The sequence below is a fragment of the Heteronotia binoei genome, chromosome 5 (assembly GCF_032191835.1).
Source record: "Heteronotia binoei isolate CCM8104 ecotype False Entrance Well chromosome 5, APGP_CSIRO_Hbin_v1, whole genome shotgun sequence".
Lineage (NCBI taxonomy): Eukaryota > Metazoa > Chordata > Lepidosauria > Squamata > Gekkonidae > Heteronotia > Heteronotia binoei.
Window position 1 is genome coordinate 37,203,933 of NC_083227.1, and position 140,766 is coordinate 37,344,698.

The following is a 140,766-nucleotide window of genomic DNA, read 5'->3' on the forward strand; positions in this document are numbered from 1 at the left end:
CCATATTTTTATCTAAACCCTTCTTGAAGGTGGCTATACTTGTGGCCGCCACCACCTCCTGTGGCAGTGAATTCCACATGTTAATCACCCTTTGGGTGAAGAAGTACTTCCTTTTATCCGTTTTAACCTGTCTGCTCAGCAATTTCATCGAATGCCCACGAGTTCTTGTATTGTGAGAAAGGGAGAAAAGTACGTACTTTTTTCTCTACTTTCTCCATCCCATGCATTATCTTGTAAACCTCTATCATGTCACCCCGCAGTCGACGTTTCTCCAAGCTAAAGAGTCCCAAGCGTTTCAACCTTTCTTCATAGGGAAAGTGCTCCAGCCCTTTAATCATTCTAGTTGCCCTTCTCTGGACTTTCTCCAATGCTATAATATCCTTTTTGAGGTGTGGCGACCAGAACTGCACACAGTACTCCAAATGAGACCGCACCATCGATTTATACAGGGGCATTATGATACTGGCTGATTTGTTTTCAATTCCCTTCCTAATAATTCCCAGCATGGCGTTGGCCTTTTTTATTGCAAACGCACACTGTCTTGACATTTTCAGTGAGTTATCTACCATGACCCCAAGATCTCTCTCTTGGTCAGTCTCTGCCAGTTCACACCCCATCAACTTGTATTTGTAGCTGGGATTCTTGGCCCCAATGTGCATTACTTTGCACTTGGCCACATTGAACCACATCTGCCACGTTGACGCCCACTCACCCAGCCTCAACAGATCCCTTTGGAGTTCCTCACAATCCTCTCTGGTTCTCACCACCCTGAACAATTTAGTGTCATCCGCAAACTTGGCCACTTCACTGCTCACTCCCAACTCTAAATCATTTATGAACAAGTTAAAGAGCATGGGACCCAGTACCAAGCCCTGCGGCACCCCACTGCTTACCGTCCTCCATTGCGAAGACTGCCCATTTATACTCACTCTCTGCTTCCTATTACTCAGCCAGTTTTTGATCCACAAGAGGACCTGTCCTTTTACTCCATGACTCTCAAGCTTTCTAAGGAGCCTTTGATGAGGAACTTTATCAAAAGCTTTCTGGAAGTCAAGGTAAACAACATCTATCGGGTCTCCTTTGTCCACATGTTTGTTCACCCCCTCAAAGAAATGTAACAGGTTAGTGAGGCAAGATCTTCCCTTGCAGAACCCATGCTGAGTCTTCCTCCATAACCTGTGTTCATCAATGTGCCTACTCATTCTGTCCTTGATAATGGTTTCTACCAACTTTCCCAGTATTGAAGTCAGACTGACTGGCCTGTAATTTCCCGGGTCTCCTCTGGAACCTTTTTTAAAGATTGGGATGACATTTGCTACCTTCCAGTCCTCAGGAACGGAGGCAGATTTCAATGAAAGATTACAGATTTTTGTTAGAAGATCCACAAGTTCAACTTTGAGTTCTTTCAGAACTCTCGGATGTATGCCATCCGGACCCGGTGACTTATTAGTTTTTAATTTGTCTATCAGTTGTAGGACCTCCTCTTTTGTCACCTCAATCTGACTCAGGTCTTTCAATACCCCTTCCAAAATTAGTGGTTCTGGGGCGGGCAAAAAGTTCTCATCTTCCACAGTGAAGACGGAGGCAAAAAATTCATTTAGCTTCTCAGCCATTTCCCTATCCTCCTTCAGTAATCCTTTTACCCCATGGTCATCCAAGGGCCCCACTGCCTCCCTGGCTGGTTTCCTACTTCTAATATATTTGAAGAAAGTTTTATTGTTTTATTGTTCGTCTTTATGTTTTTTGCAATATGCTCCTCATAGTCCCTTTTTGCCTGCCTGATCACAGTCTTGCATTTGATTTGCCACAGCCTGTGTTCCCTTTTACTAATCTCACTTGGACTGGTTTTCCACCGCTTAAAGGAATCCTTCTTACCTTTTACAGCTTCCATTACTTTGTTTGTTAACCACGCAGGCCTTTTCTTATGCCTTTTCTTATGCCTGTTTGTGCCTTTTCTAACTTGTGGTATGTATTTTATCTGAGCTTCTAGGATTATGGTTTTAAATAGCATCCAAACTTCCCCAAGCGTTTTGACCGTATGTACCTTTCCTTTCAGTTTCCTCCTCACATGCCTCCTCATCTCAGTGTAAATGGGTTAAGTATATGTAATGAGATAAACAGCCAATATCCCTATTTTGAGTATGTCAATTCCAAAAATTATTCTGATACACTATTCTAAAAGACGTATAACTTCATTGTTAAATGCTGATGATACTGTCATCCCGTACTAGAACTGGCCTTCAAAAATACCTGGAAGCCTTCTATCAATATTGTAAACTGAACTGTCTAATAATTAATTATGAAAAATCCAAAATTTTGATTTTTTCCCCCCAAAGAGCTGGTGCCTATTCAAGTGGAGCATTGGTACTGTGGAAATGAAACAAGTGAAAGTTTTCAGGTACCTTGGAATTAAATTTAATTACAACCTTAAATAGCCAAAGCACCACAATAGAACTACCATGAATTCCAAAAAGCGTTCGTTTTGCACCCACCTGTCCTGCAGCCCATTTAGGTATATATCAAAGGCATGGAATGATACCCCATTACTTTTCTGCTTTAGATTCCCCATTCCAGTGCCAAGCCTTTACTCTGCATTGCCTAAATGCCTTTCCATCAAGTCCTTCTTGGCAGATTTAGGCAAATACCTTCTCAAAGTAGGCCATGGCCATGTGAATTAGGAGCTCTTGATTCATTATCCCATTGCATACCAGATTCGTTTCAAGGTGCTGGTTCTTACCTTCAAAGCCCTATATGGCCAGGGACATGCATACCTTAGGGACTGCCTTTCCCCACGTGTTCCCTGGAGAGCACTTCGGTCTGGGTCAAAAAACCTACTATCTGGGTTGCATTATTGTGGGAAACCAATAAAACAGTAATATGTCAGAATGTGGGAATGTCTGTTAATTATTCTCTTGCTAATAAGCTTGGGTCAAAATGAGGGCATTTCTTTTCTATACTGGCAGACTAGAATGATATATATATTTATGTTACATGTAAAAAGGTAAATTATGTAGATATCCTGACTAGCTTTCTATTCTATATCTTGTTAGTGTGATAACTAAACTTCTTGTGTGGATGAGAACAAAGGAATTAGAAAAGTTCCCCAAAGCCCCACCTTTTCCTGTCTACGTGATGAAGTGCAAGTAACACCCCAATAACATTGATCATCCAATAGCTGGCCCCAATCCCAGTTTATTAGGAATATCACCTCCCTTTCTCTGGCAGGAATTGATGCTAAATTAACTAAGATTAGCATGCAGAAACAAACGGTTTAACACTTTCATGACTGAAGTGATTGGACTTGCAAACCCCAACAAAAAATAAATATTGTCAGTCTTTAAGGTGCTGCTGGACTTTTGTTTTATGCTACAACAGACTAACACAGTACCCCTTTTCAACTAAGTAGTCCAACACAGCAGCCAGCTCTGGGACCTCTAAATTTTATAGTGCTGTTTCTTTCTTAACCCCACCCCCAAATGTTTGCTTCTGGGTTCTATTGTTCAAACCCCCTGTAATAAAATAAATAGGAGAACAGCCTTTCCCAGAGGTGTTTTGATCCACCCAATATGCTTTTAGCATATGCTAAACCCCTTTTCCACTGTATTCTAATGTATTCTTTTTTGCATTGGTAAGCTGGAATGATGTTTAACACTATGCTACATGTTAAAAAGCGTATTCAGTGGACAGGAACCTTGCACACCTAAGTTGGTCATAAAGATACCACTTGACTCCTATTTTGTTCTACTACTTCAGACCAACACAGCTGCCCGCTTGGATCTATCATTCATGTGTCTGCAGCAATTAATGGGTTAAAACTTACCAGCTGTTTGCTCCAGAGGCCAAGGGGAGGGGGGAGGCTTTGCTTCTGAAATTCAGAATCTGAATGGGGAAAGAGACCGGGGAAGGGATGCAATAGCAGAGAGAAGCCTCGCAGCCAGGTCCTTGGAAGGTTTACTCTCAAGTAAGTCATTTCAACTTTGGAAGACAGAAATTCTGCAATTGTGTGGCTTGGGGCGAGGTTAAACAGTTTTAAGAAGTAATTTTCTGATGTATGTTTTCATTTGCTAGCCCTCGTGGTACCCCTGGCTGGTGCTGAATGGCAGGATCTGGATTTTGTAAATTGAAATAACTTCTCAGCCAGGGAGATCAGAGGTAAGAAGTGCTGGATAGCAGTATTCCCTCTAAGCTGAGTTAGCGTGAGCTAGCTCACAGATTTTTAGCCTCCAGCTCACACATTTTTGTCTTAGCTCAGGAAAAATGGCCCCGGAGCAAACTAATTTATGAAGTAGCTCACAACTTTAATGCCAGTAGCTCACAAAGTAGAATTTCTGCTCACAAGACTCTGCGCTTAGGGGGAACATTGCTGGGTAGAATTACAGAGGAAGAATCCTTCATACCTAGTGGATGGCTGCCCAAATAAGGTGCCTTTTGGCCAGCACTCCCCTGTTTGCAGTTACCCACAGCCGGGGAGTTATTCTGTTTATTTACATTAATTGTAGTTCATTGCTTGTTATTCTTTTTATTTGCATTAATTGTAGTCCACCATTTAGTTGGACTCAATACATTCAATAAACTATGCAACAGAATTTGGGTTGTGGAGCAAATGTTGTGGGAAACAAATGTTAACACGACCCATGAAATGCTGCAAAATGGCATAGTAGGATCCAACTCAGCAAACTAAACACAGTAATTCCGGGTGTACTAAAACTAAGGACAGTGATTGCCTATAGACTATACATGATTGCCAATGGAAAATGTATGATTGCTCATAGGGAATAATGGAGACTACACTGGCCCATAGGGAATAATGGAAATTAGGCTTGACCTGACTCAGCCTTCCATCCTTCCAAGGTCAGTGAAATGAGTACCCAGCTTGCTGGGGGGAAAGTGTAGATGACTGGGGAAGGCCCAGAGTCGGAAATGACTGGTGCTTGCACAGGGGGCTACCTTTACCTTTTTAACTACAGTGATTGCCCATAGATTATACATGATTGCCAATAGAGAATCCACACTTGCCCAAAGGCAATAATGCAGACCGGCTTGCCCTAAGGAGAGCAATTGCCCATAGTAGACTACAGATTGCCCATAGATTGCTAATCACTATCCTTAATTTTAGTAAAAGGTAAAGGTAGACCCCTGTGCAAGCACCAGTCATTTCCGACTCTGGGGTGATGCTGCTTTCACAACATTTTCATGGCAGACTTTTTACAGGGTGGTTTGCCATTGCCTTCCCCAGTCATCTGCACTTTCCCCCAGCAAGCTGGGTACTCATTTTACCGACCTTGGAAGGATGAAAGGCTGAGTCAACCTCGAGCTGGCTACCTGAACCAGCTTCTGCTGGGATCGAATTCAGGTCATGAGCAGAGGGCTCCAACTGCAGTACTGCAGCTTTACCACTCTGCGCTATGGGGCAAGTAATTTAGAACTCGTGCCCTAATGATTTATCCAAGTAACTTTGTGAAGTGCTACCCTATTAGTTGCTCAGAAAAGCCCTCTTTAATGATTCGGTTTTGTTGAGTTTGCAGCAAGCCAGGAGAGTGGGTGCCTTCCTGACCCTCTCAGGCAGACCATTCATGGGGTCAATAACAAAGAAGACATGGGTCTGATCCAGCCAGTGGAGGGACTGAAGAAGGGCAGTAATATGCCTGTTGCATCCAGCTCCTGCTAATAGCTGAGCCCTGGCCTTCTGCACCAGCTGGAGGTTTTGAATTGGTTTTGTGGAGAGACCAATGCCCAGTGCATTGATCTAGTCTAGTCCTGATGCTGCTGTGGCATGGATTCTGGTGGCCAGATCAGCTATATCAAGGGAAGGGAGCATTTTCCCAGCTAGGCTGAGTTGGGAGAAAGCCTTTTTCTGCAACTGCATTACCATGCTTCTCTACCAAGAGTGTTGGGCCCAGTATAATGCTGAGGCTCTTAGCTTAGTTGGCGAGGGTTAGCTGAACCCCACTGAAAGCGAGGAACATAATGTCCTTCATGATCTCTGCTTTCTCAACCAGTACTGCATCTGCCTTTCCAGGGTTCAGTTTCACTTTGTTCACTCTTAGCCATTTAACCAGAGCAGCCGGGAAGCAGTTGAGGGCCTCTGCCACATCACTACTGCCTCCCCTGCTGCTGATCCCCCCAGCAGCCCCTGTGCCCTGACCTGGAGAGGCCTGAGGTCCCTCTGCCCCTTTCCCTCTGCTGCCTGCTTGGGCAGAGCTATTGCCCAGCCCTTCCAGACTATTGAGGAGTTCCCTGCAGTACTTAAGCCCTTACCATTCGCTTTGTCCTGGGCTCCACACTTTACCTTCAGATGCACCCACTGCACAGAAATTAGATGCCAAGCTCCTAACATCAACAGCAGATTTTCAAAGGGCCAAAACCAGATGTTTTCCTTTCCTGAAGGACCAAACAAGCATATATTTAAAAACTTGTTTGCAGATGACACTAAATTGTTCAGGGTGGTGAGAACCAGAGAGGATTGTGAGGAACTCCAAAGGGATCTGTTGAGGATGGGTGAGTGGGCGTCAACGTGGAAGGACTTTGATGATTTATAACAGGCACCCATGGAAAGCCAATGAGGTTATTACAAGGCAGCAAGATTTATAGTTTTTGAGATAGACAGGTTTTAGACAGAAAGGAGTGAGTCTTTTTTGTTGTTTCTTTAATCTTTTGTTATCAAGAGCCTGTATTTCTTATCTGTGAATACTGCTAGATCAATACATTTGCTGTGCATATAAGCCATATCAGGAATTATTTCAACTGAGCTTGACTTGAAGGGAATACTAAAGAAGTCAGGGTATGTGCTTCCCTGAGATAGGATTATGGTCATCAGCTCTGACTGTGATCTGTAATAATAATAATAATAATAATAATAATAATAGATTTTATTTGTATCCCGCCCATCCCGCCTAGGCGGCTCAGGGCGGCTAACAACATTCCATACATTAACATAAATAGGTAAAACTTTAAATTTAACAATTAAAAAAAAATCTGTATAGAATGCAGCCCCCTTATAGTGGTCAGGATTCTGGGATTCAATTTTCACCAGGTTTCCATACCTCCAGAAGAATTTTTTCTTTTGCTTCCCCATATAGGAATGACCAATCTCTCTCTCTCTCCCTCCATACCCCCTCCCAAGAAGCTGGGAACATAAGAGAGACTATGGTGGAGACAGACAAAGGCATTCTATCTGAAGAATGGCTGGGGAGTTTCTCAGGAAGATCTCAAGAAACTGTTTCCTTCCAAAATGAATTGGCTGCAAGTGAGTATTTTTCCCCATTGTGTCAAGGGAACGGGCAAGGAATAGCCATGGGAAGTTTCATCTTCACTTCTGAGCAACTCTTGGTTTGGTAGAATTATTCCACCCTGCTGAGTAAGGAGGGAGGGAGGCCTTCTGAGGCCTGGAATCTAGAGGCTGAGCTTAACTGTGGCTTTTGGGTGGCTGCACTCTTCTTAAATAGTGGATATTCCAGGGAAAGAGGGGGGTTACCTAAGAACAGCCGTACTGGATGAAGCCAAAGACACATCAAACCTTTCCTACAGCCATCCCTTGGATGCCTTCAGGCCTCACTATTAGTTGGAGATGGGTTTGTGTGCTTTCTTTGGAACTGTACTACCTTGCAGGGGTGGCCTGTAGCAGGTGGTCCCATCAGTTAACACTGCAATCAAAGGATAAGTGGCTTAAGCCAAATCACGGAGCACCCTGTTGTGGTGAGAGGAACCAATCCTCACTCTCAAGAGGGAGGAATTGAGAGTTATTGAAGAGATTCCCCCTGAAACTGTCAGCCCAGTAAACAGCGTCAGATTCTCAGTTGAAACCTAGTTTGTTTGAGCCACAACAGAAGAAAGCACAGTAACCACCTTCCGTGTCCCTGAGAGGCAAGCGCCCAGTTCCTTCCCAGAGGTGAAGCCCCTTGCAGCCTCTTGAGGCAGGAAAACATTTGCCACAGAAACACACACAGAAAAGCCAGATATGCCTTTCCGGTCAGTGTGCTCTGATGCCTGGGTTTCTCCAAGGCTGGCCAGCACCATGAGAACCCTCTGCTGCTCTAAGGGCCTGCCAAACTAACTTCCCCACACTTATATTACATCACCCTGGTCATGCTGAATACATGCACACCTGCACAAACTCTGTGTGTTCAACGTGTAGGTGTTTGGGGACAATGGAATAGGACACACTCTTCTGGGGTCTTATCTGGACGTTTTGACACTGCGTGTTCCTCTGGGGGCAGCTTCCAGAGGGCCTTACTCTACTGTAATAAGTTAATGATCTTGGGTCCTGATGACCAGTCTTCTGGCTATCACTTGCTGACAATAAGATACCCTTCTTTCCAGAGAGACAGGCTGACTATGCTTTTAGGAAAGGCAGAAATGCCTGGATGATTCAGACATGGCTGCACATTAGACAATAGACAGGCCTGGCTAAGATGCAGAGAACGGCTCAGAAATAGCAAGGAAATGGCTCTAACTTTGAGAAAAGCAGCCGTACACTGCAAGGTTGGTTTTCTCATTGGTCATTACATGGCCCCCAAAAAACTTTTCCAAAAACCATGGGGGTCCTCTTTGAAGTGTGGGGTTCACTTGGTGAGCTCCTGACTCCCCACCCCCCCCAGAAAAAATGTATTTTGGGAAGGCTGTAAACCAGCTCCTTCCTGGTTCTGTTCACGAGTGGAATCATAGAATCAGAGAGTTCAAAGGGACCTCCAGGGTCATTTATTCCAGGGTGGCCAAACTTGTTTAATGTAAGAGTCACATAGAATAAATGTAGATGTTTGAGAGCGGCAGGACATGAATATCAGAAGATGGCAAAAACCTCCAGGCTGGGGAGTTTCCCTTGCCAAACTGGCGTGGAGAAAAATTGCTGACTGACCCAAACATGTCAATTAGCATTTCCCTGGATGTATAAGAAGGAGCTACAAAAACTGAGCACTGATGCAACCCTTTTTGCCCTCTGTTACCCAAAGGGTTGTGAGGATATCCTGAGTTTGCTGGGGGAATTAGCTAGGAGACCCAGACAAGCAAGTGGGGGTAACAAGCAGGATTTCCATCTATGTTTACAGGGATTTTTCCCTCAGTAGAACTCTCAAGCGAACCAGGCCTTAATTAATGAAATGATTGTTATTAATAAAAGTTAAAGAAATACAAATAAAACTGATCATTTGAAGAGCACTCTAAACACACATACAAGTTCAGAAAATAAAGGTAGAAGCTTATAAAGACAAAAACGAATTTATTCTATGGAACTACATTTACCTGTCCAAAGAACATAGATCCAAGTAGAATGATGAGCAAAACAAACCAGCGTTCCACGCAAGTGTACCCAACCTTGTGGCTGACGATCAGTAGACGACCAAACACGCACACACACTCTCTTGGACATAGGGTGGTTGATATAACTTTGAGCAATAACGCAATTGTTCCTAGAACAATGCTGCGATGGTATGAATGAAACAATGTATTTGAACCAGGGAAGCTGCATAGCTTTCCCATGGGTTGTGAATGCAATGTAACGTTCATGTGAAAATGTCTCTTGTGCTTTGTGACCTCTAATACACAGGACAAGAGAACTATTACTAAGGGGTGTTATGAGATTAAAATGGTTTTGACTGTATACTCACATAGGATGAACCAGGTAGGGGAAAATCAGGCAAGTTGGGGAAATGGGTTAGTTGTACTGCCTTTTCTGGAAATTAATCTTTGGCATTTTGATTTAAAAGAGGGAAGAGAACTGCCAAAAACCAGACTTTTGCATCTTTAGGATCACTTTTCCCATACAAGCCGCTGACCAGTATTTGATGACATGCATTCTATGTGATTGTAGGACCTATTTTGATCCTATTTGCAGACCAGGTAAAAGTCTAGAAGAATGATCCTGTGAGATGTTGAGAAAGAAGGTTGCCTGCGTCACCTTGTCCAAGGTACCAGACTAAGTCCTTCAAGGGAGGAGGGGTCCAGGCATAACACCTCCTTCTCATGAATTGTATAAGTTCACAGAATCAGCATTTTTGTCAAATGGCCATCTAGCCTCTGCTTAAAAACCTTCAAGGAAGGAGAGCCCGCCACCTCCTGAGGAAGCCTGTTCCACTGAGGAACCACTCTAACTGACAGAATGTTCTTCTTAACATTGAACTGGAAACTCTTCCAATTTAATTTATACCCATTGGTTCTGGTCCTACCATCTGGGGCAACAAAAAACAATTTGGCATCATCCTCTATTAGGGGTGTCAAACTTATTTGTTACGAGGGCCACATCCGACATAACTGAGACCTTGTTGGGCCGGGTCATGTCAAGCTAGGCCGTGTGTGTTCCTATTTAAGATTAAGTAGCAGAGAACCTTAAAATAAAACATGCTTAAAACATTAGCACTCATTGGTCCTAAAGGTGCTTTAAAGGTGCCAGCCAGTTGCTTGGAGGGCCTGATTTGGTCCCCAGGAAGGTTGACACCCCTGTTCTATATGACAGCCCTTCAAGTACTTGAAGATGGTGATCATATCACCTCTCAATCATCTCCGGCTTGGAAGGGTGGGAAGGATGAGAGGGTCCCATGGGCCAGATTAAAGCCTTGGGTGGGCCGGTTCTGGCCTGCGGGCCATATGTCTGACACTCCTGCCCAGGGCCAGCCCTGCCACTTGGTAAACTAGGTGGTTGCCTAGGGCACTGGGAGGTAGGGGCCCTGAATTGGGCTTCCCCCCTCCTCCCTAGGCAAATGCCTAGTTCGCTGCCTTCCCCTCCCTTCCCTCCAGGGCCGGCCCGACGCCCTGGGGTGCCCTAGGCAGACTTGCTGCCTGGCGCCCCCCCAAGCACCTCCACGGTTCCCTCCTGCTGCTCCGCGCCCCCCCCCGGTGTCCCGCCCCCCCCCCGGGCACTTTGCTTGCCTGCCCACCACTACTAAAAGAGACGGCGCTCCGCTCGCTCCCTTCCCTTCCCCCTGGGGCTTGCAGGCTAAAAGTAAGCTTAGCCGGTGAGCAGTTTGCGCCTGTGCATTTTGTTAAGAGACAAAATGTGGGACGCTGCGCTGGGGGAAGGACGGGCAGCGGTGGGCCGGAGAGGGCTAGTGGCGGCAACGGCGGGTAGGGGGGAGGGAGGCAAACTAAGCACTTGCCTGGGGCACTGGAGGGGGGGTGATAGCCCAATTTGCCGCCCCCTGCCTTTTGGCGCCCTAGGCAACTGCCTAGTTTGCCTAGTTGGAGGGCTAGCCCTGCTCCCCTCCCTGGTCAATTTCATTGCCGGGGAACCGGCGCTGAAGTGCCATACTCCCTGGCGGGCCATCAAAAGCCACCCCCGCCCCGCTGAAGACTCACTTAAAGTCAGCGCCACCGGGCCTGCTGGCCGCAGCAGGAAGGAAAGGGTGCCCACCTCCACCTCCTCCCACTTTCTGGATGGGAAGGAAGTGGGAGGAGGGAGCTGCAGCGCACACCCTTTCCTTCCCGCTGCGGCCAGCGGGCCCGGCGGTGCTGATGTTAAGTTAATCTTTGGCAGGGCGGGAGTGGCTTTAGATGGCCCACCGATGAGTACAGCGCTGGATCGCTGGTTCCCCAGCACTGAAATTGACTAGAGAGAGAGAGGAAAGAAGAGGTGTGGCCGCGGGGGGGATAAGGTGCGGGGGGAGGCGGGTTGTTAAGCGCTGGCGAACCAAACTGTGTGTCGACATGGGGCAGAGGGAGAAGGAGGATGTGCAGGGGGATGGGAGCATGGAGCCGCAGGGGGTGCCGTAGGGGAGTGCCAGGCAGCGAGTCTGCCCAGGGCGCCATGGGCGTCAGTTCGCCCCTGTCCCAGATCCTTTTCACACATACTACTGCCAAGACAAGTCTCTCCCATCGTATAATGATGCGTTTGATTTTTCCTACCTAGATGCATAACTTTACATTTAATCCTGTTAAAAGTTCATTTTATTGGTTTCAGCCCAGTTTTCCAGCCTGTCAAGATCATCCTGTATCCTGCCTCTGTCTTCTACTGTATTCACAACCCTTCCCAATTTAACAAAGCAGGAGTCAAGTTCACTTTACGAGCAACCAAGTTTTTTTCAGAACGTAAGCTTTTGTGTGCTCTCTAAGCACACTTCATCAGACGAACAGATCAAGTATAAGTACATGAAAGCTTATGTTTTGAAGCCACAATACTTGATCTGCTCATCTGATGAAGTATGCTTAGAGAGCACATGAAAGCTTACGTTCTGAATAAAACTTGGTTGCTCTTAAAGGTGCACTTGACTCCTGCTTTGTTCAACTGCTTCAGACCAACACGGCTACCTTCCCAATTTAGTATCATCTGTAAATTTAATAAGCATTCCCTCTCTTCCTTCATCCAAATCATTTATGAAGATGTCAAACAAAACAGGCCTCAGGACATATTCTTGAGGTACTCCACTTGTCACTCCTCTCCAAGAGGATAAGCAACCATTCACAAGCACTCTTTGTGTGCAATCTGTCAACCAGTTACAGATCAACCTAACAGTAACAGGATCCAAACCACATTTAACCAACTTGTCAGTAAGAACAGTATATGGAACCTTATCAAAAGCTTTACCGAAATCAAGATAAATGATGTCTACAGCATTCCTCTGATCCAACAAGGTAGTAACTTTCTCAAAGGAGAGGTTAGTTTGACATGATTTGTTCTTGAGAAACCCATGCTAGCTCTTAGTAATCACAGTCATCCTTTCTAATGTTCAAAATGACTGATTATTTGTTCTGAAACTTCCAGACATAGACATCAAGCTGACAGGTCAGTAAACTGGATCCTCCTTTTTCCCCTCCTTGAAGATGGCAATATTTGCCTGCCTCCAGTCTTCCGGCACTTCACTTGTTCTCCAAGAATTCTCAAAAATAATGGCCAGAGGCTCAGAAAGCTGAGGCTGGTTGGTTGCAACAGAGCCGGCTGAAACTGAATCCATCGAAGATGGAGGTGCTGTGTCTAGGTTATAGGGGGCTGGGATCAGGGGTCAGGATCCCATTCTTCGATGGGGCTCCATTGATGCCACATCAAGGGTGAAGAGCTTGGAGGTATTTCTGGATGCCTCTCTACCTATGGAGGCCCAGGTTACCACCACTGCCAGATTGGCCTTTTTCCATCTGAGGTGGGTCAGGCAGTTGGTCCCATATCTTGACCCCCACGACCTGGCCGCAGTAACCCATGCAATGGTCACTTCCAGGCTAGATTAATGTAACTCTCTCTAGGTGGGGCTGCCCTTGACCCTCCTCCGGAAACTCTAGCTCAGGGGTGGGGAACAGTGGCTCTCCAGATGTTTTTTGCCTACAACTCCCATCAGCCCCAGCCTGCATGACCAATGGCTGGGGCTGATGGGAGTTGTAGGCAAAAAACATCTGGAGAGCCACTGTTCCCCACCCCTGCTCTAGCTGGTGGAGAGCACTGCTGCATGGAAGTTAACTTCGTTGCCTATACGGGCATGGATTCATCCTGTGCTGCGTGAACTGCACTGGCTACCGGATCTGGTTCAAGGTGTTGGTACTAACCTTTAAAGCCCTATATGGCCAGGGGCTAGCATACCTTCAGGACTGCTTCTCCCTGTATGAGCCCCATAGGCCCTTACGGTTAGCAAAGCAACAACTTCTGGTAATACCCGGCCCCAGAGACGTCCATCTGGCCCCTGACTGGTGGAATGAGCTTCCCCTGGAGATCCGTGCCCTGGGATCTGCTTCAATTCCGCAGGGCCTGTGAAACAGAGTTCTTTCGCCAGGCTTTCAGCTGAGGCAGTGGGTGTCACTTGTTACCCGCCTCCCCCCCTCATTCCATCCTAGCGCTACAAGATCTGCTGAACTTGGGACAATAGGTCACATCTGTGAGGCAGAATCTGCCATTTTAATCTTTGTAATATTAGATTTTATATTTTAAATTGGTTTTTTACTGTTTTTACCATGGACTGTTTTTATGATGTACCCCACCCTGAGCCTGTTCTACGGGAAGGGCAGCCTAAAAATAGAATAAAATAAATAAAAATAAAATATTTCATTGTCATGTGCACAGAATCAAAAGAGGTGCATGACAAGTCAAATGGGAAAAGTGAGGGAACAATTCTTTGCCACTTTTCTCCTAAAAGTACATATGGGGAATCTGAAGAGAGGAGATATAGGCAGAATATAAAAACAGCTCTACAAGAAGGTTTCAAAGGGACAAGATATGACCAGCATCTCAGTTTGGGAGAAAAGAAGATCTGATCAAAGAAATGTACACTCATTCAAGAGCGGTGCCTGACTGATGCCTTGGCTTCTTGCATGAGTGCTGATTGAAACTCTTTATTTTAGGAGCAGATGTAGAGGAGACACCTGGGGAATTCCAGGGCTTCACTTCGGAAAAACCCGAGAATGAAGATGCCGAAGGACACTATGGAGATGGACCACAGAGGCAGGAGGGAAGCCACACAGGTAAGAGGAGGGATAAACCCACTCCTTGCCCAGAAGAGGGTTTCCATGAAATCCCACACCAAGAAGAAAGCTCAATCAAAGAGAGAAGGAACAGAGGCCTTTATCCTAACCAGAGAATCCACTCCAGGGAAAATGAAAGTGTTGCATTTACAAAGACCTTCAGTCAGAGAATGATTGTCATTTTACAGACACAGATTCCCTTAGGAGAGAAACCATACAATTGAAGAAGATATTGGATTTATATTCCACCCACCACTCCGAAGCGTCTCAGAGCGGCTCACAATCTCCTTTACCTTCCTCCCCCACAACAGACACCCTGTGAGGTGGGTGGGGCTGAGAGGGCTCTCACAGCAGCTGCTCTTTCAAGGACAACCTCTGCCAGAGCTATGGCTGATCCAAGGCCATACTAGCAGGTGCAAGTGGAGGAGTGAAGAATCAAACCTGGTTCTCCCAGATAAGAGTCCGCGCACTTAACCACTACACCAAACTGGCTCTTTGCTTGCAGTACAGAAAGTGCTTCAGCCATAAAAGAGCCTTCATGTAAAAAAAAAAAATCACACAGCTGGGGAGTGATATAAATGGTCAGAGTCCAAACCTAGCATCTCTTGTGCAGGAGGCTTAATATACTTTTTATGTGTATATTATTGTTCACTTAAATGTACAGCAGGAAGAAGCAGCTGAAATATTTAGAGTGCTGATGGAAATTCAGTTGTAGATCAGGTATATTTGGGTGGGTTTTAACAGTATCTCTTTCTTTGTTCCTGCAGGTGACAATGAGAGGAATGAGGAGGATGAGAAACTGCATCCTCAATCACCAGATGAAGTCAAGAATGAAGACTTGAGAGGAAACTTCAGCAATCAAGTTGGACCTAAGAGGAGGAAAAACCAGATGGTCAAGGAGACGGGTAAACCCATTCCTTGCCAAGGGGAGGATTTCCAAGAAGAAATTCACATGGTGAAGGAAACATACAAGTGCTTGGTGTGTGGAATGAACTTCTCAGATCAATCCCAGTATAAGGTCCATTTACAAATACACATTGAAAAGAAGACTCATCAATGGCTGGAGTCTGGAAAGACCATGACTCGGAGAGCACAGTTCCTTCGATATGAAAAAACACATCCAGGAGAGAAACCTTATAGTTGCTCAGTGAGTGGCAAGAGATTCTCAGAGAAAGCAGACCTTTTTCAACACCAAAGGATTTGCTCTGCAGAGAAGCTACTTACTAGCTCAGAGGCTGGAATAGCATTCTCTGAAGGAGGAAACGGAAATATAGATTTTTCAAAGTACAGTATAGTAGATGCACATAAATGTTTTTGGTGCAGAAAGTACTTCAGATACAGATCACAACTCCTTGTGCACCAAAGAATCCACAGAGGGGAGAAGCCTTTTGAATGCTCAGAGTGTGGAAAGAGATTCAGTCACAATGGTAATCTTCATCAGCATCTGAGAACCCACACAGGGGAGAAGCCTTTTGAATGCTCAGAGTGTGGGAAGGGATTCCGTCGGAGTGCCCATCTTCAAAATCATCTAACAACCCACACAGGGGAGAAGCCTTTTGAATGCTCAGAGTGTGGGAAGAGATTCGGTTACAATGGCAATCTTCAACAGCATCTGAGAATCCACAGAGGGGAGAAGCCTTTTGAATGCTCAGAGTGTGGGAAGAGATTCAGGCACAATGGCAGTCTTCAACAGCATCTGAGAACTCATACAGGGGATAAGCCTTTTGAATGCTCTGAGTGTGGAAAGAGATTCTGTCAGAATGGCGCTCTTCAAAATCATCTAACAACCCACACAGGGGAGAAACCTTTTGAATGCTCAGAGTGTGGGAAGAGATTCAGGCACAATGGCAATCTTCAACAGCATCTGAGAACCCACACAGGGGAGAAGCCTTTTGAATGCTCAGAGTGTGGGAAGAGGTTCACTCACAATGGCAATCTTCAACAGCATCTGAGAACCCACACAGAAAATCTGTTTGAATGTTCAGACTGTGGGAAGAGATTCAGCCACAGAAGCACTCTTCAAAATCATCTAAGAACCCACACAGGGGAGAAGCCTTTTGAATGCTCAGAGTGTGGGAAGAGATTCAGGCTCAGTGGTTATCTTCAAGAGCATCTAAGAACCCACACAGGGGTGAAGCCTTTTGAATGCTCTGAATGTGGGAAGCGTTTCATTTCCAGTGTCCATCTTAAAAGTCATCTAAGATCCCACATAGAGGAGAAACCCTTTGAATGCATAGAGTGTGGGAAGAGATTCAGTTGCAGTGGCAATCTTCAACAGCATCTAAGAACCCACACAGGAGTGAAGCCTTTTGAATGCTCTGAATGTGGGAAGAGATTCATTTCCAGTGTCTATCTTAAAAGTCATCTAAGATCCCACATAGGGGAGAAACCCTTTGAATGCTTAGAGTGTGGGAAGAGATTCAATCGCAATGGCAATCTTCAACAGCATCTAAGAACCCACACAGGAGAGAAGCCTTTTGAATGCTCTGAGTGTGGGAGGAGATGCAGTTATAGTGGCGATCTTCAAAGACATCTAAGATATCACACTGGGGAGAAGCCTCTGATATGCTCCATGTGTGGAAAGAGATTCAATCACGGCAGCCATCTTCAGCTGCACCTAAGAACCCACACAGGGGAGAAGCCTTTTGAATGCTCAGAATGTAGGAAGGGATTCAGTCAAAGTGGTGCTCTTAAAAATCATCTAAGAATCCACACAGGGGAGAAACCTTTTGAATGTTCAGAGTGTCGGAAGAGATTCAGGCACTCTGGCACTCTTCAAAATCATGTAAGAACGCACACAGGGGAGAAGCCTTTTGAATGCTCAGAGTGTGGGAAGGGATTCAGTCAGGCTAGCCATCTTCAAAATCATCTACGAACCCACACAGGGGAGAAGCCTTTTGAATGCTCAGAGTGTAAAAAGAGATTCAGTCGGAGTGACACTCTTCAAAATCATCTAAGAACCCACACAGGAGAAGCCTTTTGAATGTTCATTGTGTGGAAAGGCATTCAGCTGCAGTTCCAGTCATCATAATCATCTAAGAACCCACACAGGGGAGAAGTTGTTTTGAATTCTCAGAGCGTAAGGAGAGATTCTATCCAAGCAGTGCTCTTCAAAAGCATCTCAGAAGCCATGTAACTGCTTAGCCCAGAGGTGTCAAACTCATTTGTTATGAGGGCCAGATATGATATAAATGTCACTTTGTCAGCTGCAGTCATCTGTGCCATATAATGTAATGCCAGTTACCAGAGAGAATAACTTTACAAAGAACAAGAAGCAAACCCAATGAACAATGTTATTTTTACTCAAAATATTAACATGCTTAAAACAATAATAGTATTGCCTTTTTAAACACTCTTTGACCCTTCTTGCTCTCAATTGTTGCATCAAAATCTGGAGTCATTGTCTGAGCTGCAGTGATCTTGAGTATGCTGTTTAGGTATATTATCTGTAAGCTGAGAAGGTACTTTTGATTTATGAGTATTTATTACAGAAAAAAAGTTGTTCACAGACATACCTTGTTCCATAATAGACAGAATTTTAGAAGCAAAAGTCTTAAGCTGGAGTTAATTTGGATCCCAAAATTGGTAAAATCTCCTTATGCCAACTTCAGTAAGATTACCCTTCAACACAGCATCACATTGCTCCCCCATCTAACTGTGATTTGTGGCATCCTTTCATTCATAGGTGGGGAGAAGAAAGAAAAGGGCTGTTCAGCAAATAAGATGATGAAAGGAATATTGAGGTTGAGTGAAATTTTCATAGCATGTCAAATATTTTGTCTCATGGGGCACCTGTTTTAAGTAGAATCATAAGATTCCCTTTAAAACAATGGGTATGGAGTTTATTTGTACCCTATCTAACTCCCCAACAGGAACTGAAAGTGGCTTATGATATTTTATAAGGTTGAGGAAATAAAATAGGCCCAGGGTTATCAACAAGGTTTCTGGACATTTGAACTTGGGGCTCCCATATCCTAGCCTAATGCTGTAACTGCTGTCAGTACAAATGGGTCACATCAGAATGACTGCATCTGAACCCAGTTGAAAAAAGGTTCTGGTTTATCACTGATACTGAAAAACAGAAGCTCCAAACAATTACTGATGGTTCTGAAGGCTGCCATAGAACCGAGAGGAGAGGCAAACTACTCAGGCTGGTCTCCAGAAAGCATTCTTCCGTATCGATTTTGAATTCCCCATGGAGATGACAACAGCAAGCTTTGCCTCTGCCTGAAACAGCAACTGTGCTGAAAACAGACCAGGGATTACTGCTGAGAGACAGCAGCAAGTTGGTGGAACCAAGGCTGCTGGGTCACTGGATCAGCCTTGAGAACTAGGCATTAACAAGAGGGCATGGAGCCAAGAGTGACAGAATCAGTTCTGTCTCTTGGAACAGAGATGATCCCCACAAAGTGAGTCAGAAAATAAGCTCAGCAGGCTTGAATCATGACTACTTTGTTGTCCCTGAAGACAACAAAGAAACTCCACCCACTTCAGCAGGCCTCCAAAACTTCAAAGAGGTGGAACTGAAGAGGTGGAAATAACTCTTATAAGCCTTATCTGCAAGTTAAACATCAACAGGCTAGAGCCTGCTTGGCAAGCTTCAGCAGCGAACCAGCAAGCAAAAAATGGATATGTTACTCCAAGAGAGATTATATATAAATAAGATAGACAAATAAAAGAAAACAGAAGAATACAAACAGAATTTTTGAAAGATAAAACTGAGTGCAGCAACACTTCCCTTCACCTCAGTCTAGAACCAGAAGTTTGCTGATGGGAAATTGTTTTGAAGCCTTTACAGGCCAGTCCTTCAGGGGTAAATGAAACATTGGTGCAGAACACCACAGCTCAGTTATTAACAGGAGGTAAATGGATACATATGATGTTCATTGTGCAGTGACTCCATTGATTACCCATCGGTTACCAGGCACATTTTAAGGTATTGGCCTTCATAGCCTTGGTCTCTCATGTCTCTCCTCCACGTTCCACCATGAAGGAAAGCATTTATGTTAATATGACCCATGAAACGCTGCAGAATTACACAGTAGACTCCGGCTTACAACAACCTAAATGCAGAAGACAGCAGGAGTCAAGGTGCACCTTTAAAACCAAGTTTTATTTAGAACATAAGCTTTTGTGTGATCTCTAAGCACACATCATCAGATCACCTCGTTGGTTGGTCTTAAAGGTGCATTTGTTTAGTTTGCAAGATCACCTATGTCAAGGGGAGGGGCCATTTTTTAAGCTGCGGCTTGGGAGCCTCATGTGGCTCCTTCACACGTATTGTGTGGCTCTTGAAGCCCACACCGCCCCATTGGCTGGCTGACAGAAGGCATTTGTTTTTTCAAATCACTTCTCCAAGCCAAGTCAGCCAGTGGCTTGGAGAATGCATTTAAAGTTAAAGTTGCTTTCTTTCCACCTCTCCCTCCCTCCTCCCATCTATTTTCCTTGCAACTCTCAAGCACCTGATGTTCATGCCTTGTGGCTCTCAAACATCTGATGTTTATTCTACATGACTCTTTCATTAAGCAAGTTTGGCCACCCCTAAGCTAGACTTTTGCAACTGCATTAATTTGCTTCTCCAGCAATAATGTTGGGTCCAGTATAACACCAAGGCTCTTAACTGAGGTGGCGAGAGTTAGCTGAACCCCACTGAAACAGAGGAACATAATGCCCTTCATGACCTCTGCTTTTTTAACCTGTACTACTTCTCCAGTACTGCTACTCCAGAGATCAGTTTCAGTTTGTTCACTCTTAGCCATTTAACCACAGCAGCTGGGAAGCAGTTGAGGACCTCTGCCACATCACTACTGCCTCCCCCTACTCCTGATCCCCCCAGCAGCCCCTGTGCCCTGACCTGGAGAGGCTTGAGGCTTCTCTACCGCTCCCCTGCTGGCTGCTTGGAGAGAGCTGTTGCCCAGCCCTTCCAGCCTGTTAAGGAGCTCCCTGCAATGGTTAAGCCCTTCCCAGTTGTTTTGTCCTGGTGTCACTTTATCTTGAGATGCACCTGCTAGACAGACTGGTCCCTGAAAACCAGAGGCTCATATGTGAAAGTTAAATTTCTAGTTCAGAAACCAGGTAAAAGAAGTGTCACATGCCTAAGCAACAGAGATCAGTCAGACAATGGGGTTATTAACCAATCATATGTTTTCCCGCCAAAGGGTCCATGTTGGAAGTCGTAACAAAGTTCCTTTCTTGTTTCTATAAATGGATTGTGTAAACTCAAATCAGAGTTGTTGAGCCTGCTTCTCCTGGACCTGCACAGGTTTAAAAAATTCTATTTTTTTCTGCTAAAGTGTCTCTGGGTTGGGGTGCGGTTGTGGTCACCTTTAGGTTGACTGGGTGTGTCCATAAAATTCCAGTACACATAACATCCACAGCAGATTTTTCAAGAAGTTTTTCTTTCATGAAGGACCAAACAAGCAACTCTGAAAAAGCTTGATATTTAAAATAATGCATTAATCCTGACCAGCGGCGTCACTAGGGCAGGGCCAAGGGGGCCATCGGCCCTCCCCCAGAGCATTCTCATTGGCCCCAGGAAGGGGCTGGCCCTGGACAACGGAGCCTCCAGCAGCCCGCCGCATTGCGGCGTGGCTGCCGGGGAGATTTCCCCCCCTCCGGAGGAGAGAGCGGGCAAACTAGCGCGCTTTTGGCAGGGGGCGGGGGGGTGACGCAGCCCTCCAAAAGGGGTGATGCCCAATGGGGGGGAGGGTGACTTGAATCAGTTACACCCCAGGGTGCAACCCACCCTAGTGACGCCTCTAATCCTGACCCACATACTACAACACAGACATTTCTTCTGATCTGCTTTGGTGTCTCTTAAGCAGGGTCAGCGATATAACTCCATTCCCTTTTGGTTTCTTTCGCCATTTTCATATCTTTCCTTCTTCCTCTTCATAGGCAATTGAATGAGAGTGTTTTTCCATAGTAAGGGGCTATGCAAGAGAAATGGGAAGGAGATGGAAGAGGAGAACCTAAAAGGCCCTGGAACGGACAAGAGATTGAGGAAAAGTCCCCATCCCATCCAGGCAGTGAGTGATGTTGAATTTGAGGAAAGAGCTGTGCCAGAGATCTTGGTGCAGGACACGGTGGCTACAGATGTATACAGCCGATGCTTCCGGCAGTTCTGTTACCATGAGGCTGATGGGCCCCGAGAGTTTTGCAGCCAGCTCCATGGACTGTGCAACCACTGGCTGAAGCCGCAGAGGAACACCAAGAAGCAGATGCTGGACCTGGTGATCCTGGAACAGTTCCTGGCTGCCTTGCCCCAGGAAATGCAACGCTGGGTCAGAGGCTGCGAGCCAGAGACAAGTTCCCAGGCAGTGGCCCTGGCTGAAGGTTTCCTCCTGAGTCAGGCAGAGGAGAAGAGGCAGGCAGAGCAGGTGAAGTCCAGAATACACCTCTTCAGCTTGTTCCATTCCTTCTCTTACCTCTGCCCCTTGCAGTTGTTTCAGATGTGGGAATAATTCATGAAGATGGAAGCATTTAAGCATTGACCTTATCCTAAGCTTTTCTGTTGGATATTTGTCTGAGTGTGCATGTTAACTATCATCAGCTTTCTTCTGACTTATGGCAACCCTATGAATTAATGTCCTCCTAACAGTGCTGGCTCGTGGGCAAATAGTGCCCTAGGCAGGCGCCCCCATGGGTGCGCTCCACTTGCCCCCCCGCCGCTGCCAGCCTCCTCTGGTCCGCCGCCTTGCTCTTCTCCCCCCCCCACCTCGCTCCTCTTCCCCCCCCCCCACACTCCTCTTACCGCTGCTGCTGCCAGCCTCCTCCGGCCCGCTGCCATGCTCTGCTTGCCCCCCCCATGCTTTGCTCAGCTCGCTCCCCCCCCCCCCAGGCTCGCTGCAACTAAAACAGCCCAACAGGCTTCTTGCAGCCCATGGCTGTGCGTTTAACCAAATGCACAGGCGTGGGCTGCTAGAAGGCAGTAGGGCTGTAGTTGCAGCGAGTGGGGGGGGGGCCCAAGCAAGCGGAGCATGGCGGCAGCGGGGGTGGGAGTGGAGCATGGTGGCGGCGGACTGGAGGAGGCTGGCGGTGGCTGCGGTAGCAGCGTTGGTGGGGAGTGGGAGGCAAACTGGCCAGTTGCCTTGAGCACTGCTGCCCCCTGTCTCTTGGTGCCCTAGGCAACCACCTAGTTTGCCTAGTGGGTGAGCCAGCCCTGCCTCCCAAACGTCTTATTGTTAGGAACCTTGCTCAGGTTTTACAGAGAGCTATGGCTTCTGTGATTGATTCAATCCATCCCATGTTTGGTTTTCTTCTTTTCCTACAGTTTTCAACTTTTCCTAACATTTTTGTCTTTTCTAGTGACACTTGTCTTCTTATAATGTCACCAAAGTACAAAAGCCTCATTTCAATCATTTTAGCTTCTAGGAAGAGTTCAGGTATGATTTGATGTAGAACCTACTGATTTGTCTTTTGGCTGTCCACGGTATCTGTAAAAACTCTCCTCCAACCCCACATTTCAAAAGAATCAACTTTCTCCACGCCAGCTTTCTTCATTGTCCAACTCACACACCCACACATAGTAATGGGGAACACTATGGCATGAATTATCTTGATATTTGTCACCAGTGACACATTCTAGCTTCTTCTGGCTGTCCTTCCCAGCCTCAGTCTCCTTCTGGTTTCTTTACAGTCTTCCTTTTGTTTGACAATGGAGCCAAGGAACAGAAAATCTCAAGCAATGTCAAGTTCTTCATCACAAACCCAAAATATGTGTCATTTCACCCTAGTCATTACTTTTGTCTTCTTGATGTTCAGCTGTAATCCCTGTGTTGGCACTTCCTGTTTTAACCTTCATTAGTAGTTTTTTCAGGTCTTCACTATTTTCTGGTAACAATGTAGCATCATCTGCATATCTTAAATTGTTACCGATCCTTTTGCCAATTTTCACTCCACCTTCATCTTAATCTAATCCAGTTTCCTTACAATATATTCTGCATATAGATCAGAGAGACCTAGAAATAAAATGTCATAGTCTGACACCTTTGTCATTTGGAAACCGTTCTGTTTCTCCATATTCTGTTCTAACAGTGGCCTCTTGTTCAGAGTACAGGCTGCACTTCAAAGCAATCTGATGTTGTAGCACCCCCATTTCTTTCAAAACCAGCCGTAGCTTTTCATCACCCACACAGTCAAAAGCTTTGCTTTAATCTGTGAAGCACAAATTGATTTTCTTCTGATATTCCCTTGCATGCTCCAATGACCAGCCTAAATTTGCAAGATGATCTCAAGTACCTTGTCCTTTTTGGAATCCAGCTGGAACATCTGGCATTTCTCATTCCATAGATGGTAACAGTCTTCATTGTAAGATTATCTGCATCACTTAACTCCCATGAGAAATTAATGTGACGGTCCAGTAGTCGCTGCAGTCCTGTATTCAGAATTGGAATGTGAGTGGGCCTTTGTTTTGTTCTCCATATCTGTTAGCTTATTCTTTTTATGATTTTGAAGGACTCCTTTTCTGTGCCTCAGAATAGTTCTACTGACATCTCATCTACTTGTGGTAATTTGTTTCTCCCCATTGCTCTCAGTGCAGCTTTCCCTTCACTTTCTAAAACTCTTGGTTCTTCTTTGAAAAATTCTTCTTGAAAGGAATTTGTGATCCTTTCATCTCTTTAGTGTGATTCCTCAGTATATTGTTGCCATCTTTTCTTAGGTATTTCTGCCTCTTGATGCTTCACTAAGCTGGGAAGAAAACCCGATCCTGGTTCTTACCCCTGTGGTTGAAGCAGCTCTGATGGTGGATGGAGGGGTGAGGAGAGTGCGAGTGGACCAGGGTCCATCTCCGCTTTTCCACTCCTTCTCTTACTTGTGTCCCTTGCTGTTCTTTCAGATGTGGGGACAATCCATGAAGATGGATGCAAAGTTCTCTGAGGCAGAAGGAGCTCTATCAGAGGAAAGAAAGAAGGCACAGATCCAGGAGCATTCCCAAGATGCCCTGTCAAGTGGTAAGGTTGTCTCCTTCCCAGAAAGGATTGAAGTACTTAGTCAGGTTGTTGGGCTGAAGGCTCAGGACAGGAGGAAAGGGGAATACTTTTGCAGACTACATAGAATTGAATTCTGAGACATAATGCTATAGGATGTAGTGATGGCCCCTCTACTTTAAGGGGGAGTAGAGGGAATCATGGAAGGCAATTCCATTCTTATACTCAAATTTGGAGGCTGCAACTCATGCAAAATGCAACAGCCAGATTGCTAATGGAGTTACCTGTACGGGAGCACGTTCAACCTGCACTGGAAACGTTGCTCTAGTTGCCTGTGGCATTCCGGATTTGCTTCAAGGTGCTGGTCATAACCTTTAAAACCCTATATGTCCTGGGACCTGTCTACCTTTAGGAGCCCCTCTCCCCATACGTACCCCAGAGAGCACTATGTTCAGGATCCCAAAATCTTAAGATCCCCAGACCAAAAGAAGCTTGATTGTCAACTACCAGAACCAGAGCTTTCTCGGTAATAGCCCCCGCTCTGTGGAGTGCCTTCCCTGGAAACATCAGGGCCCTGTGGGACCTGCCACAGTTCTGCTGGGCCTGTAAGACCGAACTGTTCAAACTTGCTTTTAACGGTTAAGGGGAGGTGGCAGTTATTCCACAGCACTGACAAGCTCACTGAACAAATATAACTGAAACAAGAAACATCAGAATAATTAGAACATCAGCATGCATCTTGGACTTTTAATGACTATATAATGGAAATGATTTTATTGAATATTTGTTTTTAATATTTGATATTGTTTTTATTTGCTGTTAGGTGCCTGGAGCCTGTCAAGGGAGGGCGGGATATAAATTTGATTAAATAAATAAATAAATTTATGTTAATTAAAATATGCATATCTCACCTTCTTTCAATTAGAGGGTGTCAAGGTGGCTCAAAAAAGAAAGAGAAAAGAAGAGAAATGTGTTAGCCGTGATGAATAAATGGACCTGAATGGCTGAGGTTAGGTCAGTCCCGTGAGATCTCAGAAACTAAGCAGTGTACGCCCAGCTTAGTTCTGCACAGGAGACCACCAAAGAATTCCAGAGGCAGAGAATGGCATTACCACCTCTGAATCTCTCTTGCCTCTAATAACTGGGTTCACCAGAAGTCAGCTGTGACTTGATAGCACTTTACAAACATGTTCACCCTCTGAAACCCCATGGCTAGGGGCCAATAATTTGGGGTCTGTGCCCCTGCTTAGAGGCTTTCCATGGGCATCTGGCAAGCCACAGTAAGAAAGAGGATGAAGGATGCTGGGGTCAGCCCAGGTTAGTTTCTGCATGAGAGACCACCAAAGAAGTCCAGGGTTGCTATACAGAGGCAGATAATGGCATACCATCTCTGAATGTCTCTTGCCTGGCACCCTCATGGGGTTTGAGGGCGGAGGATGGGGTAGATGTGATGTGATGTCCATGTCTTTTCTGGCCTAATATTTGGATGTGAAATTAGAGCATCCAAGAAACGCATTGGTGGGACCCTAAGATTTCCAGAGTCTTGGCTGGCACGTTAAAATCACGTCTGGGGTTTGGGCTGGATGTGATGGCAATATGCCATGCAACATGATTTCCAGTCCCCTCTATTTCTCCTGCCAGTCCAGACTCCAGGAGAGGTGGGAGGGGCCCAGCAGGAAGGAGTATGGTATCCCTGGGCCTTTGGTCTCATCCAGCAAGGATGCTGCAGCCTTTGGAACTCCAGGGTTCCCAGGGGTCATAGAAATCTCACAGAAGCCCTGGCAGCATTTATAACACTCTGAGAACCATGATGCTTCTCGTCCAGCTCATTACACATTTTCTTGAGTGTAAAGAAGGTAAAGTTTCACAACCCTGGGAACAGAGATGAAGCAGAATTCAAAGAAGCAAACAAAATAGGAACTTGAGTTTAATATTCATCGTGCCACTTTTTTTCTCCCTTGCAGGCAGTGAAGAGATGTTGTCATGCCTTCGTCTTTGTAGAGCAATGGAAATGACTGCTCCGCATCTGGTGCAGGTAGGGGGGAAGATAGTAATGGGGGATTATTTATTTATTCTCAGATTTATATCCCGCCCTCCCCGCCGAAGCAGGCTCAGGGCGGCTCACAACAGTCAAACTGAAACAATAAATAAACAATTAAAATTTTAACAATTAATTAATACCAATTAGATAATTTTAAAACAGTTTAAAACAATTTTGGTGCTAGTGCTGATTTCATTAAGTTCAGCGATGTTGGGCATCTACTTATACTATAATTCAGCTAAAGGCAAGTTGGAATAGGACTGTTTTACAGGCCTTGCGGAACTGAGCAAGGTCCCACAAGGCCCTTACTTCTTCTGGAAGTTGGTTCCACCAGTGGGGGGCCGCAACTGAGAAGGCTCTTTCTCTGGTAGCCTTCAGTCTCGCCTCCCTCAGCCCGGGGATTGACAATAAGTTCTGCGTTCCAGATCTGAGTACCCTCTGGGGAACATGTGGGGAGAGACGGTCCCTAAGGTAGACAGGTCCTCAGCTATATAGGGCTTTAAAGGTGATAACCAGCACCTTGTAGTGAATCCGGAATACTATTGGCAGCCAGTGCAGTTCCCGCAGCCTTGGCTGTATGTTCACCCATATAGAGAGACCCGATAACAGCCTGGCTGCTGCATTCTGCACCAACTGCAGTTTCTAGATACAAGACAAGGGCAGCCCCATGTAGAGGGCATTGCAGTAGTCTTGTCTTGAGGTGACCGTTGCATGGATCACAGTTGCTAGGTCGCTGCGCTCAAGAAAGGGGACCAACTGTCGTACCCGCCTAAGGTGAAAGAAGGCGGATTTCGCAGTGGCTGCTATCTGGGCCTCCATTGCCAATGAGGGCTCCAGCAGCACCCCCAAGCTTCTGACTTTGGGTGCTGATATCAGTGGCGTCCCATCAAAAGCTGGTAGAGGGATTTCCCTTCCCAGACCACCACGACTCAGGCAAAGGACCTCTGTCTTTGTCGGATTCAGCTTCAGGTGACTCAGCCTAAGCCACCCTGCTACAGCTTGCAACACCAGGACTAAACTTTCTGGGGAAGAGGCTGGCTGGCCATCCATCAGTAGATAGAGCTGGGTGTCATCAGTGTATTGATGGCAACCCAGCCCATATCTCCGGACAATCTGGGCAAAGGGGTGCATATAGATATTAAACAACATCGGGGAGAGCACCGCCCCCTGAGGCACCCCACAGTTAAGCGGATGTCTCTGGGACGATTGTCCCCCGAACGCCATCCTTTGTCCCTGACCGAAGAGAAAAGAGGAGAGCCATTGCCGGGCCAACCCCTGAATCCCTGCTTCGGCAAGGCGGTGGACCAGCAACTGATGGTTGACCGTGTCAAATGCCGCCGACAGGTCCAACAACATCAGCACTGCCGAACCGCCTCAATCCAGATGCTGCTGGAGATCATCCACCAGGGCGACCAGCACTGTCTCCGTCCCATGACCTGGGTGAAAGCATAGGATATCGAAGCTCCATCTGGCACGCTTTAATCAGCCAGGATGGGCAAGGGTCCAAATCACGCATTGTTGAGCGCACAGTAGAGAGAATTCTGTCAACTTCCTCCAGGCTAAGTGTTGTAAAACTGTCTAAAGCTGATCCGGAAAACAGGCACGGAGCCTCGAGCTCGCATACTGTTTCAACTGTGGTAGGGAGGTTGTGGCGGAGGTTTCTCAAGGAGGCTTTTGGTCCAGCTAACTGAGGAAAGAGAGGCTCTGAACTCCACTCTCTTTACAAATCCCCAGCTCTACATCCCGCTACCTCCCAGAATGCCCCTGCCGAGAGTGTAGTCTCTGCCTGGAATGAGCTCTGACAAGGGAATCTGCTTTTTCTTTCAGTCACCATTTTCCTTTGAGGAGGTGGCTGTGTGTTTCACTGAGGCCGAGTGGGCCCTGCTGGATCCAGGCCAAAGAGCTCTCTACAGGGTCATCGTGTTGGAGATCTCTGAGATCATTACCTCTCTAGGTAAGGATCTTTCATAGGTGCCAAAGGTGTGAATTGCTGCTGTTGTGATAATGCATGAATGGAAATATTGAAAAGCAACATGTGGTTGTGAGGACTGCCCAGCTACCTCCCCCCTGCTGAGGGCCTCAAGGAGATGGGGTGGCAGAGGAAATGATGGTTCAGCATGACCAATGTTGTGACCGTCACCCAAGTCAGAAAGCTTGTTCTGGCCTGAGTTAAAGGCGTGGTTGAGAGGCCCTCAGGAAGACTCTGGAAGAGACCCGATCCCAGTTTCTCAGTTGCCAACCTTTACAACATACTGCAAAGCAACTTGGGAATCCCCCAGGCTCTGGCAGGGTAGGTTCCTAATAGATAGGATTTAGGGTTGCCAAGTCTGACTCAGAAAACATCTGAGAACTTTGGGGGTGGAGCCAGGGGCTTTCCCATTCCTTAAATAAATAAAAATATAGCAGTGCAGTTCCCCTGAATACAGTTCCCCCCAAGCTTCTTCTAGCATAAGAACATTAGAGAAGCCATGTTGGATCAGGCCAATAGCCCATCGTCCAATACTCTGTGTCACACAGTGGCCAAAAAATGTATATACATATATATACACACTGTGGCTAATAGCCACTGATGGACCTCTGTTCCATATTTTTATCTAACCCCCTCTTGAAGCTGGCTATGCTTGTAGCCGCCACAACCTCTTGTGGCAGTGAATTCCACATGTTAATCACCCTTTGGGTGGAGAAGTACCTCCTTTTATCCGTTCTAATCCAACTGCTCAGCAATTTCATTGAATGCCCACGAGTTCTTGTATTGTGAGAAAGGGAGAAAAGTACTTCTTTCTCTACCTTCTCCATCCCATGCATAATCTTGTAAACCTCTATCATGTCACCCCGCAGTCGACGTTTCTCCAAGCTAAAGAGCCCCAAGCGTTTTAACCTTTCTTCATAGGGAAAGTGTTCCAAACCTTTAATCATTCTAGTTGCCCTTTTCTGCACTTTTTCCAATGCTATAATATCCTTTTTGAGCTGCGGTGACCAGAATTGCACACAGTATTCCAAATGAGACCGCACCATCGATTTATACAGGGGCATTATGATACTGGCTGATTTGTTTTCAGTTCTCTTCCTAATAATTCCCAGCACGGCGTTGGCCTTTTTTATTGCAATCGCACACTGTCTTGACATTTTTCAGTGAGTTATCTACCACGACCCCAAGATCTCTCTCTTGGTCAGTCTCTGCCAGTTCACACCCCATCAACTTGTATGTGTAGCTGGGATTCTTGGCCCCAAGCATTCCAAGGTGGAAATGGTGGCTGTGGGGGCAAGGCTTCTCCACCCTGACCAGCTGACTGGCATTGGGGAGGAGCTTGCAATACTGGGGGGAACCCCTGCTGGGGCCTCTAAGGATGCAAGCACGATGGAGTTCTGCAAAAGAACACAGGAACAATGCAACTAGTATAATTCCAAAAAATGAGATACAAATATCTAAGCTGCAAACATTATTATTAATATTAATCTCAGTATACCGCTTATCCAAACTTTCTATATATGTGAACTGTATGTCTTACAAAATTGCACCAGAAGGCAATATGTTTGTAAGTCGAAAAGTCTCTATAGAAGAGTAAACATGAATTACATCTAAACATGAGTTTTGATATTTGAGTTTTGTTATTTGGGGTTCTGAGACTAGATGTATTGTTCCTGGGTCCTGGAGACTGGCAAGCCTATCAGGATTTGGGCTCATTTGGAGCTCTTGCCCTGTTAACTAATAACACCTGCTAGCAATACTCCCTCTAAGCTGCAGAGACTTGTGAGCAAAAATTTTTTAGCTTTTAGAAAAGGCAGAAATGAACAAATGATTCAGATGTGGTTTTGCATTATACAGACCTGGCTAAAATGAGAACAGTTTTTTAAAAAAGCAAGAAAATAGCTTTGACCTTGAGAATGGCGGCCCTACACTGCAGGGTTGGTTTTCTCATTGGTCATAATTTGCCCTGATAAGAACTGGCACCTTTTCCAAAAACCCTTGGAATTGTAGGGTTCACTTGGTGGGTTCCTGGCTTCTTCTCCTCCTGAGAAACATATATTTTGGGAAGGCTGAAAACCAGCTCCTCCTGGCTCTGCTCACAACTGGAAGGAAACTCTCAGTTCAGTTGAGGGATATCTTAAGTTCTCATATTTAATTGTCAATGCAGAGAATCAAAAGAGCTGCATGACAAATCAAAAGGGAACAGGGTGGGAATGATTCTTTACCACTTTTTCCCTTAAAGTACATATGGGGAGAGAAGAGATAGGCAGAATATAAAAACAGCTCTGTGGGAAGGCCTGACAAGGATAAGATGTGACCAGCGTCTCTGTTTGGAAGGAAAGAAGATCTGATCAAAGAAATGTGCACACATTCATGAGCAGTGCCTGACTGGCAATGGCTTCTTGCATGGGTGCTGATTGAAACTCTTGCTTTATTCCAGCAGCAGATGTAGATGAGACAGCTGGGGAATTCCAGGGGTTCTCTTTGGAAAAAACCAAAAATGAAGATGCTGAAGGACACTATGGAGATGGATCACAGAGGCAGGAGGGAAGCTACACAGGTAAGAGGAGGGATAAGCGCGCACACTTTGCCAAGAAGGGGGGTTCCGTGAAATCCCAGATCGAAAAGAAAGGTCAATCAAAAAGAGTAGGAACAAAGGCTCAATCCTAACTAAAAAATCCACTCCAGGGAAAATGAAAGTGTAGCCTTTCCAAAGCCCTTCAGTCAGAATGAACGTCATTTTGCAGATACAAATTCCCTTATGTGAGAAGCCATATAATTGCTTGCAGTGCAGAAAGCGCTTTAGCCGGAAAAGAGCCCTTACTTCACATCAAAAAGGGCACACAAGTGGGGAGCCATATAAACAGTCAGAGTCCAAACCAAACATCTCTCGCAGAGGAGGCTTAAATGTACTGTTAAAGTGTATATTATTATACATTACTGTGTACAGCAAGAAGAAGCCACTGAAATATTTAGAGTGTGCATGGAAATTAATTTGCAGCTCAGACCCCTTTTTGTGGGTTCTAATGGGATCTCTTTCTTTATTCCAGCAGGTGACAATCAGAGGAATGAGGAGGATGAGGAACTACATCCTCAGTTGCCAGAGAAAGTGAAGAATGAAGACTTGAGAGGAAACTTCAGCAATCAAGTTGGACTTAAGAGGGAGAAAAGAAGCCAAAGGGACAAGAAGAGGAGTAAACCCATTCCTTGCCAAGGGGGGGATTTCCAAGAAGTAATTCCCATGTTTAAGGAAACATATAAGTGCTTGGTGTGTGGAAAAAATGTCTCAAATGAATCCCAGTATAGGATCCATTTCCGAATGCACAGTGGAAAGAAGACCCAACAATGGCTGCAGTCTAGAAAGACCATGATTCACAGAGCAGAGCTTCTTACATATGAAAGAACACATCCAGGAGAGAAACTTTATAGCTGCTCAGAGAGTGGAAAGAGATTTTCAGAGCAATCAGGCCTTGTTCAAAACCAAAGGATTTGCTCTGGAGAGAAGCTATTTATTAGCTCAGAGACTGGAATGAAGTTCTCTGAAGGAGGAAAAGGTAACATGCATTTTCCAAAGCACAGTATAGTGAATGCATGGAAGTGTTTTAGGTGCAGAAAGTACTTCAGATACAGATCAGAGCTCCTTGTGCACCAAAGAATCCACACAGGGGAGAAGCCATTTGATTGCTCTGAGTGTGGGAAGAGATTCCGTTGCAGTGGGTATCTTAAAAATCATCTGAGAACTCACACAGGGGAGAAGCCTTTTGAATGCCTAGAGTGTGGGAAGCGATTCAGTTGGAGTGGCACTCTTCAACAGCATCTAATAGCCCACACAGGAGAGAAGCCTTTTGAATGTTCATTGTGTTGGAAGAAGTTCAGTCGGAATGACGGTCTTCAGAATCATCTAAGAATCCACACAGGGGAGAAGCCTTTTGAATGCTCAGAGTGTAGGAAGAGATTCCGTCGGAATGATGCTCTTCAACAGCATCTAAGAACCCACATTGGGGAGAAGCCTTTTGAATGTTCAATGTGTGGGAAGAAATTCAGTATCAATGGTGATCTTCAAAAACATCTAAGAATCCACATAGGGGAGAAGCCTTTTGAATGCTTAGAGTGTGGGAAGAGATTCAGTCATAATGGTGATCTTCAAAAACATCTCAGAACCCACACAGGGGAGAAGCCTTTTGAATGCTTACAATGTGGGAAGAGATTTAGTGTGAGTGGCACTCTTAAACAGCATCTAAGAATGCACACAGGGGAGAAGCCTTTTGAATGCTCCACGTGTGGGAAGAGATTCAGTTATGGTGGCGATCTTCAAAAGCATCTAAGAACTCACACAGGGGACAAACCATTTGAATGCTCTGAGTGTGGAAAGGGATTCAGTCAGAGTGGCCATCTTCAAAATCATCTACTGTCCCACACAGGGGAGAAGCCTTTTGAATGCTCTGAATGTGGGAAGAGATTCAGCCACAGTCGCCATCTCCAACAGCATCTAAGAACCCACACAGGAGAGAAGCCTTTTCGATGCTTAGAGTGTGAGAAGAGATTCACTCGGAGTGACCATCTTCAGCAGCATCTAAGAACTCACACAGGGGAGAAGCCTTTTGAATGCTTAGAGTGTGAGAAGAGATTCACTCGGAGTGATCATCTTCAGCAGCATCTAAGAACTCACACAGGGGAGAAGCCTTTTGAATGCTTAGAGTGTAGGAAGAGATTCTGTCAAAGGGGCAATCTTCAAAAACATCTAAGAACCCACACAGGGGAGAAGCCTTTTGCATGCTCCAAGTGTGGGAAGAGATTCAGTTACAGTGGTGATCTTCAAAGACATCTAAGAATCCACACAGGGGAGAAGCCTTTTGAATGCTCCGAGTGTGGGAAGAGATTCAGTTACAGTGGCGATCTTCAAAGACATCTAAGAATCCACACGTGAGAAGCGTTTTGAATGCTCCGAGTGTGAGAAGAGATTCTGTCAGAGTGGCATTCTTCGAAAACATTTAAGAACCCTGTCATGTCCTGGGCCTAGTGCATGAAGCCTAGAGGACCGGGGGAAGTCTACCTCGAAGTTATTAGGCTGACGTCTCCAAGGATCCTTTCTGTTCCTCTCACTGGATTAAAGTAACAAAAAGAAAAGTCACATGGACAGGAGGTTTGAAGAAAAGCAAAAGCTCTGTGTACAAAATACTTCTTATCCACTGATGAATGCTTCCAAATTTCCAATAAAGATACTGTCTTCCAAAAATAAAAAAATTAATTTCTTTTACTGGTATCACAAAGTTCATACAACATTCCAGATTAGCTCTCTGTATGCCCAGATAATTCATATATATTTTCCAAATACCATCAGTTTACAGGCATAACCGGTCCGAACTTCCTGTTTCGCATTATTGCTTTATCCAAGCTAGAATTTCATACCTATAAAATAATATTTAATAAATTTATACAGTATACACTACTTTGCTCTTTTAAAGTGTGCAAAATATGAATGGGCATCACACACTTGCCACTATATCGTTTCACTTCACAATCAATAATATACCTTATCTCACTTCACCACACTTACTAGTGCCTTGAAGTACAAGTTAAGGCAATAGTAAGTGGTGGTGAAGTGAGATAAGGTATGTTATGCCTGTAAGCTGATGGTATTTGGAAAATATATATTAATTACCTGTGCATACAGACAGCTAATCCGGAATGACTATGAATGTTGTATGAACTTTGTGATACCAGTAAAAGAAATTAATTTTTCTATTTTTGGAAATCAGTATCTTTATTGGAAATTTGGGAGTATTCATCAGTGGATAAGAGGTATTTTGTACACGGAGCATTTGCTTTTCTTCAGACCTCTCATTGGATTGGCAGAAGTTTTGGAGGGAAAACTTGCCCAGTGTAGAACAGAAGTGTGGGTTCTGGGAGGAAAGAATAAAATGTCTGGCTGGAGAAGAAAGAGAGTTCTCTTTGGAAAGGCTGAACTGGAGAGAGGGGTGAGTTATTTTGAATCAGAAGGAGGGTATATATAGTTAGTTGCATCAGAACTTTTACATTTCTGTGTACCACCTTTGCTGTTTTTTTCTTTTTTTTCACTACTTCTACAAAAATTTTACAATCCACCTGTTTGTTCTTGAACACTGAAATAAATTTATCGTTGTTATACTTCCTGAGTCTTCATGCCTCTTCAGTCACGGATAAAGGTGCTTGCTGAGGAGGAAAACATGTGTTGGATGGGTGCTGTGGACCCTCCCAGACAGTCCCATATCAGAGTGGTGGCAGCTTGTACATATCCTCCCTGATCCCCTGTTTGTGACACACCCACATAGGGAGAAGCCTTTTCAATGCTCTGATGGTAAAAAGAGATTCCATTCATCTCTCATGCTTCAAAAGTATCTAATAAGCCACACAAAGAGAAGCCATGTATTTGCACCCCATCTAACTCTCCACAGGAACTCAAGGTAGCTTATGATATTTTATAAAGCTGAGAGAATGAAATGGGCCCAAGGTTACCAGCAGAATGGCATTTGAACTCAGGGCTCCCAGATATACAACTAATGCTGTAACTGCTGTCAATACAAATGGTGTCACATAAGAATGACTCTGCAGAGACCATCAGCCTGTTTGAAAAAAGCTTTTGGTTTATCATGGATACTGAAAAAACAGAAGCCCCAGACAATTACTAATGGTTTTGAAGGCTACCATGGAACCAAGAGGAGAAGCAAACTGCTCTGGCTGGTCTCCAGAAGGCATTCTTCCTGATCAATTTTGAGTTCCCCATGGAGATGGCAGCAGCAAGCCTTACCTCTCTGCCTGAAACAGCACCTGCTCTGAAAACAGACCAGGTATCAGTGCAGAGAGGCTGCTCGGTCAGTGGGTCAGCCTTGAGAACTAGGCATGAGCAAGAGCCAAGCAATGGAATCGGTTTTGACCCTAGAACTGAGACAGTCCCCAAGGAGTGAGACAGAAAATAAAGCTCAGCAGGCCTGAAGCGTAACTACTTTGTTTTCTCAGAAAACTTCACTTCAGCAAGTCTCCAGAACTTCAAAGGCTGAAGAGGTGGAAACAATCCCAATTGAAAGGCATGACATAGCTTTATCTGTGGGTTAAACACAAGTGAGCAAGGCAGGGGTGTCAAACATATGGCCCACTGGCTGCACTCAGCTTGCCCAGCACTTTAATCCAGCCTGGGGACCTCTTCCCCTCTCCATCAAACAACTTATCAATGGCAGGAACTCACTGGACCTTGGAGAAACGTTGACTGCGGGGTGACATGATAGAGGTTTACAAGATAATGCATGGGATGGAGAAAGTAGAGAAAGAAGTACTTTTCTCCCTTTCTCACAATACAAGAACTTGTGGGCATTCGATGAAATTGCTGAGCAGACAGGTTAAAACGGATAAAAGGAAGTACTTCTTCACCCAAAGGGTGACTAACATTTGGAATTCACTGCCACAGGAGGTGGCGGCGGCCACAAACATAGCCACCTTCAAGAGGGCGTTAGATAAAAATATGGAGCAGAGGTCCATCAGTGGCTATTAGCCACAGTGTGTGTGTGTGTGTATATATATATATATATATATATATATATATATATATATATATATATATATATATATATATAATTTTTTTTGGCCACTGTGTGACACAGAGTGTTGGACTGGAGGGGCCATTGGTCTGATCTAATATGGCTTCTCTTATGTTCTTATGACCATTGTGGCTGGCCTCCACATCATTCTCTGGGCTCTTTAAATTGTGCACCTGTTGGGGTATACCAGCCACCCTGGCCTCTTCCCCACTGTTGGAATTATGTATCTATTATGCATGTCTTTTGCAATGTTCCAGTCATTATAGGGTTAATACTGTTTACCTGTATCTCTATTGTCTGCCTGACCCAGGAAGATCTTGGCTCCCTGCCAATCAAGAGATAGCCGGGGGGGGGGGGGGGGGAGGACTGTTTGTATAAGCTATTGGTCAGTTAGTCAGGTGGCTTCTTTTTCTAGGCAGCCAGAGGTCAAGAAGGAGGAAGTATACTCTCTCTTAGCCATGTGTCTTCCATAGTAAGATGTAGCCTTAGACTTTCTTATTTTCTGTCTCAGTTTTCCATCCCCTTGTAGAAATAAAGTTATAATTTAGTTTTTAATACTAAATGGCTCTCAAATCTCATTACAATCCATTTAACTGTTTGAGATATAGAAATTATATTTCAAGCAGAAACCCTCCAACACCCACCAAGCAGGGTTGCAAAGGCAGGAGCTCAGTCAACTGAGATGGCTGGTGCCTCTCACACCCCCAGCCACAGCCCTGGCCTCCACTCCCCACCAAGCAGGTTTGCAAATGCAAAGATAGGAGCTCAGTCGACAGACCCAGTTTGCCTTGCATCATTTTGATGCCTCTTTGTCTTGCTCAGGTAAAGCCACCACTGTGGGCTCTTCCCCTCCCCACCAAGCAGGTTTGCAAAGGCAGGAGCTCAGTCAACTGAGATGGCTGGTGCCTCTTTGAATCACACCCGTTCATGTAAAAACAGTGCCCAGAGCCGGCGGGTTCATTAGGCAACATTTGGCAGCTTCCTTGGGTGCCAGCTCTTCAGGGTGCATTGTTTCTGCTTGCTGAGGAGTTGGAGAAATCTTCCAGCCCCTCAGCAACAGAAACAACAACGCGGGGCTTAACTTTCAGTTGCCCAGGACTTATTTATTTATTTATTCCGTAACTTATATCCCGCCCTTCCCACAAGTGGCTCAGGGCGGCTTACAACAAACAATAAAACAATAAAATCGGAACAAAGTTATTACATTTAAAATCAAGCATTTAAAACCTAAAAACCTTAAAATTTTAACATTAAAACTATACAGTATAATCACAGAAATCTGGTAAGCTACATTTATCTAGTCAGGCGTAGGCTAACCGGAAGAGGGTTGTCTTACAGGCCCTGCGGAACTGAGCAAGATCCCGCAGGGCCCTCACCTCTTCCGGTAGCTGGTTCCACCACATAGGGGCCATTGTGGAAAAGGCCCTGTCTCTAGTTGCCTTGAGACGCACTTCCTTGGGCCCGGGGATGGTGAGAAGATTTTGAGTCCCAGACCTCAGTACTCTCTGGGGAACGTGTGGGGAGAGACGGTCCCTCAGGTAGGCAGGTCCCAGGCCATATAGGGCTTTAAAGGTAATGACCAGCACCTTGTACCGGACTCGGTATATTATTGGAAGCCAGTGCAGAGCCCGAAGGCCCGGCCGGATGTGCCCCCACCTTGGGAGGCCCAATAACAGCCGGGCCGCAGCATTCTGCACCAGCTGCAATTTCCGGGTCCGGCACAGGGGCAGCCCCATGTAGAGGGCATTGCAGTAATCCAACCTCGAGGTGACCGTGGCATGGATCACCTCGAGGGGGGTGTGAGAGGCACCAGCCATCTCAGACTGAAAGTGCCGCCTCGTTTCTGTTTGCTGAGGGGTTGGAGAAATCTTCCAGCCCCTTAGCAAGCAGAAACAACACACAGGGAGCTCAAGAGTGGTGTTTAAAAGGCGGCCGGACGCCTTTGAGTTGAAAGTGGCCAAGTAGCGCCTTTCCATGAATGTGCCACTAGGCTGCTTTCAACCCGAAAGTGGCCGGTTGCCTTTTAAAAACTACGCCTCCAAAGAGTGTAGTGCAGGGGGAAAGCGGTGGTGCGGCAGCAATCTCGTGCGCCACCTGCTGCTCTCTAGTCCCCCTTATGATGACATCACTTTTAGTGATGTTATCGTGGCATGTGCTATATGTGTGCAAAAAAAAAACAAAAGGGAGCTTGGGGGGGGGGGATGCGGCATGGGGGTCTGCCTCTAGCAGCAGATCCCTTAGCACCAGCTCTGACACTGCCCTGGCCTCCTCCACTCCCCATCAAGCAGGTTTGCAAAGATAGGAGCTCAGGCAACAGACCCAGTTTGCCTTGCATCATTTTGATGCCTCTTTGTCTTGCTCAGGTAAAGCCACCACTGTGGTCTCTTCCCCTCCCTACCAAGCAGGTTTGCAAAGGCAGGAGCTCAGTCAACCAAACCAGCTGACCCTGCATCATTGGAAGGGCTGGGTTGAGTTGCAGTGGGGATATACATTGTGTGATGCAGAGCTCCTGAGCAGCATTTCGGCTCCTGCAAGCTCTATTGGATTGATACTCCATGGATCTTGGGGGTTCTTGAACATATGAACACATGAAGCTGCCTTTTACTGAATCAGACCCTGGGTCCATCAAAGTTAGTATTGTCTACTCAGGCTGGCAGTGGCTCTCCAGGGTCTCAAGCTAAAGTTTTTCATGCCTATTTGCCTGGACCTTTTTTTAGTGGGGATGCCAGGGATTGAACCTTGGACCTTCTGCTTACCAAGCAGATGCTCTACCACTGAGCCACCATCTCTCCCCTTCTTCTGTAGTGTCAGGTAGCAATTCCTTCAGTCAAGGCTGGAAGCACTTCCTTCAGTCATGTGCTGTGTTTGCAAAAGCAACAGCCCAAAAAAGCACAACTGTCTGCTGTAGCTCTGTGGTTGGTTCTCTGAGCATCACAGGTTGGAGTAAATAATTTTTTGGCCATTAAATTTAAGGGTGGTTGAATGGAAAGCGTGGTTATTTATTTGAGATTATGAAAAACAAGCCAAATATCTCTTTGAATAAGTAACATTCTGTTATATATCTCTCTCGACTTGGCTTCGCGAACGAAGATTTAAGAAGGGTGCAATAGTCCACGTCTGCTGCAGGCTCGCTGGTGGCTGACAAGACCAATGCGGGACAGGCAGGTCCGGCCACAGTGGCTGCAGGGAAAAGTCTGATTTAGGGTTGGTGCTGTAGCAGTGCGATTCTTCCTCAATCTCCTTTTGTCCTCAAGACCAGCTATGCGTTCGTTCTCAAAGGAAGAGACAGCCTGGTGGATGGTGTGCCTCCATGCTTTGCGATCCGAGGCTAGGTCAGACCACTGGTGATGGTTGATGCGACAGGTGCCAAGGGATTTCTTCAAGGAGTCCTTGTACCTCTTCTTTGGTGCCCCTCTATTTCGATGGCCGGTGGAGAGTTCGCCATACAGAGCAATCTTGGGAAGGCGGTGGTTTTCCATCCTAGAAATATGCCCTGCCCAGCGCAGCTGCGTCTTCAGCAGCAGTGCCTCAATGCTGGTAACCTCCGCCCGCTTGAGGACTTCAGTGTTGGTCACAAAGTCACTCCAGTGGATGTTGAGGATGGTGCGAAGGCAGCGCTGATGAAAGCGCTCGAGGAGTCGCAGGTGATGACGGTATAAAACCCACGATTCGGAGCCGTAGATGAGGGTTGTCATCACAACCGCTTTGTAAACATTGATCTTTGTGCCTTTTTTCAGATGCTTGTTGCTCCACACTCTTTTGTGCAGTCGGCCAAATGCACGGTTTGCCTTTGCTAGCCTGTTGTCAATCTCCTTGTCGATCTTGGCATCTGAGGAGATGATGCACCCCAGGTAGCTGAACTGCTGGACTGTCTTCAGAACTGATTCACCCACAGTGATGCAGGGAGGGTGATAATCTTCCTGGGGTGCAGGCTGGTGGAGAACTTCTGTCTTCTTCAGACTAACTTCTAGGCCGAATAGCTTGGCAGCCTCTGCAAAGCAGTTATATATGTTATATAAGTTATATATGAAGCTGCATTTAATATTGCAAATATTATTTGGCTGGTATCTTAGGAAGCAGCACGTGTTATAATTATTCCATTGAAGTCCAAGCTTGCTTGTATCTTTCCATGACCCTCATTGATGTTGGCCCTGGAATGTTGTTTGATTGCAATTTGGGAAGTTTAGTGGGAGTTCACTCCCCAACAGGTTTAATTGTAGGATTAGCCTTCATTTTCTTTAAATAGGCACAATTGGGTTTATTTGCTGCTACATTTTGTGAGCCATCGTATGTTTACGAACAGCTCTTCTCTGTAATGAATGTTAATAAATCAAAACTACTTTCACACCTTACAGATAAACATAAAAACAGCATACTCAAGATTGCTACAGCAAAGAAATTGTTTCCAGATTTTAGTACAGTAATTCAGAACAAGATGTGTCAGTTATCAAACACTGCAAGAATGTTAACGTTTTAAGCATGTTTGTATTTTAAGAAAAAATATCTTTAATTGTGTTTGTGTTCTTTATAACATTTATATCTCCACGACCTGACATTACATTTTATGACACATGTGGACTGACCCGACAAGATCCTATTTGTGTCAGTCCGGCCCTTGTGCAAAATGAGTTTGACGCCCCTGAGCTAGAGCCCGCTTGGCAAGCTTAAGCAGCAAGCTGAAAATAGAGATGTCACTTCAGTCTGCTGCTAGCAGAGACAAGAGGTGGTATATATAAATAATAAGATAGAAAAATAAAAGAAAATAGAAGAATACATCAAAAAAGTTAAGATAAAACAGAGTGCAGCATCAACACTTCCCTTTACCTCAGTCTGGAACCAGAAGTTTGCCAATGGGAAATAGTTACGAAGCCTTTACAAGCCAGTCCCACAGGGGTAAATGAAACCTTGGTGCAGAACACCACAGCTCAGCTATTAACAGGAGGTAACAGGTATTAACAGGAGATTGCATTTATATCCTGCCCTTCACTCAGAGCAGCTTACCATCTCCTTCCCTTCCTCCCCCACAACAGACACCCTGTGAAGTAAGTAGGGCTGAGAGAGCTCTCAGAGAACTGCTCTTGAGGAAACAGTTTTAAGAGTTAAGACTGATCCAAAGTCACTCAGCAGCTGCATGTGGAGGAGTGGAAAGTCAAACCCTGTTCTCCCAGATTGGAGTCCATGCTCTTAATCACTGCACCAAACTGGCTCTCAACCACCTACATCAAATGTTTCCCTGATGCTTAGAAAAGAAGTTGTCCAGTAAATAATAGTGAACATTTGCTAACTAAGGCATGAATGTCTTGGCAACCCCAACATGGCAGTCAACATTTTACCTGAACAATATTGATTACTGTTTGGAAACTGCCACACTTAACATTGTATTGGCAATGACACCCATTCACTGTTAATCTTAAAAAAACAATAGTTAGAAATGGAAATGCTTTAGAAGAAAAAGTACTGGAACATTTTTCCACCTCACAGTGTCGGATTAAACCCTGTGGAGGCCCCTAGGCAGTCCAAATCTTGAGGACCCCCTCACAAATCATCTCAGAGTCAAAGTGCCCGCCCCTGCTGCAGCCTGTAGGCATCTTCTCAAAAACTCCTTTGACAAAGCTGTGGGGGATGTAGTGTATTGCGGTAGCAACTATTCCGTTATAACGTAACCGCGTTGAAGCGTTAGTCCGCGCGAGTCGCGGAGGCGACGGGGGACACCTCGGCGACTCCGCGCAGGGCGCTAAGCATCCGCCAATCACAATCTGTGGCGGGAAGATGGCTGGCCAGCATTGGACTGGCCAGCCAGAGGATATAGTTCCGGATCTGTATATATGCGGGAACCGGCCCGCGTGTTCTCTCTCTCCATCTTGTTTTAAACCAACAATAAACTATGTTGCCCTACACGCGTCTCCAAGACCGGTACATTATAGTGGCGACGAGGATGGGATTCTAGCCCTACATACAACTGGGCTACAGAGGAGACTCACGGGCAACCGAGCGTTACATCGCTACATCGCTACTTCGCAACGACCGCTGCTACAACCGCCGCCATGGCCAGCCCAAGCGGGAACACCGGTCACATCGAAGCCTTCGACCCCGCGAATCCCGAGGGATGGGAGTCCTATTCGGAAAGGGTCGATTGCTACCTGAGGGCGAATCGCGTAACCGAGGACAGCATGAAGTGGGACGTTCTCCTGAGCGTCTGCGGGGCCGCCACCTTCGAGATCGCAAAAGGTCTCTCGGCCCCCGACCGTCTCACGGAGAAGACCTACGGGGAGGTCGTCCGACTCCTCACGGGACATTTCCTACCACAGCCATTGCGGGTGGCCCGTCGGTTCCTCTTCCACAAGAGGGACCAGGCCCAGGGAGAATCGGCCGCAGACTACCTGGCCGCCCTACAACAAATCGCCAGGAGCTGCAACTTCCCGAACCTGGAAGAGACCCTGGCCGACCGGTTTGCCTGGGGCCTCCACGACGAGAGGCTCCAGCAAAAGCTCTTCGCGAAGGAAGAGCTCACCCTCCAGAACGCCTTCAGCGAAGCGGTGGCGTTCGAGAGGACCACCCGGATCTTCCCCAGGGCAAAGACCGAGGCCATCCACCACGAGGAGCTGGACCCCGATCATCAGGACGAGGGAGAAGCCTTCCAGATGCGCCGCACCACAGGACCAGCCTCCCGAGCTCCACAGCGCCCCCGAACAAGCGAACCAACGAAACAACGAAAGAGCGAAATGCGCCAGCTGCGGCGACCCCCACAACCGTCGGGACTGCCAGTACCGGACCTGGGACTGCAGAAGCTGCGGGAAGACCGGTCACATAGCGCGGGCTTGCCGAGCCAAGTCCAACCGCCCGCGACCAACCACGCACCACGAGGCTGCTGAGTCCCACTCCACGGCCTCCACCACACTCCAGGTACTGAACTTGCCCCTTACCACCCCCAACAAGATCAAGATGGCGGTTCTCATAGAAGGAGCCCCCTGCCTCATGGAAGTGGACTCAGGCTCCTCCATCTCCATAATCGCGGAGGAGACCCTGAGGAAGCTATGCCCCAGCCAAAGGGTGCAGCTGCGGCCGGCCAATTTTATCTTGCGGGACTTCCAGAAAAACCCGGTTCAAATCGCGGGGTGGGCAAGGGTACACGTGGAGCGAGGGTCCTTCAGGGGGCCGCTGGACATTCTGGTGGTCAAGCGACCGCTTACCACCCTGTTGGGCCTCGCATGGTTCGGCCCCTTGGGAATCCGCATAGAGGTAGCGCAAACGGCCACAGCTGAAGGGTTTGGAGAGGTGTGCAGAGAGTTCCCAGACGTATTTGACGGGTCGCTGGGTAGCTACAAGGGCCCGGCCATCTCCCTGCCGCTCGACCCTACGGTCAGGCCGATCCGGCTCAAGGCGCGGAGGGTCCCCTTCGCCTTGAAGCCCAAAATCGAGGCAGAATTAGACCGCTTAGTAGCACAAGGGGTCCTGGAGCCGGTCGATTATGCCATGTGGGAGACCCCCATAGTGACTCCGGTCAAATCGAATGGAGAGGTGCGGATATGTGCAGACTACAAGTGCACAATCAACAAGGCACTCCAGGATAACCCCTACCCAGTGCCGGTAGTCAGCCATGTTTTGGCAGCCCTGGCGGGGTCAAAGATTTTCGGGAAGCTGGACTTGGCACAAGCCTACCAGCAGCTTCCGGTGGACGCCAAAACGGCAGAGGCCCAGACTATAGTAACCCACAGGGGGGCTTTCAGGGTGAACAGGCTACAGTTTGGGGTTAGTGTAGCTCCGGGGATCTTCCAGAGTATAATGGACGCTCTCCTCAAAGGGATTCCCGGAGTCCAGCCCTTTTTCGACGACGTTTTGATCGCCGCCCCGGACCCTGAGGAGTTCAGCAATCGCCTCAGGGAGGTGCTCCGTCGTTTTCAAGCTGCTGGGCTAAAGGTGAAGAAGGAGAAATGCTTGCTGGGGGTGCCACGGGTGGAGTTCCTGGGCTTCGCGGTGGACGCTGAGGGAATCCACCCGACCGAGGAAAAAACCAGGGCCATCGTTCAAGCCCTGGCCCCCACGTGTAAAGCGGAGCTACAGAGCTTCTTGGGGGTGCTCAATTTCTACCACTCATTCATACCACACAAAGTGGCCATCGCTGAACCCCTACACAGGTTACTGGACAAAAAAGCTCCATGGGTGTGGGGGAAGAAACAAGCCGCCGCCTTCCAGGCAGTGAAGGACGTTCTGGTCTCCAATGAGGTGCTGCACCACTTCGATGAGCGCCTCCCGGTCATCCTGGCATGCGATGCATCACCGTACGGGGTGGGCACAGTCCTGGGGCACCAGCTACCAGACGGCCGGGAGGTACCGGTCGCTTACTATTCTCGCACTCTTACATCGGCGGAGCGTAATTACGCTCAAATTGACAAGGAAGCCCTGGCCATTGTAGCAGGGGTCCACAAATTCAACGATTATCTGTACGGGCCTAGGTTCACTATAGCGACAGACCATAAGCCGCTCTTGGGTCTGCTGGCCCCAGACCGCCAAACTCCCCAAATCCTGTCCCAAAGGGTGTTGAGGTGGAACCAGTTCCTCAACTCTTACACTTACACCTTGGTACACAGGGCGGGCAAGGCAATGGGCCACGCTGACGCGCTAAGCCGCTTGCCACTTCCAGACACGGGCCCCGATCCTGCCCCAGCGCACCAGGTCATGTCAGTCGAGTCCCTCCCAGACCAGTCACTCCACGCCGCAGAAGTGGCCAAGGCCACCGGGAAAAACAAAACTCTGGCGAGGGTGCTCGACTGGGTGGTGAGGGGGTGGCCAGAAGGGAACATGGGGGAAGAGTTCAAGCCCTATAAGACGAGGAGGGAAGAACTAGCAGCCCACAAGGGGTGCCTGCTATGGGGGAGCCGGGTGGTGGTCCCCCCCCTCTACAGAAGCGGGTCCTGGAATCACTCCACAAAACACACCCCGGCATAGTTAGGATGAAGGCCTTAGCAAGGAGCTATGTGTGGTGGCCGGGAATGGACGGGGAAATTGAGAACTGGGTCCGGAGATGCAGTATGTGCCAGGAGTCGAGGCCAGATCCACCCAGCGCCCCTGCCACCCGGTGGGAAACAACAAGGAAACCCTGGTCCCGGCTCCACATAGACTTTGCGGGCCCATTCCAAGGGCAGATTTTCATAATCATTGTAGACGCCTACACAAAATGGTTGGAAGTCATCCCCGTGGGGTCCACATCTTCCGCAGCCGCCATCCGAGCCCTGCGCCGGGTCCTGTGTACACACGGCATCCCAGGCACCATAGTCTCGGATAACGGGGCAGCCTTCACCTCAGGGGAATTCCAGGCGTTCCTCCAGAGGTACCTCATAAGACACATAAGGTCCGCTCCCTTCCACCCGGCCACCAACGGCCAGGCAGAGCGGATGGTCTGCACGACCAAAGAAGCCCTGAGCCGAATCGTGCAAGGGGATTGGAATCACAGGTTAGCCGCGTTCCTCTTTGACAACAGGGTCATTCCAAACCCAGTCACCGGGGTTAGCCCGGCCGAGCTTCTAATGGGACGCAAACTCACAACAAGGTTGGACCGGCTGCACCCCGACCGAGCCTCGGACGTGCGAGGGTCCCCAGAGGTCAGAGACGCGGCTAGGGGGTTCTGTGCAGGGGACTCAGTATTCGCCCGCAACTACGCCACGGGACCCGAGTGGCTAGCGGGGCGGGTACTACGGGTCGTGGGGTCCCGCCACTACGAGGTATCCACCGAGGGGGGCCAGATCCTACGCCGGCACATCGACCAGATGCGCCGCCGGACCCTACCGGAGATACCCACGGAAGTGGCAGCAGAAGAAGAGACCAGGGAGCCACCCACGACCACTGCACCGGCCGCAGACCCCTCGCCGGCAGAGGGGAACCAAACCCCCGAACCAGCCCGACAGCCCACGGACGCCCCAAACCCCGGAGGACCTCCGGACGCCGAGGTCACCCAGCCACCGCAAGCCACTCTGCCACCACAAGCGACTCCACGGCGTTCAACACGGGAGCGCCGGCCTCCCGCCTATCTGCAAGATTATGTGCAGCAACTAAGGGGGGAGGAGTGTAGTGTATTGCGGTAGCAACTATTTCGTTATAACGGAAACTATTTCGTTATAACGTAACCGCGTTGAAGCGTTAGTCCGTGCGAGCCGCGGAGGCGACGGGGGACACCCCGGCGACTCCGCGCAGGGTGCTAAGCATCCGCCAATCACAATCTGTTGCGGGAAAATGGCTGGCCAGCATTGGACTGGCCAGCCAGAGGATATAGTTCCGGATCTGTATATATGCGGGAACCAGCCCGCGTGTTCTCTCTCTCCATCTTGTTTTGTACCAACAATAAACTATGTTGCCCTTCACACGTCTCCAAGACCGGTACATTATAGGGGAGAGGCAGAGAGAGGCAAACTTGGTGACAACACCAGCAGCAGCCACATCAGGCAAGCTGGAGAAAGAGCAGCTCAGTTGGTGGCTGTACGTGCAGGCTCAGAGGGCTGCAAGAAGGGGAAAAACGGGACGGGGGAGAGCCAGCCTGGACCCCCTAAAGGTGTGGGGGCCCATAGGCCAGTGCCTACTTGGCCTAATTGTTAATCCAGACATGCCACCCACATCTCTGTCATCCTTCTTTAATAATAATAATTAATTTATATTCCACCCTCCCCGCCGAAGCACAGAACAGTCCAAAGGAAAGTCTCCTTTGAAAGACTTAGAACAGTATGCCTTCACTCAGCCTTGCTTGGTCATTCCTCTAGTAAACCAGAGGGGTAATGATCTTGGACTTGGTTCTAAGTGGGCCTCAGGACCTTGTGAGAGATGGAGATGTTGTACTGATTGGAAACAGTGACCACAATGCTATTAAGTTTGCCATTCCTGTCAATGGAAAGTTATCTCTAAAGTCCAGAACTGTAACATTTAATTTCAAAAAAGATAACTTTACAAAAATGAGAGGAATAGTTGAAAAAAAGCTGAAAGGCAAAAACCCCAAGAGGGTCATAGATCCCTAGAGGATGCTTAGAAGCTATTTAAAAGCATGCTAAGTGAAGTCCAGATAGAATGCTTTCCACTCTTTAGGGGTGCATTCACACTACACTAAATAATGTATTTTGCAACTAGATTTTTATTTAGTGTAGTGGAAAGGTACTGCCAAGTCGAAAAGAATGTCAGTCAAAGAAGCTATGAAATGTAAAGAGGTTTCTTTTAAAAAGCAGAAGATCTGCTCAAATGAATTGAACAAAAGGGGGGACCACAGGATCTGGCAAAATAAATGTAAGGCTATAACAGATGTGCAAAAAGATATTCTGAGGAGCAGGCTGCTATAAAAGCATCAAGACAAAGAATTACTGTAAAGTTGCATAAAATCATATTTCCATCAATGCAAAGTCTCTGGGAGACTGGCATTGTCAAGTTCCTTAACTAACAGCAGGCACCAGTTCCTCTGGAAGAAGTGTGCATGCATACAAAAGCTTATACTCAGAATTAAACTTTCTTGCTTTTAAAGGTGCCACTCGACTCTACTTTTTGTTCTATAGGTGTGGTTAGTACATTAAGAGCCAAAAGTATACACGATGCAGGAAAGCCAGGCTTTTTACATTGCATTGCAGAAATGTGCACACACATGCAAGTTTATACTTTAGGTCTGTCTGATCCCCCATGGCCACTGGTAACGAATGTAGGGCTATAGGGTTGCCAGATCCAGGATGTGAAATTTCTGGAGATTTGAGGACGAAGCCTAGGGAGGACAGGGACTTCAGCTGGATACAATGTCATAGAGTCCACCCTCCAAAGCATCCATTTTTCCCAAGGGAACCAATCTGTGTACTCTGAAGATGAGCTGTAATTCCAGGATGGGGGGTATCCCCGTGGCCCACCTGGAGACTGGCATCCCTATTTTTTGGTCTTAAAGGTGCCACTGAACTCAAACTATATTCTGCTGCTTCAGACCATCATGGCTACCCACTTGAATCTAATAGCCCATCGGTACGTGTAGGTTTCCCCAATAGGGAAACAGCATCAAGAGTTGTTTTGGTCAGGAAAAATTGTGGGGTGGGTTAAGTCCATTGTCCCTATGTGTCACCCTCCTGTGATGTGTGGGGTTAATTTCTAAACACTGAATTCCTATATCTCTCGATATTGAGGGACGCTTGAAGCTGTCTATTTTTGGTTCTTTAAACTTTGAAAAGCCCCAGAGTTTATTTCCTTCCCATCAACAGCTAAATTCAGATATTATGTTTACTTCTGAAGAAGTGTCCATACACAAAAAAGTTTTTATCCAGAACAAAATTTAACTGTAAGCTAAGATTGTGCTGCTGCTTAACTCAAAAACAATTATTGAATATTTGTTTACAGATGTGTGGGGACATAGGAAATCAGTTTTTGCTCTTGTAATTCCTCAGGAAGGAATCTGCATTGCTCTCTTGGATGTGCTAGATATTTAGCTTAAGAAAATCTCTTTATGTTTTGTCATGTTTGTCCCTAATTGTCTCAAATGCCAACCATTTGTTGTGGCTGGAATCAGGAGTAGTTGCTTTTAGGATGAACCTTGCAAAATGATACCCAGAAACCTTGTTTTACATTTTGATGAATGTTGGTGATTATCTCCTCTGAGTTTGATCAAGTTATTTCTTCCCCTTTGTCTTTTGTAATGTCTTCTCTGGGTATGAAAGGGAGGGGGGGGGCTTTTGAGCCCCTTTTCTGTTTACTGGATTTGAAATAAGTAAAAGTTTCAGTTGCAAATGTTAAACAGCCTAGAGGTGCTGGAATATTTTGGTTGTTGTATTATCTGATTTTAATATTTGTATAAAAATTCTTTAAATGTAGATTGGAAAAAATGACCAGTGAAAGAGAACCTGTACACTGGTGTTTCCTGTTGCTGTGCATTATGACAACAAATTTGGAATAGATACTTCTGTAAATCTACTGCACATACACATGTGAAATTTGTCATTGAAGATTGTGGATTGGTTCTTATGTAAAGACTGCATGGTCCAGTACCTTACGTATCCATGGGTAACTGATTTACATGTGGAAGAATTGGAAACCGCTTTATTAATATTTTTTGTAAACTTTATTACAAAGATTATTGACTTTGCTATAATAGACTTAAGAGGTATTTTTGTACATGGACCCCTGGTGCTTCTCTTTCAATCTCCTGTCCCTGTGAAACTCCTGGGATTGCTACCACCCAGAGATTGGCAACCAGGGGTCATTTCGTAGGAAAAAGAGGTGCCAGAGTTCATTAGCACAACTCATTTCCATAACTCATTTGCATATGCCACACACCCCTGACATCACCAGAGGGTGTACTAAATTATATAAGCTCAGAATCTACCTTAAAATGCTTCTTGAATTTTCATTGTCATAATAAAACCTTACTCCCACCATACTTTTAAAATTACTTTCTTCTATGTGGCCACAGTGGCATGATGAAGATTTGCATTTGGCTGCTTTATGTTTTGGTTATTTTCCCATTTTTTGTGGGGCGAAATATTAGACAGTTTGTCAAATCTTGAGTTCAGCAAAATTCTCACAGGGAGTTTGAACAATAGAAGCAATTATTTGGGGGGGGGGGGGGAGGTTAGAAAGAAAAAGCACAATACAATTTAGGGATTCCGGAGCTCCACCCCTGTGAGCTTCTGTCTAAAAATGAGGCCTGTGTTGACAACCCTAGATAAGTTGAGAGCCTTTATTCTGGAAAAAGACCTCCAGCCCACCGGGGTACGGGTGCTGCTCTGCTCTGTATGGGAGCGGCAAAAAGCATTTTTTCAGGCATCTGCATCTCTGAAAGGGTTAAAACAGCGGAGCTGTATGCTAGGGAGGCCGGGAGGAGCGGGGAAGGGTTTACTTTCTGAATGGGGAAACAGGGGGGCTTCTGGGATGCAATAGTGGAGTGTTGCAGCCGGATCCTGGCAAGGTTTAATCTCAAGTAAGTCATTTCAGCCGTGGAAGACGGAAATTCTGCTATCGTGTGGCTCGGGGCAGGATTAAATAGTTTTTAAGACGTAATTTTCTGATGTATGTATTTTCGTTTGTTAGTCCTCATGGTGCTCCTGGCTGGGCTGAATTGCGGGATCTGGATTTTGTAACAGGGGTGTCAAACTTATTTGTTAGGGGGGCCGGATCTGACATAAATGAGACCTTGTTGGCTGGGCCATGCGTGTACCTATTTAAGATTAGGTAGCATATAAACTTTTTAAAGGACACAGACAAACATGACTAAAGATGTTATTTATTTTTTAAAACAACTTAAAACATTAGCACTTGTTGGGCTTAAAGGTGCTTTCTTTGTATTTCTCCCATGGGATCCAGGGCACTGGGCAAAGGAAGCTGTGGCTCTTTCCCTCCCTCCCAAGGGGACCAGGAGGAGAAGGATCCTCAGCCAATGGAGAAAACTAAGGTTTTGCTCTGTAGCTCCTGTGTGATTGAGCAAGCCTTATAAAACAAGCTGAGACGCAGAAGGAAGCAAGAGAGGGAGAAGGAAGCAGACAAGAGCCAGTTGCTTGGGAGCCTGATAAGAGCCCTCTGCGGGTCTGATTCAGCTCCCGGACTGATTTAAGGAAAGCCTGGAGAGTGGGTGCCTTCCGGACACCCTCAGACAAACCTTTCGTGGTGGCCATAATATAACACGGCTGACTACTTGGATCTATAATGTCCAGGCCAAACAGTGGAGGGACTGCAGAAGGGCAGTAATATGCCTGCTCCATCTAGCGCCTGATAGTAACTGAGCCCTGGCCTTCTGCATCAGCTGGAGTTTCTGAATTGGTTTGGTGGGGAGACTAATGTAGAGTGCATTGATTTGATCTAATCTCAGTGTCACCTTGACATGGATCCTGGTGGCCAGATCAGCCATGTCAAGGGAAGGGGCCATTTTTCAAGGTAGGCTTTTGCAACTGCATTAATTTGCTTCTCCAGCAATAATGTTGGTCCAGTATAACATCAAGACTCATAGCTGAGTTGGTGAGGGTTAGCTGAACCCCACTGAAGGAGAGGAACATAATGCCGTTCATGACCTCAGCTTTCTTTACCAGTACTACTTCTGTCTCTCCAGGGATCAGTTTCAATTTGTTCACTCTTGGCCATTTAACCACAGCAGCTGGGAAGCAGTTGAGGACCTCTGCTTCATCACTACCTCCACCTGCTCCTGATCACCCCAGTAGCCCCTGTGCCCTGACCTGGAGAGACTTGAGGCTTCTCTGCCCCTCCCCTTCTGGTAACTAGAAACAATGGCAACACAGTATCAATGAAATATCCAAAAACAACTGCATCAAAAAATAGCAAACTGCAAAATACAAAAATCAAATCTATTAAAGAATGCAAGAGCATCCAAAGTGTGGAGTCCTCCCACTGATGTTGGCTTCCAAAGGGAAATTCACCTTCACGTGATCACCAGCTTGCTACCGTGTTCCGCTGCATTGGAGCTTCTTCATAAGACAACTGTGTTTATGTTTAGTTCAATTTATACCCTGCCCTCCCCATCGAGGCGGGCTCAGGGAAGCAAGCCGCAGCTGATACACATTTAACCACTTTAAAGGGAACTGCTCACAAATTCCAAAAATACAACATATACACAAATAAATGCAATCCAATAGCCTGCACAAATGAATGGGTAACATTGCATAAAATCAGCTGCATGAGAATCTCAAGAAACAACTGTGTGCATTACAACCCTCATGTAATTCTCCTTCTGGCAAGCTTGGCCTTGCTACTCTTTCCCCTAGGCCAGGGGTGGCCAACGGTAGCTCTCCAGATGTTTTTTGCCTACAACTCCCATCAGCCCCAGCCATTGGCCATGCTGGCTGGGGCTGATGGGAGTTGTAGGCAAAAACATCTGGAGAACTACCGTTGGCCACCCCTGCTTAGACAAATACCCCAGGAAATTAAATAAAACACGAGAAATCGTTGCACTAATTAAGACCTTAAAGCCTCCAAATCATGGCCTGTTTCTGAATAGGGTTGAGAAAGAGGAACTCCAGGGACATGGTGATGGACCCTCGAAATGTGTTGATTTGGAGGCTTTAAGATTTTTTGTATTGCAGAAATTTGAAAGTTCTAACTAAAGAGGGGGGGATCCCCAAAAAATCTTGTTGCAAAAGGTGGCTAGATGGATTCATCGTCTCAATACAATTGAATCCTTTGGTCTTAAGGCTTTGTAATCTCAGACTCTACAAGCCGTCACTTAAGAATATCGAGAATGGGCGTGTATGAAAACTTGTTAGGATGACTTTATGAGGTAGTATTTTATTGGAATATAGTTCCACATTCTGTTGTAATAATTGCATATATTCACGACCATGTTATTTGCTGTCACATTTGGTTTATTGTTTAGTTGGCTTATGAAGAAGCTGCAACGCAGCGGAACATGGTAGCAAGCCGGTGATCACGTGAAAGTGAATTTCCCTTTGGAAGCCAACATCAGTGGGAGGACTCCGAGCTTTTGGATTACTTTGGAGTATTATACCCAAAGAAAATTTTTGAATTTCTTCGGAGTCACCCTATGAAATGGATTTATTCTGCATGGGACTTTGCATATTGGACTAATAATTTTAGTACTCATGTATGAATGTTATGAGTGCTCTTGCATTCTCTAATAGATTTAATTTTTGTATTTTGCATTAAGTGTTTGGTATTTTTTGGCACGGTTGTTTTTGGATACCTCCCCTTCTGGGACACAGAAGGGACACAGCTGTTGCCCAGCCCTTCCAGCCTGTTGAGGAGCTAAGCAAAGATCAGTCAGACAGTGAGGTTATTAACCAATCATATGTTTTCCCACCAAAAGGTCTATGTTGAAAGCAGGGGTTGTTTTGTAGAAAAATATGTGGTGGAACTCATTAGCATAACTCATTAGCATATCAGGCAAAGGCAACCTGATGCAAGAAAGGAGAGCCCTAGGCGAGTAAAGCCTGCTTGGGCTGGCTAGAGATCCAGCCAGCCCAAGCAGGCCTCACTCACCTGGGACTCTCCTAGGCTACACCCCCCAGTCAAAAGGCCAGCAAGCCACCCACTGCCCCAAATCCCATAAGAAGTGGAGAAAGGGTGGCGCAGGCTTCTCCAGGGGTTAATGAGGGCTGCTGGGGGCGTGGCAAAGCCACTGGTGGCTGGCAGGCTGCCTGCTCTCCTAATCCAGGGATTGTTACACAGCTGTACCTACTATTCAGTGGACAAGGTAGGTGGGGAGGAAGAGGGGGAGCCGTAAGAAAGGTTCAGGAGCTGTGCTCCTGTGAGCTCCTGCTGAATCTGAGGCCTGGTTGGAAGTCATAACAAAGTTCCTTTCTTATTTCTATAAATGTATTGTGTAAACTCAAATCAGGACCTGCGCAGGTAAAAAAAAAAATCTGTTTTTCCTGTTAAGGAGTATCTGGTTTGGGGTGAGGGTGTGGTCACCTTTAAGTTGACCGGGTGTGTCCATAAAATTCCAGCACACATAACATCCACAGCAGATTTTTCAAGAAGTATTTCTTTCATGAAGGACCAAACAAGCAACTCTGAAAAAGCTTGATACTTAATATAATGCATTAATTCTGATCCACATACTACAACACAGACATTTCTTCTGATCTGCTTTGGTGTATCTTGAGCAGGGTCAGCGATATAACTCCATTCCCTTTTGGTTTCTGCCATTTTCATATCCTTCCATCTTCCTCTTCATAGGCAAGTGAATAAGAGTGTCTTTCTACAGGCAGGGGCAACCCAAGAGAAAGGGGAAGGAGATGGAAGAGGAGGACCCAGAAGGCCCTGGAACTGGCAAGAGATTGAGGAAAGGTCCCCATCCTATCCAACCAGGGAGTGATGTTAAGGAAAGAGCTGTGACAGAGATCTTGGCTCAGGACACAATGACTGCAGATGTACACAGCCAGTGCTTCTGGCAGTTCTGTTACCACGAGGCTGATGGGCCCCGAGAGTTTTGCAGCCAGCTCCATGGACTGTGCAACCACTGGTTGAAGCCGGAGAGGAACACCAAGAAGCAGTTGCTGGACCTGGTGATCCTGGAGCAGTTCCTGGATGCCTTGCCCTGGGAAATGCAATGCTGGGTCAGAGGATGTGAGCCAGAGACCAGTTCCCAAGCAGTGGCCCTGGCTGAAGGTTTCCTCCTGAGTCAGGCAGAGGAGAAGAGGCTGGCAGATCAGGTGAGGGTCCACCTCCTCAGCTTGTTCCATTCCTTCTCTTACCTGTGTCCCTTACTGTTGTTTCAGATGTGGGGATAACTGGTGAAGATGGAAGCATTCAAGCACTGACTTTATCCTAAAGCTTCCTGTTGGATATTTCTCTTTGTGTGCATGTTAACTGTCATCAAGTTGATTCTCACTTATGGCGACCCTATGAATTAATGTCCTCTCAAACGTCTTATTGTTAGGACCCTTGCTCAGGTTTTACAAAGAGGGCCACGGTCTCCGTGATTGATTCAATCCATCGCATGTTTGGTTTTGATTCAATCTATCCCATGATTCAGTCCATCCCATGTTTGGTTTTCTTCTTTTCCTGCTGCTTTCAACTTTTCCTGTTGTCTTTTCTAGTGACACTTGTCTTCTCATAATGTCATCAAAGTACAAAAGCCTCATTTCAATCATTTAAGCTTCTAGGAAGAGTTCAGGTTTGATTTGATGTAGAACCTACTGATTTGTTTTTTTGGCTGTCCACGGTATCTGTAAAAACTCTCCTCCAACCCCACATTTCAAAAGAATCAACTTTCTCCATGCCAACTTTCTTTATTGTCCAACTCGCACACACACACAGAGTAATGCGGAATACTATGCATGAATTATCTTGATCTTTGTCACTAGTGACACGTTCTAGCTCCTTCTTGCTGTCCTTCCCAGCCTTAATCTGCTCTGGTTTCTTGTTTGTAGTCTCCCTTTTGGTTGACAGTGGAGCCAAGGAACACAAAATGTCGAAAAAGTTCAAGTTCTTAATCATGATCCCTAAATTTGTGCAGTTCCACACTAGTCATTACTTTTGTCTTCTTGATGTTCAGCTGTAATCCCTGCTTTGGCACTTCCTGTTTTAACCTTCATTTGTTTTTTCAGAACTTCACTATTTTCTGGTAACAATGTAGCATCATCTGCATATCTCAAATTGTTACAGATCCTTTTGCCAATTTTCACTCCACCTTCATCTTAATCTAATCCAGTTTCCTTACAATATATTCTGCATATAGATCAGAGAGACCTAGAAATAAAATGTCGTAGTCTGACACTTTTGTCAATTTGGAAACCGTTCTCTTTCTCCATATTCTGTCCTAGCAGTGGCCTCTTGTTCAGAGTACAGGCTACACTTAAAACAATCTGATGTTGTGGCACACTCATTTCTTTCAAAACCAGCCATAGCTTTTCATGATCCACACAGTTAAAAGCTTTGCTTTAATCTGTGAAACACAAATTGATTTTCTTCTGATATTCCCTTGCATGCTCCAATGACCAGCCTAAATTTGCAATATGATCTCAAGTACCCTGTCCTTTTTGGAATCCAGTTTGAACATCTGGCATTTCTCCTTCCATATATGGTAACAGTCTTCATTGTAAGATTATGTGCATCACTTTACTCCCATGAGAAATTAATGTGACAATCCAGTTTTTGCTGCAGTCCTTTATTCAGAATTGGAATGTACAGTGAGTGTTTTCAGTTTGTGGTTCCATTCCTTCTCTTACTTGTGTCCCTTGCTGTTCTTTCAGATGTGGGGACAATCCATGAAGATGGATGCAAAGTTTTCTGAGGCAAAAGGAGCTCCATCAGAGGAAAGAAAGAGGGTGCCGGCCCAGGAGCATACCCAAGATTCCCTGTCCAGTGGTAAGGGTGCTTCCTGCCCAGAAGGGACTGGGGTACCTAGTCAGGTTGCTGGGCAGCAGGTTCAGGACATGAGAAAAGACTACTTAGAATTGAGTTCTGAGACATAGTGCCATAGGATGTCATGATGGCCCCTTCAGTTTAGGGAGTGGTATATAGAATCACGGAAGGCAATTCCATTCTTATTTATGTTAATTAAAATATGCATATCTCACCTTTCAATTAGAAGGTGTCAAGGTGGCTCAAAAAAGAAAGAGAAAAGAAGAGAAATGTGTTAGCCGTGGTGAATAAATGGACCTGAATGGCCGAGGCTAGGCCAGTCCCATGAGATCTCAGAAACTAAGCAGTGTCAGCCTGGCTTAGTTCTGCACAGGAGACCACCAAAGAATTCCAGAGGCAGAGAATGGCATTACCACTTCTGAATCTCTCTTGCCTTGAATAACTGTGGGTTTGCCAGAAATCAGCTGTGACTTGACAGCACTTTACAAACACATGTACCCTCTAGGGGCCAATAATGTGGGGTCTGTGCCCTTGTTTAGAGGTTTTCCATGGGCTTCTGGCAAGCCACAGTGGGAAAGAGGATACTGGACTCTGGATGCTGGGGCCAGCCTAGGTTATTTCCTGTATGGGAGACCACCAAAGTCCAGGGTTGCTATGCAGAGGCAGACAATGGCATACCTCCTCTGAATGTCTCTTCCCTGGCACCCTCATGAGGTTTGAAGGTGGAGGATGGAGTGGATGTGATATGATGTCAATGTCTCTTCTGGCCTAATACTTGGATGTGAAGTCAGAGCATCCAGGAAACACATTTGTAGTACCCTAAAGTTGGTAGTACCGTAAAATTTCCAGAGCCTTGGCTCTGGGTTTTCAACTGGATGTGATCAAAATCACATCTGGGTTTTGGGCTGGATGTGACGGCAGTATGCCATGCAACATGATTTCCAGTCCCCGCTATTTCTCCTGCCAGTCCAGACTCCAGGACAGGTAGGAGGGCCCAACAGGCAGGAGAATGGTATCCCTGGGCCTTTGGTCTCATCCAGCAAGGATGCTGCAGCCTTTGGAGCTCCAGGATTCATGGGGGACATCTGAAATCTCACGGAAGCATTGGCAGCATTTATAACTCTCAGAGGTCAATGATGCTTCTCTTCCAACTCTCCCACATCTTACTGAAAGTCATTACACGTTTTCTTGAGTGTAGAAGACAAGGTTTCACAACCCTGGGAGCAGAGATGAAGCAGAATTCAAAGAGACCAAAATAGGGATTTGAGGTTAATATTCATTGTTCCACTGTTTCTTCTCTGTTACAGGCAGTGAAGAGATGTTGTCATGCCTTCGTCTTTGCAGAGCGGTGGAAATAACTGTTCCACATCTGGTCCAGGTATGGGGGAAGATAGTCATGGGGGATAGTCACTCCTTTCTCAAGGAGGTTTTGGTCCTGCTGACTGAGGAGAAGCTCTGAACTTCACTCTCTTTCTCTCTCTCTCTCTCGGCTTGGCTTCGCGAACGAAGATTTAAGAAGGGTGCAATAGTCCACGTTTGCTGCAGGCTCGCTGGTGGCTGACAAGACCAATGTGGGACAGGCAGGTCCGGCCACAGCGGCTGCAGGGAAAAGTCTGATTTAGGGTTGGTCCTGTAGCAGTGCGATTCTTCCTCAATCTCCTTTTGTCCTCAAGACCAGCTATGCGTGTGTTCTCAAAGGAAGAGACAGCCTGGTGGATGGTGTGCCTCCATGCTTTGCGATCTGAGGCTAGGTCAGACCACTGGTGATGGTTGATGTGACAGGTGCTAAGGGATTTCTTCAAGGAGTCCTTGTACCTCTTCTTTGGTGCCCCTCTATTTCGATGGCCGGTGGAGAGTTCGCCATACAGGGCAATCTTGGGAAGGCGGTGGTTTTCCATCCTAGAAATATGCCCCGCCCAGCGCAGCTGCGTCTTCAACAGCAGTGCCTCGCTTTACACATCCGAAATTCTACATCCTGCTCCCTCCCACAATGCCCCTGTCGAGAGTGTAGTCTCTGCCTGGAATGAGCTCTGATAGAGGAATCTGCTTTTTCTTTCAGTCACCATTTTCCTTTGAGGAGGTGGCCGTGTATTTCACTGAGGATGAGTGGGCCCTACTGGATCCAGACCAAAGAGCTCTCTACAGGGATGTCATGTTGGAGAACTCTGAGACTGTTACCTCTCTGGGTAAGGATCTTTCATAGGTGCCAAAGGTTCAGATTGCTGCCACTGGGGCAGTGCATGAATCAGATGATTGAAAAACAACATGTGGTTGTAAGGACTGCCCAGCTACCTCCCTCCTGCTAAGGGCCTCAAAGAGGTGGGGTGGCAGCAGAAACAATGGTTCAGCATTGTCCCATCCCGACTGAGGTAGCACTCCGCCAGGAGCCCCCCCACACACACCCCAAGGCCCCGACATACCTCGCAGCCTCCCGGCGAAGCCCTGTCAGCCGAGACCGCCGCCAGTTCGAGGAGCCGACATGCCTGTCCCTGAGTCTGGAGAAGCTGATGGAGCCGCAGTTGCGGCAGCGAGGAGGGGGAGGCCTGAACAACACCCCGCAGAGGGAATGGGGAAGGCTGAAACACAACACCAACGCTCCAGCCACCTCAGCAGACCCAAGAAGGACACGCCCCAGGAAGCCCCAGTTCAGCATCCTTGCTTATGAGCGAGGGCGAAGCTAGCCGGGGGTGGGACCTGGAAGACAGGGAGAGGGCCGGCGGGGAGGATAAAAGGCCAGAGACTGAGGGGTCGAGGAGGAAGCAGGCTGATGCAGTGCAAGGGGGAACAACAGAGAGAGAGGGAGTGGAGCCCATGCACAGCCGGGGAGAGGCAAGAGCAAAAGGGGTGAAGTAATCCAGCTCTGCCCTCCCAATTCTGAGACCTCTGGGATGCCTAGACGGGCCCAGATCAGAGTCAGGGCACACGTAGAGCAGCGGCCACAGCGGGGCGTGGTGGGGGCCACCAGGGGCATGACAGGCATGATACTAGATATATTATTCCTGGGACCTGGAGACTGGCAAGCCTACCAGGATTTGGGCTCATTTGGAGCTCTTGGCCTGTTAACTAAGAACAGCTGCCAGGCAGCTTGCATTGTATAGAGGGGACCTTTGGAGACCACTTTCTCTTTTTTTTTGTTTCCTGATTTTCTGTGCACCAGATGTTAACTTTTTAGGCCTTGATTGGGTTGGGAGTATTAGAAAAGTAAGGTTTCTTTCCTTATCTGATTCAGTATAAGGCAGCTTCATATGTTCAAATATTTAGAGTGTGCATGGAAATTAATTTTCAGAACAGACCCCTTTGTGTGGCTTCTAATGGGATCTCTTTATTCCAGCAGGTGACAATCAGAGGAATGAGGAGGAAGAGGAACTACAACCTCAATTGCCAGAGGAAGTGAAGAATGAAGACTTGAGAGGAACCTTCAGCAATCAAGGTGGACCTAAGTGGGAGAAAGGAAGCCAGATGGACAGGAAGAGGGGTAAACCCATTCCTTGCCAAGGGGATGATTTCCAAGAAGTAATTCACATGATGAAGGGAACATACAAGTGCTTGGTGTGTGGAATGAACTTCTCAAATCAATCCCAGTATAGGGTCCATTTTCAAATGCACAGTGGAAAGATGAGCCCACAATGGCTGCAGTCTAGAAAGACCAGAGCAGAGCTTTTTACATATCAAAGAACACATCCAGGAGAGAAACTTTATAGCTGCTCAGAGAGAGGCAAGAGATTCTCAGAGAAATCAGGCCTTGTTCAACACCAAAGGATTTTCTCTGGAGAGAAGCTATTTATTAGCTCAGAGACTGGAATGACATTCTCTGAAGGAGGAAAAGGTAACTTGCATTTTCCGAAGCACAGTATAGTGAATGCATGGAAGTGCTTTAGGTGCAGAAAGTACTTCAGATACAGATCAGAGCTCCTTGTGCACCAAAGAATCCATACAGGGGAGAAGCCATTTGATTGCTCCGAGTGTGGGAAGAGATTCCGTTGCAGTGACCATCTTAAAAATCATCTGAGAACTCACACAGGGGAGAAGCCTTTTGAATGCTTAGAGTGCGGGGGGCGATTCAGTCAGAGTGGCACTCTTCAACTGCATCTAAGAGCCCACACAGGAGAGAAGCCTTTTGAATGTTCATTGTGTTGGAAGAGGTTCAGTCGGAATGACCATCTTCAGAATCATCTAAGAATCCACACAGGAGAGAAGCCTTTTGAATGCTCAGAGTGTGGGAAGAGATTTAGTCGGAATGATGCTCTTCAACAGCATCTAAAAACCCACATAGGGAAGAAGCCTTTTGAATGCTCAGAGTATGGGAAGAGATTCAGTCGGTGGGACACTCTTCAACAGCATCTAAGAACCCACATCAGGGAGAGGCATTTTGAATGCTTAGAGTGTGGGAAGAGATTCAGTCACAATGGTGATCTTCAAAAACATCTCAGAACCCACACAGGGGAGAAGCCTTTTGAATGCTTACAATGTGGGAAGAGATTTAGTGTGAATGGCACTCTTAAACAGCATCTAAGAACTCACACAGGGGAGAAGCCTTTTGAATGTTCCGAGTGTGGGAAGAGATTCAGTCACGGTGGCGATCTTAAAAAACATCTAAGAACTCACACAGGGGAGAAGCCTTTTGAATGCTCAGAGTGTGGGAAGAGATTCAGCCACAGTGGCCATCTTCAACAGCATCTAAGAACCCACACAGGGGAGAAGCCTTTTGAATGCTCTGAGTGTGGAAAGAGATTCTGTCAGAATGGCGCTCTTCAAAAACATCTAAGAACCCACACAGGAGAGAAGCCTTTTGAATGCTCCAAGTGTGGAAAGAGATTCAGTTGCAGTGACCATCTTCAAAAACATCTGAGAACCCACACAGGGGAGAAGCCTTTTGAATGCTCCAAGTGTGGGAAGAGATTCTGTCAGAGTGGCACTCTTCAAAGACATGTAAGAACCCACACAGGGGAGAAGCCTTTTGCATGCTCCGAGTGTGGGAAGAGATTCTGTCAGAGTGGTGCTCTTCAAAAACATCTAAGAACCCTGTTGTGCCCTGGGCCTAGGCCATGATGCCTAGAGCACCTGGGGAAGTCTACCTTGAAGTTACTAGGCCAATGTCTTCCAGGATCCCTTCTGTCCCTCTCATTAGATTGGCAGAAGTTTTGGAGGGAAAACTTGCCCAGTGTAGAACAGAAGTGTGGGTTCTGGGAGGAAAAAATAAAAACATCTGGCTGGAGAAGGAGAATTCTCTTTGGAAACGCTGAGCTGGAGAGAGTTATTTGGAATCAGGAGGGAATATATAGTTAGTTGCATCAGGACTTTTATCTTTCTATATGCCACCTTTGCTGTTTTTTCTTCTTTTTCACTACTTCTCCAAAAAATTTTCAATTCACTTGTTCGTTCTTGAGCACTAAAATAAATTTATCGTTGTTATACTGCCTGGGTCTTCACGCCTCATCAGTCACAGATAAAAGGTGCTTGCTGAGAAGGGAAAACAGGGGTTGGGTGGGTGCTGTGGGCCCTCCCAGACAGACCCATACCATAGTGGTGGCAGCTTGTACATGTCCTCCCTGATCCCGTTTGTAACAAACCCACACAGGGGAGAAGCCATTTCAGTGCTCCAAGTGTAAAAAGAGATTCCATCCATCTCTCATGCTTCAAAAGTATCTAATAAGCCACACAAAGAGAAGCCATGTAACTGCTTAGCCCAGAGGTGTCAAACACATTTCTTATGAAGGCCAGATATGACATGTCACTGTCAGCTGGGGCCATGTGTGCCATAAAATGTAATGCCAGGTACTGAAGAGAATAAACTTCACAAAGGACACAGGCAAACCCAATGGACCATGTGACTTTTTCACTCAAAATACAAATATGCTTAAAACATTAAGAGTACTGCCTTTATTTAATAGTCTTTGGTAATTGACCCCTCTTGCTCTGAATTGTTGCATCAAAATCTGGAGTCAGTGTCTGAGCTGCAGCAATCTTGAGGATGCTGTTTAGCTATGTATCTGTAAGTTGAGGAGGCACTTTTGATTTATGAGCATTTATTACAGAAAAGAACTGTTCAGACATACCTTGTCCCATGAATATACAGAATTTTAGAAGCAAAAGCCTTAAGCTGGAGGTAATTTGGATCCCAAAACTGGTAAACTTTCCTAATGCCAACTTCAGAAATATTATCCTTCAATACAGCATCACATTGCTCACGTCTCTACCTGCAATTTGTGGCATATTTTCATTGATAGGTGGAGAGAAGAAAGAAAAGTCCTGTTCAGAAAAGATGATAAAAGGAATCCTGAGGGTGGGTGAAATTGTCATAGCATGTCAAAGATTTCATCCCATGAGGCACCTGTTTTAAGCAGAAACATAATATGTGCTTTGAAATTATGGGTATGAAGTTTATTTGTACCCCATCTAACAGAATGACATTTGAAATTGGGGCTCTGAGATCCTAGCCTAATGCTGTAACTGCTGTAATTAAATATGATGTCACATAAGAATAACTCTGCAGAGACAGCCTGAACCCAGTTGAAAGACGGTTTCAGTTTATCATTGATACTGAAAAACAGAAGCTCCAAACAATTACTGATGGTTCTGAAGGCAACCATGGAACCAAGAGGAGAGGCAAACTGCTCTGGCTGGTCTCCAGAAAGCATTCTTCCTGATCGATTTGGAGTTCCCCATGAAGATAGCAACAGCAAGCCTTGCCTCTGCCTGAAACAGCACCTGTGCTGAAAACAGGTCAGGTATCGGTGCTGAGAGACTGCAGCAAGGTGGCGGTACCAAGGCTGCTGGGTCACTGAGTCAGCCTTGAGAAAATAAAGCTCAGCCGGCGTGAAGCATAACAATTCCTTAGTCTCAGAAGACCACCCAGTTCAGAACCTCTCCACAAGGCTGAAGAAGTGGAAACGACCCCAACTGAAAGTCATAACGTCGTTTTATCTGCGGGTTAAACTTAAACAGGTTAGAGCAGGGGTATCAGAAAGGGGTCAATCAAAACGATTACCCTCCCGAGGGAACATCGTACACACCTCTAGCGTTTTGAGAAGCAGGGAAGATGTTCCAAGAACACTGATTTCCAGTGCATTCCTAAAGCCCCTTTCCTGGGAGTAAGCAAGCCCCATAGAGGAGGCTCGAGGGGGACCCTGATCAGACCTGCTCCGGATTGCTCCGCGGGAGCTGGCTTCAGTTAGCTTTCCCCTTCGATCTTCAAAAACCTGTGCGGAGTTACTCCAGAGTAATCCCACTGAGCTGCATAGGGCAACTCTGGCAGCAGCCCGGCTGAGGTCCAGCCCACCGGGGTACTGCAGCTCCGAAAGGGTTAAAACTGTACGCTGGAGAGGCCGAGAGGAGCGGGGAAGGGTTTGCTTTCTGAATGGGGAAATAGGGCTTCGGCGATCCAACAGTAGAGTAGAGCGTTGCAGCCGGACCCTGGGAAGGTTTACTCTCAAGTAAGTCATTTCAGCCTCGGAAGACAGAAATTCTGCTATCGTGTGGCTTGGCGAGGGGTTAAATAGTTTTAAGAAGCAATTTTCTGATGCATATTTTCATTTGTTAGCTCTCGTTGTGCTCCTGGCTGGGGCTGAATGGCGGGATGGAAATCAGTTGTCAGCCCGAAAGGTCAAATGGAGGCCCAGGAAGAAGTGCGGGGGAGGATCACGGGAGGAATCCTTCATACCCAGAGACTGGCTGCTCTACTACCCACGCCTTTTGGCCTGTGCTCCCCTCATCTGCAGTTTCCCCTAGTGGGGAGTATTTACGTTATTTATTTACATTAGTTATAGTCCGCCATTTAGGTGGGGCTCAATATATTCAAAGAGCCTCATGGCGCAGACTGTTAAAGGTGCAGTACTGCAGTCCTAAGCTCTGCTCAGGACCTGAGTTCGATCTCGGTGGAAGCTGTTTTTTCAGATAACCGGCTCGAGGTTGACTCAGTCTTTCATCCTTCCGAGGTCAGTAAAATTAGTATCCAGCTTGCTCGGGGGAAAGCATTGATGACTGGGGAAGGCAATGGCAAACCACCCCGTAAAAAATCTGCCATGAAAATATTGTGAAAGCAATGTCACCCCAGAGTCGGAAATGACTTGTGCTTTTTCAGGGGACCTTTCCTTTCCTTTTTTTCAATACATTCAATAAAATATGCAACAGAATTTGGGTTCTAGAATGGACCAGAAAGTTCATAATGCAGTCCAAAACGTGTGAAATTTTTTCTAATGGAGGGACCAGGAAATCCTTACAGACTTCATAAGACTTCCCTCTAGATTTCAATACTGGTCTTCAGTTATTAGGCTATTAAAATGCAACCCAATTTCAATAACTTCTTACCCAGACCCAAGGTTCACAGCTTACAGCAGAGTCAATAGCTTCTCCATGTTTTGGATTGCATTATGAAGTTTGTTTATTGTAGAAAGGATTTCTGAAGGCTATTAATCTCTCTATTGGAAATTTTGAAACTAAACTGTTGTTTGTAATGATTTGTAATTTTTCTGGAGGGAAGAAATTATAAATTGATGTTGATTTTGTATACACTGATTTAAAATCATATCTATGCAAAAATCAGATGTTAGGATTTAAGTGTATTTATTGTTTTTCCGTGATATTCTATCTGCTTGTCTTCACGCTGAAACCCTTTCTTCTATGCCTGCCTGGACAGAGCTGTTGCTCAACCCTTCGAGCCTGCTGAGGAGATACCTGCAGTGGTTAAGTTGTTATCAGTTGGTTTGTCCTGGGCGTCACTTTATCTTGAAATGCACCTACTACACAGATTGATCCCCAGAAATCAGAGGCCTATATGTTAAAATTAAGTTTCTAGTTTAGAAAGAGGGTAAAAGAGGTATCACATGCTTAAGCAACAGCAGACATCAGTCAGACCACCAAGTTATTAACCAATCATATTTTTTCCCGCCAAAAGGTCTATGTTTGAAGTTGTAGCGAAGTTCCGTCTTTCTATAAATGTATTGTGTAAACTCAAATCAGGGTCCTTGAGCCTGCTTCTGGACCCATGCAGGTAAAATAAATTCTGTTTTTTTCTGTTAAGGACTCTGGTTTGTGGTGTGGTTGTTTCCAGATTCAACCTTTAGGGTGACCCAGCATGCCCAAGAAATTCTAGGACACATAACATCCACAGCAGATTTTTCAAAAGCCAAATAGAGATGTTTGTCTTTCCTGAAAGACCATGCAAGCACATCTGAAAAAACTTGATACTTAATATAACACATTAATTCTGATCCACATACTACAACATGGACATTTCTTCTGATCTGCTTTGGTGTCTTGATCATGGTCAGTGATAAAACACAATTTGCTTTTGGTTTCTTTCAGCCCTTTTTTCATAGATACCTTTTCATCTCCCTCTTCATAGGAAAGTGAATAAGTCAGGGGCAACCCAAGAGAAAGGGGAAGGAGATGGAAGAGGAGAACCCAGAAGGCCCTGGAACTGGCAAGAGATCAAGGAAAGGTCCCCTTTCCATCCAAGCAGGCAGTGATGTTGAATTTGTGGAAAGAGCTGTGCCAAAGATCTTGGCTCAGGACACGATAACTACGCATGTACACAGCCGATGCTTCCAACAGTTCTGTTACCATGAGGCTGATAGTCCCCGAGAGTTTTGCAGCCAGCTCTATGGACTGTGCAACCACTGGCTGAAGCCAGAGAGGAACACCAAGAAGCAGATACTGGACCTGGTGATCCTGGAACAGTTCCTAGCTGCCTTGCCCCAGGAAATGCAACACTGGGTCAGAGGCTGTGAGCCAGAGACCAGTTCCCTGGCGGTGGCCCTGGCTGAAGGTTTCCTCCTGAGTCAGGTTGAGGAGAAGAGGCAGACAGAGCAGGTGAGGGTCAGGATCCATCTCCTCAGCTTGTTCCATTCCTTCTCTTACCTCTGCCCCTTGCTGTTGTTTCAGATGTGGGAATAATTGGTGAAGATAAAAGCATTCAAGCACTGACTTTATCCTAAAGCTTCCTGTTGGATATTTCTCTGAGTGCATGTTAACTGTCATCAAGTGGCTTCTGTCTTATAGTGACCTGTGAATGAATGTCCTCCCAAATGTCTTATTGTTAAGACCCTTGCTCAGGTTTTACAAACTGATGGCCATGGCTTCCTTGATTGAGTCAATCCATCCCATGTTTGATTTCCTTTTTTTCCTATCGCCTTCAGCTTTTCCTAATACTATTGTCTTTTCTAGCGAAACTTGCTTTCTCATAATGTCACCGATGTACAATAGCCTCATTTTATTCACTTTAGCTTCTGGGGAGAGTTCAGGTTTCAGTTTAGTTTAGTTTTATATCTTGCCCACCCTGCCGAAGCAGGCTCAGTATGGCTCACAATACTCAGTAAAATCACAATAAAACAATTAAATTAAACATTAAATTAAAACAGTTAAAACAATTTAAACAACTTGGTGCTAATTTCCATTTAGTTACAAATGGCATTCAGTGTTCTTAGACATCCATTTAGCTCTAATATCTCAGTGGTTTCAGTTAAAGGCTAGCTGAAATAATATTGTCTTGCAGGCCTTGTGGAACTGGGCAAGGTCCCGCAAGGCTGTGACCTCCTCAGGCAGTTGGTTCCACCAATGGAGGGCAGTGATTGATCTAGCATCCACTGATTCGTTTTTTGGCTGTCCATGATATCTGTAAAACTCTCCCCCACCCCCACATTTCAAAAGAATCAACTTTCTCCATGCCAGCTTTCTTCATTGTCCAGCTCTCACATCCACACATAGTAATGGGGAATACTATTGCATGAATTATCTTGAGCTTGGTCACCAGTCACACATTCTAGCTCCTCTTTAGCTATACTTGCCAGCCTCAATCTCCTTCTGGTTTCTTGTCTGCAGTCTCCCTTTTGGTTGACAATGGTGTAAGGAAGAGATCTACATAGAGATCTACGTAGAGTCAGCTGATAAGTTAAATCAAGTTACTGACCTATGTTTTGCCAGGAACTGTCTGATTTTTAGTTTGTCAGGACTGCTGAGTCTTCCTAATTAACAGCTGGGGTGGAGGAGGCAAAGGGAGCCAGTAGATCAACTTTTTCTCTCTGTTTCCATGACAAAGCCAAGCAGAAGGAAAAGAGTTGACCCACTGGCTCCCTTTGCCTCTTCCAATTGTTACTGATTCTTTTGCCAATTTTCATTCCACCTTCATCATTGCCTTTTCAGCAATGGCCCCTCGATGGTGGAATCAACTTCCAGAGATGGTGCGAGCCCTGCGGGACCTGAATCAATTCCGCAGGGCTTGCAAAACCTTTCTCTTTCAGCTTGCTTTTAAGACAGAACCTGGCTAAACTGACCTGTAGCCATCTAGCCATCTTATGTATGATTATGATCCATAGTACCTTATAGCACGTTTTATTTATTTTAATTAACTTATGTAATTGAATTGTATTTAAAATTGCTGTTTGCATTGTTTTTATTCAAATCATGGTATTCCATGTCTGTGAGCCGCCCTGAGCCCACCTTTGGCGGGGGAGGGCGGGATACAAAAATAATTTTATTATTATTATTATTATTATTATTATTTAAATCTAATCCAGTTTCCTTATAATTTGTTCTGCATATAGATCAGAGAGACGTAGAGAAAAATGTCATAGACTGACACCTTTGTCAATTTGGAAACCATTCTGTTTCTCTATATTCTATCCTAACAGTGGCCTCTTGTCCAGAGTACAGGTTGTGCTTCAAAGCGATCTGTTGTTGTGGCACACCTATTTCTTTTAAAATCAGACATAGATTTTCATGATCATCTGTGAAACACAAGCTGATTTTCCTGTAAAATTCTCTTGCATGCTCCAGTGATTGACTTAAATTTGCAATATGATCTTTTTGGAATCCGGCTCTGATCATGGATGCAGGGATGAGGAGAGTGGGAGTGGGTCAGGATCCATCTCCTCAGCTAGTTCCATTCCTTCTCTTACCTGTGTCCCTTGCTGTTCTTTCAGATGTGGGGACAATCTCTAAAGATGGAAGCAAAGTCCTTTGAGGAAGAAGGAGCTCTATTACAGAAAAGTGAGAGGGTGCTAGCCCAGGAGCATGCCCAAGATGCCCTGTCCAGTGGTAAGGGTGCTTTCTCCCCAGAACGGAGTCAGGTTGTTGGGCAGAAGATTCAGGACAGGATAAAAGGGGAATAGTTTTGCAGTCTACACAGAATTGAGTTCTGGGACATAATGCCACAGCAGGTAGTGATGCCCTTTCAGTTTAAGGGGGAGTAGATAGAATCATGGAAGGAAATTCCATTCTTATTTACGTTAATTAAAATATGCATATCTCACCATCCTTCCATTAGAGGGTCTCAGGATGGCTCAAAAAAAGAAATGGAGAAAAATCTAGGTACAGCTGTTAGCCATGGTGAATAAAGGGACTGTCCACATTTCCCAGACCTGGATGGGTGAGGCTTGTCCATTCTCTTCAGATCTCAACCTGGATTAGTTCCTGCATGGGAGACCACCAAAGCAGTCCAGGGTTGCTATGTAGAGGCAGAGAATGGCATTACCATATCTGAATCTTTCTTGTCTCAAATAACTGGGTTCACGAAACGATGGCTGTGACTGATGCACTCTTGGAAACTCCTTGGCTAGGGGCCAATAATTTGAGTTCTGTGCTCTGGTTTAGAGGCTTTCCATAGGCATCTGGTAAGCCACAGTGTGAAAGAGGATACTGGACTAGGGATGCTGGGGTCAGCCCAGTTAGTTCCTGCATGGGAGATCACCAAAGAAGTCCAGCGTTGCTATGCAGAGGCAGACAATGGCATACCACCTCTGAATGTCTCTTGCCTGGCATTCCCAAGGCCTTCGAGGGTGGAGCATGGGGTGGACGTGATGTCATGTCAGTGTCTCGTCTGGCCTAATACCTGGATGTGAAGTCAGAGCATCAGGAGATGCAGTGGAAAGGCAGCGAGCACTCTAATATTTCCAGAGCTTGGCTGACGCCTCAAAATCACATCTGGGTTTTGGGCTGGATGTGACAGCAGTATGCCATGCAACATGATTTCCAGTCCCTGCTATTTCTCCTGCCAGTCCAGACTCCAGGACAGGTGGGAGGGCCCAGCAGGCAGGAGAATGGCATGCCTGGGCCTTTGGTCTCATCCAGCAAGGATGCTGCAGCCTTTGGGGCTCCAGGGTTCCCAGAGGACATTTGAAATGTTACAGAAGCATTGGCAGCCTCTATAACACCCTGAGTCTCATGGGTACCTAGTGCGTCTCTTCCACCTCTCTCACACCTTCCTAAAAGTCATTACACATTTTCTTTAGTGTAAAAAAAAAAGAAACATTGGGAACACTGATGTGTGAAGGAGAATTCAAAGAAGCAACCACAGTAGGAACTTGAAGTTAACACTTAACCTTCCCAGTTTTTCTCCCTTGCAGGCAGTAAAGAGATGTTGCCAGTCCTTCATCTTTGCAGAGGAGTGGAAACAGCTGCTTCATGTCTGGCCCAGGTAGGAGAGAATAATGGGGGAGTAGTCAGCTTCCTCCTCCTTTCTCAAGGAGGTTATTGGTCTTGCTGACTGAGGAGAGAGAGGTTCTGAACCCCACCCTCTTTACACAGACTAAACTCTACATCATGCTCCCTTCCAGAATGCCCCCATCCAGTGTGCAGAATCAGAGAGTTGGAAGGGACCTCCAGGGTCATCTCCAGAGAGCCTGGTGTAGTGGTTAAGTGTGCGGACTCTTATCTGGGAGAACCGGGTTTGATTCCTCACTCCTCCACTTGCATCTGCTGGCATGGCCTTGGGTCAGCCATAGCTCTGGCAGAGGTTGTCCTTGAAAGGGCAGCTGCTGTGAGAGCCCTCTCAGCCCCACCCACCTCACAGGGTGTCTGTTGTTGGGGAGGGAGATAAAGGAGATTGTGAGCTGCTCTGAGTCTCTGAGTGGAGGGCGGGATATAAATCCAGTATTGTCTTCTTCTAGTCCAGGCCCCTACACAATATAGGAAATTCACAAATCTTCCCGAACACACATGCATCCTCAGTGCCCCCTGTTCCATTCCCAGAAGATGGCAAAAACTTGCCAAAATGTCCTGGAGAAAAATTGCTTACTGACCCCAAAGTGGCAATCATCATTTTCCTGGGCGTTTAAGAAAAGTCCACAGGAACTAAGGACTGGTGCAACTCTTTCTGCCCTCCTTTTCATGATCTGCTTAATTCACAGAATCAGCATTGCTGTCAGATGGCCATTGAGCCTTCAAAGAAGGAGAGCCCACCACCTCCTGAGGAAGCATGTTTCACTGAGGAACCGCTCTATCCATCTTTCTTCCTGAAATGATCTCTGACAAGGAAATATGATTTTTCTTTCAGTCATCCTTTTCCTTTGAGGAGGTGGCTGTGTATTTCACTGAGACTGAGTGGGCCCTGCTGGATCCAGGCCAGAAAGCTCTCTACAGGGATGTCATGCTGGAGAACAATAGGACTGTGGCCTCTCTGGGTAAGGATCTTTCCTAGCCAAAGGTGCAAATTCAGGTCATTGCGGTGATGCACGAATCAGACTGTTGAAAAGCAACATGTGGTTGAGGACTACTCAGCTACTTCCCCCCTTCTGGGGACCTCAAAGCAGTGAGGTGGCAGAGGAAACCGTGGGCCAGCATGGCCAGTGGTGTGGCCGTCATCCAAGCCAGAGAGGGTGTCCTGGCTTGAGGCCTAGGTGGGACTGAGAGGCCGTCAGGAAGACTCTGGAAGACACCCACTCCCAATCTCTCAGTTGCCAACCTTTACAACATGCTGTAAGGATCCTGGCAATTCCCAAGGTTCTGGCAGGGTAGGGTCCCAAGGGTCACCAGGATTTGGGCTCATCTGGAGCTCTTGCCCTGTTAACTAATAACACCTGCCAGGCAGCTTGCATTGCTTGGAGAAGGCCAGAACAGCCATCTGAGGATCTTCAAGACAGTAAGACTTAAAAGTTTAAAGAAAGGTTTTAGCCAGAAGATAGTGAATTTTTTGTTTGTTTGTTTGTGTTGTGATCTTAGGCCTCGTGAGGCCTACAGGCTTCTGGGAAGCCTGTATCAGCATAGTTACAGGGCCTACTTTTCCCAGGATCTCTTCTGTTCCTCTGATTGGGTGGGCAGCAGTTTTGGAGGGAAAACTTGCCCAGAGGGGTGGGACTGGAAGGGAAGGGAATAAAAGGCCTAGCTTCAGACAGGAAAGTGTTCTCTTTGGAAAGGCTGAGCTGGAAACAGGCTGCAGTAGGAGGGTGCTCTCACCTAAGGGTAATGCGTCTTTGGCATTAGAGGAAGGGAACGTTTAGTTAGTCACTTCAAGACTGTTATTTTCTTTGCATCGCCATTACTGTTTCTACCTTTCACTGTTTAACTGTAATAATTAAACCCACCTGTTTGTTTTGAGCAGTTACAATAAACTCATTGTTATACTGCCTGGGTCCTCACATCTCTTCAGTCATGGATAGATGTTCGTTAAGAAGGGAGACATGGGTTGGGTGGGTGTTCTGGGCCCTCCCAGACAGATCCATACCAAAGTGGTGGCAGACAGTAGAGTCCCTCCCTGGTCCCCTGCTAGGCAACAGTGTGTTTAATTTTTTGTGATTAAGAGGCTATGGCTGAGAACGGATGGGCATCCTGGGGTGGCTGGGAGGCAGCCAAAAGCGGAACGGCTCAAAAAGAGCCATCCCAGAGCCTCCACACGGTCCCGGTGAGGTGGCTGCATCCCTTCCATGAGACTGCTGGGCTCCTCCACATGGAGAGGCGCCTCAGATGTTGCTGCTCTGTATTTTTTTTTTATTGGCAGAGTGCTCATGCGCACAAGCGCTCTGTCTGGGCTGCAACGGGAAAAAAAGCCAGAAAAGGCTCAGGGTGGCTTGGCGCTTCCACTTTGCCAAGTTGCCTCGTGTGCACCCCTCCCCTTCTGAACATCGAGGAGGCGACTGACAGCTGGCCCAAAAATTTACTACCACTTCCGAAGTGGTAGCTTTTTTAGCCGGGTGGATCAGCCTGGAGGACGGGGTGAGTGTGGGATGGGGACGGGCAGCAAGTGTTGCCATCTGCAGGGATTTTTTGGGCCAACTTCAAAGGCATCTCTTGAGTTGACCCAAAGTGCTGGTCTGTTAGTATATTGGTAGTTATTTGTTTGTTTAATTGTAGTTTTTGTATTTTGTTTTGTAACAGTGTTAGTCTTTTTGTTTTTCGATGTTGTTGAGTTTGATTGTGTTTATTTATGATAAAAACAAAAAAATCATTCATGACAAAGTGCTGGTTTGTAATCAGCCTATATTTCCTTTCTGTGATGACTGCTAAATCAATAAATTTGCTATGCATATAAATCATGTCAGGAATTATTTGAACTGAGCGTGAGTCCGTCCCAGAAGGGCATGCTAAATACCTCAGGGTGCTCATTCATACACATGCCCTTCCCTACAGAGATCAGCCCTGACTGTGATCTCTATAGGATCCATCCCCTTTACAGTGGTCATGATTCTGGGCTTTGATATTGACCATGTTTCTGTCCTCCTGGAAGAATTTTTTCTCTTCCATGGATTTCTTTCCTTCACCATACAGGAATGTTTTTTGTCTCCCACTCCACCACCCCACCCCCAAGAAAGCAGCCAGGAATATAAGAGACTATGGTGGAGAACAGCCTTCTGTTTAAAGAACGGCTGGAGAATTTCTCAGGAAGACCTCACCTAATTGAAGGCATGCCTGGAGTCCTGCAGAAAAAAGGAGGATGAAAATAATGAATTACGAAATTATTTGAGAGACTGTACAGAGGGAAAAGACCCTCAATGAAATCCTAGAAGTCTCTGAGGAATACAAAAAATGCAGATCATTCCATACTTAAAATAACATCACTCATAATTATATGAAGCAGATTGATTAGTTATGCAGATTAGCTCTCCAGATAAAGGCAAAGTTAATCCCCTGTGCAAGCAGCAGTCGCTTCCGACTCTGGGGTGATGTTGCTTTCGCAACGTTTTCACGGCAGACTTTTTACGGGGTGGTTTACCATTGCCTTCCCCAGTCGGCTACACTTTCCCCCCAGCAAGCTGGGTACTCATTTTACTGACCTCAGAAGGATGGAAGGCTGAGTCAACCTCGAACCGATTACCTGAACCCAGCTTCCGCCAGGATCGAACTCTGGTCATGAGCAGAATTTAAGATTGCAGTACTGCAGCTTTACCACTCTGTGCCACGGAGCTCTTTTAGCTCTCCAGATACAATTAATTCAATATGAGTCCATATTCTTGCAGATGTCTGCTTCTGCTGACCAGTCACTTGTGGTTTCGGCTCCAGAGGGCACATCCCTTTGTCCAGTCCAGGGTGCTTTCTTTGCTTTTTCTTCTTGTCTCTCAAAATAGTCTGCTTTCAGGAGGTCGCAAACTTACTGCAAACACATCAGCTTGCAGTTAGAACAGTGGCTTCTTTGAGATGTTAGCTACCTTCTCTAAGAGCATTGATGGCTTCCCTTAACATCTGATGTTAGGAAGATACTAGAATTAAATAAACTCTAATATGGATTTTATATGCCTGATCGAACTGTCTCCAATATTCTTGTGTATCTGTAAATACAAAATATGATTTCCTGGTGTGCCTCTGGGTTAATGGTGTAAACTAAATATGCAGATAAGTAGCCATCAGTAATGCCAAGGGAACGGGCAACGAATACCCATGGGAACGTTCCTCCTCGCTTCTGAGCAACTCTTGGTTTGGTAGAATTATTCAGCCTGCTGAGTAAGGAGGGAGGGAGACCTTCTGGGGCCTGGTATCTGGAGACTTGGAAGCTCCTTCCGGGGCTGAGCTCAGCTGTTGTTCTTGAGTGGCTGCACTATCCTTAAATAGTAGATATTCCAGGAAAGGAAGGTGGGGTGTTACCTGAGGACAGCCATTCTGGATGAAGCCAAAGCACATCAAACCATTCCTACAGCAATCCCCTGGATGCCTTTAGGTCTTAATATTAGGTGGAGATTAGTTTGAGTGCTTTCTTTGGAGCTGTACTACTCTGAGGGGTGGCCCATAGTGAGTAGTCTCACAACTTAACCCTGCAACCCAGGGGTAAATGGCTTAAACCAAATCACACAGCACCTGCTGTGTGGAGAGCATTGATTCCCCTCACCCCAAGGGAGCTGAATCATGTGAGATTTAAAATATTCCCATGTAAAAAACAGCAACAGGTCCCCAGTTGGAACAGTTTGTTTGAGCCACAGCAGGATAAAGAAAGCACAGTAACCACCTTCCATCTCCCCAAGAGCCCAATGAGCAACTCCTTCCCAAAGCAAAGACCCTTCCATCCTCTTGAGGCAGGAAAGCTTCTGTCAATGAAACACATACAGAACACTGAGGTATACCTGCCCAGTCAGTGTGCTCCAATACTTGGGTTTCTCCAAGGACGGCCGACACCATCTCCCCCTGTCCTCAGGGAAGAGGACTGACAATGATGACAACCCTCTGCTACTCTCTGGGTCTGCCAAATTAACTTCCCTGCACTTACATTACATTACCCTAGTCATATCTGCTCACTTGCTCTGTGCTGACTGCCTATTGCAGGTGTTTTTTTAGAGGATGGAGTAGGACACTCTTCTGGGGCTGTATCTGGACTTTTTGACACTGCATGTTCCTCTGGTTGGGCTTCCAGAGAGCCTCACTGTACTGTAACTAGTTTAATGACCTTGAGGCCTGATAAGCAGTCTTCTGGCTCTCTCTTGCTGACAATAGGATACCTCTGTGATTGACTCTGTGATTTTAGGAAAGACAGAAATGCCTGGATGATTCAGAAATGGTTGTGAACTATACAATAGATGGGCCTGGCTAAGGTGCAGCGAATGTCTCAAAAACAGCAAGAAAATGGCTCTGACCTTGAGATGGGTGGTCCTACACTGCAGGGTTGGTTTTCTCATTGGTCATTAACTGCCCAGCTAAGAACTGGCACCTTTTCCAAAAACCATAGGGGTCCCCATTGAACTGGGGGGATCACTTAGTGAGTTCCTGGCTTCTCTCCGTCCCAGGAAACATGTATTTTCGGGAGGCTGAAAATCAGCTCCTCCTGGCTCTGCTCACAACTGGAAGGAAACTCTCAGTGCAGTTGAAGGAGTGGATATCTTAATAACTTTTCATTTAATTGTCAGTGCAGAAAATCAAAAGAGCTGCATGACAAGTCAAATGGGAACAGTGGGGGAACAATTATTTTCCAGTAAGGACATCTGAGGAGAGATAAGGAGAATATAAAAAAACCAGCTCTATGGGAAGGCCTGACAGGGATAAGATGTGACCAGCATCTCTGTTTGGGAGGAAAGATCTGATCAAAGAAATGGAACAGTGTCTGACTGGTGCCTTGGCTTCCTGCATGGGTGCTGATTGAAACTCTTTATTCCAGCAGCAGATGTAGAAGAGACAACTGAGGAATTCCAGGGGTTCTCTTTGGAAAAACCCAAGAATGAAGATGCTGAAGGACATTGTGAAGATGGAGCACAGAGGCAGCAGGGAAGCTATGCAGGTAAGAGGAGGGATAAGCCCACCCCTTGCCAAGAAAGCGGTTTCCATGAAATCTCAGATCAAGAAGAAAGGTCAATCAATAAGAGAAGGAGCAAAGGTTCCATTCTAACCAGAGAATCCACTCCAGGGAAAATGAAAGTGTGGCCTTTGCAAAGACCTTCAGTCAGAGAATAAACATCGTTTTGCAGATGCAAATTCCCTTAGGAGAGAAACTATACAATTGCTTGCAGTGCAGAAAGCACTTTAGCCGTAAAAGAGTCCTTCACATCAAAAAGATCACACAGGTGGGTAGCAGTATAAACAGAGTCCAAACCAAACATGTCTCGCGGAGTAGGCTTAAATGTACTTTTAAAGTGTATATTATTATGCTGTACAGTATACATCAGGAAGAAGCCACTGAAATATTTAGAGTGCACATGGAAATTCAGGTGCAGGTAAGACCCCTATGAGTGGATTCTAATGGGATCTCTTTCATTATTCCAGCAAGTGATGATCGGAGGAATGAGGAGGATGAGGAACTGCATCCTCAGTTGCCCGAGGAAGTGAAGAATGAAGACTTGAGAGGAAACATCAGCAATCAAGTTGAGCATAAGAGGGAGAAAGAGAGCCAGATGGACAAGAAGAGGGGTAAACCCATACCTTGTCAAGGGGGGGATTTCCAAGAAGTAATTCCCATGGTGAAGGAAACATCTAAGTGCTTGATGTGTGGAATGAACTTCTCAAATCAATCCCAGTATAAGGTCCATTTACGAATGCACAGTGGAAAGAGCCAACAATGGCTGCAGTCTAGAAAAACCATGATTCACAGAGCAGAGCTTCTTACATATGAAAGAACACATCCAGGAGAGAAACTTTATAGCTGCTCAGAGAGTGGCAAGAGATTCTCACGGAAATCAGACCTTGTTCAGCACCAAAGGATTTGCTCTGGAGAGAAGCTGTTCATTAGCTCAGAGACTGGAATGAAGTTTTCTGAAGGAGGAAAAGGTAACATGCATTTTCCAAAGCACAGTATAATGAATGCATGGAAGTGTTTTAGGTGCAGAAAATACTTCAGATACAGATCAGAGCTCCTTGTGCACCAAAGAATCCACACAGGGGAGAAGCCATTTGATTGCTCTGAGTGTGGGAAGAGATTCCGTTGCAGTGGCCATCTTAAAAATCATCTGAGAACTCACACAGGGGAGAAGCCTTTTGAATGTTTAGAGTGTGGGAAGCGATTCAGTCGGAGTGGCACTCTTCAGCTGCATCTAAGAACTCACACAGGAGAGAAGCCTTTTGAATGTTCAGTGTGTTGGAAGAGGTTCAGTCGGAATGACCATCTTCAGAATCATCTAAGAATCCACATAGGGGAGAAGCCTTCTGAATGCTCAGAGTGTGGGAAGAGAATCAGTACTAATGGTGATCTTCAAAAACATCTAAGAATCCACACAGGGGGAAAGCCTTTTGAATGCTTAGAATGTGAGAGGAGATTCAGTCACAATGGCGATCTTAAAAAACATCTAAGAACCCACACAGGGGAGAAGCCTTTTGAATGCCTACAGTGTGGGAAGAGATTTAGTGAGAGTGGTACTCTTAAACAACATATAAGAACACACACAGGGGAGAAGCCTTTTGAATGCTCCGAATGTGGGAAGAGATTCAATTACAGTGGCGATCTTCAAAAACATCTAAGAATTCACACAGCGGCCAAGCCTTTTGAATGCTCAGAGTGTGGGAAGGGATTCAGCCACAGTGGCCATCTTCAACAGCATCTAAGAACCCACACAGGGGAGAAGCCTTTTGAATGCTCAGAGTGTGGGAAGAGATTCTGTCAGAGTGGCCATCTTCAAAAACATCTAAGAATCCACACAGGGGAAAAGCCTTTTGAATGCTTAGAATGTGGGAAGAGATTCAGTCGGCGTGACACTCTCCAAAAACATCTAAGAACCCACACAGGGGAGAAGCCTTTTGAATGCCTACAGTGTAGGAAGAGATTCTGTCAGAGTGGCACTCTTCAAAAACACCTAAGAACCCACACGGGAGAAACCTTTTGAATGCTCTGAGTGTATAATTGATTCAGTTACAGTTGCACTTTTCAAAGACCTCTAACACAGGGGAGAAGCCTTTTGCATGCTTTGAGTGTGAGAAGAGATTCTATCAGAGTGGGGCTCTTCAAAAACATCTAAGAACCCTGTCATGCCCAGGACCTAGGCCATGAGGCCTAGAGGACCTGGGGAAGTCTACCTAGAACGTACTAGGCCGATGTCTCCCAGGATCCCTTCTGTCCCTCTCATTGGATTGGCAGAAGTTTTGGAGGGAAAACTTGCCCAGTGTAGCACAGAAGTATGGGTTCTGGGAGGAAAGAATAGAAGGTCTGGCTGGAGAAGGAGAGTTCTCTTTGGAAAGGCTGAGCTGGAGAGAGGGGTGAGTTATTTGGAATCAGTAGGAGGGAATATATAGTTAGTTGCATCAGGACTTTTATCTTTCTTTGTACCACTTTTACTGTTTTTCTTGTTTTTCACTACTTCTACAAAAATTTTACAATCCACTTGTTTGTTCTTCAGTACTAAAATAGATTTATCGTTGTTATGCGGCCTGTGTCTTCATGCCTCTTCAGTCACGGATAAAGGTGCTTGCTGAGGAAGAAAACACAGGTTGGGTGGGTGCTCTTGACCCTCCCAGACAGACCCATACCAGAGTGGTGGCAGCCTGTACAGGTCCTCCCTGATCCCCGTTTGTGACAAACCCACACAGGGGAGAAGCCTTTTCAATGATCTGAGTGTAAAAAGAGATTCTATCCATCTCTCATGCTTCAAAAGTATCTAATAAGCCACACAAAGAGAAGCCATGTAACTGCTTAGCCCAGAGGTGTCAAACACATTTCTTATGAAGGCCAGATATGACATGTCACTGTCAGCTGGGGCCATGTGTGCCATAAAATGTAATTCCTGGTACTGGAGAGAATAAACTTGACAGAGGTCACAGACAAACCCAATGAACAATGTAATTTTTACTCAAGATACTAACATGCTTAAAACATTAAGAGTATTTCCTTTATTTAACAGTTTTTGATAACTGACCCCTCTTGCTCTGAATTGTTGCATCAAAATCTGGAGTCAGTGTCTGAGCTGCAGCAATCTTGAGGATGCTGTTTAGGTATGTCTCTGTGAGCTGAGAAGGTACTTTTGATTTATGAGCATCTGTTACAGAAAAGAGCTGTTCACTGACATACCTCATCCCATAAATAGAATTTTAGAAGCAAAAGCCTTAAGCTGGAAGTAATTTGGATCCCAAAACTGATAAAATGCCCTAATGCTGACTTCAGAAAGATTATCCTTCAATACAGCATCACATTGCTCCCCATCTACCTGTGAGTTGTGGCATCTTTTCATTGATAGGTGGGGAAAAGAAAGAAAAGTGCTGTTCAGAAAGGAAGATGATAAAAGGAATCCTGAGGGTGGGTGAAATTGTCATAGCTTGTCAAAGACTTCATCCCATGAGGCACCTGTTTTAAGCAGAAACATAATATGCACTTTGAAACTTTGAGTATAGAGTTTATTTGCACCCCATCTGACTTTCCAACAGGAACTGAAGGTGGCTTATGATATTTTATAGAGAGAATGAAATACGCCATATGTTACCAGCAAGGTTTTCAACAGAATTACATTTGAACTTACGGCTCTCAGATCTTAGCCTAATGCTGTAACTGCTGTCAGTACAAGTGTCACATAAGAATAACACTGCAGAGACAGTCTGAACCCAGTTGAAAAACTGTTTTAGAGTATCATTGATACTGAAAAACAGACGTTCCAAAGAATTACTGATGGTTCTGAAGTTTTCTGAGTTTCTGAGAATTTCTGAGTTTTGAAAGACTTCATTCTGAGGCTTGTGTGACTGCTGAAAAGGCTGAGTTGTGATAGCTGGGGAACTGCTGTATGTTTGGGTGAGTGGGCTAAAGGTGAAAGTGATTGAGAGTGATTGTTGATGATTGCTTAGGAGTGGTCTGCTCCACCCTCTTTGCATTTTAAGCTGCGCCTTGGCGCACCCTCCACCCTCTTTGCATTTTAAGCTGCGCCTTAGCGCGAGCTGAAGGGCGAGAGCTAAAGGGCTCTTGGCCTGTGGCTCTTTGCCAAGGGGCTTTCTAAGGACCAGGAACCCAGATCCCTGATTTCCTTGTTCTCCCAATAAGGTAAGTTGACCTTCCAGAAGGGGAGCCACATAAACAACAGCATTTAAAGAGGACTGTATATTTTATATATATTCTACCTTCATGATATATATATCATGATATATATATATATATATATAATGCCAGCAGGGGGTGGGGGCTTTCCAGTGTTTTGCACTGAGTGTCACATGTATGACTATCTGCCCACAGGACAGAAGTCTTGGGTGTGTGCTCGATGTAAGGAGCTCCTGGTCCTCAGGGAACGAGTTCATACCCTTGAGGCCGAGGTGACTGCCCTGGAGAAGCAGAGACGTTCAGTTAGGCAATTGGGGAAGACTCTCGGGGGCGTATTAGATGAGCCCCGCTCTGAACGTGGCAGCCCCGTTGCTGCCAGAGAGCGTGAGGGTCGAGAGGGAACAGGGCACCTTGCTGAGGATAAGGGGAATGCGCCCTCAGAAGGGACCTCTTCTTTGGTTGGTGAGCGGGTATCCTTTCGCGCCAAGGAACCATCCCTGGGCAGGGGGAGAGGGGGGGTCTTGGTAGTTGGTGATTCGATCCTTAGGCAAGTAGACAGCTGGGTGGCAAAACCGCGTATTGACCGTATGGTGACTTGCCTGCCTGGTGCGAAGGTAGCGGACATTACGCGTGTAGTAGATAGGCTGAAAGACAGTGCTGGGAAGGAGCCTGTGGTCGTGGTGCATGTTGGCACCAACGATGGGGGAAATGCAGTCGTGAGGTCCTGGAGGAGAAATTTAGGCTGCTAGGTGGGAGACTTAAGGCCAGGACCTCCAAGGTAGCCTTCTTGGAAGTGCTACCTGTTCCACGTGCAGGGCAGGAGAGACAGGCGCAAATTAGAAGTCTCAATGTGTGGATGAGACGATGGTGTAAGGAGGAAGGGTTTAAGTTTGTTAGGCACTGGGATGCTTTCTGGAACAAGCGGGAGCTGTACAAAAGAGACGGTCTCCACTTGTCCCCGGATGGAACCAGGCTGCTGGCACTTAAAATCAAAAAGGTGGCAGAGCAGTTTTTAAACTAAATCTTGGGGGAAAGCCGACAGGAGATGGAATGTCTCTGGTTCGGGAGGACTCGTCTCAAAGAGATGAAGGGTTGGCTTCTATTTTTCTACCGGGTAACGGATCAGAGTTGTCCACTGTGATGGTGACAAACAGTATGGACTGTCTGCCAGAGTCTCGAGGCGGCAGGAGGGAGGTGGCGGGCCTAGCTTGCCTGGGAAATTATAAATGTTTGTATGCAAATGCTAGAAGTGTCCGAAGTAAAATTGGTGAATTGGAATGTTTAGTGTTGGGAGAAAACATAAGAAGAAGAAGAAGAAGAAGATATTGGATTTATATCCCGCCCTCCACTCTGAAGAGTCTCAGAGCAGCTCACAATCTCCTTTACCTTCCTCCCCCACAACAGACACCCTGTGAGGTGGGTGGGGCTGGAGAGGGCTCTCACAGCAGTTGCCTTTTCAAGGACAACCTCTGCCAGAGCTATGGCTGACCCAAGGCCATGCTTACAGGTGCAAGTGGAGGAGTGGGGAATCAAACCCGGTTCTCCCAGATAAGAGTCCGCACACTTAACCACTACACCAAACTGGCACATAGACATTGTGGGAATTTCAGAAACTTGGTGGAATGAGGAGAATCAGTGGGACACGGTGATTCCTGGATATAAGTTATATCAGAAGGATAGGGAGGGAAGGGTTGGAGGTGGGGTGGCTCTGTATGTCAGAGAGGATATACGGTCCAGTAAGACTGAGGTCAGAGAATTAGATTCCCTTTTAGAAATGCTTTGGGTTGAAATAGAGGGCCCAAAAGGAAATTTAACTATGGGAGTTTGTTATCGCCCACCAAATCAAAAGAGAGAGGACGATTATAATATGATGGAAGGATTAAAGATAGCGGCTAAACATAAAAACTGTGTCGTAGTAGGTGATTATAACTACCCACAGATTGATTGGGTCAATATGTGTTCTGGTCGAGAGAAAGAGATTGAGTTTCTTGATGCTCTCAATGACTGTGCTATGGAGCAGATGGTCTCAGAACCTACCAGGGGTGGGGCGATCCTGGATCTGGTCCTAAGTAATGCCCAAGACTTGGTGAGAGATGTAAAAGTGATTGCGCCGCTTGGGAACAGTGACCATAATGTTATTGATTTCACCATTTGTATAAATAGGGAGTTGCCCAAAAAGACCGCCACAACCACATTTAACTTTAAAAGGGGTAAATTCTCTGAGATGAGGCATGTGAGGAGGAAACTGAAAGGAAAGGTAAATACGGTCAAAACCCTTGGGGAAGCTTGGAGACTATTTAAAACTATAATCCTAGAAGCTCAGATAAAATACATACCACAAGTTAGGAAAGGCACAAACAGGTATAAGAAGAGGCCAGCATGGTTAACAAACAAAGTAATGGAAGCTGTAAAAGGTAAGAAGGACTCCTTTAAGCGGTGGAAAACCAGTCCAAGTGAGATTAGTAAAAGGGAACACAGGCAGTGGCAAATCAAATGCAAGACTGTGATCAGGCAGGCAAAAAGGAACTATGAGGAGCATATTGCAAAAAACATAAAAGACCAACAATAAAAATTTCTTCAAATATATTAGAAGTAGGAAACCAGCCAGGGAAGCAGTGGGGCCCTTGGATGACCATGGGGTAAAAGGATTACTGAAGGAGGATGGGGAAATGGCTGAGAAGCTGAATGCATTTTTTGCCTCTGTCTTCACCGTGGAAGATGAGAAGTGTTTGCCCGCCCCAGAACCACTAATATTGGAAGGGGTGTTGAAAGACCTGAGTCAGATTGAGGTGACAAAAGAGGAGGTCCTACAACTAATAGACAAATTAAAAACTAATAAGTCACCAGGTCCTGATGGCATACATCTGAGAGTTCTGAAAGAACTCAAAGTTGAACTTGTGGATCTTCTAACAAAAATCTGTAATCTTTCATTGAAATCTGCCTCTGTTCAAGAGAGAGATCTTGGGGTCATGATAGATAACTCACTGAAAGTGTCAAGACAGTGTGCGTTTGCAATAAAAAAGGCCAATGCCATGCTGGGAATTATTAGGAAGGGAATTGAAAACAAATCAGCCAGTATCATAATGCCCCTGTATAAATCGATGGTGCGGTCTCATTTGGAGTACTGTGTGCAGTTCTGGTCGCCGCACCTCAAAAAGGATATTATAGCTTTAGAGAAGGTGCAGAGAAGGGCAACTAGAATGATTAAAGGGCTGGAGCACTTTCCCTATGAAGAAAGGTTGAAACGCTTGGGACTCTTTAGCGTGGAGAAACGTCGACTGCGGGGTGACATGATAGAGGTTTACAAGATAATGCATGGAATGGAGAAAGTAGAGAAAGAAGTGCTTTTCTCCCTTTCTCACAATACAAGAACTCGTGGGAATTCGATGAAATTGCTGAGCAGACAGGTTAAGACGGATAAAAGGAAGTACTTCTTCACCCAAAGGGTGATTAACATGTGGAATTCACTGCCACAGGAGGTGGTGGCGGCCACAAGTATAGCCACCTTCAAGATGGGTTTAGATAAAAATATGGAGCACAGGTCCATCAGTGGCTATTAGCCACAGTGTATGTGTGTATATAACATTTTTTGCCACTGTGTGACACAGAGTGTTGGACTTGATGGGCCGCTGGCCTGATCCAACATGGCTTCTCTTATGTTCTTATGTTCCTGAGGACTGGAAGGTAGCAAATGTCACCCCCATCTTTAAAAAGGGTTCCAGAGGATATCCGGGAAATTACAGGCCAGTCAGTCTGACTTCAATACCGGGAAAGTTGGTAGAAACCATTATCAAGGACAGAATGAGTAGGCACATTGATGAACACGGGTTATTGAGGAAGACTCAGCATGGGTTCTGTAGGGGAAGATCTTGCCTCACTAACCTGTTACATTTCTTTGAGGGGTGAACAAACATGTGGACAAAGGAGACCCGATAGATGTTGTTTACCTTGACTTCCAGAAAGCTTTTGATAAAGTTCCTCATCAAAGGCTCCTTAGAAAGCTTGAGAGTCATGGAGTAAAAGGACAGGTCCTCTTGTGGATCAAAAACTGGCTGAGTAATAGGAAGCAGAGAGTGAGTACAAATGGGCAGTCTTCGCAGTGGAGGACGGTAAGCAGTGGGGTGCTGCAGGGCTCGGTACTGGGTCCCATGCTCTTTAACTTGTTCATAAATGATTTAGAGTTGGGAGTGAGCAGTGAAGTGGCCAAAGTTGCAGATGACACTAAATTGTTCAGGGTGGTGAAAACCAGAGAGGATTGTGAGGAACTCCAAAGGGATCTGTTGAGGCTGGGTGAGTGGGCGTCAACGTGGCAGATGCGGTTCAATGTGGCCAAGTGCAAAGTAATGCACATTGGGGCCAAGAATCCCAGCTACAAATACAAGTTGATGGGGTGTGAACTGGCAGAGACTGACCATGAGAGAGATCTTGGGGTCATGGTAGATAATTCACTGAAAATGTCAAGACAGTGTGCGTTTGCAATAAAAAAAGGCCAACGCCATGCTGGGAATTATTAGGAAGGGAATTGAAAACAAATCAGCCAGTATCATAATGCCCCTGTATAAATCGATGGTGCGGTCTTATTTGGAGTACTGTGTGCAGTTCTGGTTGCTGCACCTCAAAAAGGATATTATAACATTGGAGAAAGTTCAGAAAAGGGCAACTAGAATGATTAAAGGGCTGGAACACCTTCCCTATGAAGAAAGGTTGAAACGCTTAGGGCTCTTTAGCTTGGAGAAACATCGACTGAGGGGTGACATGATAGAGGTTTACAAGATAATGCATGGGATGGAGAAAGTAGAGAAAGAAGTACTTTTCTCCCTTTCTCACAATACAAGAACTCGTGGGCATTCGATGAAATTGCTGAGCAGACAGGTGAAAACGGATAAAAGGAAGTACTTCTTCACCCAAAGGGTGATTAACATGTGGAATTCACTGCCACAGGAGGTGGTGGCGGCCACAAGTATAGCCACCTTCAAGAGGGGTTTAGATAAAAATATGGAGCAGAGGTCGCTGTGTGACACAGAATGTTGGACTGGATGGGCCATTGGTCTGATCTAACATGGCTTCTCTTATGTTCTTATGAAGGCTATCATAGAACTGAGAGGAGAGGCAAACTACTCAGGCTGGTCTCCAGAAAGCATTCTTCCTGATCAAGTAGGAGTTCCCCATGAAGATGCCTTGCGTCTGCCTGAAACAGCTCCTGTAACTGAAAACAAACCAGGCATCAACGCTAAGAGACTGCAGCAAGGTGGTGGTACCGAGGCTGCTGGGTCACTGGGTCGGCCTTGAAAAAATAAAGCTCAGCAGGCCTGAAGCATAACTACTTTGTTGTCCCAGAAGACTTCAGCACCTCTCCACAACTTCAAAGGGTGAAGAGGTGGAAACAACCCCAACTGAAAGTCATGACATAGCGTTATCTGAGGGTTAAACTTTAACAAGCTAGAGAGGGGTGTCAGAAAGGGGTCAATCAAAACGATTATCCTCTCAAGGGAACATCGTACGCATCACTAGCGTTTTACTTAGTCCTGGAAAAAGGGCCACTCTCTTGTGCTGCTGTTCAGCCTGAGGAAATGAAAGGTCTCCACATATGAAATAGGGGGTGATTGGTAAAAACTATACTTGCTCCACTGGACGGGAGGGCAGGACTCCTAGAAAGTTGTACCATTTTCCCCTCAGGACTGGGCAGAATATTGTACCCCCCCCCTCCCCATGCTGGTGCCCCGTAGTCCCACCCCACAAAGAGAAGCCCTGCTGAAGACCGCTGCAAGAAGAAACAACGAGGGAAGGGGTGCCTGCCTTTCCTGAGACCCCTCACCTGAAAATCAGTCATGTTTTGAGCATCAGGGAAGATGTTTCAAGAACACCGATTTCCAGTGCATTCCTAAAGCCACTTTCCTGGGAATAAGCAAGCCACATTGAAGAGGCCCGAGGGGGATTCTGACGAGACCTGCTTCGGATTGCTTCGCCTGAGCAGGCTTCAGTTTGCCTTCCCTCCTACCGCCTCCGTCCCCGCTTTTCTGAGAACAACCTGGGACCCTCCAGGAGCGCAACCCTATGCGGAGTTACTCCAGAGCAGTCCCATTGAGCTGCACAGGGCACCTCCGGCAGCAGCCCGGGCCCGGCTGAGGGCCACCCCACCAGGGTACGGGTGCTGCTGTGTATGGGAGGGGCAGAGAATATTTTTTCTAGTTCCGCGGCTCCGAAAGGGTTAAGACCGCTGAACGGTGCGCTAGAGAGGCCGAAAGGCGCGGGGAAGGGGTTGCTTTCTGAATGGGGAAATAGGGAAGGCTTCGGGGATGCAGCAGGAATGGAGCGTTGCAGCCGAACCCTGGGAAGGTTTGCTTTCAAGTAAGTCATTTCAGCCTTGGAAGGCGGAAATTCTGCTATCGTGTGGCTTGGGGCTAGTAGTTTTAAGGTTAAATAGTTTTAAGAGGTAATTTTCTGATCCATATTTTCATTTGTTAGCCTTCGTGGTGCTCCTGGCAGGGGCTTAGTGGCGGGATCTGGATCTTGTATATCGACGTCAGTTCTCAGTCCGAAAGGTCAGAGGGAGGCCCAGGAAGAAATGCCGAGTAGGTGCTGACTGCCCAAATACCCACGCCTTTTGGCCTGTGCTCCCCTCATCTGCAGTTTCCCCCGGTGGGGGGTATTCACGTTATTTTCTTTATTTACATTAATTATAGTCCGCCATTTAGGTGGACTCGATAAATTCAATAAAATACGCAACAGTATTTGGGTTCTAGAATCGACCAGAAATCTGGAAAAATGGGTTAGAGCAAAGCATAAATATTGAAAGGAAAAGGAAAGGTCCCCTGTGTAAGCACCAGTCGTTTTCGACTCAGGGTGATGTTGTTTTCACAGCGTTTTCACGGCAGACTTTTTTAACTGGATGGTTTGCCATTGCCTTCCCCAGTCATGTACACTTTCCCCCCAGCAAGCTGGGTACTCATTTTACCGACCTCGGAAGGATGGAAGGCTGAGTCAACCTGGAGCCGGCTCTCTGAACCAGCTTCTGCTGGGATCGAACTCAGGTCTGAGCAGAGGGCTCCGACTGCAGTACTGCAGCTTTACCACTCAGCTTTACCACTCTGCCGGTGAAATGCTGCTGCATTATATATAGTAGGATCCAACTTATAGCAAACTAAACACAAACTAATTTAGATCACATGCCCATATGATTTAGCCAAGTAACTCCGTGAAGCCTTTTGTACAGTGCTACCCCTTTTGCTTACTTAGAAAAGCCCTCTTGATGATTCCATTTTGTTTCGTTTGAGGAAAGCCAGGAGAGTGGGTGCCTTCCTGTTACCCTCAGATAGGCCTTTGGTGGAGGCCATAAAGAAAAAGGCACAGGTCCAGGCCAGTCAGTGGAGGGACTGCAGAAGGGCAGTAATGTCGGCCTAGTGCTGAATAATAGCTGAGCTCTGTCCTTCTGCACCAGCTGGAGTTTCTGAATTGGTTTGATGGGGAGACTAAAGTACTGTGCATTGATTCAATCTAATCTTGAATGCCACTTTGGCATGGATCCTAATCTCGATACCAGTTTGGCACGCCGCAATGAAGTGACAAGAACATCCTATAGGTCGTTTATGAGAACCTATGAGATGGCAGTCAAGGCTGCTAAGAGAACTTACCTTACATCCACAATTGCATCTGTGAGCTCACGCCCAGCACAAATGTTTAGATCAGTGTTTCCCATTTGCAGCGTTGTGACCCGGTATCGGGCGACGGAAGCCTCACTACTGGGTCACAGGAAAAGCCAAAGCTAGCCCCGCCCCCAGTAAAGCTAGCCCTGCCCCGTCTCTGTGTTGTGCTGCCTCTCCTTCCTTCTCCCCCACTCCCAGTGTTTGAGAGAAAAGCTAGCATCCACTGGCACTTTAGACCCATGAAGTGTTCTTCAGGGTATGAGCTTTCATGTGCCTTGCAGTATGTTGTTTTGGGGAGATTTCCCCGGGAGGCTTGGGCTGCAAAGAAGGCTGTGTGTGTTTTTTTCAGCCAGGAGGGGTGGGGACTGGGCATTCCAGTAGGTATTTTTTTTTTTACCAAACAACCCCTGGTAGAATTTTTGCTGGCTGGGGTCATCTGATGGTGAAGAAGGCTTTCTTTCTTTCTTTCTTTCTTTCTTTCTTTCTTTCTTTCTTTCTTTCTTTCTTTCTTTCTTTCTTTCTTTCTTTCTTTCTTTCTTTCTTTCTTTCTTTCCCTACAAGTGATGCTCTGTCTTTATTCTTGGTGCTGGGAGGGGGGGAAGCAACAGTGGGAGTGCTTCTAGTGCCCTGGCCCCACTGGTGGACATTCTGGTGCTTTGGGGGCATTGTATGAGGGAATTTTTGACTGGATAGTCCACTGGCCTGATCCAACATGGCTCCTTTTATGCTTATGTTTTTTCTTTCCATGTTTTTCCTTTCCTTTCCTTCCATTTCATTCTTTCCCTTTCCCTTTCCTTCCATTTTTACTGGATGAAACTTTTCTGTTCATCATACTGTTGTTGCAGACATAGGAGCTCTGCCAGTGAAAAGTTGGCACCCCCAGTTGTAGCCAGGTGGCCTTCTATAAGATTTCTGTGTGAGTGAGAGAGAGAGAGAGGTGTGGGGCAGAAAGAGATTATTGGAGATGATTGCGGTATATCTCAACAGCACTGGAAGTGATGGTACTATGAACTTGGCACCATTTTACTGTTCCTGCTTTTAACAGCTGTCTGACACCAAAATTAAACTCCCCCTGTAGATATTAAAAAGGATGACAGTAGTTTACTGGCTAAGTATCTGCACAACAAGTTGCTTTTAAAGGCATGGGAAACACAACCAGTAAAAAGCTGCAAGCCCCTCATAAATATCCTTTTTGGGATAACTGCAGAAAAGCTTGTATGAACTTCATATAACTTGAAATTAACAGCCAGTGCTGTTGAGGAAGGGATGTGTAGGTGGTGCAGGCAATTGAACATGGACATTAGGAGTGCTTGCAAACTGGAGAAGAATACACAGATAGGTGCATGCAGGTGTGGGGGTGAAAAGAGAGGACTGCCCACTCCCCCCCCCCCCCATTTTGGCTCAGCATGAGTTTCAGAGAGATTTTTCTGAAAATGAATTTACTTCTGAAGAAGAGGCAGGTTTGGGGGAGTGCCCTGGAAGTGACATCACAGGAAAAGGTGCAGTTTTGGTTCAGTGTGCCCCAGAAGTGACATCACTTGGTCCTTGACACCACAGGAAATCACATAATTCCTGTCTCCAGGCTCCACCCCCAAAGTCTCCTGACTCCACTCCCAAATTTTAGTGGGCCACGAAGGAGAAGTGTCAAAATAACTGGGCCACGGGAAAGAAAAGTTTGGGAAACTCTGGTTTAGATCAGTTCGGTCACTAACTATCCTACCACTGGGTAAATTAAATGCTAGGGAATTTGATATAGGCTGTGAGGCTTTTGCAAGCTTTTTCGCAAATAAGGTCTTGTCACTCTGCCATGACCTCCCAGCCACACTTGAGACAGTAAAGGAACTGGAGGCTCCGTCCACATCTTTGTCAGATTTTGGATTATTTTGCTCCACTCGGCCTAGAGGAAGTTGACAGAATGCTCTCTATTGTACGCCCAATCAGGGCTGGCTCACCCACTAGGCAAACTAGGCGGTTCCCTAGGCCGCCGGGAGGGTGGGGGCGCCAAATTGGGCTCCCCACCCCCCTCCTGGTGCCCCAGGCAAGCACCTAGTTTGCCTGCCTCCCCCACTCCCTGCTGCTACCATTGCCTGCCACCACCCCATTTCCTTCCCTTCGGCTCCCGCCCCGTGGCTCCGTGCCCCCGTACCTCCCCCCTCCCTGCTGCGCCTCCTTCCCAATGGAAGAGGAGTCAGCGGCAGTGGGGGTCGCCCTTTCAGGACGCTGTTCCTGAGAGACTGTAAACGTGTCCCAGCCCCATGCTGCGGTTTACCTGCGATTCGAGTGTTCGGCCAGGGAGGGGGGGCTTTAGAGAGCCAGAACGCAGCGCCAGAGCTGGTTCCGGCGTTGAAATTGACACATCGGGGTAGGAAAGGGTCCAAAGGGAGGGAGGAGGAGGGGGGAGGTGCAGGGGCGTGGAGCCGCAGAGGGGAGGGGTGGAGCTGCGGGGGCGGGGATGACGCAGGGGCACTTGGGGGCGCCAGGCAGCGAGTCTGCCTAGGGCGCAATGGGGCATCGAGTCGCCCTTGTGCCCAACTACTTGTAGTTTGGACCCATGTCCATCCTGGCTTATAAAGGCTGGCTGGGGTGAACTATGGGTTTCCCTGAGGGAAATTGTCAATCGGTCCCTATCTGAAGGGACCTTCCTTCAGCCTCTTAAAGAGGCAGTAGTCTGCCCCCTTTTAAAGAAACCATCTTTGGACCCGGCCGCATTGGCAAACTATCAACCAGTATCCAACTTGCCTTTTTTTGGGCAAGATTATTGAGAGGACAGTTGCAGTGCAGTTACAGAGCTTTCTGGATGATGCTTCCACGGTAAACCCTTTCCAATCTAGTTTCCATCCAGGTCATGGGATGGAGATGGTTCTGGTTGCTCTCACAGATGACCTCCAGAGGCATCTTTATAGAGGTGGTTTGACGGTACTGATACTTTTAGATCTATTGGCTACGTTTGACACGGTCGACCATAAGTTGCCGACCTGCCTTCTCGCTGATGCTGGGATACAGGGGTTGGCCTTACAGTGGCTCTTCTCTTTCCTTCAGCGTTGGGGACAAAGGGTGGCAATAGGGGAGGAACTGTCTCGACGGCATCCACAAGGGACGATCTTCTCCCCGATGTTATTCAACATCTATATGCGCCCCCTTGCCCAGAGATTTGGGCTGGGATGTCATCAGTATGCAGATGACACCCAGCTCTATCTGTTGATGGGTGACCAGTCCACCTCTTCCCCAGAAGACCTGACCATGCTGCTTCAAGCTGTGTCAAGGTGGCTCAGGCTGAGTCAACTGAAATTGAATCCGACAAAGACGGAGGTCCTGTACCTAAGTCGTGCTGGTCTGGGAACTGAGGTCTTATTACCAACCTTTGAAGGGGTGCGACTCACACTGTTAAAAGCCTAGGGGTGCTCCTGGTTCCCTCTCTAAATATGAAGGCCCAGGTGGCAGCCACTGCCAGATCAGCCTTTTATCACCTTTGGCTGATAAGGGAGTTGGTTCCCTACCTTGAACACAACGACTTAGTGACAGTGATCCACGCTTTGGTCACCTCAAGACTGGATTACTGCAATGCCCTCTACATGGGGCTGCCCTTGTCCCGAACCTGGAAGCTTCAACTAGTGCAGGTTCCACATACTATCCTTGATATGGTTCCACATACTATCCTTGTTGACAAGTTGGTGAAATGTGGTTTGGATTCTGTTACCGTTAGGGGGATCTGTAACTGGTTGACAGATTGCACCCAAAAAGAGCTTGTGAATGGTTCTTCATCCTCTTGGAGAGGAGTGACAAGTGGAGTGCCTCAAGGATCTGTCCTGGGACCTGTTTTGTTCCACATCTTTACAAATGATTTGGATGAAGGAATAGAGAGAATGCTTATTAAATTTGCTGATGATACTAAATTGGGAGGCGTTGCAAATACAGTAGAAGACAGAAACAGGATACAGGATGACCTTGACAGGCTGGAAAACTGGGCTAAAACCAATTGAATTTTAACAGGGATAAATGTAAAGTTCTGCATTTAAGTAGGAAAAATCCAATGCATGGTTATAGGATGGGGGAGACTCATCTTAGCAGCAGTATGTGTGGAAAGGATCTAGGGGTCTTAGTGGATCATACGCTGAGCATGAGTCAACAGTGTGATGTGGTGGCTAAAAAGGCAAATTAAATTTTGGGCTGTACCAACAGAAGTATAGTGTCCAGATCATGTGATCTAATGGTATTGCTTTACTCTGCTCTGGTAAGACCTCACCTGGAGTACTGTGTTCAATACTGGGCACCACATTTTAAGAAGGATATAGACAAGCTGGAATGGGTCCAGAGGAGGGCATCGAAGATGGTGAGGGATCTGGAGACCAAGTCCTATCAGGAAAGGTTGAAGGAGCTGGGCATGTTTAGCTTGGAGAGGAGGCGGCTGAGAGGTGATATGATCACCATCTTCAAGTACTTGAAGGGGCTATCATATAGAGGATGGTGTGGAATTGTTTTCTGTGGCCCCAGAAGGTAGGACCAGAACCAATGGGTTGAAATTAAATCAAAAGAGTTTCCGTCTCAACATTAGGAAGAACTTCCTTACAGTTAGAGTGATTCCTCAGTGGAACAGGCTTCCTCAGGAGGTGGTGGGCTCTCCTTCCGTGGAGGTTTTTAAACAGAGGCTAGATGGCCATCTGACAGTGATGAAGATCCTGTTAATTTAGGGGGGCAGTATTTGTGAGTTTTCTGCATTGTGCAGCGGATTGAACTAGATGACTCTGGAGGTCCCTTCCAACTCTATGATTCTAACATGGCAGCCAGGTTGCTATTGGGCCTTCCCTTACGGGAGCATATTCAACCTGGGCTGAAGGTCCAGCACCTTTCCCCACATGTTCCCCAAAGAGCACTTTGGTCTGGGTCACAAAATCTCCTCTCAATCCCCAGCCCTAAGGAGGCCAGGCTCATGACAACTAGAGCCAGGGCCTTCTCTGTAGTGGCGCCGTGCTGGTGGAATGAGTTGCTGGAAGAAGTTAGGGCCCTGCAAGAGCTCATACAGTTCTGCAGGGCCTGTAAGATGGCACTCTTCCACCAGGCATTTGCAAACTAGATTCAACTACAGTTCTCAGGAAACAGCCGGCCCACCTCTTGCAAGCTGCTCTATAGCAGCAGCGGAAAGGACCATCTAAGACTCACCTATAGAGAACATACTGTAAATCTGATTGTAAGATTATAGTATTGAAATGTTAATTTTTTATGTTTTTAAATTGTTTTCTGGTTTTTATGTCCTATTATATTATACCCATGCATATGCATGAGCATGTAAGCTGCCCTGAGCCTGCTTCGTCAGGGAGGGCAGGATATAAATGGAACTAAACAAATAAATAAATCCTGGTCAGCTATGTCAAGGGAAGGGGCCATTTTTCAAGCTAGGTTTTTGCAACTGTATTAATTTGCTTCTCCAGCAATAATGTTGAGTCCAATATAACACCAAGGTGAGCTTTAGTTGAACCCCACTGAAAGAGAGGAACATAATGTCCTTCATAACCTCTGCTTTTTCAACTAGTACTACTGTCTTCCCACAGATCAGTTTCAATTTGTTCACTCTTAGCCATTTAACCATAGCAGTTGGGAAGCCGTTGAGGACCTCTGCTGCATCACTGCCTCCACTAACTCCTGATCACCCCAGCAGCTCTTGTGCCCTGGCCTGAAGAGGCTTAAGGCTTCTCTGCCCCTTCCCGTCTGTTGGCTCCTTGGGCACAGCTGTTGCCCAGCCCTTCCAGCCTTTTGAGGAACGCCCTGCAATGGTCAGCCCTTTCCAGTTGCTTTATCCTGAGTGTCACTTTGCCTTGAGATGCACCTACTACACAGATTGATCCCCAGAAATTAGAGGCCAAGCTTATATACTAAAATTAAGTTTCTAGTTCAGAAAGAGGGTAAAAGAGGTATCACATGCCTAAGCAACAGTAGACATCAGTCAGACCACCAGGTTATTAACCAATCATACGTTTTCCCACCAAAAGGTCCATTTTGGAAGTTGTAGCAAAGTTCTGTATTTCTATAAATGTACTGTGCAAACTCAAATCAGGGTCCTTGAGCCTGCTTCTCTGGACCCATGCAGGTAAAATAAATTCTGGTTTTTCTGTTAAGGACTCTCTGGTTTGGGGTGCAGTTGTTTCCAGATTCAACCTTTAGGGTGACCCAAGAAATTCCAGGACACATAACATCCACAGCAGATTTTCAAAAGCCAAATAGAGATGTTTGTCCTTCCTGAAGGACTAAACAAGCACATCTGAAAAAACTTGATACTTAATATAACACATTAATTCTGATCCACATTAATTCTGATCTACAACACAGACACTTCTTCTGATCTGCTTAGGTGTCTCTTGACCAGGATCAGCGATACATCTCCATTCACTTTTGGATTCTTTCTGCCCTTTTCCATAGATATCTTTCCATCTCCCTCTTCATAGGCAAGTGAATAAGAGGACGAGGCAAGAGAATAAGAGTGTCTTTCCACAGGCAGAGGCAACCCAAGACAAAGGGGAAGGAGACGGAAGAGGAGAACCCAGAAGGCCCTAAAACTGGCAAGAGATTGAGGAAAGGTCCCCTTCCCATCCAAAGAGGGAGTGATGTTGAATTTGAGGAAAGAGCTGTGTCAGAGATCTTGGTTCAGGACACGATGACTACAGATATATACAGCCAATGCTTCCGGCAGTTCTATTACCATGAGGGTGATGGGCCCCGAAAGTTTTGCAACCAGCTCCATGGACTGTGCAACCACTGGTTGAAGCCAGAGAGGAACACCAAGAAGCAGATGCTGGACCTGGTGGTCCTGGAGCAGTTCCTGGCTGCCTTGCCCCAGGAAATGCAATGCTGGGTCAGAGGCTGCGAGCCAGAGACCAGTTCCCAGGCGGTGGCCTTGGCTGAAGGTTTCCTTCTGAGTCAAGCAGAGGAGAAGAGGCAGGCAGAGCAGGTGAGGGCCAGAATCCATCTCAGCTTGTTCTATTCCTTCTCTTACCTGCGTCCTTTGCTGTTGTTTCATACGTGGGGAGAATCCGTGAAGATGGAAGCATTCAAGCATTGACCTTATTCTAAAGCTTCTCTGAGTGCATGTTAACTGTCATCAAATGGCTTCCGACTTATGGTGACCTATGAATTAATGTCCTCCCAAATGTTTTATTGTTAGGACCCTTGCTCAGGTGTGACAAACTGATGGCCATGACTTCCTTCAGTCAATCCATCTCATTTTTTATTTTCTTCTTTTCCTATCACCTTCAACTTTTCCTAGTACTATTGTCTTTTTTAGTGAAACTTGTTTTCTCATAATGTCGCCAATGTACAATAGCCTCATTTTAGTCATTTAACTTCTGAGGAGAGTTCAGGTTTCATTTCATTTTAATTTAGTTTACTTTATTCGATTTATATCCTGCCCTCCCTGCAGGCTCAGTGCAGCTCACAATACACAGTAAAATCACAATTAAACAATTAAATTAAACATTAAACAAAAGGTGTAAGGGCACGTTTAGCCTGGAGAGGAGGCAGCTGAGAGGTGATATGATCACCATCTTCAAGTACTTGAAGGGCTGTCATATAGAGGATGGCTCGGAATTGTTTTCTGTTGCCCCAGAAGGTAGGATCAGAACCAGTGGGTTGAAATTACGTAAATAAGAAGAATTTCCGACTCAACATTAGGAAGAACTTCCTATTAAAGCGGTTCCTCAGTGGAACAGGCTTCCTCAGGAGGTGGTGGGCTCTCCTTTCTTGGAGGTTTTTAAACAGAGGCTGGATGATCATTTGACAAAAATGAAGATCCTATAAATTTAGGGGGAGGTTTGTGAGTTTCCTGCATTGTGCAGGGGGTTGGACTAGATGACCCTGGAGGTCCCTTCCAACTCTGATTCTATGATTAAATTAAAACAGTTAAAACAATTTAAACAACTTGGTACTAATTTCCATTTAGTTACAGATGGCATTCACTGTTCTTGGACATCCATTTAGATCTAATGTCTTGGTGGTTTCAGTTAAAGGCTAGCTGAAATAATATCATCTTGCAGGCCTTGCAGAACTGGTCCCTCAAGGCCGTGACCTCAGGCAGTTGGTTCCACCAATGGAGGGCAGCGATTGATCTAGCATCCACTGATTTGTTGTTTTGGCTGTCCATTAGATTTGTAAAAACTCTCCTCTAACCCCACATTTCAGAAGAATCAACTTTCTGCACACCAGCTTTCTTCACTGTCCAACTCTCACATCCACACATTGTAATGGGGAATACTATGGCATGAATTATCTTGAGCTTGGTCACCAGTGACACAGCTCCTTCTTAGCTATACTTGCCAGCCTCAATTGCCTTCTGGTTTCTTGTCTGCAGTCTCCCTTTTGTTTGACAAGGGTGTAAGGAAGAGATCTGCTTAGAGTCAGCTGATAAGCTAAAGCAAGTTATTGGCCTAAGTTTTGCCAGAAACGGTCCGATTTTTAGCTTGTCAGAGCTGCTGAGATCCTAATTACCAGCTGGGCTGGAGAAAGCAAAGGGATCCAGTGAATCAACTTTTTTTCTCTGCTTCTATGGTAAAGCCAAGCAGAAGGAAAAGGATTGACCCACTGGCTCCCTTTGCCTCCTCCAATTGTTACTGATTCTTTTGTCAATTTTCATTCCACCTTCCTCAAAATCTAATCCAATTTCCTTATAATATGTTCTGCATATCGATCAGAGAGACGTAGAGATAAAATGTCATAGACTGACACCTTTGTCAGTCTGGAAACCATTCTGTTTCTCCATATTCTATCCTAACAGTGGCCTCTTGTCCAGAGTTCAGGCTGCACTTCAGAGCAATTCATTGTTGTGGCACACCCATTTCTTTTAAAACCAGACATAGATTTTCATGATCCACACAGTCAAAACCTTTGTTTTATTCTGTAAAACACAAGCTGATTTTCCTGTGAAATTCTCTTGCATGCTCCAATGACCCACTTAAGTTTGCAATATGATCTCAAGTACCTTGTCCTTTTTGGAATCCAGCTTGACCATCTGGTATTTCTCATTCCATATATGGTAACAGACTTGATTGTAAGATTATGTGCATCACTTTACTCCCATGAGAAATTAATGTGAAGGTCTAGTAGTTGCTGCAGTCTTTGATGTGTTCTTTATCCAGAATTTGAATGTTCAGTGAGTGTTTCCAGTCTGTGGGCCTTTGTTTTGTTTTCCATATTTGTTAGCATTTTCTTGTTATGATTTTGAGGGACTCCTTTCCTGTGCCTCGGAATAGTTCTACTGATATCCCATCTACTTCTGGTGATTTGTTTCTCCCCATTGCTCTCAGAGCTGCTTTCCTTTCACTTTCTAAAACTCTTGGTTCTTCTTGGAAAAATTCTTCTTGAAAGGAACCTGTGATCCTTTCGTCTCTTTTGTATGATTCCTCAGTGTACTGTTCCCATCTTTTCTGAGATATTTCTGCCTCTAGATGTTTCACTAAGCTGGGAAGAAAACCCAGCCCTGGTTCTTGCCCCTGTGGGTGAAGCATCAATGAAGGTGGATGGAGGGATGAAGAGAGTGGGAGTGGGCCAGGGTCCATCTCCTCAGCCAGTTCCATTCCTTCTCTTACTTGTGTCCCTTGCTGTTCTTTCAGATGTGGGGACGATCTCTGAAGATGGAAAAAAAATCCTTTGAGGGAGAAGGAGCTCCATCAGAGGAAAGAAAGAGGGCACAGGTCCAGGAGCATACCCAAGATGCCCTCTCAAGTGGTAAGGGTGCCTCCTGCCCAGAAGGGATTGGGGTACCCAGTCAGGTTGTTAGGCAGAAGGTTCAGGAGAGGAGGAATAGGGGATACTTTTACAGACTACATAGAATTGAGTTCTAAGAGATAGTGCCATGTAGTGATGGTCCCTCTGCTTTAAGGAGGGAGTAGAGGGAATCATGGAAGGCCATTCCATTCTTATTTCCATTAATTAAAATATGCATACCTCACCTTCCTCCCCTTTAGAAGGTGTCAAGTTGGCTCAAAAAAGGAAAAGAAGAGAGATCTGGGTGCAGGTGTTATCCATTGTGAATAAATGGACCTGGATGGGCAAGGCTAGCCTAATCTCATCAGATCTCAACCTGGATTAGTTCCTGCATGGGAGACCACCAAAGCAGTCCAGGGTTGCTATGTAGAGGCAGAGAATGGGATTACCATATCTGAATCTCTCTTTTCTCAAATAACTGTGGGTTCACCATAAGTTGGCTGTGGCTTATGCACTTTCAGAAACTCTTTAGCTAGGGGCCAGTAATTTGGGTTCTGTGCCCTGGTTTGCCGGCTTTCCATGGGCATCTGGTGAGCCACAGTGAGAAATAGGATACTGGGCTAGGGATGCTGGGGTCAGCCCGGTTAGTTTCTGCATGGGAGACCACCAAAGAAGTCCAGGGTTGCCATACAGAGGCAGACAACAGCATACCACCTCTGAATGTCTCTTGCCTGGCACCCCCATGAGGTTTGAAGGTGGAGTGTGGGGGTAGATGTGATGTCAGTGTCTCGTCTGGCCTCATACCTGGATGTGAAGTCAGAGCATCAGGAGATGCAGTGGAAAGACAGTGAGTACTCAGAAATTTTCCAGAGCTTGGCTGAAGCTTTAAAATCACATCTGGACTTTGGTCTGGATGTGATGGCAACATGCAATGCAACATGATTTCCAGTCACCACTATTTCCCCTGTCAGTCCAGACTCTAGGACAGTTGAGAGGGCCCAGCAGGCAGGAGAATGGCATGCTTGGGCCTTTGGTCTCATCCAGCAAGGATGCTGCAGCCTTTGGAGCTCCAGGGTTCATGGGGGACATCTGAAATCTCACAGAAGCACTGGCAGCATTTATAACACTCTGAGGCTCATGATGCTTCTCTTCCAACTCTCCCGCACTTTACTAAAAGTCAGTACACATTTTCTTGAGTGTAAAGAAGACAAGGTTTCACAGTCCTGGAAACAGGGATACTTGAAGCAGAATTCAAAGAAGTGAACAAAACAGGAACTTGAGGTTAATATTCATAGTTCCAGTGTTTTTTTTCCGTTGCAGGTAGTGAAGAGACATTGTCATGCCTTCATCTTTGCAGAGCAGTGGAAATGACTGCTCCACATCTGGTCCAGGTAGGAGGGAAGATATTCATGGGGGATAGTCAAGGAGGTTTTTGGTCCTGCTGACTGAGGAGAGGCTCTGAACTCCACTCTCTTTACACATCCCAAACTTTACATCTTGCTCCCTCCCAGAATGCCCCTATCTAGAGTGTAGTCTCTGCCGGGAATGATCTCTTGAGGAAATCTGCTTTTTCTTTCAGTCATCATTTTCCTTTGAGGAGGTGGCTGTGTATTTCACTGAGACTGAGTGGGCCCTGCTGGATCCAGGCCAGAAAGCTCTCTACAGGGATGTCATGCTGGAGAATTCTGAGACTGTTACCTCTCTGGGTAAGGATCTTTCTTAGGTGCCAAAGCTGCAAACTTGGGACTTGGAGATTGGCAAGCCTACCAGGATTTGGGCTCATTTGGAGCTCTTGGCCTGTTAACTAATAACACCTGCCAGGCAGCTTGCATTGCATGGAGGCAACCTTTGGAGATTGCTTCTCAGTTTTTTTTCTTTATTTCCTGATTTCCTGTGCACCAGATGTTAACCTTTTAGGCCTTGATTGGGTTGGGAGTACTAGGAAAGGAAGGTTTCTTTTCTTATCAACTGAAGGGCACTTAAGACAATGGACAGCTGTTTCTACATGTGATTGGATACTGGTGCAGTCCACACTGTATAAATGAAAGGACTTTGATGATTTGTTGGGTGGGTAAGAGGCACCCAAAGAAAGCTGTCTGATGATATTACAAGGCAGTAAGATTTATAGCTTTAAAGACAGGTTTTAGCCAGAAGATAGTGAATTTTTATGCTTGTTTGTGTCTTGATCCTAGGCCCCTTGAGGCTCCTTGGAAGCCTGTATCAGAATAGCTACAGGGCCTAGATTTCCCAAAATCCCTTCTGACCCTCTGATTGGGTGGGCAGCAGTTTTGGAGGGAAAACTTGCTCAGAGGGGTGGGACTGGAAAGGAAGGGAATAAAGGCAGATTCAGGCCTAGATTCAGGCAGGAAATTGTTCTCTCTGGCAAGGCTGAGATGGAAACAGGCTGCAGCGGGTGTCCTCACCTAAGGGTGGTGGATCTTTGGCATTAGAGGAAGGGAATGTTTAGTTACTCACTTCAAGGCTGTTATTTTCTTTGCATCACCTTTACTGTTTATCTCTTTCATTGTTGCATTAATAATTAAAAACGTTTGTTTGTTTTGAACACTTAGAATAAACTCATTATTCTTACAGTGCCTCGGTCCTCACATCTCTTCAGTCGCGGATGGAAGGTGTTTGTTAAGAACGGAGACACTGGTTATGTGGGTGCTCTGAGCCTTCCCAGACAGACCCTTACCAAAGTGATGGCAGCCAGTAAAGGCCCTCCCTGGTCCTGTGCTGTGTCAGAGTTCATTTAATCTTTTGTGATTAAGAGGCTATGTGTCTTTTCTGTGATGACTGTATCTACTATTGTATCTGTTGTTGCGCTGTCTACTGTTGCTGTCTTTTGTTGTGGTGAGGACTGCTAATTTGCTGTGCACATAAGGTATGTCAGGAATTATTCCAACTGAGCATCAGTACATCCTAGAAGGGAACACTAAAGACCTCAGGGTGCTCATTCATACACACGCCCTTCCACAAGATTGGGTTACAGCCATTTCCTCTGACTGTCCTATAAAATCCAAAGGTACAGTTCAATTATGTGTCCAAGACAAAGGCTCTAGATTTTTTTATCTCATCATTTTAGAAAATTCTTCTTCGGCTCAAGAACTGTTGTTGGTGACTGAAAAGCTCAAGAAACTAGTATTCCTATGAATCTTGGGTCCTGTTACTCATCTCTGTTTTGAGAACTGTTTTCCATGATGTCACCAAAAGTTCTAATGCAGTGCTTCCACTCAAAAAAATTCCTATGGATTCAATTCTTTGCTTCTAACTATTGGAAAAGCATCCTTTCCTCACAATTACATTACATCATCCTAGTCATATCTGCCAAACGGTGTTCACTGCATGTTGCAGGGTTTTCTTTAGAGGATGAAATAGGACACTCTTCTGTGGTCTTATCTGGGCATCTTGACACTGTGTGCTCCTCTGGGTTGGGTTCCAGAGAGCCTTACTCTACTGTAACAAGTTAATGACCTTCAGGCCAATAACCAGTCTTCTGGCCTTTTCTTGCTGATAGTACAATACCCCTTTTCCAGAGAGACAGACTTACACTGTGCTTTTAGAAAAGGCAGAAATGAACAAATGATTCAGATGTGGTTTTGCATTATAGCTGGCTAAGGTGAGGAGAAGAGTTTTTTTTTTTTAAAGCAAAAAATGGCTCTGACCTTGAGAAAAGCAGCCCTACACTGCAGGGTTGGTATTCTCATTGATCATTATTTGCCTTGTGGCAAATAAGTGGCATCTTTTCCAAAAAACATGGGTGATCCCTTGGAATTGTAGGGTTCACTTTGTGAGTTCCTGGCTTCTCCTCCTCCCAGGAAACATGTATTTTGGAGGGGCTGAAAACCAGCTCCTCCTGGCTCTGCTCACAACTGGAAGGAAACTCTCAGTTCAGTTGAGGGATATTTTAAGTTCTTGTATTTAATTGTCAATGCAGAGAATCAAAAGTGCTGCATTACAAATCAAAAGGGAACAGGGTGGGCATGATTCTTTACCACTTTCCCCCTAAAGTACATATGGGGAGTCTGGGGAGAGAAGAGATAGGCAGAATATAAAAACAGCTCTACGGGATGGCCTTACAGGGATAAGATGCGAGCAGCATCTCCATTTGGGAAGAAAGAAGATCTGATCAAGGAAATGTGCACACATTCATGAGCAGTGCCTGACTGGTGCAATGGCTTTTTCTGTGGGTGCTGACTGAACCTCTTGCTTTATTCCAGCAGCAGACTTAGAGGAGACAGCTGGGGAATTCCAGGGGTTCTCTTTGGAAAAAACCAAGAATGAAGATGCCGAAGGATACTGCGGAGATGGACTACAGAAGCAGGAGGGAAGCTACGCAGGTAAGAAGAGGGATAAGCACACTCCTTGCCAAGAAGGGGGTTTCCATGAAATCCCAGATCAAGAAGAAAGATCAGTCAAAAAGAGAACAAAGCCTCTACTCTAACCAGAGAATCCACTCCTGGAAAAATGAAAGTGTGGCCTTTGCAAAGACCTTCAGTCAGAGAATGAATGTCATTTTGAAGATACAAATTCCCTTAGGAAAGAAACCATATAATTGCTTGCAGAGAAGAAAGCGTTTAAGCCGGAAAAGAGCCCTTACATCACATCAAAAAGTTTACAACACAGGTGGGGAACTGTATAAAGAGTCAGAGTCCAAACCAAAAATCTCTTGCGGAGGAGGCTTAAATGTACTTTTAAATTGTATATTATTATACCCTACTGGGTACAGCAAGAAGAAGCCACTGAAATATTTAGAGTACGCATGGAAATTAATTTTCAGCTCAGACCCCGTTGTGGGGGTTCTAATGGGATCTCTTTCTTTATTCCAGCAAGTGACGATCAGATGAATGAGAAGGATGCGGAACTGCATCCTCAATTGCCAGAGGAAGTGAAGAATGAAGACTTGAGAGGAAACTTCAGCAATCAACTTGGGCCTAAGAGGGAGAAAGAAAGCCAGATGGATAGGAAGAGGGGTAAACCCATTCCTTGCCAAGGGGAGGATTTCCAAGAAGTAATTCCCATGGTGAAGGAAACATACAAGTGCTTGGTGTGTGGAAATAACTTCTCAAATCAATCCTGGTATAGGGTCCATTTACAAATTCATAGTGGAAAGAAGACCCAGCAATGGCTGCAGTCTAGAAAGACCATGATTCACAGAGCAGAGCTTCTTACATATGAAAGAACACATCTAGGAGAGAATGGCAAGAGATTCTCAGAGAAATCAGGTCTTGTTCAACACCAAAGGATTTTCTCTAGAGAGAAGCTATTTATTAGCTCAGAGACTGGAATGACATTTTCTGAAGGAGGAAAAAGTAACTTGCATTTTCCAAAGCACAGTATAGTGAATGCATGGAAATGCTCTAGGTGCAGAAAGTACTTCAGATACAGATCACAGCTTCTTATGCACCAAAGAATCCACACAGGGGAGAAGCCATTTGATTGCTCCGAGTGTGGGAAGAGATTCCGTTGCAGTGGCCATCTTAAAAATCATCTGAGAACTCACACAGGGGAGAAGCCTTTTGAATGCTTAGAGTGTGGGGAGCGATTCGGTCGGAGTGGCATTCTTCAACTGCATTTAAGAACCCACACAGGAGAAAAGCCTTTTGAATGTTCAGTGTGTTGGAAGAGGTTTAGTTGGAATGATGGTCTTCAGAATCATCTAAGAACCCACACAGGGGAGAAGCCTTCTGAATGTTCAGTGTGTGGGAAGAGATTCAGTAGTAATGGTAATCTTCAAAAACACCTAAGAATCCACACAGGAGTGAAGCCTTTTGAATGCCTAGAGTGTGGGAAGAGATTCAGTCACAATGGCGATCTTAAAAAACATCTAAGAACCCACACAGGGGAGAAGCCTTTTGAATGCTTAGAGTGTGGGAAGAGATTTAGTGAGAATGGCACTCTTAAACAGCATGTAAGGATGCACACAGGGGAGAAGCCTTTTGAATGCTCTGAGTGTGGGAAGAAATTCAGTTGCAATGGTGATCTTCAAAAACATCTAAGAACTCACACAGGGGACAAGCCTTTTGAATGCTCTGAGTGTGGGAAGGGGTTCAGTCAGAGTGGTGCTCTTCGAGATCATCTAAGAACCCACACAGGAGAGAAGCCTTTTGAATGCTCCCAGTGTGGGAAGAGATTCTGTCAGAGTGGCGCTCTTCAAAAACATCTAAGAACCCACATAGGAGAGAAGCCTTTTGCATGCTCCAAGTGTAGGAATAGATTTAGTCACAGTGGCACTCTTGAGAATCATCTGAGAACCCACACAGGGGAGAAGCCTTTTGAATGCTCCAACCTTGGGAAGAGATTCTATCAGAGTGACACTCTTCAAAAACATCTAAGAACCCTGTCATGCCCTGGGCCTAGGCCATGAGGCCTAGAGGACCTGGGGAAGTCTACCTCGAAGTTACTAGGCTGATATTTACCAGGATCCCTTCTGTCCCTCTCATTGCATTGGCAGAAGTTTTGGAGGGAAAACTTGCCCAGTGTAACACAAAAGTATGAGTTCTGGGAGGAAAGAATAAAAGGTCTGGCTGGAGAAGAAGGAGAGTTCTCTTTGGAAAGGCTGAGCTGGAGAGAGGGGTGAGTTATTTGGAATCAGAAGGAGGGAATATATAGTTAGTAGTTGCATCAGGAATTTTATCTTTATTTGTACCATCGTTACTGTTTTTTCTTCTTTTTTACTACTGCACCGAAAATGTTAAAATCCACTTGTTTGTTCTTCAGCACTAAAATAAATTTATCATTGTTATACTGCCTGGGTCTTCATGCCTCTTCAGTCATGGATAAAGGTGCTTGCTGAGGAAGAAAACACAGGGGTTGGGTGGGTGCTCTTGACCCTCCCAGACAGACCCATACCAGAGTGGTGGCAGCCTGTACAGGTCCTCCCTGATCCCCTGTTTGTGACAAACCCACACAGGGGAGAAGCCTTTTCAATGCTGAGTGTAAAAAGAGATTCCATCCATTTCTCATGCTTCAAAAGTATCTAATAAGCCACACAAGGAGAAGCCATCTAACTGCTTAGCCCAGAGACGTCGAACACATTTCTTATGAAGGCCAGATATGACATGTCACTGTCAGCTGGGGCCATGTCTGCCATAAAATGTAATTCCTGGTACTGGAGAGAATAAACTTCACAAAGGACACAGACAAACCCAATGAACAATGTAATTTTTTTTTCACTCAAAATTCAAACATGCTTAAAACATTAAGAGTATTGCCTTTATTTAGCCGTCTTTAATAACAGACGCTTCTTGCTGTGAATTGTTGCATCAAAATCTGGAGTCAGAGTGTCAGCTGCAGCAATCTTGAGGATGCTGTTTAGGTATGTCTCTGTGAGCTGAGAAGGTACTTTTGATTTATGAGCATCTGTTACAGAAAAGAGCTGTTCACTGACATACCTCATCCCATAAATAGAATTTTAGAAGCAAAAGCCTTAAGCTGGAAGTAATTTGGATCCCAAAACTGATAAAATGTCCTAATGCTGACTTCAGAAAGATTATCCTTCAATACAGCATCACATTGCTCCCCATCTACCTGTGAGTTGTGGCATCTTTTCATTGATAGGTGGGGAAAAGAAAGAAAAGTGCTGTTCAGAAAGGAAGATGATAAAAGGAATCCTGAGGGTGGGTGAAATTGTCATAGCTTGTCAAAGACTTCATCCCATGAGGCACCTGTTTTAAGCAGAAACATAAGATGCACTTTGAAACTATGGGTATGAAGTTTATATCCCAACAGGAACTGAAGGTGGCTTATGGTATTTTATAAGGGTGAGAGAATGAAATAGGCCCAAGTTTTCGGGCAAAGTGACCTTTGAACTTGGGGCAGAGACAGTCTGAACCGAGTTGAAAAAGGGTTCTGGTTTATCATTAACTAAAAAACAGAAGCTCCAAACAATTACTGATGGTTCTGAAGGCTACCATGGAACCGAGAGGAGAGGCAAACTACTCTGATCTCCAGAAAGCGTTCTTCCTGATCAATGCTGAGTTTCCCAAGGAGATGGCAACAGCAAGCCTTTCGTCTGCCTGAAACAGCTCCTGTGCTGAAAACAGATCAGGTATCCACGCTGAAAGACTGCAGCAAGGTGGCCGTACCAAGGCTGCTGGGTCACTGAGTCAGCCTTGAGAAAATAAAGCTCAGTAGGCCTGAAACATAACTGTTGACCCAGAAGACTTCAGCACCTCTCCACTACTTCAAAGGCTGAGGAGGTGAAAACAAGTAACAACCCCAACTGAAAGACATGACATAGCCTTATCTGCGGTTAAACTTTAACAGGCTAGAGAGGGGTGTCAGAAAGGGGTCAATCAAAACGATTACCCTCCCAAGACAACAGTACACACCACTAGGGTTTTACTTAATCCTGGAAAAAGGGCCGCTCTCTTGTACTGCTGTTCAGCGTGAGGAAATGAAAGGTCTCATCTGAAATAAGGGGTGATTGATAAATTAGAAACCATACTCCCCCCACCCCCCTCGACGGAAGGGCAGGATTCCGATTAAGTTGCACCATTTCCCCCTCGGGACTGGGCAGAATACCCGTTAGTCCCGCCCCACAAGAGAAGCCCTGCCGAAGACCGTCTGCAAGAAGAAACAAGGAGGGAAGGGGTGCCTGCCTTTCTCACCTGAAAACCAGCCATGTTTTGAGAAGCAGGGAAGATGCTCCAAGAACACTGATTTCCAGTGCATTCCTAAAGCTACTTTCCTGGAAGTAAGCAAGCCCCACTGAAAAGGCCCGAGGTGGTTTCTGATCAGACTTGCTTCGAATTGCTCCGCGGGAGCTGGATTCAGTTTGCTTTCCCCTTCCCCCTTTCTGAGAACACCCTGGGACTCTCCAGGAGCACAACCCTGTGCGGAGTTACTCCAGAGCAGTCCCATTGAGCTCGCTGCATAGGGCACCTCTGGCAGCAGCCCGGCTGAGCTCCAGGCCACGGGGGTACGGGTGCTTCTCTGTATGTGAGGGGCAGGGAGCATTTTTCTGGTTCTGCAGCTCCGAAAGGGTTAAAATCGCCGAGCTGTGTGCTAGAGAGGCCGAGAGGAGCGGGGAAGGGTTTGCTTTCTAAATGGGGAAATAGGGCAGGCTTCGGGGGTGCTGCAGTGGAGTGGAGCGGAGCATCGGGTAGCAACTCAATTCAGCCTTGCTATCGTGTGGCTTGGGATAGGGTTAAATAGTTTTAAGACGAAATTTTATGATGTAGATATTTTCATGTGTTAGCCCTCGTGGTGCTCCGGGCTGGGGTTGAATGGCGGCATCTGGATCTTGTAAATCGAAATCGGTTCTCAGTCCGAAAGGTCAGAGGGAGGCCTAGAAAGAAGTGCCGAGTAGGATAGGATCACAGAGGAGGAATCCTTCATACCTAGAGGCTCTCTCTACCCGAACACCCACGCCTTTTGGCCTGTGCTCGCCTCATCTGCAGTTTCCTCTGGTGGGGAGTATTTGTTATTTTATTTATTTGCATTAATTATAGTCCGCCATTTAGGTGAGGCTCAGTACATTCAGTGTAAAATATGCAACAGCATTTATGTTTTAGAATCGACCTGAAATCTGGGGAAAAGGGTTAGAACAAAGCAAAAATATTAATATGACCCATGATATGCTGCCGAATTATACAGTAAGATCCAATTTACAATAAACTAAACAGTAATTTAGACCACATGCCCATATGATTTATCCAAGTAACTCCGTGAAGCCTTTTGTAGTGTTACTGTTTACTTAGAAAAGCCCTCTAGAATGATTCAATTTCGTTTAGTTTGAGGAAAGACAGGCCAGTGGGTGCCTTCCTGACCCCCCCCAGACAGACCTTTGGTGAGGTCATAACAAAGAAGGCACAGGTCCAGGCCAGCCAGTGGAGGGACTGCAGAAGGGCAGTAATGTCCATCTTGCGCTGAATAATAGCTGAGCCCTGGCCTTCTGCATCAGCTGGAGTTTTTGAATTGGTTTGGTGGAGAGACTAAAGTACCATGCATTGATCTGATCTAATCCCGATGCCACCTTGGCATGGATCGTGGTGACCAGATCAACTATGTCAAGGGAAGGGGCTTTTGCAACTGCAGTAATTTGTTTCTCCAGCAATAATGTTGAGTCCAATATAACACCAAGGCGAGCGTTAGCTGAACCCCATTGAAAGAGAGGAACATAATGTCCTTCATGACCTCTGCTTTTTCAAGTAGTCCTACTTCTGTCTTTCCACAGATCAGTTTCAATTTGTTCACTGTTAGCCATTTAACCACTGCAGCTGGGAAGCAGTTGAGGACCTTTGCTGCATCACTACCTCCACCTGCTCCTGATCCCCTCAGTAGCCCTTGTGCCCTGACCTGAAGAGGCTTCTCTGCTATTCCTTCTGCTGGCTGCTTGGGCAGAACTGTTCCCCAGCCCTTCCAGCCTGTTCAGGAATTCCCTGCAATGATTAAGCCCTTCCCAGTTGCTTTGTCCTGGGTGTCACTTTATCTTGAGATGCACCTATTACACAGATTGATCCCCAGAAATCAGAGGCAAAGCTTATATGTTAAAATCTTATATGTATCCCGCAACCTGGTGGGAAGGGCGGGATACAAATTACAAATAAAATAAATAAATAAAATTAAGTTTCTAGTTCAGAAAGTGGGTAAAAGAGGTATCATATGCCTAAGCAACAGTAGACATCAGTCAGACTACCAGGTTATTAATCAATTATATGTTTTCCTGCCAAAAGGTCTATGTTGGAAGTTGTAGCAAAGTTCCGTATTTCTATAAAGGTATTGTGTAAACTCAAATCAGAGTCCTTGAGCCTTCTTCTGGACCCATGCAGGCAAAATAAATTCTGTTTTTTTCTGTAAAGGAATCTCTGATTTGGGGTGCAGTTGTTTTCAGATTTAACCTTTTGGGTGACCCAGCGTACCCAAGAAAATCCAAGACACATAACATCCAAAGCAGATTTTTCAAAAGCCAAATAAAGATGTTTGTTTTTCCTGAAGGACTAAACAAGCACATCTGAAAAAACTTGACACTTAATATAACACATTAATTCTGATCCACATACTTCAACACAGACACTTCTTCTGATCCATTTTCGTGTCTCTTGACCAGGATCAGCGATATAACTCCATTCTCTTTTGGTTTCTTTCTGCCCTTTTTCATAATATCTTTCCATCTCCCTCTTCATAGGCAAGTGAATAAGAGTGTCTTTCCACAGGCAAGGGCAACCCAAGAGAAAAGGGAAGGAGATGGAAGAGGAAAACCCAAAAGGTCCTGGAACTGGCAAGAAATTGAGGAAAGGTCCCTTTCCCATCCAAGCAGGGAATGATGTTGAATTTGAGGAAAGAGCTGTGCCAGAAATCTTGGTTCAGGATATGATGACTAAAGATATACACAGCCAATGCTTCCGGCAGTTCTGTTACCAGGAGGTTGATGGACCCCGAGAGTTTTGCAGCCAGCTCCATGGACTGTGCAATCACTGGCTGAAACCGGAGAGGAACACCAAGAAGCAGATGCTGGACCTGGTGATCCTAGAGCAGTTCCTGGCTGCCTTGCCGAAGGAAATGCAGCGCTGGGTCAGAGGCTGTGAGCCAGAGACCAGTTCCCAGGCAGTGGCCCTGGCTGAAGGTTTCCTCCTGAGTCAGGCAGAGGAGAAGAGGGAGGCAGAGCAGGTGAGGGTTGGGATCCATCCCCTCAGCTTGTTCCATTCCTTCTCTCGCCTGCGTCCCTTGCTGTTGTTTCAGATGTGGGGATAACTGGTGAAGATGGAAGCATTCAAACATTGACCTTATCCTAAAGCTTCCTGTTGGATATTTCTCTGAGTGCATGTTAACTGTCATCAAGTGGCTTCCGATTTATGGTGACCTATGTATTAATGTCCTCCCAAATGTCTTATTGTTAAGACCCTTGCTCAGGTTTTACAAATTGATGACCATGGCTTCCTTGATTTGATTTCCTTCTTTTTCTGTCGCCTTCAACTTTTCCTAGTATTACTGTCTTTTCTAGTGAAATTTGTTTTCTCATAATATCACCGATGTACAATAGTGTCATTTTAGTCATTTTAGCTTCTGGGGAGAGATCAGGTTTGATTTGATCTAGAATCCACTTTGTTGTTTTGGCTGTCCTTGATATCTATAAAAACTCTCCTCCAACCCCACATTTCAAAAAAATCAACTTTCTCCATGCCAGCTTTCTTCATTGTCCAACTCTCACACCCACACATAGTAATGGGCAATACCATGGCATGAATTATCTTGATCTTGGTCACCAGTGACACATTGTAGCTCCTTCTTAGCTATACTTCCCAGCCTCGATCTCCTTCTGGTTTCTTGTCTGCAGTCTCCCTTTTGTTTGACAATGGTGTAAGGAAGAGATCTGCTTAGAGTCAGCTGATAAGTTAATGCAAATTACTGACCTAAGTTTTTTGGTTTGCCAGAGCTGCTGAGTCATCCTAATTAACAGCTGGGGTGGAGGAAGCAAAGGGAGCCAGTGGGTCAACTTTTTTCTCTGTTTCTATGATAAAGCCAAGCAGAAGGAAGAGTTGACCCACTGGTTCCCTTTGCCTCCTCCAATTGTTACTGATTCTTTTGCCAATTTTCATTCCGCCTTCATCTAAATCTAATCCAGTTTCCTTATAATATGTTCTGCATATAGATCAGAAAGACCTAGAGATAAAATGTCATAGTCTGACACCTTTGTTATTTGGAAACAATTCTGTTTCTCCATATTCTGTCCTAACAGTGGCTCTTGTCCAGAGTACAGGTTGTGCTTCAAAGCAATCCGTTGTTGTGGCACACCTGTTTCTTTTTAAACCAGACATAGATTTCCATGACCCACACAGTCAAGCTTTGCTTTAATCTGTGAAACACAAGCTGATTTTCCTGTGAAATTCTCTTGCATGCTCCATGACCCACCTAAATTTGCAATATGATCAAGTACCTTGTTCTTTTTGGAATCCAGCTGTGATGGTGGATGGAGGGATGAAGAGACTGGGAGTGGGTCAGGATCCATGTCCTCGACTGATTCCGTTCCTTCTCTTACCTGTGTCCCTTGGCGTTCTTTCAGATGTGGGGACGATCTCTGAAGATGGAAGCAAAATCCTTTGAGGGAGAAGGCGCTCCAACAGAGGAAAGAAAGAGGGCACCATTGCAGGAGCATGCCCAAGATTCCCTGTCAAGTGGTAAGGGTGCCTCCTGCTCAGAATGGATGAGGGTACTTAGTCAAATTGTTGGGCAGAAGATTCAGGACAGGATAAAAGGGGAATACTTTTGCAGTCTACACAGAATTGAGTTCTGGGACATAATGCCATAGCAGGTATTGAAGCCCTTTCAGTTTAAGGGGGAGTAGATAGAATCATGGAAGGAAATTCCATTCTTATTCACATTAATTAAAATATGCATATCTCACCATCCTTCCATTAGAGGGTCTCAGGATGGCTCAAAAAAAGAAATGAAGAAAAATCTGGTTACATCTGTTAGCCATGGTGAATAAAGGGACTGTCCACATTCCCCAGACCTGGATGGGTGAGGCTAGTCCATTCTTCAGATCTCAACCTGGATTAGTTCCTGCATGGGAGACCACCAAAGCAGTCCAGGGTTCATATGTAGAGGCAGAGAATGGCATTACCATATCTGAATCTCTCTTCTCAAATAACTAGGTTCACTATAAGTTAGCTGTGACTAATGCACACTTGAAAACTCCTTGGCTAGGGGTCAAAAATTTCGGTTCTGTGCCCTGGTTTAGAGGCTTTCCATAAGCATCTGGCAAGCCACAGTGTGAAAGAGAATACTGAACTAGGGATGCTGGGGTCAGCCCAGTTAGTTCCTGCATGGGAGACCACCAAAGAAGTCCAGGGTTGCTATGCAGAGGCAGACAATGGCATACCACCTCTGAATGTCTCTTGCCTGGCATTCCCAAGGCCTTCGAGGGTGGAGCATGGGGTAGACGTGATGTCATGTCAGTGTCTCGTCTGGCCTAATACCTGGATGTGAAGTCAGAGCATCAGGAGATGCAGTGGAAAGGCAGCGAGCACTCTAATATTTCCAAAGCTTGGCTGACGCTTCAAAATCACATCTGGGTTTTGGGCTGGATGTGACAGCAGTATGCCATGCAACATGATTTCCAGTCCCTGCTATTTCTCCTGCCAGTCCAGACTCCAGGACAGGTGGGAGGGCCCAGCAGGCAGGAGAATGGCATGCCTGGGCCTTTGGTCTCATCCAGCAAGGATGCTGCAGCCTTTGGGGCTCCAGGGTTCCCAGGGGACATTTGAAATATTACAGAAGCATTGGCAGCCTCTATAACACCCTGAGTCTCATGGGTACCTAGTGCGTTTCTTCCACCTCTCTCACACCTCCTAAAAGTTATTACACATTTCCTTTAGTGTTAAAAAAAGAAGCACTGGGAACACTGATGTGTGAAGGAGAATTCAAAGAAGCAACCACAGTAGGAACTTGAAGTTAATACTTAACCTTCCCAGTTTTTCTCCCTTGCAGGCAGTAAAGAGATGTTGCCAGTCCTTCATCTTTGCAGAGGAGTGGAAACGGCTGCTTCATGTCTGGCCCAGGTAGGAGAGAAGAATGGGGGGTAGTGAGCTTCCCCCTCCTTTCTCAAGGAGATTATTGGAGAGAGAGGTTCTGAACCCCACCCTCTTTACACAGACTAAACTCTACATCATGCTCCCTTCCAGAATGCCCCCGTCCAGTGTGCAGAATCAGAGTTGGAAGGGACCTCCAGGGTCATCTCCAGAGAGCCTGGTGTAGTGGTTAAGTGTGTGGACTCTTATCTGAGAGAACCGGGTTTGATTCCTCACTCCTCCACTTGCAGCTGCTGGAATGGCCTTGGGTCAGCCATAGCTCTGGCAGAGGTTGTCCTTGAAAGGGCAGCTGCTGTAAGAGCCCTCTCAGCCCCCCCCACCTCACAGGGTGTCTGTTGTGGGAGAGGGAGATAAAGGAGATTGTGAGCTGCTCTGAGACACTGAGCAGAGGGCGGAATATAAATCCAGTATTGTCGTCTTCTAGTCCAGCCCCCTAAACAATGTAGGAAATTCACAAATCTCCCCCAACACACATACATCCTCAGTGTCCCCTGTTCCATGCCCAGAAGATGGCAAAAACTTGCCAAAGTGCCCTGGAGAAAAAGTGCTTACTGACCCCAAAGTGGCAATCATCATTTTCCTGGGCGTTTAAGAAAAGCCCACAGGGACTAAGGACTGATGCAACCCTTTCTGCCCTCCTTTTCATGATCTGCCTGATTCACAGAATCAACATTGCTGTCAGATGGCCATTGAGCCTTCAAAGAAGGAGAGCCCACCACCTCCTGAGGAAGCATGTTTCACTGAGGAACCGCTCTATCCATCCCTCTGCCTGGTATGATCTCTGACAAGGGAATCTGCTTTTTCTTTCAGTCACCATTTTCCTTTGAGGAGGTGGCTGTGTATTTCACTGAGACTGAGTGGGCCCTGCTGGATCCAGGCCAGAAAGCTCTCTACAGGGATGTCATGCTGGAGAACAATAGGACTGTGGCCTCTCTGGGTAAGGATCTTTCCTAGCCAAAGGTGCAAATTCAGGTCATTGCGGTGATGCACGAATCAGACTGTTGAAAAGCAACATGTGGTTGAGGACTACTCAGCTACTTCCCCCCTTCTGGGGACCTCAAAGCAGTGAGGTGGCAGAGGAAACCGTGGGCCAGCATGGCCAGTGGTGTGGCCATCATCCAAGCCAGAGAGGGTGTCCTGGCTTGAGGCCTAGGTGGGACTGAGAGGCCGTCAGGAAGACTCTGGAAGACACCCACTCCCAATCTCTCAGTTGCCAACCTTTACAACATGCTGCAAGGAACTTGGCAATTCCCAAGGTTCTGGCAGGGTAGGGTCCCAAGGGTCACGAGGATTTGGACTCATTTGGAGCTCTTGCCCTGTTAACTAATAACACCTGCCATGCAGCTTGCATTGCCTGGAGGGGACCATTGGAGATTGCTTTCCAAGTTTTTTTTTTCTTCTTTTCCTGATCTCCAGTACAGCAATGTTAACTAGGTTTTTAGACCTTGATTAGGCTGGGAGTATTAGAAAAGGAAGGTTTCTTGTAAAGGAAAACACCCAACAGTTTTCCTTGACTGGAAGCACACTTAAGATGAATGATGGCTGTTTCTCCAGGTGCTTGCATGCCGCTTCAGGCCAGCCCAGCCATCTGAGGATATTCAAGACAGTAAGATTCATAAGTTTAAAGAAAGGTTTTAGCCAGAAGATAGTGAATTTTTTGTTTGTTTGTGTTGTGATCCTAGGCCTCGGGAGGCCTACAGGCTCCTGGGAAGCCTGTAGCAGCATAGTTACAGGGCCCTCATTTCCCAGGACCTCTTCTGTCCCTCTGGGTGGGCAGCAGTTTTGGAGGGAAAACTTGCCCAGAGGGGTGGGACTGGAAGGGAAGAGAATAAAAGGCCCAGCTTCATACAGGAAAATGTTCTCTCTGGAAAAGCTGAGCTGGCGACAGGCTACAGCAGGAGGGTGTCCTCACCTAAGGGTGGTGAGTCTTTGGCATTAGAGGAAGGGAACGTTTAGTTACTCACTTCAGAGCTGCTATTTTCTTTGCATCGCCATTACTGTTTCTACCTTTCACAGTTGTTTTAACAATTAAAACCACTTGGTTGTTTTGAGCACTTAGAATAAACTTATAGTTATACTGCCTGGGTCCTCACATCTCTTTAGCCATGGATAGAAGGTGTTTGTTGAGCAGGGAGACATGCGTTGGGTGGGTGCTCTGGGTCCTCCCAGACAGACCCATACCAAAGTGGCAGCAGTCAGTAGAGGCACTCCCTGGTCCCCTACTGGGTGACAGTGTGTTTAATTTTTTGTGATTTAGAGGCTATGTTTCCTTTCTGTGATGACTGCTAAATCAATAGATCTGCTGTGCATATAAGCCATGTCAGGAATTATTTGAACTGAGCGCGAGTATGTCCCAAAAGGGAATGCTAAAGACCTCAGGGTGCTCATTCATATACATGCCCTTCCCTGAGATGGGATTATGGAGATCACCCCTGACTGTGATCTGTAAAGGATCCATCCCCTTTGCAGTGGTCAAGATTTTGGGCTTTGATATTGACCATGTTTCTGTCCTTCCAGAAGAATTTTTTCTCTTCCATGGATTTCTTTCCTTCACCATACAGGAATGTTTTTTGTCTCCCACTCCACCCCCCCACCCCCCACCCCCCAAGAAAGCAGCCAGGAATATAAGAGACTATGGGGGAGAACAGCCTTCTGTTTAAAGAACGGCTGGAGAATTTCTCAGGAAGACCTCACCTAATTGAAGGCATGCCTGGAGTCCTGCAGAAAAAAGGAGAATGAAAATAATTAATTACTAAATTATTTGAGAGACTGTACAGAGGGAAAAGACCCTCAATGAAATCCTACAAGTCTCTGAGGAATACAGAAAATGCAGGTCATTCCATACTAAAAATGGCATCACTCATAATTATACGAAGCAGATTGATTAGTTATGCAGATTAGCTCTCCAGATAAAGGTAAAGTTAATCCCCTGTGCAAGCAGCAGTCGCTTCCGACTCTGGGATGACATTGCTTTCGCAACGTTTTCATGGCAGACTTTTTACGGGGTGGTTTGCCATTGCCTTCCCCAGTCATCTACACTTCCTCCCAGCAAGCTGGGTACTCATTTTACTGACTTCGGAAGAATGGAAGGCTGAGTCAACCTTGAGCTGGCTACCTGAACCCAGCTTCTGCTGAGATCAAACTCAGGTTGTGAGCAGAGCTTAGGACTGCAGTACTGCAGCTTTACCACTCTGCGCCACTGGGCTCTTTTAGCTCTCCAAATACAATTGGTTAATTCAATATGAGTCCATATTCTTGTAGATGTCCCCTTCTGCTGACCAGTCTCTTCTGGCTTTGGCTCCAGAGGGCACATTCCTTTGTCCAGTCCAGGGTGCTTTCTTTGCTTTTTCTTCTTGTCTCTCAAAATAGCCTGCTTCCAGGAAGTCTCAAACTTACCGCAGATGCATCAGCTTGCAGTTAGAACAATCACTCCTTTGAGATGTTAGCTACCTTCTCCAAGAACGTTGATGGCTTACCTTAACATCTGATGTTAGGAAGCTACTAGAGTTAAATAAACTCTCATATGGATTCCATATGCCTGATCAAAGTGTCTCCAATATTCTAGTGTATCTGTGAATACAAAATATGATTTCTTGGAATGCGTCTGGGTTAATAGTGTAAACTAAATATGCAAATAAGTAGCCATGACCATCAGTAATGCCAAGGGAATGGGCAAGGAATACCCATGGGAACTTTCCTCCTCATTTCTGAGTGACTCTTGGTTTGGTAGAATTATCCAGCCCACTGAGTAAAGAGGAAGGGAGGCCTTCTGGGGCCTGGAATCTGGAGGTTCAGAAGCTCCTTCCTGGGGCTGAGCTCAGCTGTTGCTCTTGAGTGGCTGCACTCTCCTTAAATACTGGATATTCCAGGAAAGAGGGGTTGATACCTGAGAACAGCCATGCTGGATGAGGCCAAAGCACATCAAACCATTCCTACAGCAGTCCCCTGGATTCCTTCAGGCCTTAATATTAAGTGGAGATGGGTATGAGTGCTTTCTTTGGAGCTACCTTGCAGAGGTGGCCTGTAGTGGGTAGTCCCACCAGTTAACCCTGCAATCCAAGGATCAGTGGCTTAAGACAAATCACACAGCACCTGCTGTGTGGTGAGGATTGATTCCACTCACCCTGAGGGGGCTGAATCATGTGTGATTGAAGAGATTCCCACAGAAACTGTCAGCCCAGTAAACACAGCAACAGGTTCTCAGTTGAAACACAGTATGTTTCAGCCACAGCAGCAGGCCCGGTGCTAGGGTTTCTGGCGCCCCATGCCGCACGCTGCGCTGGTGCCCCCTTCTATGTTCTATGAAGTGACGTAATTGGACCACGCACAATTTGCGCTAACACTCAGCCCGACCCTCTCCCTCTTCAAAGGGAGCCGGGAAGACAGCGGCCTCTTCCTGGCTCCCTCTGAAGAGGGAAAGGAATGAGCAGTAGACGGGCTAAGCCGCATTCGGGAGGTGCAGAGGCCTGGGCTCTGGAGGCCACCCCCCCTTCCGCCCCCCAAGAGCGGCTCAAAGTCGCTGCTGCTCAGCAAGGGATGGAATCCAGCCACGTTCGGGAGGGGCAAAGGCCGGGACCCTGGAGGCTGCCTCCGTGCCCCCCCCCCCAAGAGCGGCCGAAAGTCATTCCTGCCACCGCCCAGCAAGGGATGGCTGAGCCAGGTTTGGGTTGACTCTGTGGGGGGGTATCCACCCCCAACCCTGCTGTGAAGTGGCACCCCAGCCGGCCACCTACTTTGCCAACTCCCACATGCCAGCCCTGCACAGCAGGAGAGAAAGGACTGTAGCCACCTTCCATCTCCTGAAGAGGCAAGCGAGCAACTCCTTCCCAAAGCAAAGTCCTTTCTAGCCTCTTGAGGGAGGAAAGTGTCTGCCAGAGAAACACACACACAGAACACCGAGGGTCACCTGTCCATTCAGTGTGCTCTAATGCTTGGGTTTCTCCAAGGACAGCCAACACCATCTCCCCCTGTCCCCAGGGAAGAGGACTGACAAGGATGATAACCCTCTGCTGCTCTAAGGATCTGCCAGACTAACTTCCCCGCACTTACATTACATCACCTTGGTGATATCTGCTCACTTGCTCTGTGTTGTGCATATTGCAGGTGATTTTTGGAGGATGGAAGAGAGCACTCTTCTGGGGCCGTATGGATTTTTTTGACACTGCATGTTCCTCTGGTTGGGCTTCCAGAGAGCCTTACTGTACTGTAGCTCATTAATGACCTTAAGGCCTGATTAGCCAGTCTTCTGGCTCTCTCTTGCTGACAATAAGATACCTTTCTTTTCAAGGAGGCAGGTTGACTCTGGGATTTTGGGAAAGGCAGAAATGTCTGGATGATTCAGAAATGATTGTGAATTATACAGTAGATAGGTTTGGCTAACGTCAGAGAACATCTCAAAAATAACAGGAAAATGGCTCTGACCTTGAGATGGGTGGCCCTGCATTGCAGGGTTGGTTTTCTCATTGGTCATTAACTGCCCTGCTAAGAACTGGCACCTTTTCCAAAAACCATGGGAGTCCCCATTGAATGGGGGGATCACTTGGTGAGTTCCTGACTTCTCCCCCTCCCCAGAAAACATGTAATTTTGGGAGGCTGAAAACCAGCTCCTTCTGGCTCTGCTCACAACTGGAAGGAAACTCTCAGTGAACATAAGAACATAAGAGAAGCCATGTTGGATCAGGCCAACGGCCCATCAAGTCCAACACTCTGTGTCACACAGTGGCAAAAAATGTTATATACAAACATGCACTGTGGCTAATAGCCACTGATGGACCTGTGCTCCATATTTTTATCTAAACCCCTCTTGAAGGTGGCTATACTTGTGGCCGCCACCACCTCCTGTGGCAGTGAATTCCACATGTTAATCACCCTTTGGGTGAAGAAGTACTTCCTTTTATCCGTTTTAACCTTCAGTGCAGTTGAAGGAGTGGATATTTAACTTCTCATTTAATTGTCAATGCAGAGAATCAAAAGAGCTGCATGACAAGTCAAATGGAAACAGTGGGGGAACAATTATTTTCCACTAAGGACATATGAGGACAGATAGGAAGAATATAAATAACAGCTCTGTGGGAAGGCATGACAGGGATAACATGTGACCAGCGTCTCAGTTTGGGAGAAAAGCTGATCAAAGAAATGTGTGCCAATTCATGAGTGGTGACGTGGCTTCTTGCAAAGCTGCTGATTTAAACTCTTGCTCTATTCCAGCAGCAGATGTACAAGAGACAGCTGAGGAATTCCAGGAGTTCTCTCACCAATGTTATTCAATATCTATATGCGCCCTCTTGCCCAGATTGCCAGGAGATACGGACTTGGGTGCCATCAATATGCAGATGACACCCAACTCTATCTGCTGATGGACGGCCGGCCTGACTGCGTCCCTGAGAATTTAGACCGGGCCTTGCAGGATATGGCAACTTGGTTGAGGAGGAGCGGGCTGAAATTGAATCCAGCGAAGACAGAAGTCCTTTGTCTGGGTCGGGGCGCTCGGGAAGGGGAAATACCTCTTCCAGTCTTCGACGGGGCGCCGCTGAAAGCGGCGCACCGGGTTAGGAGTCTGGGAGTTTTACTGGAGCCTTCATTATCAATGGAGGCCCAGATTGCAGCCACCGCCAAGTCAGCCTTTTTCCATCTAAGGCGGGCAAGGCAGTTGGCTCCCTTCCTAGAGCGCCAAGATCTGGCAACGGTACTTCACGCAACGGTCACCTCGAGACTGGATTACTGTAATGCCCTCTACATGGGGCTGCCTCTGTACCGAACCCGGAAGCTGCAGCTGATGCAGAATGCAGCGGCTAGACTGTTGCTGGGGCTTCCTAAATGGGAGCACATACAGCCTGGACTGCGCGAGCTGCACTGGCTGCCAGTTACATATCGGGTTCGTTACAAAGTGCTGGTCATTACCTTTAAAGCCCTATATGGTCGAGGACCTGTCTACCTTAGGGACCGTCTCTCCCCATATGAACCCCAGAGAGCACTGAGGTCAGCCGGAAAAAACTTGTTGACTACTCCCGGACCGAGAGAGGTGAAGCTGCAATGTACCCGTAACCGGGCCTTCTCCTCTGTAGCCCCGAGCCTATGGAACCAACTTCCAGAGGAAATGCGGGCCCTGCGGGACCTTGAACAATTCCGCAGGGCCTTCTGACTGGCTTTCGCTGACGAAGAAAGAAATTGCTAATGATAACCGCCATCCTAAAGAACAGTATTAGCACTTTTATCAGCTTAATTAACTAATTTTAAACCTAATCAGAATTTTAATGCTTAAATGTAATTTTGTGTTTTTTGCTTTTTTGTATAATTGAAATTTGTATGATGTTGTCAGCCGCCCTGAGCCTGCCTCGGCGGGGAGGGCGGGATACAAATAAAATTATCTATCTATCTTTGGAAAAACCCAAGAATGAAGATGCCAAAGAACGCTATGGAGATGAATCACAGAGGCAGGAGGGAAGCTATGCAGGTAAGAGGAGTCACACAGTTGTGGAAGGCATATAAACATCTCTCATGAAGGAGGCTTAAATGTACTTTTAAAGTGTACATTATTGTAGCCTTCAGTGTACAGCAGGAAGAAACCACTGAAATATTTAGAGTTCAGATACAAATTCAGGTGCAGATCAGATCCCTTTGTGTGGCTGTAATGGGATCTCTTTCTTTATTCCAGCAGGTGACAATCAGAGGAATGAGGAGGATGAGGAACAGCATCCTCAATTGCCAGAGGAAGTGAAGAATGAAAACTTGGGAGGAAACTTCAGCAATCAAGTTCGGCCCAAGAGGGAGGAAAGAAGCCAGGTTGTCAAGAAGATGAGTAAAGCCATTCCTTGCCAAGGGGGGCATTTCCAAGAAGTCTTTCCCATGGTGAAGAAAACATACAAGTCCTTGGTGTCTGGAATGAACTTCCCAGATCAATCACAGTTAAAGGTCGATTTACAAATGCAGAGTAGAAAGAAGACCCAACAATGGCCGGAGTCTGGAAAGAACATGATTCACAGAGCAGAACTCCTTAGATGGGAAAAAACACATTCAGGAGAGAAACCTTATAGCTGCTCAGAGTGTGGCAAGAGATTCTCAGAGAAATCAGGCCTTATTCAACACCAAAGGATTTGCTCAGGACAGAAGCTAGTTATTAGGTCTGAGATAGGAATGGCATTCTCTGAAGGAGGAAAAGGTAATGTACATTTTCCAAAACACAGTATAGTGAATGCAAATAAATTCTTTTGGTGCAGAAAGTACTTCAGATACAGATCACAATTCCTTGTGCACCAAAAAATCCACAGAGGGGAGAAGCCTTTTGAATGCTTAGAGTGTAGGAAGAGATTCAGTTGCAATGGCAGTCTTCAAAAGCATCTAAAAATCCACACTAGAGAGAAACCTTTTGACTGCTCTGCGTGTGGGAAGAGATTTAATGAGAGTGGCACTCTTCAACAGCATCTAAGAACACACACAGTGAAGAAGCCTTTTGAATGCTTACAGTGTGGGAAGAGATTCACTCAGAGTGGCATTCTTCAGCAGCATCTAAGAATCCACACAGGAGAGAAGCCTTTTGAATGCTTATTGTGTGGGAAGAAATTCCGTTGGAGTGATGGTCTTCAAAAACATCTAAGAACTCTCACAGGGCAGAAGCCTTTTGAATGCTCAGTGTGTGGGAAAAGATTCACTCGGAGTGGCACTCTTCAAGAGCATCTAAGAAACCATGCTGGGGAGAAGCCTCTTGAATGCTCAGTGTGTGGGAAGAGATTCAGTCGCAATAGCGATCTTCAAAAACATCTAAGAACCCACACAGGGGAGAAACCCTTTGAATGTTTAGAGTGTGGGAAGAAATTCAGTCGCAGTGGCAATCTTCAAGAGCATCTAAGAACACACACAGGGGAGACGCCTTTTCAATGCTCAGAATGTGGGAAGAGATTCAGTCGCAGTTGCACTCTTCATAAACATTTAAGAACTCACACAGGGGACAAGCCTTTTAAATGCTCTGAGTGTGGAAAGGGATTCAGTCAGAGTGACTATCTTAAAAATCATCTAAGAACCCATACAGGGGAGAAGCTTTTTGAATGCTCCGAGTGTGGGAAGAGATTTGGTCGCAGTGGTACTCTTCAGAATCATCTAAAAACCCACACAGGGGAGAAGCCTTTTGAATGCTCCGAGTGTGGGAAAAGATTCAGTCAGCGCAGCCATCTTCAAAATCATCTAAGAACCCATACAGGGGAGAAGCCTTTTGAATGCTCCGAGTGTGGGAAGAGATTTGGTCGCAGTGGTAGTCTTCAAAATCATCTAAAAACCCACACAGGTGAAAAGCCTTTTGAATGCTCTGAGTGTGGGAAGGGATTCAGTCAGAGCAGCCATCTTCAAAATCATCTAAGAACCCATACAGGAGAGAAGCTTTTTGAATGCTCCGAGTGTGGGAAGAGATTTGGTCGGAGTGGTACTCTTCAGAATCATCTAAAAACCCACACAAGTAAAAAGCCTTTTGAATGCTCCAAATGTGGGAAGGGATTCTGTCAGAGCAGCCATCTTCAAAATCATCTAAGAACCTACTCAGGGGAGAAGCCTCTTGAATGCTCCAAGAGTTCAAATAGATTCACTCAGAGTGACACTCTTCAAAATCCTCTGAGAACCCAAACAGGGGAGAATGCTTTTGAACACTCAGATGTAAAGAGCGATTCCATCAGTGTGGCAATCTTCAAAAGTGTTGAAGAATCTACACAAATGGAAAGCAGGTAACTGCTTAGCCCAAAGTTGTGGAACTCTCTTTTTCTGCTGGGACATGTGTGCCATAAAATGTTATGCTAGGTACTGAAGATAATAAATTTCAGAAAAGACACAGGCAAACCCTGTTAACAATGTAATTTTTTACTCAAAATGGGGCAAACCCAGTTAACACTATAATTTTTTACTCAAAATGCAAACATGCTTAAAACATTATTTCTGTAATTTAACTGTCATTGATAACTGACCTCTCTTGCTCTGAATTATTGCTTCAAAATCTGGATTCAGTGTCTGAGCTGCAGCTGAGAAAGTACTTTTGATTTATGGGCATTTATTAAAGAAAAGAGCTGTTCTCACACTGTCCAAAACATAGACAGAATTTTAGAAGCGGAAGCCTTAAGCATGCTTATGTATTCTATCACCCCTCAGCATCATCGGTCATTGCAGAAGAAATGCAGGGGAAGCAGCGCCAAGGCTTTCATGCCTCCCTTGTGAATAAGGAGGGGAGAAAGATTGGTGTGTTCATCCGAAAAGCCTACTCCTCTTCGGCCTTGAACTGGGGATTGCAAACTATCCACCATCAGGGAAGGCGTATCAGATCTTGCAGTAGGAGAAACTGGTACTTACCTGGACTTTCTTCCAGAAGACAAGAAACCCCTGGTCAGACTGGTGCAGGCAGAAGCCATCTGCCTGTCCAAGCAACGGATCAGTATGGGTAAGCACTCCGCTGAGAGCGGCTAAGGTGATGGCATTGGCCCTGGTGTTGGGCATCATGTTTGGCTCTGTTCTACCGCCATTCTGCCTGAAATGAGACAGAGGGTGGGAGACTTAGATTAAGAAGAAGAAGATATTGGATTTATATCCCGCCCTCCACTCCAAATTTCAGAGTTTCAGAGCGGCTCACAATCTCCTTTACCTTCCTCCCCACAACAGATACTCTGGGAGGTGGGTGGGGCTGAGAGGGCTCTCACAGCAGCTGGCCTTTCAAGGACAACCTCTGCCAGAGCTATGGCTGCCATGGCCATTCCAGCAGGTGCAAGTGGAGGAGTGGAGAATCAAACCCAGTTCTCCCAGATAAGAGTCCGCACACTTAACTACTACACCAAACTGGCTCTCACTTACCTCTTGAGGGGGCTACTGTTTGCCATCAACACCAACAAGGTGCTGTCCCAGATCAAAAAAGACAAGCAAATGGTGAGATCCTTTGGTATCCCCCAGGGATCCCCTGCCCCTTACAAGGCTTGCCACACCTATGGGCCTCATGGCTATCAGATGCCCTACTTCCACCACCCGTACCAGCAGAAGGCAGTTCAGTATAATCCTCAGTGCCCCTTCCAAGGGCACATGGGCCAAGACAGATATAGGGCTGCGCACGGCAGGGACCTTCCCCACAACAGCCCCAGGTCAAGGACTAGTGATAGCAGAGCTTGAAAGGGTCTTTCAGACTACCACCCGTGGCAGACCCCACACCCAACTTTTGCCTGGACAGGCTGAAACCTTTTGTACAGACCTGGGGCTGGGTCTTGGTCATAGTGCAAAAGGGGGTACAAGCTAGAGCTTTGGCAAAGGGCCCCTCAACATCTGGATGGATCACTTGATAATTCCCTCCAGAGCTTCAACAGGAGGTAACCTCTCTGTTAGGCATGGGTGCACTTCAAAGAGACTCAAAAGTGTGATCTTGTCACAGTTTCTTTTCTCATATCCCCCCTCATCCTTGAGAAAGATGGGTTTCTGACCAATTTTAGATTTAAGGGGTGTTAACTTTATCCTCAAGGTTACAACATTCAAAAAGTTAGCAATATCTTCTGTTTTTAAAATGTTGGAATTAAACTTTTGGTATTGCATGCTAAATCTCTAAGATGCTTATTTTCATATGGCAATGCACCCAAGTTTAAGCACAGTATAGTTCCCTAGCAATACACCGTGCTCCTGTTTTGGTGGTCTACAGCAGGGGTCCCCAACCTCTGGGCCACAGACCAGTACTGGCTGTGGCCTGTTAGCAATGAGGCTGCGAGACAGAGGCGCCACACTGCCCCTTTTGCCTGCCTGGGAGCCGGGCGTGGCCTTCAAGGCTAACTCCCCTTGCAGGGGAGGCAGCCTCAGAGCAAGGCAGAGCAGCCCCACTGCCCCGTCCGCCCCATTGGGATCCAGGCAGACAAAAGAGGCTGTGCGGCCTCACTCCAAAGCTGCTTCTCCTTGCAGGGGAGGCAGCCTTGGAGTAAATCCACACCTCCTTTTGTCCACCTGGGTCTGGGCCAGGGGAAGAGGCAGCACTGCTGTGACCTTCCTACCCCTCATTTATAGACACCTGCTGATCAGTGGGGGTCTTTAGATGGGAAGGGGAGGTAGATTGGCTTCTGCTGCCTGGCTCCCCCCCTCCTTTAAAGAGGGTGCAGGCAGGGGTGCAGGCAGGGGGATAGCCTGGGCAGCAAAACCCCCAGCACCACCTCCTTCCCCCGCCCCCCCCCAGTCCATGGAAAAACTGCCTTCCACAAAACCAGTCCTTGGTGACAAAAAAGGTTGTGTGCCACTGATCCAAAGCACCGAGGGTTTTTTAAAAGTGCCTAGCTGTAGTGGTAGCACACCTTAGAATTGAAAGGTATGTTATGTCCCCATATCAAGATGACTGGTCACAGAACAGTCCAAGGAGGCACTGGAGAGGCAAGTGGAGCCTGTGTTTACGTGCCAGAATCTGGGTTTGGTAGTCAGAAATCACAGCTTCAGCTTGTACATTAGGTTCAGTTCATTGGAGCCATTCTTGATTCATCCAGGGCAAAAGTGTCCCTATAAAAAATGCATCTTCTATTAGAGCATATGCTTCCAATTGGCCTTATTCCTTCAAAAATTCCTAGGGCTCATGGCATCCACCACAGCTGCAAACAACCTGCAGCAATGGTTCCTGTATAGGTTCCTCCTGGCCAGGCACTCGCAACATGTCAAATTGTCAAACTGCTGGGAAGCAGCCCATATCTGGCAGTTCACTGCTTGTCAAGAATTCTTATAGGCATTCAATGTCATAAGCGCAAACACCAGGGTGGATATATTGATTGGGACTTGGCTACTTAGGTCTCCCTGGAGGAGACCTGTATTTGTCTGGTGTTTGAAGATTAGGAGTTTCCAGAGATGAGTTTATTTGCCACAAAGCACGGTACCAAGGCCTTGAATTTTTGTTCCAGGGTGCGGGCAGATCCCCTCTCATTGGGGGGATGCCTTTCAGATCAGGTGGACTGTCACTATCTTCCATGCCTTTTCCCCTCTCCCACTTTTGCCCAGATTGCTGACCAAGGTCAGGGACAAAGGAACTGACTGCATTCTGATAGTCCCCTTCTGGTCAAGGCAGGCATGGTTCCAGTTGTTGGACCTGGAGAGCCACTATGTCTGCCTCCTTCAGGTAGAGGACCTACGACATGATGTCCCACTTCTTCATAAAGTGGGCAGTTTGCAACTGATGGTGTGGCTCCTCAATAGCCCCAGTTCAGATTCTTGGAAGATTGTATATTTTGCTGGATATGCATATATTAAGGGTGTCTTTACTCACACAGAGGAATTGGTTTTATTGGAAAAGACAATTTTTTCAGCAGGAGATGTTACAGTCCAGCATGCTGAATTGCTGGTGGTTCTGGAAGTGGTGAAAGCTGCCCCTTCAGGCTCCCTTGTGCCAGTCTATGCAGATAGGCAGTATATCTGGTTTTCTTTCTGATCTTAACAATTTGGAAGCAATATTGCTTCCGTATTTCCAGGGGCAATCCAATGAAAGCCAAATGGATCTGGTTGGTAATGATGAGCTGGCCTCAACAAGAGGAAGCAACTTTATTCTGTAAAAGCACATCAAACTCGAGTTCTTCATGTCCCTGGGAATTCTGCTGCCAATACAGCTACGAAGGAAGCAAGACAGCAATCTGTTGTAGGCAGGGCTTTTTGTGTGGGAAAAATCCCAGCAGGAACTCATTTGCATATTAGGCCACGCCCCTGATGTCACCATTGTTTCGGGGCTTTTTGTCGAAAAAGCCCAGCAGGAACTCATTTGCATATTAGGCCACACACCCTGACACCAAGCCAGCCAGAACTGCGTTCCTGTGCATTCCTGCTCAAAAAAGCCCTGGTTGTAGGTGTGGCGAACAGGTAAACTGCCTTTTTGAATGATATTTTACAGGCATGCTTAGTCCTCAGCAAGCCAAACCCCAAAAATGACCCCCAAAGTTATAAATATTGTCAGTCTTTAAGGTGCTGTTTGACTTTTGTTTTATTTTGCTACAACAGACTAACGCAGTATCCCTTTTCAACCAAATAGTTCAACAAAGTGGCCAGCCAGTTGCCTTGAGACATGTTTATGTGGAACATTAGTAGGTGGCCATTCACACATCTGTCTCTGACTAATGGGACCTGACCCTTTATGTACTCAGACTGCAAACTGGTGCAGTATTTTCCTGTAAATTAGGCCATGCTTTTAAAAGGGTTAACTTTTATTCACTAAGAAGTAGCTGACAGAAGGCACAACAGAAAGGAAATCTGAATGGTAACGGGCAATCAAAACATCTGCCAAATCAAAACCCTTCAGTTATTGGTAGGTTTAGTTCAACAGTTACTAAAATGTTTGGGATTAAGATGCCCAATTATGTTTCCCACATGGTTAGTGCACTAGAGAATTTGGTGGATGTGTTAATGGCCTTTTTCACACAGTCTATGTATTCCGGTATGGAAGCTGGTCAGTTACTGAACAGTAACGGGTTTCTGCTGGCATTTCAGACAGACCCGATTCAGTAACTGGCTGCTACCGGAATACTCTCACCTTTTCACACACTCCTGCGGCTGTCCCGGTAGTGAGGCGTGCCTGAGTCGTTACAAAGAGCAGCTTCTTCCACTTTTCAACCCCTCCTTCCGGGTTGAAATCGCTATGGGGTGCTGTGTGAAATGTCCAGTATCTAACCCGGGAGCAGTTTTCGCGCCCTTTTCGCCCGCCGGCGCATGCGATCTCCGGCTTTTTTTTTTTTTTGGAACGTCGGGCTAAGATCGCTATAGTGACGTATCACAACAGCATCACCATAGGGATGCCTGGGCTCCATTAAGATGCCAGATATCGCCACCGCTGAAACCTGGTAACTTATCTCAATAGAGCCTAGCCATCTCTATGGTGTTGCTGTTGTGATACGTCACTATAGCGCTATAGCGATCTTAGCCCGATGTTCAAAAAAAAATAATAAGCTGGAGATCGCGAGCCGGCAGGCAAAAACAGCTGGCGCTGGTGGAAGCGAGATAAGAGCGGAACAGTGTGAAATGGCTCGCTTCAATCACGGAACCCTACCGGAAAAAAAAACATGTGTCTGAAAACTCCCATCCCTGTCTCGGATTACTGCAAGCGGCACAATACCGACTCCCTTCCGGTTTCCACTGGTAAGTGTGAAAAGGGCCAATGTCTCTGAAGAGAATGAGAGAAGGAAGTAGGGTGATGCCAGCCTCCTACTGGGATCTGCAAATTACCAGAAGTTACACCTCATTTCCAGACTACAGAAATCAGTTCCTGTGGAGAAGATGGATGTTTGGAGGGCGGACTCTATGGCATTGTACTCCATTGATAGATGCTCCAGAGCAGTAACCATGAGCTGTGGCAGAGCAATGGGGCGAAAGATTGTGGAGATGAAGCTAACTGTAACCTGAGATGGTGCTGATTAACTCAAAAACAAGGACTGGATATTTGCTTACAGATGTGCGGGGACTTAGATTAGCTTTTGCCTTTATAATTTCTCCAGAATGAGTCTGCATTGCTCTCTTGGATGGGTCAGACACTTAGCTTAAGCAAATCTCTTTATGTCTCCTGTCATATTTGTCCTAGCCATCCCTAACGCTGACCATTTCTTGTGGCTGGAATCAGGATTGGTTGCTTTTAGGATGAGCCTTGCAAAAGGACACCCAGAAACCTTGTTTCAAAAAATCTGGAAGTGGGGGGGGGGGGGAGGGAGGAGAATGCAGGCTCTCCAGGCAGGCTTCCCTTTGCTGTCGGAGCTTGGGGGTACTATCAGGTTCATTGCTTCACTGAGGCTGGGAGGCTTGGGAGCTTGTATTTTGAGCTATGTGCTCACTCGTGGGTGGCTAAGTACAATCGGGAAGAGTTGGGACTTGCCTGCCTAGTGCGGCATTTGGAGCAATAAATTTCCCCTGCTCCTTTAAACAGGTTCCCTAGCTTCCTCTCCCCCCCCCCCACCACCACCTCGGCTCCTCCCTTCCCAACTCAGTTTCACTTCGGCACTTACTCCTCCCAGACTCAGCTTTTCCTCCTCCTTCCTCAGCTTCCTTCCACTTGGTCTCCCAAACAAACTTTTCTTCTTCTCTCCCAACTGCACTGTAAGTTGTAATTTTTTTTCTGAGTGTAAAGGTGGGCGTGGGGGAGAGGTTTGGACCTGGACAAAACAGGGCTCCAGCAACAGGATTTCAGGGCCAGTTTTTAATTTAAAAATAAAATAAAATAAAGGGCACAGAAGAGGATTTTCCAGGAGGAAAGATTTGCACAGTGGAGGGGTGGATAATAGAAAGAAGCAGAAAAGCAAGGAGCTAAAAAACCAAGAACAGAAGCCTTTCTGCAGCATATCCTGGAAAGATGCCAGCCTCCAAGTGGGAGCTGGGGTTCCCCTAAAATTACAGGTCATCTCCAACCTACAAAGATCAGAAGTGGACAAGAGCTATTCTGTGCTAATCTCCAGGGGAACTGAAAGGATAAGGTATTTCTCTGTTTTAGAACCAGTTTGCTATGTACAGTCATGCAACATATCAGAGCCATGCATTGTTACAAATGTTTAAAAACAGCCTATTGTGAAGAATATTTTCCAGCTATGCAAATATGTCAGGGTTTGGTCCTTGATGGCCCACAAGCCTGTTTAAAAGGTGGATATGAGACATATGCAAAGAAATAGTTTTTCATCTTGGATTTGGCTGACAGAGGTGCTAAGAGATTTCTTTATGCCAGTTATGGAATTGCTTTGGGACTGTTGTTGCTGTGAATCTAGTTGTGCCTTCCTTCTTTGGCAGCCTGTAATAATTCCTAGCAGGGGTCATTTTGTAGAAAAATAGGTGATGGAGCTCATCCAGGGATTGTTATGTAGCTGCATCTACTATTCAATGGACAAGGAATGTAGGTGGGGAGGAGGAAGGGGAACCCTCAGAAAGGTTCAAAAGCTGTGCTCCTGTGAGCTCCTGCTGAATTCAAGGCCTGATTCCTAGACATTTGTGAACTGATTACAAAGCAAAATAACATCCAGTGGATACTAGTTGTTCAAACCAGCAGCTGGCACTGTAAAGAAGAGGGGCTGAAACGCCCTATGACAGGAGTGGCGAATGGTAGCTCTCCAGATGTTTTTTTGCCTACAACCCATCAGCCCCAGCCAGCAAGGCCAATGACTGGGGCTGATCGGAGTTGTAGGCAAAAACACCTGGAGAGCTACTGTTGGCCACTCCTGCCTATGACTCAGGGAAGGAGATGTGTGAAACACAATTATACCCTCAAGTTTTCAGTTGACAGACTTAATTTGCAAAGTAAACAAATTCAGTAGTACTTTTAGTTACGTATATATCATAGTTAAGATGCAGGCAGTTTCTGCTAGGAGAATAAAAGTATCAAAAGGCTACCTTCCACAGAAAAGAAATATAGGAACTCCTGGCCACTGGCAGGGAATGGGGGAGTTGGGTTGCCATATCCAGATGAGAAACTTGTGGAGATTTGGGGACATAACCTGGAGAGGAAAGGCACCTCAGCAGGGTATAATGTCATACGGTTCTTCCTCTGAAGCAGCAGTTTTCTCCAGTGTGTAGTCTAAAAATGAGCTGTAATTCCAGGGGATTCCCCAGGTCCCACCTGGAGGCTGGCATCCCTAGGTTCATACAGTTTTCTGTTGTGCATTTTGCATAGTGTGAAGTGTGCAGTTCAGTGCATAGAATCATTGAACCTTAGAGCTGGAAGGGCCTCCAGGGTCACCTAGTCCAACCCTCTGCACAATGCAGGAAATTCATGAAGAAGTTAACAGAATCAACATTGCATGCGTCTCTTTCCTACTAAAGTCAGTGTAAAGGGCTTCATTTTTTGCAGAACTTTTATGCCATGCTCTAGACAAGGGGTGGCCAAACTTGTGTAATGTAAGAGCCACATAGAATAGATGTCAGATGTTTGAGAGCCACAAGACATGAATGTCAGATGTTTGAGAGCAGGAAGGCAGGCAGGCAAATAGCTGAGGGGAGGGAGAGGTGGAAAGAAATCAACTTTAAATGCATTCTTCAAGCCACTGGTTGACTAGGCTTGATTTAAAGAGAGAAATGCCTTCTCCAAGTCAGCTGACAGGGTGGTGTGGGCTTTGACAGCCACATAATATGTGTGAAAGAGCTACATGTGGCTCCTGAGCCACAGTTTAGCCACCCCTGCACTATACTGTTTTTGAATATTTTACCAAGTAATTCATTTGCATTGTTCTCCACTTCAGTAATTGTAGTCCTAATACATTGTTTATTAAAGGCTCTTGCTGTCTGATTGAATTGCTTTTCATTTTTTGTATTCTGTCCTGAGTCTCAGTGAGGAAGGTGGGCTATAAATGAAGTTGATAACAATACTAATGTTATATGTTGGATAGCCTCTACCTGTGTGTTGTATATATCTTCTTAAATTAGTTGTGGAGTATATGCAGAAAGTATTCTGCTGGTATTATTTCTTATTGTTAAAGCACAATCTGATGACAGTATAATTTTCAAATCAACACTGCATTTTTGTGGTGGTGAGGTTTATTTTGGTCTGTTTTGAAGCTATGAATTATGCTTGGTATGTGTGCTGAGTGAAATGTATCTGCTGGAGTTCCCTATTGCTGCTTAAGTCAAACTCTCTTCTTTTGGCCTGCTTTGTTTTCTGCTGAAATTTGACCTTTAAAAACAAACCAATCCAGAGTGCTTTGGTTAGGTTATTTATTTTGGTAAAAGTAAATATATATTTTGCTATTTCGTCTATAATTCTCCCCATCAGTAAGGTTCTACAGCATCCTTGATGCTTTATGCAAAATTTTTGTTATTTTTGCACAGGCAGGAGGCCTAAAAGTCTAGAGCAAGGGTGGCCAAACTGAGGCTCAGGAGCCACATGTGGCTCTTTCACACATACTGTGTGGCTCCCGAAGCCCCCACTGCTGTCCCATTGGCCAGCTTGGAGAAGGCATTTCTCTCTCTAAATCATGTTTCCAAGCCAGCTGGCAGCTTGGAGAATGCATTTAAAGTTAAAGTTGCTTTCTTTCCACCTCTCCCTCCCTCCTCCCCCATCCAGGGGTTATTTTGTAGAAAAAAAGTGTGGGAGCTCAGTAGTATATCTCATTTGTGTGTGCCCTGGAATCTGTGTACAGTGGGGAGAGAACTGCCCACTGCATACAGATCCTGGCTGGAGGTTCAGGTGCTGTGCTCCTGTGAGCTCCTACCAAATTCAAGCCCTGCCCCCAGCTATTTGCCTACATGCCTGTTTCAAACAGCTGATGTTCATGTCTTGTGGCTCTCAAACATCTGATGTTTATTCTATGTGATTCTTAGCATTAAGCAATTTTGACCACCCCTGGCCTAGAGGTAATGTAAAATGGGGAAAAGGTGGGGGTGGGAAGTTATATATGACAGTATGTTTGAAGTTTGGGGGTGGGAAGAAGTTTCTTCAGAGGAAAAGGCGGGTTTGGGAGAGTGCCCAGAAAATGATGTCAAAGGAAGAAGTGGGGTTTTAGTGGCGTGTGCTGGAAGTGACATCATCGAATGAGCGGAAGTGACATCACTTTATCTTTGACCTGGAAGTGACATCACAGAAAATGACATCACAGAAGTCTCCTGGCTCCACCCCCAAAGTCTCCTGGCTCCACTCCCAAAGTCCCCAGATATTTGTTGAGTTGGACTTGGCAACCCTACTCTGACAGCAGCCCGGCTGAAGCCCAATCCAATGGAAGTCTGTGGCGCCGTTCTCTATGGGAAGGGCAGGAAGCATCTTTCAAGTGTCTGCGGCTCTGCAAGGGTTAAAACAGCCGAGCTGTTTGCTAGAGAGCCCGAGCGGGATGGGGGGGAGGTTTTGCTTCCGAATTGGGAAGGAAGAGAACAGAGAGGGCTTCGGGGATGCAACAGTGGCGTCTTGCAGCCGGATTCTTGGAAGGCTTATTCTCAAGTAAGTCATTTCGGCCTTGGAAAACAGAAATTCTGCTGTCGTGTGGCTTGGGGTGGGGTTAAATAGTTTTTTGGGTTTTTTTTTTTAAAGTAATCTGTTCGATTGCGTATGTGCTTTTTTGCATTTGTTCGCCCACGTGGTGCCCCTGGCTGGGGCTGAATGGCGGGATCTGGATTTTGCAAATCGAAATAAATTCGCAGCCAGGGAGGTCGGAGGGAGGCCCAGGAAGAATTGCCGGGGAGGATGACAGGAATGAACCCTTCTTGCCGAGTGGCTGCTCAAATACCGCGCCTTTTGGCCAGTGATTCCCTCCCCCCCACCCATTTGCAGTTTTCCGGGGGGGTGGGGACGTTATTTTATTTATTTACATTTTTTGCAGTCCGCCCTTTACTGGGACTCAATACTATCACTACGCAATGCAGTTTGGGTTGTAGACCCGACCAGAAATCTGAAAAAACCATGTTGAAGGAAAGCATAAATGTTGACATGACCCACAAAATGCTGCAAAATGGCACAGTAGGATCCAGCTTACAGCAAAATAAACGCAGTCGGTTAGACCACATGCCCTAATGATCTATCCAAGTAGCTCTGTGAAGCCTTTTTGTACAGTGCTACCCCTCTTGCTTACTTAGAAAAGCCCTCTTGAATTATTCAGTTTTGTTTAGTTTGAGGAAAGTCAGGAGAGTGGTTAAGCCCTTACTAGTCGCTTTGTCCTAGGTGTCACTTTACCTTGAGATACATCCACTACACAGACTGGTCTCCAGAAATCAGAGGCCAACCTCATAACATCAACAGCAGATTTTCAAAGAGCCAAATACAGATGCTTTTCTTTTCTGAAGGACAAACATATCTTTAAAAGCTTGAATCTTAATATGAGTATGGGCGTTTTACTGGAGCCTTCATTATCAATGGAGGCCCAGATAGCAGCCACTGCCAAGTCAGCATTCTTCCACCTGAAGCGGGCGAGGCAGTTGGCCCCCTTTCTGGAACGTCGCGACCTCGCAACAGTGATCCATGCAACGGTCACCTCAAGATTGGACTACTGTAATGCCCTCTACTTGGGGCTACCTCTGTGCCGGACCCGGAAGCTGCAGCTGGTGCAGAACGCGTCGGCCAGGCTACTATTGGGGCTCTCGAAATGGGAGCACATACGGCCGGGGCTGCGCGAACTGCACTGGCTGCCAATTACCTACCGAGTCCAGTACAAAGTGTTGGTTATTACCTTTAAAGCCCTATATGGCCGAGGACCAGCCTACCTAAGGGACCGTCTCTCCCCACATGAACCCCAGAGGGCACTGAGGTCAGTGGGTAAAAACAAAATGACCATCCCTGGGCCGAGACAGGTCAAACTTAAAAACACCAGAACACGGGCCTTTTCAGCCGCGGCTCCTGCACTGTGGAACCAGCTTCCGGAGGAAGTGCGGGCCCTGCGGAACCTTGACCAGTTCTGCAGGGCTTGCAAGACCGCCCTTTTCAGACAAGCCTATACTGATACCAACTGCTGAGTTGCTTCGAATAAAGAGCCACCATCCATAATACGATCATGGAATCATTTAAACTGGCAGAACCAGCGCCAAACAATTTTATTGCTGCCAGATACATTTAATACAATTTGAACTATGTATTTTAATCTAATTGACTGGGTTTTATGTTTATAATTTTAATTGTTAAATTCAAAGTTTTATCTATCTATGTTAATTGTTTGAAATGTTGTTAGCCGCCCTGAGCCGCCTAGGCGGGGAGGGCGGGATAGAAATAAAATTTATTATTATTATATTATTATTATGACACAATATGAATCCTGATCAACATACTACCATATGGACACTTCTTCTGAGCCACTTAGGTGTCTCTTGACTAGGTCAGTGATAAAACTCCATTCTCTTTTGGTTTCTTTCTGCCTTTTTGATATCTTTCCATTTCCATTTTCATAGGCAAGTGAATAAGAGTTGTCTTTCCACAGTCAAAAGCAACCCAAGAAGAAGGGGAAAGAGATGGAAGAGGAGGACTCAGAAGGCCCTGGAACTGGCAAGAGATTGAAGAAGTGTTCCCAACCTATCCAGGTAGTGAGTGATGTTGAATTTGAGGAAAAAGCTGTGCCAGAGATCTTGACTCAGGACACGATGACTGCAGATGTACGCAGCCGATGCTTCCGGTGGTTCTGTTACCATGAGGTCGATGGACCCCGAGAGTTTTGCAGCAAGCTCTATGGACTGTGCAACCATTGGCTGAAGCCAGAGAGGAACACCAAGAAACAGATGCTGGACCTGGTGATCCTGGAGCAGTTCCTGGCAGCCTTACCCCAGGAAATGCAACGCTGGGTCAGAGGATGCGAGCCAGAGACCAGTTCCCAGGCGGTGGCCCTGGCTGAAGGTTTCCTCCTGAGTCAGGCTGAGGAGAAGAGGCAGACAGAGCAGGTGAGGTTCAGGATCCATCTCCTCAGCTTGTTCCATTCCTTCTCTTACCTGTGTCCCTGTCTGTTATTTCAGATGTGGGGAGAATCCCTGAAGATGGAAGCTTTCAAGCATTGACCTTATCCTAAGGCTTCCTGTTTGATATTTCTGTTTGAATGTGTGTTAACCTTTCTAATGTTGCTTCCGATGTACGATGACCCTACAATTTAATGTCCTTCAAAATGTCCTATTGTTAACACCCTTGCTTAGGTTTTACAAACTGATGGTCGGGTCTTCTTTGATTGAGTCAATTAATCCCATGTTCGGTCGTCTACTTTTCCTAGCATCATTGTCTTTTCTAGTGACAATTGTCTTCTTGTACTGTCATGAAAGTATTATAGCCTCATTTTAGTCATTTTAGCTTCTAGGGAGAGTTCAGGTTTGATTTGCTCTAGAACCCACTGATTTGTATTTTTGACTGTCCATGGTATCTGTAAAAACTCTCCTCCAACATCAAAAGAATCAACTTTCTCCATGCCAACTTTCTTCATTGTCCAACTTTCTCACCCACACATAGTAATGGGGTACTATGGCATGAATTAACTTGATCTTGTTCACTAATGACACGTTCTAGCTCCTTCTTGACTCCCCTTCCCAGCCGCAATCTCCTTCTGATTTCTGCACTGTGGAACCAGTCTCCCTTTTGGTTGACAGTGGAGCCACGGAACAGAAAACCTTAAACAATTTCAAGTTCTTCATCATGAACCCTACATTTGTGTAGCTCCACACTAGTTGTTACTTTTTTCTTCTTGATGTTCAGCTATAATCCCACTTTGGCACATTCTGCTTTCAATCTTCATTAGTAGTTTTTTCAAGTCTTTACTATCTTCTGCCAGTAGTGTGGTGTCATTTTGCATATCTCAAATTGTTACTGTTCCTTCTGTGAATTTTCACTCCACCTTCATCTAAACCAGGGATGTCAAAACATGCGGCCCGGGGGCCAGATCAGGCCCCCAAGCAACTGCTTCCTTCACCCGCTGTCTTGCTTCCTTCTGCATCACAGCTTGTTTTGCCAGGCTTGCTCAATTGGACAGGAGCTACAGAGCAAAGCCTCTATTTTCTCCATTGACTGAGGTTCCTCCCTTGGGGAGGAAGGAGGGGAGGAATAGTTTGCTTTGCCAGGATCTCTCAATCGCACAGCAGAGCTACTGAGCCAAGTCTCTCTTCCTTCTATTGGCTGAGGTTCCTCCCGCTCCTGGTCCCCTGGGGAAGGAAGGAAAGAGCCAGAGCTTCTTTTGCTCAGTTCCCTGGATCACATAGGAGAGATACAAAGAAAGCACCTTTAAGACCAATGAGTGCTAATGTTTTAAGCATGTTGTATTTTAAACTTTTAAAAATATCTTTGTGTCCTTTTAAAGTTTATATCTCTGCGATCTGGCAGATAAGAGTCAGCACACTTAAACACTACATTAAACTGGCTCCAGGTATTTCTGCCTCTAGATGTTTCACTAGCCTGAGAAGAAAACCCCACTATGATTCTTGCCCCTGTAGCTAAAGCAGCTCTGATGGTGGATGCAGGGATGAGGAGAGTGGGATTGGGTCAGGATCCATCTCCTCAGCCGGTTCCATTCCTTCTCTTACTTGTATCTATAAAAACACTCCTCCAACACCACATTTCAAAAGAAACAAATTTCTCCATGCTTTCTCACCCACACATAGTAGTGGGGAATACTGTGGCATAAATTAACTTGGTTGAAGCAGCTCTGATGGTGACTGCAGGGATGAGGAGACTAGAGTGGGTCAGGATCCATGTCCTCGGCTGATTCCATTCCTTCTCTTACCTGTGTTCCTTGCTGTTCTTTCAGACGTGGGGACGATCTCTGAAGATGGAAGAAAAGTCCCCTGAGGGCAAAAGAGCTCCCTCAGAGGAAAGTCAGAGGGCACCATTGCAGGAACATGCCCAAGATTCCCTGCCAAGTGGTAAGAGTGCTTCCTGCCCAGAACGGATGAGGGTCTGAAGTCAGGTTGTGCAGACGATTCAGGACAGGATAAAAGGGGAATACTTCTGCAGACTACACAGAATTGAGTTCTGGGACATGATGCCATAGGAGGTAGTGATGGTCCCTTTAGTTTAAGGGGGAGTAGAGAGAATCATGAAATGCAATTTTATTCTTGTTTAATTAATTTTTTTTAATATGTATATTTTTATTATTAATACATTATCCGTTTCTCTACACGGTTTCTGATATCCATTTTACATTTACCCCCAACCCACCCCCCTTAGTCTATGCATCCTTTTCTTCTTCCAGCCAGGGACAAAGGACTCGAAGCTTCCACTGAATGTCCACTCTCCTTTCTTCCTTCGCCCATTTCAGATACGTCAGCCACTTTTCTTTAATTCTTGATCTTCTTTCTTCCCATGATTCTTCTTGCACCATTATAGCGGCTATATCCGACTGGACAAAATCAAAGAGGTAGTTATGCCAAGTACTTTCCTTCCATTTACTTTTGTCCTTCCATCCTGCCGCTATTACCGCTTTACCCGCTGATATCATTGCTTTTAGTAAATGTTGGTTGTTTTTCCCTGTTTTTTCATTCCCTAATAAACTCATCTGCATTAGTTCGAAGTTAATTCTCGGCTCTACCTGAAAGAATTTCTTTATCATTCCCACTACCATATCCCATAGTTTCTTGGCCTCAGGACACTCCCACCACATGTGGGAATACCATCCCTTTTCTTTCTTACAATGCCAACACTTAGGACTCAACCCAGGAAACATATTGGCTAAAGTAGCCGGAGTTCTATACCATTTGGTGAAAAATTTCAATTCCATTTCTCTAACCTTATGTATCTTAACTTTTTTTAAACCTTCCATTATCTTCTCCCCTGTTCGTTTCGTTATTTGGCCTTCTAAACTCCATGACCGTTGAAGGTAGCTTATTGCTCCTTCGTTACCTAAATTCATGCTCCTGTATAGGATGCCTGCTAATCCTTTTTTTGTTTTACCCATTAATTTATAAAACTTTTCCATAGGTTCTTCTTCATTTAAGTTACTCTTCTCCACTTCCTTTTTAACTTTAGTATACAATCCTGTGGCCTTAAGCCAGTATTGTATTCCTACGACTTCTTGAAATTCATGTAATGGTTTTAACTTATCTAGTATTAACAAATCTTCTACCCTTCTAAATCCTTTAGCCTTAAGTAGTTCGCTCCACCTATGCTCCTTGTCTCCTTCCATCAACACTTCTAATGGCGTCCATCTAGATACCCGATTCAGCCATTTTGGTTGCCATTTCTTCCAAACATTTAGCCCATTTTTCCTTGGTCCCACGTTTAAATTAAGTTCCTTCGCCCCCATGTTCGTAAAGATGCCATGTTTTCCTACCCCATTATTAGCTTCATTCTCAAACCTTATCCATTTCTGGTCCCCTTCCTTCTCTATTTCTAATAATGCTTTAAGCTGAAATGCTTCATAATAATTGACTATATCTGGGACTCCCCATCCAAGTTCTGATTTATGATTGTATGCTAATTTTTTTGGAAATCTAAGTTTCCTACTACCAAATATCCATTCCCTTATTTTAGTGTTCCAGTTAGTCATTTTTTGCTTATCTAACTCCAGTGGTATCGTTTGAAAAAGGTACGACAACCTTGGCATCCAAAACATCGATACACTCTTTATTCTAGTGGTCAGGCTCATCGTCCTTTTCCCCCACTGCTGCATATCCCTCTCTATTTTCTCCCAGATTTTATTATAATTTCCCTCCACTATCCTGTTGATATTTTTATAAATTCTTGTTTAATTAATTAATTAAAATATGCATGTCTCACCTGGTATTTCTCTTCCACCTTACTAAAAGGCAGTACACATTTTCTTGAGTGTAAAGAAGACAAGGTTTCAGAAGTCTGGGAGCCGGGATGCATGAGGCAGAATTCAAACAAAATTCAAAGAAGTAAACAAAATAGGGATTAACATTCATCCTTCCAATATTGTCTTCCTTTCAGGCAGTGAAGAGATGCTGTCAATCCTTCATCTGTGCAGCGAAGTGGAAACAGCTGCTCCACATCTGGCCCAGGTAGGGGGGATTAATGGGGTATAGTCGGGCCCCCCACCTTTCTCATGAAAGCTTTTGGTCCTGCTGACGGTGGAGAGAGAGGTTCTGAACCAAACTCTACATCCTGCACCCTCCCAGAATCCCCCGTTGGGAGTGTAGTCTCTGCCTGGAATGATCTCTGATAAAGGAATCTGTTTTTTCTTTCAGTCACCAGTTTCCTTTGAGGAGGTAGCTGTGTATTTCACTGAAGGTGAGTGGGCCCTGCTGGGTCCTAGCCAAAGAGCTCTCTACCGGGATGTCATGCAGGAGAACTCTGGGACTGTGGCTTCTCTTGGTAAGGATCGTTCATGGGTGCCAAAGATGCAAATTGCTGCCATTGGGGTTATGCATGAATCAGACTATTGAAAAGCAACATATTGTTGTGAGGACTGCCCAGCTATCTCCCCTCTGCTGGGGGCCTCAAGGAGGTGGGATGGCAGAGGAAGCGATGGTTCAGCATGGCCAGTGTTGTGGCCATCACCCAAGCCAGAGAATGTGTCCTGGTCTGAGTCCAAGTTGGAGCTGAGAGGCTCTCTGAAGTACGCTGGAAGGGATGAGATCCCAGTTTCTCAGTTGCCAACCTTTACAGCATGCTATAAGGACCTTGGGAGTTCCCCAAGGCTCTAACAGGGTAGGGTCACAAGTGTTGGCAGGATTTGGGCTTATTGTTAGCTCCTGCCCTATTAACTAATAACACCTGCCTGGCAGCTTGCCCTGCATGGAAGGTGACCTTGGGAGACTGCTTTCTTAGGGTTTTTCTTCTTCTTTTCCTGATCTTCCACGCACCAGATGTTAATTAGCTTTTTAGCCTTTGCTTGGGTTGGGAGTATAGAAGAGGAAGGTTTGTCTGGGTGCTTGGATACGGCTGCAGGCCACACCATCCAAGTAGAAGGATTTTGATGTTTTTGTTGAATAGGTATAAGACACCCAAGGAAAGCTGTCTGAGGATATTAAGAGGCAGTAAGATTTATAGTTTTTAAGATATACATTTAGCCAGAAGATAGTGATACTTTTTGTTTATTTGTTTAATCTTTTGGGATTAAGCGTCTTTGTTTCCTGTCTGTGACTACTGCTAGACCAATAAATCTGCTGTGCATATAAATTGTGTAAGGGTTTATACCAGCTGAGTGTGAGTATGTCCCAGAAGGGAACCTGAAAGAGCTCAGGGTACTCATTCATACACATGCCCTCCCCTGAGATGGGATTATGGACATGAACTCTGATTGTGATCTCTATAGGATCCATCCCCTTTATAGTGGTCGGGATTCTGGGCTTTGATCTTGACCATGTTTCTGTCCTTCCAGAAGAATTTTTCTCTTGGATTTTTTTCCTTTCCATATTGGAATTATATATCTCTCTCAAGGCAGCTTACAAATCATACTGAAAAGCATAGTAGGAGTGTGCAAAAAACCTGATTTTGCCAGCTCCATTGTAGCTTACAGGGACCATTATAGTCAGTGGCACCATAGGCTATAATGAAAATTGATCTAGGGGTATCTGGGCTTCTGGGGGGGGCTGTTTTTCAGGGTTTTAAAAAGATTGGACCATGGGCCCCAGGAGGAGGTGCTCCCATCCATTGTTTCCAATAGAGGTTCTGAGCTAAAACAGACATCCCTGAGCTCCCTGTTAAAATTTTATGCGCCAACACCCCCTAGCACAGCTTAGAGGGAACTATGATGGAAAGTCTGGGAAGAGGAGAGATAGGCATAATATAAAAACAGTTCTACAGGAAGGCTTGACAGGGATTAGATTGGCCAGTGTCTCCATTTGGGAGGAAAGAAGATCTGATCAAAGAAATGTATGCCCATTCATGAGCAGTGCCTGACTGGTGCCTTGGCTTCTTGTGTGGGTGCTGATTGAAAATCCTGCTTTATTCCAGCAGCAGACATAGAGGAGACAGCTGGGGAATTCCAGGGGTTCTCTTTGGAGAAAAACAAGAATGAAGGTGCCAAAGGACACTATGGGGATGCACCACAGAGGCAGGAGGGAAACCACACAGGTAAGAGGAAGAATAACCACATTCCTTGCCAAGGAGGGATTTCTGTGAAGTCCTAGACCAGGAAGAATGGTCAATAATAAAAGAAAAAGGAACAAAGGCTTCCATCCTAACCAAAGAATTCACTCCAGGGAAAATGAGTGTGGCCTTTGGAAGTCATTAAGTCAGAGAATTAACATCATTTTCCAGGCACAAATTCCTTTAGTAGAGAAACTGTATAACTGCTTGCAGTGGAGAAAGTGCTTCAGCTGGAAAAGAGCACTGACTTCACATCAAAAAAGTCACTCACACAGGTGGGGAGCAATATAAATGATCAGCGTCCAAACCAAGCGTCTCTTGTGGAGGAGACTTAATGTACTTAAAAAGTGTATTACTGTACACTTCAGTGTGCAGGAGAAAGAAGCAGAAGAAATATTTAGAGTGCAGATAAAAATTTAGTTGTAGATCAGGTATCTTTGGGTGGGTTTTAACAGTATTTCTTTTTTTATTTCTGTTTTTGTGTCAAACCAATTTTTATTTTTGCAATATATTGAAATAATAACTATAAACAAATTAATACCAACATAATATCAATATCAATGTATTGCATTTCCCCCCCTTCCAACCCCCCTTTTCCTGACTCTCACCAGTATTTACTTAAATTACTAAGAAGCAATACAAGGTAGTTCCCTCAATCCTAGAATCTTCATACTGAATTAATGAAATCAAAACATAGCCCTTTAAAATGCTTATTCATAAAAAATAACAATACAACCATAATAAAAAAATTATATATATATATATATAGTCTCTTTTCATTTTCATTATGTCATAATGTCACCTTATTGTAAAAATAGAAAAAAGAATATACTATAAAAAGAACATAAAGAACATTCTTCCCTTAAGTTTTTAGTCCATTATTCCACAAAATTTTTAACTATTGCCAATTACATCATCTGCAAACGCTCGGTATTTATAAGAAAAGCCTTTTAATTTAGGTCCCTCTATTTCCTTATCTTCTTGTATTTGGATAAGCAAGATCTCTAAAGTCATTATAAATATCAATGGAGATGTGCCATTATAAATATCAGTGGGCAACCTTGTCTTGTACCTTTGCTGGAAAACAGAAAGGAAGAAGGCATTTCCATCTACCAATGTTGGTATCCAGCTCTGCAAAACACCCTACAGACTATAAATTGCAGAAGGTCACAGAACAATCAGCACAGTCAACAACCATCTTCCTTATCTTCACACCCCTTCCAACCCTCCAAGCAATTAACACAGAACAATGGTCGCATTCCACAGCCAGTTTCCTTATCACTACCCTTCCAGGAAGCCCCACCAAACAATGGGCACATCCACAAACCAATTGCCCTCTCA

The 140,766-nt window shown here is 45.9% G+C and overlaps 7 protein-coding genes across 10 annotated transcripts in view; all 7 read left to right on the forward strand.

Moving 5' to 3' along the window:
* The first annotated feature begins 3,941 nt into the window (after nucleotides 1-3,941).
* LOC132572290 (oocyte zinc finger protein XlCOF6-like) lies at nucleotides 3,942-17,370 on the forward strand. The gene is made up of 4 exons (XM_060239184.1): nucleotides 3,942-3,961; nucleotides 7,124-7,246; nucleotides 14,248-14,367; nucleotides 15,135-17,370. The coding sequence occupies exons 2-4, from the start codon at nucleotides 7,147-7,149 to the stop codon at nucleotides 17,348-17,350; spliced, it is 2,436 nt and encodes an 811-aa protein (XP_060095167.1). The 5' UTR covers nucleotides 3,942-3,961; nucleotides 7,124-7,146; the 3' UTR covers nucleotides 17,351-17,370.
* Nucleotides 17,371-21,323: 3,953 nt separating this feature from the next.
* Nucleotides 21,324-61,064, forward strand: LOC132571947 (oocyte zinc finger protein XlCOF6-like). Its single transcript, XM_060238739.1, has 5 exons — nucleotides 21,324-21,746; nucleotides 24,206-24,320; nucleotides 56,955-57,025; nucleotides 57,707-57,833; nucleotides 58,979-61,064. The coding sequence occupies exons 1-5, from the start codon at nucleotides 21,324-21,326 to the stop codon at nucleotides 60,694-60,696; spliced, it is 2,454 nt and encodes an 817-aa protein (XP_060094722.1). The 3' UTR covers nucleotides 60,697-61,064.
* Nucleotides 26,104-33,233, forward strand: LOC132571001 (gastrula zinc finger protein XlCGF57.1-like). Its single transcript, XM_060237637.1, has 5 exons — nucleotides 26,104-26,152; nucleotides 26,261-26,331; nucleotides 28,186-28,291; nucleotides 30,747-30,952; nucleotides 32,175-33,233. Exons 1-5 carry the CDS (start codon nucleotides 26,104-26,106, stop codon nucleotides 33,231-33,233), a joined length of 1,491 nt encoding a protein of 496 aa, XP_060093620.1.
* Nucleotides 61,065-62,972: 1,908 nt separating the features above from the next.
* Nucleotides 62,973-111,999, forward strand: LOC132572288 (zinc finger protein 135-like). Of its 3 annotated transcripts, none has more exons than XM_060239181.1 (7): nucleotides 62,973-63,080; nucleotides 64,991-65,457; nucleotides 67,566-67,680; nucleotides 68,988-69,058; nucleotides 69,917-70,043; nucleotides 74,933-75,052; nucleotides 75,535-77,622. In XM_060239181.1, exons 2-7 carry the CDS (start codon nucleotides 65,035-65,037, stop codon nucleotides 77,082-77,084), a joined length of 2,406 nt encoding a protein of 801 aa, XP_060095164.1. In that variant the 5' UTR covers nucleotides 62,973-63,080; nucleotides 64,991-65,034; the 3' UTR covers nucleotides 77,085-77,622. The 3 variants fall into 3 exon arrangements, 2 of the variants coding, with proteins under 2 accessions (XP_060095164.1, XP_060095165.1); XM_060239182.1 differs by lacking the exon at nucleotides 62,973-63,080 and adding an exon at nucleotides 63,279-63,581; XR_009555423.1 differs by lacking the exons at nucleotides 62,973-63,080; nucleotides 64,991-65,457; nucleotides 67,566-67,680; ... (1 more) ...; nucleotides 74,933-75,052; nucleotides 75,535-77,622 and adding an exon at nucleotides 111,888-111,999 and having other exon boundaries at nucleotides 68,972-69,058.
* LOC132572287 (zinc finger protein 135-like) lies at nucleotides 85,488-103,293 on the forward strand. 2 transcript variants are annotated; one of them, XM_060239178.1, is made up of 7 exons: nucleotides 85,488-85,561; nucleotides 93,343-93,796; nucleotides 96,450-96,564; nucleotides 97,864-97,934; nucleotides 98,123-98,249; nucleotides 100,764-100,883; nucleotides 101,373-103,293. In XM_060239178.1, exons 1-7 carry the CDS (start codon nucleotides 85,521-85,523, stop codon nucleotides 102,908-102,910), a joined length of 2,466 nt encoding a protein of 821 aa, XP_060095161.1. In that variant the 5' UTR covers nucleotides 85,488-85,520; the 3' UTR covers nucleotides 102,911-103,293. The 2 variants fall into 2 exon arrangements, with proteins under 2 accessions (XP_060095161.1, XP_060095162.1); XM_060239179.1 differs by having other exon boundaries at nucleotides 100,767-100,883.
* A 7,211-nt stretch (nucleotides 112,000-119,210) lies between the features above and the next one.
* Nucleotides 119,211-120,896, forward strand: LOC132571948 (gastrula zinc finger protein XlCGF8.2DB-like). The gene is made up of 2 exons (XM_060238741.1): nucleotides 119,211-119,235; nucleotides 119,746-120,896. The coding sequence occupies exons 1-2, from the start codon at nucleotides 119,211-119,213 to the stop codon at nucleotides 120,786-120,788; spliced, it is 1,068 nt and encodes a 355-aa protein (XP_060094724.1). The 3' UTR covers nucleotides 120,789-120,896.
* Nucleotides 120,897-132,917: 12,021 nt separating this feature from the next.
* The window catches only part of LOC132571949 (zinc finger protein 436-like), a 13,147-nt gene continuing 5,298 nt past the window's right edge, over nucleotides 132,918-140,766 (forward strand). Inside the window, exons 1-5 of the mRNA XM_060238742.1 lie at nucleotides 132,918-133,244; nucleotides 135,182-135,296; nucleotides 137,323-137,393; nucleotides 137,580-137,706; nucleotides 139,291-139,410. Of these exons, the coding sequence (XP_060094725.1) occupies nucleotides 132,918-133,244; nucleotides 135,182-135,296; nucleotides 137,323-137,393; nucleotides 137,580-137,706; nucleotides 139,291-139,410 (760 nt within the window). The remainder of the gene's footprint in view (nucleotides 133,245-135,181; nucleotides 135,297-137,322; nucleotides 137,394-137,579; nucleotides 137,707-139,290; nucleotides 139,411-140,766) is intronic.

Excerpts from the sequence above, each read along its gene's own strand:
- LOC132572290 (XM_060239184.1), top strand. The coding sequence starts at position 7,147 with ATGGTGGAGACAGACAAAGGCATTCTATCTGAAGAATGGCTGGGGAGT. Across the intron at positions 7,247-14,247 it reads CCAAAATGAATTGGCTGCAA|GAGCAGATGTAGAGGAGACA; the intron begins GTGAGTATTTTT and ends TCTTTATTTTAG. Across the intron at positions 14,368-15,134 it reads GCAGGAGGGAAGCCACACAG|GTGACAATGAGAGGAATGAG; the intron begins GTAAGAGGAGGG and ends TTGTTCCTGCAG.
- LOC132571947 (XM_060238739.1), top strand. The coding sequence starts at position 21,324 with ATGGAAGAGGAGAACCTAAAAGGCCCTGGAACGGACAAGAGATTGAGG. Across the intron at positions 24,321-56,954 it reads CCAAGATGCCCTGTCAAGTG|GCAGTGAAGAGATGTTGTCA; the intron begins GTAAGGTTGTCT and ends TCTCTGTTACAG. Across the intron at positions 57,834-58,978 it reads TGAGACTGTTACCTCTCTGG|CAGGTGACAATCAGAGGAAT; the intron begins GTAAGGATCTTT and ends TCTTTATTCCAG.
- LOC132571001 (XM_060237637.1), top strand. The coding sequence starts at position 26,104 with ATGATGCTTCTCGTCCAGCTCATTACACATTTTCTTGAGTGTAAAGAA. Across the intron at positions 28,292-30,746 it reads TGAGATCATTACCTCTCTAG|CAGCAGATGTAGATGAGACA; the intron begins GTAAGGATCTTT and ends GCTTTATTCCAG. Across the intron at positions 30,953-32,174 it reads AGAAAGGTCAATCAAAAAGA|AAGTTCAGTCGGAATGACGG; the intron begins GTAGGAACAAAG and ends TTGTGTTGGAAG.
- LOC132572288 (XM_060239181.1), top strand. The coding sequence starts at position 65,035 with ATGGAAGAGGAGAACCCAGAAGGCCCTGGAACTGGCAAGAGATCAAGG. Across the intron at positions 65,458-67,565 it reads AGAAGAGGCAGACAGAGCAG|ATGTGGGGACAATCTCTAAA; the intron begins GTGAGGGTCAGG and ends CTGTTCTTTCAG. Across the intron at positions 67,681-68,987 it reads CCAAGATGCCCTGTCCAGTG|GCAGTAAAGAGATGTTGCCA; the intron begins GTAAGGGTGCTT and ends TCTCCCTTGCAG.
- LOC132572287 (XM_060239178.1), top strand. The coding sequence starts at position 85,521 with ATGGAGCGTTGCAGCCGAACCCTGGGAAGGTTTGCTTTCAA. Across the intron at positions 97,935-98,122 it reads CTGCTCCACATCTGGTCCAG|TCATCATTTTCCTTTGAGGA; the intron begins GTAGGAGGGAAG and ends TTTTTCTTTCAG. Across the intron at positions 98,250-100,763 it reads TGAGACTGTTACCTCTCTGG|CAGCAGACTTAGAGGAGACA; the intron begins GTAAGGATCTTT and ends GCTTTATTCCAG.
- LOC132571948 (XM_060238741.1), top strand. The coding sequence starts at position 119,211 with ATGGCATTCTCTGAAGGAGGAAAAG. Across the intron at positions 119,236-119,745 it reads ATTCTCTGAAGGAGGAAAAG|AGCATCTAAGAAACCATGCT; the intron begins GTAATGTACATT and ends GCACTCTTCAAG.